Source organism: Xenopus tropicalis, chromosome 3 (genome assembly GCF_000004195.4).
Source record: "Xenopus tropicalis strain Nigerian chromosome 3, UCB_Xtro_10.0, whole genome shotgun sequence".
In the NCBI taxonomy this organism is placed as follows: domain Eukaryota; kingdom Metazoa; phylum Chordata; class Amphibia; order Anura; family Pipidae; genus Xenopus; species Xenopus tropicalis.
Genome location: NC_030679.2, coordinates 92,447,053 through 92,569,659, shown reverse-complemented (window position 1 = coordinate 92,569,659; position 122,607 = coordinate 92,447,053). Strand labels below are relative to the sequence as shown.

General features: G+C 39.7%; 4 protein-coding genes across 14 annotated transcripts; 2 read left to right on the top strand and 2 right to left on the bottom strand.

The window, feature by feature from the left end:
- Window positions 1–3,089: 3,089 nt before the first annotated feature.
- Window positions 3,090–10,482, top strand: insyn1 (inhibitory synaptic factor 1). 3 transcript variants are annotated; one of them, XM_012966237.3, is made up of 4 exons: window positions 3,090–3,444; window positions 3,911–4,097; window positions 6,286–6,746; window positions 9,239–10,482. In XM_012966237.3, the coding sequence occupies exons 3-4, from the start codon at window positions 6,591–6,593 to the stop codon at window positions 9,824–9,826; spliced, it is 744 nt and encodes a 247-aa protein (XP_012821691.1). In that variant the 5' UTR covers window positions 3,090–3,444; window positions 3,911–4,097; window positions 6,286–6,590; the 3' UTR covers window positions 9,827–10,482.
- A 28,933-nt stretch (window positions 10,483–39,415) lies between these two features.
- On the bottom strand, window positions 39,416–59,811 carry cd276 (CD276 molecule). Of its 4 annotated transcripts, none has more exons than XM_031899131.1 (8): window positions 51,037–51,475; window positions 49,148–49,215; window positions 45,643–45,990; window positions 44,471–44,767; window positions 44,173–44,313; window positions 44,009–44,047; window positions 42,948–42,983; window positions 39,416–40,185 (listed from the first exon to the last, which is right to left on the bottom strand). In XM_031899131.1, exons 2-8 carry the CDS (start codon window positions 49,185–49,187, stop codon window positions 40,178–40,180), a joined length of 909 nt encoding a protein of 302 aa, XP_031754991.1. In that variant the 5' UTR covers window positions 49,188–49,215; window positions 51,037–51,475; the 3' UTR covers window positions 39,416–40,177. The 4 variants fall into 4 exon arrangements, with proteins under 4 accessions (XP_031754991.1, XP_031754989.1, XP_031754990.1 ...); XM_031899129.1 differs by lacking the exons at window positions 39,416–40,185; window positions 51,037–51,475 and adding exons at window positions 40,387–40,488; window positions 59,722–59,811; XM_031899130.1 differs by lacking the exons at window positions 39,416–40,185; window positions 51,037–51,475 and adding exons at window positions 40,387–40,488; window positions 52,222–52,241.
- Window positions 59,737–100,398, top strand: nptn (neuroplastin). 6 transcript variants are annotated; one of them, XM_031897995.1, is made up of 9 exons: window positions 59,864–60,063; window positions 73,084–73,431; window positions 78,224–78,410; window positions 79,199–79,296; window positions 82,907–83,040; window positions 86,662–86,935; window positions 94,569–94,578; window positions 97,561–97,629; window positions 99,146–100,398. In XM_031897995.1, exons 1-8 carry the CDS (start codon window positions 59,964–59,966, stop codon window positions 97,619–97,621), a joined length of 1,212 nt encoding a protein of 403 aa, XP_031753855.1. In that variant the 5' UTR covers window positions 59,864–59,963; the 3' UTR covers window positions 97,622–97,629; window positions 99,146–100,398. The 6 variants fall into 6 exon arrangements, with proteins under 6 accessions (XP_012822139.1, XP_031753855.1, XP_012822138.1 ...); XM_012966684.3 differs by having other exon boundaries at window positions 98,932–100,398; XM_012966681.3 differs by having other exon boundaries at window positions 94,557–94,578.
- On the bottom strand, window positions 99,470–120,210 carry rec114 (REC114 meiotic recombination protein). The gene is made up of 6 exons (XM_031899132.1): window positions 119,968–120,210; window positions 113,815–113,904; window positions 107,321–107,404; window positions 102,703–102,810; window positions 101,862–101,933; window positions 99,470–100,581 (listed from the first exon to the last, which is right to left on the bottom strand). The coding sequence occupies exons 1-6, from the start codon at window positions 120,058–120,060 to the stop codon at window positions 100,396–100,398; spliced, it is 633 nt and encodes a 210-aa protein (XP_031754992.1). The 5' UTR covers window positions 120,061–120,210; the 3' UTR covers window positions 99,470–100,395.
- Window positions 120,211–122,607: the final 2,397 nt, after the last annotated feature.

Below are 122,607 nucleotides of genomic sequence, written 5' to 3'. Positions count from 1 at the left end.
AGGTAGTTGAGTATAAAAATATATACACTCTTACAAAGGGGTTAGGATAGTATACATAATGGATGCAAGATTATAGGCCAGCATACAAAATGATAATTAAAAGGGGGTAGGTAGGGTAACATACATAATGATTGGTAAAAGGGAGGAGTATGTTGAATGAAAAACAAATGTTTGGAAACATGATTGTAGTAATAATGATTGTAATTTACCTGTTATTTATATAGCGGCAACACCTTTACTCAGTGCTTCAATGATTATTTGTCATTTTCATCAGTCCCTGCCCCACAGATCTAACAATCTAAGGTTCCTCACACATTTACACATACCATTAGCAATTTGATGTTTTTAGAGCATGTGAAGAAACCACAGTACCTGGAGGAGACACAGACACAGAGAGAACATACAAAGCCTTTGCAGATGGTGCCCAAATCAGTATAGAACACACTGCAAGTCAGATGTGCGATCCGCAGAGCCACAAGCTGCCCCAATTAAGGCATGTATGTTATGTTGATTATTAGATGCTTTAACAAAGGGGCTACATGTATACTACATTTGTCTAATTGTTTGTGTATTTTTTAATTGAATATATTTGCATTAGGTGGATGTATACACATTTCAGTCCTGTAGTAATATTTGTGCTTGTAAGTGTGTTTTTATCTCTGGCTGGCAGGATGTACAGGAACCAGCAATATCTTATTGCAGCCCTACTGTGAAGTGTTTCTCACATCTATGGTAATAGGGCATAATGACCCTAAGTAACGCATTGGCTAAGCCTCTAGAGCTGTGGTACAGTAGTTATTAATGTTCTACCATCTGCACTATGTGGGTCCCAAAAATCAATGCTGAAAACTGTTTCATAGATCATTTAGGCCACACTTCCCCTTGCCATTTTGAGCCTCAGGGTTGGAAATGGATTTTTGTAAGGAGGATCTCAGCGGATATTTCTGTTTTTATATCATGGCTTATCCTTCTGGGTAGAGGGAATACATTATAAATTTGGTTGCAACATTGATGATATTGTTAATGTTTAATGAAAAATCATTCTCCTGGGAAGCTTAGACAAGTTGTTAATGAGGCTGTTTCCCCCAGAGCAATGAGAGCAAACTGCTAGCAATGAGTTACTCTGTGACCTTCCTGCTATGACAAAGGGACATTTATTATTATGTTACTGGTGCTAAAATTGTAAAAACCGACCCTTTTGGACACCAGCACATTTATAATAAGTCAGAGAGAAAGACTGCCTTTAGGGCTGAACAAAGAGGACATTTTCACTTGACCCTCAGCTTCACAGGGTTCAGGAAAAATTCTTGGTAAACAAACAAATCACATAATATCCCATCCCATATATCAAGGAAGTCATCTTTTAGCTGCTTCAGCTTTTGGTGTCCGTCAAAAATCGACTGCTCCTCAGTAATTAGGGAGGACCTCTAGAATCACACTGTCCCCTGATGGTAACCCTTCAGAATTTGATCTTTATCATGCAATGGGGATAGCTTTGATAAATGGCAGCAGGACTATCTGCTCGGGTTTGAACGTGCATCGCTTTCTAGTCTATAATTTATTATAAGATGACCTCAACTAATGCATGAGGATAGAATCCCCAGTGTGTTATTGTGAGTTTACAGAATAACACACCCTGGATCTATAGCTCTCCAGCTATTGAACTACAAGTGCAAAAGGGAGCTATAGACTAGCAACAACTTAAGGGACAAACATTCCAACTCTGTATTAGGGCTCTGGCACACGGGGAGATTAGTCGCCCGCAAAATGCCATCCCACCGGCGAAAATGTAAATCGAGGGTGGGACGGCATATGCGGCGGCGCGATTTCAGTGAAATCGTGGAAGTTGCCTTGAGAGAAAACTTCCGCAATTTCACTGAAATCGTGCCGCCGCGTATGCAGATGGCATTTTGGGGAGATTAGTCGCCCGCTAACAGGGAGATTTGTCACAGGCGACTAATCTCCCCGTGTGCTAGAGCCCTAAATAGAAGTTGAATTGCTCACATTATACTAACCTTTGATTATATTAAATCCAAAAATATATGGGGGGCTGAGGTTAAGGTACTTACATAGTTACATAGTTACATAGGGTTGAAAAAAAGACCATTGTCCATCAAGTTCAACCCATCCGAGTAAACCCAGCACACAACCTATACTAACCAATCTATACACTCACATACATAAACTATATATACAACCACTAATACTAACTGTAGATAGTAGATAGATTAGTATCACAATAGCCTTGGATAATCTGCTTGTCCAAAAACTCATCCAGGCCCCTCTTAAAGGCATTAACAGAATCTGCCATTACAACATCACTAGGAAGGGCATTCCCCAACCTCACTGCCCTCACCGTGAAAAACCACCTACGCTGCTTCAAATGGAAGCTCTGTTCCTCTAATCTAAAGGGGTGACCTCTGGTGCGTTGATTGTTTTTATGGGAAAAAAGAACATCCCCCAACTGCCTATAATCCCCTCTAATGTACTTGTAACCATTAGATTTAAATGGTTAAAAAACATAGCTGAGTTTGTTACATACGAACCTTAAATAGAACCCATGAAGATGGTACAGAGTCACAAAGTAGTTAATAGAGGGCAATTTGGGGCCCAAAAACAATACTCCTATTTTTAATATTAGGTAGGCTCTGGTTGAAGAGTGCTTAATAGTGGATCATCATATATTTATATAGCACAGGAAAGTTACACAGTACTTTATATTTATAACAAACAGGGGGTCTTACAATAATTTACAAAGGGTTACAGAGCAAAAATAGGATCAGAGTTAATGCCATTTTCTGTTGGTTTAAGTGGAGCTATGAATAAAGTAGTTTTGTGCTGCAGACTAGCAGTCAAGTGGTTAAACAGGAAATGTTTTGAACTGTTTTGTAGGCCACTAGCAAATGTAAGGGTTTTAGGAGAATTCCCTGCAGGCTTTAATGGGAAAAATCAATGTAGAGATGCTGTGCAAATCTCTGGGAGCCCTGGGTGTTTTGCAAGATGGGAGGGTTAATTGGTAATGTTGTGCAAGTCTCTAGCTCAGAGAATATTAACCAACATTCAGTATCACTCCCTCCCACTTCTCCACTAACCCTCCCTCCCCTCCCCTCCCTCTTAGGCTGAGCTGGGGCACATATTCAGCTCACTGTGGTTGGCAAGGGGCGACACTGGGTGACATAGCTGTGCATCCACCTCAAGAGACATTGAAGACAAAGGGGGCGACACCTCCCATAGAACAGCTTTGAACACATAGAAGGAGAAAGGGTGAGAGAAGAAGGAATGTCGCAGAGAGCGGAAGCATCCTGCACTGAATCAACTGTGTTACAGCATCAGCACCAGAGCAGAGGCGATGAGGCCTGAACTATGTGTGTGTTCCCATCCACCTGAGGGGAGAGAGAAGCAAATGCAGAACAGAGGGGGCACAGGCCCTCTGACGCCGGCACGGTGAGGGTAAGGAAATTGGAAAGCAGACTTAAGGAATATAGAGATTAAAGGAGAGGCAAATTGGAGGAAAAAAGAAGGAAACCACAGATAAAGTAGATAGATAAAAAAATCTTTGCAAATGGTGGGGGGGATAAATATGAGCTCATGTAAAATCAGTGTAAAGTGACAAATGAAAAGGGAATAGGGAATAGAGGATAGAAGAGAACAGAAGCGATGGGGGGAATTAGTGGCTGGGGGAGGGGTAGAAATACAGGCAGTAGAGGGAGAGAGGAAGCAGGGAAAGAGAACATGAAGACATGAGGATGGACTGGAAGGAACTGAGGAAAGAGAAATGAAAGGGAGAGTTGCATAGCATGAAAACATGGGAAAGGACAGCATTTGTAATAAAAAAGAGGTAACTCACAATTTCCAATCTTTTTTTTTTTGTTACCCACTATTTTTTTCCCCGCATGATGTCTGGACCCAGTAACGCAGAGGTAGCAGCTGTTCTATTGGAGGCCCTGTGAGGAATATCTGAAAAGCCATCTCTGCCTATCTCACCCCACAGGGGTGACATGATTTCATTTACCCTTGAGGGAAAAGGAAACCAGACAAGGAGAAATTGGTATGATCCACCAAATAAACATAAAGGGATCAACGACTAATATTTCCAGGTAAGACAAAGGGGAGGTTAACCACTGAAAACTTGAACTACATGAGTCAAGGCAAAGGAAAATGGGAGGGAGACAATTCATAGATTAGTGGATATGTATGGGAGGAGAGCAGTACCTCCAACCCAAAGTACCAAGAACTAGACATCCAATCAAGCAGTGGTATATTAATGATTTCTTACCTTATTACTCACTTTACAGAATACTAATTATCTTTGCCAAAACCTGACTTTACTCTTCTCAGTAATTTGCTCCATGAACAAACTGGAGAAAAAGTACTGCATAGAAGTGCACATACATTGTGCAAGTACTTCAGCCAGAAGTGCACATACATTAAACCAAGATAGGTGAACGTATAGGCAAATATAACTTTTTTTTTTTTGTTTAGAATTATGTTTTGTCTGTCAGGGAAAGCTGCAGAATTAAGAAAATGTGGCTCTCTAAATTCTCAAATTGGAAACATTAAGTGTGTTCCCTGTTCCCTGTACCTTGTACTCTTTTTACATTGAAGAAGTCTGTTTAACTCCTCTGGGTCATTTCGTATGAGCATTCTGCTTGAACAACAAACAATGTTATATATGAATTGTAAGCTCTGGGGAGCAGGGACTCTTTTCTGCAATGGCCTAAATTCTCAACATCTACAATGTATTTTATTCTGTCATTTGTTATTTATTGAAGGAACCCTTTTGTGTAATTATATCATGTTCCCCTTACTCTATAGCACTCTACATATATAAACACATATAGATGAGGGTTCACATACACAGCATTTCAGGTGCTGTGAGCCCCTGCCCCACAGAGCACTCAATCTATTTTTTCTGTGACAGGCAGATAACTGATTGCTTTCATTCACAAAAACATACTTGCACACTAAGCTTATCCTACAACTCTGCACAACACTTCCCTATCGTTTTCCTAGCTACTCAGTCTAATATTCTTTCTGATCATTTACTCCCTCATATTTCTAGATATATTTATATTTATACCAGCGGTGTTATATATTAGTTGTGCCATACCCACATTTCGCCATATAGTGATCAATCAAAAGAATGAAAATGAATGGCTTGATAACTGGAACAAACATACATAGTCTAAAAAGCCAAGTGGCCTTTTTATGTTTTATTTTTATATTATTTGTGTACTACCTGCTGTCTTAGTTTATCTACCCTTATTCTACACAAACTCAATTTAAATATGCTGCTAGTTTATCTAGTATTTGATTATAATTATAGCCTATAATTGTTCGGTATACTCTCTATAAGGTTTGTGTTCTGTTTACTGTACTTTGCATGTCCATTACTATAAGGCCTAAGACCTATACCTGAGCTATATATATAAACACATATTCAACATCTAATATTATTATTTAACTTTTTAAAATGAGGCACATCTTACTATAAATGACTGTATGAGTGGTCACTGCAAAATGTCTCATACAATATTGAGCCTGCATTTCTGATATACTGGTCCTGTGGTTTAACAGATGTTATGTGACACCAAGGTGACATTGCACCAGGTATGACCAAACTGTTTCCCTTCAGCTGTTGATGAATTACAACTCCCATAATGGGTACAGCAGGACACAGGAACTGTTCTTGCCTTGAAGCTATATGTTCCCATTCTGCAGGTCTCATACAATATTCTTGTGTTTCCATGACCCTTTCAGTATGAAATCTGTGGCCTCCCTCATACTGAGTTTACTGCCACCTTGACCGTATTGCCAGTTATTGGACACACCTGTTAATATGAATTTGTACTGTAGATAGGGTGCATTACTCTTTATAATGCATGAGTGGCAAAACTGTAAAATAACATTGTCCTGATCTTCTAGCTGCAAAATCGTAACTGCAAGATTATACAGTTTAGAGTAAAAAGTTACTTTCATTGTAAATTATAAGCATATAAGAAGTCACCAAGGATTGCCAGTACTATATAAAGGCGCAAGGCCAATAGCCGAATACTTTTGTATAGGTCATGTAACTCTGCAGTGACTTCTGATATCTTCATAATTTACAACAGGAGATATATTTTTTAGGAGTGGGATGTGACTCAGATGTCATCTCTAAGCACCAATTATAACTGATGACACACTAAGCACCATTTATAGGAATATCATTCACAGGATGGTTCTTGTGTATTATAAATGTTTTTCACAGGACTTAACACTAACTTTATTATTTTTTATGTATAGGTTATAATCAGTATATAATCCAAGATCTGCATTACCTGCTTTTCTGCCAAACAAAGACTTTCTTCACATACATATATATATATATATATATATATATATATATATATATATAAAACAACCCACCAAAGAGACAGAGACTGTGGGATTTCAAGTTTTAAGTCCCTCTTTAAAGAGGGCTGGGACAGGTCGGCTGCAGCAGTGAACAGGGAGGGGATACAGGGGCATAGGGGGGTCAGGCGTTAAGATGCAGATCTCCCCCCAGAGGAGAGTCGCTGCAGAGGAGGCTGGAGGCCTCTCTCTGAATCATGTGCTCTCGGGGGGTGGGGAGGACAACGGAGCAAGGGGTACGCAGTGGCAGAGCTGGAGAGAGGGAAAAAATCCGAGGGAGAGTCCGTGCTGTCATTGGTCAGCTAGAAGGAATCTTACGGGACCTCAAGGAAGTGGCCAAAGAGCTGAGAGAGGTAAGAAATTGGCGCAAACCCCAGTACCCCAATAACGTGCTGTTATTCCATTCATAGCCATATGCTTATTCTACTGCCCATTCATACAGTCTCTCAGATGTTGTTAAGAAGCTAAGCTTAGGGATCATCAGAAATATTAATAATTAACAAAAAGTGAGGTTATGTCTGCCACAGAAGCTGATGCCACAGGTCTAACTATAAAGCAATTCTGATGTGGAATGCACTATTTGTTGTGGTGCTATGTAAGGTGAATAGAAAATAATTACTAATAAGCCTCATATTTTGAATTTTGTATGTACAGTATGTATATATATATATTGTATATATCTATTGTATATATCATTGGTCCCAAAGCTTTGTAACTGAGAGCGGCCCCAGAGCATGTGCTGTGAATCAGCAGATAAGAAAATGGGGAGCTACTACGGGCAACAGTTAAAGGTCTATGGTAGCCTTAGACTGGTAACGAAGCCCAAAATATGTATTTCTAACTTAATTCTTCATTGAGCCTTCACTATCCTTAAGTTGCAAACTCTCCTTCAACACCATTTTTAAGAACTGTACTATTTTAATGTTGCATCTTATCTATCTTATTTAGAGGTCACCCGTCACCCTGAAATTGTTTCCTCCACCAGAGGTGCAGCCTAATCGAGCTTGCACTCTGGTTGGGGGAAACAATAGTTTTAAAAAAAACAGCCCCCTGCCAGGTCACCTGCACCAAGAAACCAAGAAGGAGCTCCCATTGTAGGTGGCCATGTTTGGGCAGTTGGGTACACGCATGTGCATAATGACTGAGTACCACAACTTGCTCATTATACACATGCACGCTACGTGAGCTTGTGAGGTGCATCCACTGTGCCTGCCTCCGACACATGCACATAATGAGCAAGCAGGAAGATGCGCTCGTTATGCACATGTGCACAATACAACATGGCCGCCAGTATTTGGAGCTCCCTCCCGGTGCACGTGTCCTAGTGTTACTGAGGATTTTTTTAAAACAATTTTCCCCAGTTATGCGGGCTAAATGAGCCCAGCAGTCCTACTGAGCCTTAAACATGAGCAGAGAAATAAATAACCCTACAAAAAATACATTGTGTATTAACATTGTATAGCAACAAATGTTTCAACAAGGAGCTTTAATAAAGAGTGAGATTCCTTCTTTTGTGCAGTACAAGGTATGGTGTAAGCACTTTCCATATATGAGACACAAACAGTTATCTATCATAATGTGAAAAACAAGCTTCATTGAGAAAAAGATTTAAATATTTTTTAAAAATATTATTTTTTATGCTGATTTCATCATTCATCATTTCTCTTACCATCAGTTTTCCTACATGGACTAAATTTGTTTCTTGTATTTGTACCATGGCCGCCACTGGCTCGGACACCCTAATTGCTCTAACACTAGTGCTAACTTACCCTTGTCACTAGCCTGCCTTCCCTTCTATTCTCTCTTTAGCAAGTGCAGCTATGAAATAAATACTGCCAGGGTGTCTCCCTGCCACCATATTCTTTATCTTATGCTTTCACCCACGTTCACCCTTTTAGATGTCATTCTAATCCAATAGCAATAAATACAGAATCAAACCTTCTCTTCTATCTAATCTCTTCTCAGTAACAGTGCTACCCTATACACTGTCATTTAAAATCCTGCCTTAAACTGTATTGTTAGACTCACCAATGGTTATCTTTTGATTTTGTAACCCCTGACCCACAGGAGATGACATACACATTATTATTCCATTAATGCAAATGCCATCATTATTATTCCACTTGAAATCACCTTTGTCTCAGCTAGGTTCCAAAGAAATCACATAATTAGCAATACCATTTTATTATGTCATGCTTATAACATCAGCATCTGCATTCCAGTGAATGTCCAAACTCATTATCCTCACTTTCTGATTGGATGTTCTCATTATCTTCATGTTACTGACCCCATTAAATTCTCCCTATTGACCAAATCACTATCATCTGGTCTTCCTATTCGTTTCCATCCCACTTACCCTATTATTATAATCCCATTAGTTGCTCATATGTAGTAACAGTGTCCTGCTTTCCAGTCTTTTATTTCTCATCCAATGTCACTAAGCTTATGTATGCATATACATTATAATGTATTCCTATAGCAGCATCATGTTTTATACCTTATGATACAGTAACAGGACAGAAAAAGAAAGCAAGGGTTACGTATAAATGTTTTATAAAATAAAAACAAGGGCCAATTTCTAGAGATTGCCAAGTCTACTATCATATTTACATATCAGTAAACATATTAGCAGAAATGTTACAAAGCTCACTGAGTTTAGATGTGATGTCACAGCTTTAAAGATGCCAGTTTTGTGGGAATAAAATATTTAAACATTATTTTTATTTATAGTATTTCCTACACTATTAGGATACATTCAGTTACAATAATATCTCATCTTGGCAAGGTTATATCGATTTTTATAAGGGAATGGTTGTGGATGCTTATAGATCTGTGTTTGTTGTAGGTTGTGGAGCAGATAGACAGACTCACCTCGGACTTTGAATTTGAGCTGGACACTGATGATTGGACTCCTGGAACTGTAAGCAGTACATCTAGCAGTGAAAAGGGTGGTCCTCTCTGTGACCTGGGACCTCTGGACTTTCTCAGCTCAGACAGCTGGGAATTCTGCTCCTTCCTAGAAGCTTCAACACCCTCGGACTCTGGGGATGGTTCAGATCGCCCCCCTGACTTTAGACTGCTCAATGGAGGAGCCACCCCTAATGGGCCAGATTCGTCTAGTGAGGAGATTCCTATTGCACCCCAGAAACCACCTCCAGCAAAGAACGCAGGCTCCAGGGACAGAGTGAGGTTCAGCGACAAGGTTTTGTACCATGCACTTTGTTGCGATGACAGTGAAGATCCCCCTTATGGTCAGGAGACTCCACGGGATCCCCCTAGGTCAATTGCTCCTTCTGCTGTGATGAAGAGCAAACCTGGGGGACTTACTGGAGTCAGGAAGGGGACTAGAAACTGCAGTACCCAGACTGTGTGTGACAAGAGCACTCAAACCGTTCTTCCTTATGTGCCAAAAAAAGGGAAGGATAAACATTAGCAGGAGTGAAGCTGGGACTGAAAGATGCATAAGGTGGAAAGAAAACAGGCTGAAAAAATTATGAAACAGATAGAGAAATTAAGGGAGACAAATATAAAGCGTAAGAGTCAAAGTGGGAAAAAAAATTAACCAGATGAACAGATAATTAAAAAAAAAGATTTTTGAATTAAGTATTTCTATCAAGTGATAGAAAGAAATTAAATGAGCTTTAGTTACGCACTACACATGACTACTTTACAGGCAATATATGGTGCACTTTTTAACCTTTCTATTGAACTGCCAAGGGGGTGGCAGAGTGGGACCAATATTACCCCACTGTGAACTAACACCCCAGCCCCCGCTGTGACCTCACAAACCCTGCTGAGACCTCACATCTTTTTGTCCCCATGCCAGCAAAATATTCACTGCACATCTATATTAGTAAAAGATAAAAATGTAAATATTGTTCATAAATATTTACCTATATATGGGATGGTCAAGTGTCTTTACATTTACTGTTGGAAAATGTATGGCCTTTGGTAAAAAGTCCTTGCAGATCCTGGGTTCCCCATTAAGGCTGGACCTCATATGAATATTATAGGGTGCCTTTAGAGTTATATATTCTAAATAAACAAGTGAATATTATGGGGAAATAATAAATAAGGCTGTTGCTTGTATGAGGTATTCTCTGAATGGAAACGGTAATTCGAGTGCTTTCACAATGGAGTGTTATATAAACAGTTGGTAATTATAGGGTACGATCAGAACAGGTTTGTATTGATGTAAAACTTTGATCTATGGCAAATAGGTAAATACCTATGGCACAAGGGGCATATTCTCCACAAGAGTCTTTTAGTCAATGGAGATGCAGCCTGTCATTTACTAGCAATGCTGGCAAAGCCCAGGTGCAGTGTGCCTTAGGCCTTATCGTTAGCAAGCCATCAGATGGCCCTGCATCTGTAAAAACACACTGCAAAGCCCATACACAATTCTTGTTCAGGATCTTAATCCGTTTAGCTGCAGTTTGCTGATGCAGAAATTCCACTGGATTAGGTTTCTGTGGAGAGACCCCATGGTAACATTACTTAAGGGCTGAACCTTTTCTGGAGTGTATGAGTTTGTTTGAAAACGAAAAACATAACATTGTTTTTAGGGCAAGGACCCACATAGACCGTAATTGGATTAATGCCAGGTCCACACACATGTCAAATCACCAACCAATTAGATACCAGTTGGACAATAACCTTTAGAAAATTGTTAATTAAAAATACACTACTGTAGCATTTTCTGCCTCTATGTTAAGAGCTACAGTAAGAGATTTAATGGAACCCAGTAATGAGCACCAAACATGAGTGATCTTAACATCAAGTAGATAATCACAGCCCACTGAAAGTCCAGTAATATCTGAAAGGAAAATTATTCTTTTGAATATACTGCAAGTAAAAATACTGCAGCAGCATACTGGTTTTTTGGAGTACTGGTCAGTACTCCAAAGTGAGCATGAGTGGGTCTGTATTGGCCTTTGCATGCTTAAAGGGGACCTGTCACCCAGATATAAAAAGCTGTATTATAAAAAAAAGTCCTTTTCAAATTTAACATAAGACAATTTTTTTTTTATTTAAACAACCATACCTGTTATATAGCTATTTCAAAATCTCAGCTGTCAATCATATTACCTCAGGCATAGAGGCAGGGCAGGCTGCTACTTTCACTTTCCATTCAGCACTTCCTAGATGTCACTGCCCACCTCTCATTCTCCCTCCCTCCTCATCATCTATAATTGTGTAGCCTGTGTTTGGGCATGGGCATCAGGTCCCCCAAACTGGCACATAATATTTTGGGATGATGCAAAGCTTGCTTTAATAATATTGTTTACAAAATGGCAGCTGCCTGCATGGTTTAATTGTAATGCTCTAATTGTGTCCTAAAGAATGAAGGAACATGATTTAAATAATTTATATAGTGTAAATGAACACAATAGAAACAAATTTGAAATTGTTTCTTAGGGTGACAGATCCCCTTTAAAATGTCTGACCCATGTTACATCTTAGTTTAGATATACTTAATCCTCAAAAAGTAGGTATGATAAATGTGGATTTGAGAAGAAGTATTGTGATGTAAACCAGAGTTGAAATCGCCCACGCAATAGGTTAAACATCCAACACTAAGGGGCTGATTTACTAAGACACGAATTCGAATCCGAATTGGAAAAATTCCGATTGGAAAACGAACATTTTGCGACTTTTTCGGCGCCTTTACGACTTTTCGGAAATTGTCGCAACTTTTTCGTTACCAATACGATTTGCGATAAAAAACGTGAGCTTTTCGTAGCCATTACGACTTGCGCGAAAAAACGCAAGTTTTTCGTAGCCATTACGATTCGCTCGTATCTTGTCGCGACATTTTCGTATTGAGCGCTCGTAAGCGGTGGGTGAAACTTTCAGACTTAGTATGATTTTGGAAGCCTCCCATAGGACTCAATGGCGCCCTGCAGCTCCAACCTGGCCCAAGGAAAGTCTCCCATAGGGCTCAATGGTACTCTGCAGCTCCAACCTGGCACAAGGAAAGTCTCCCATAGGGCTCAATGGCACTCTGCAGCTCCAACCTGGCCCAAGGAAAGTCTCCCATAGGGCTCAATGGCACTCTGCAGCTCCAACCCGGCCCAAGGAAAGTCTCCCATAGGGCTCAATGGCACTCTGCAGCTCCAACCCGACCCAAGGAAAGTCTCCCATAGGGCTCAATGGCACTCTGCAGCTCCAACCCGGCCCAAGGAAAGTCTCCCATAGGGCTCAATGGCACTCTGCAGCTCCAACCCGGCCCAAGGAAAGTCTCCCATAGGGCTCAATGGCACCCTGCAGCTCCAACCCGGCCCAAGGAAAGTCTCCCATAGGACTCAATGGCACCCTGCAGCTCCAACCTGGCCCAAGAAAAGTCACCATACTGAAGCTTGAATGAATCCGAATGTTTCGTACTCGGCGCGAAAGCTGCGAAAAAGGCGCGAGTTTTAACGCTACGAAAAAATCGCAACATTTTGCACAACTTTCGGAATGGCTACGAAAAAGGCGCGACTTTTCGCGCAAGTTTTAACACTACGAAAAAATCGCCAGATTTTGCGCAACATTCGGAATGGCAACGAAAAAGTTGCGATAATTTTCCGAAAAATCGCCAAATACCGATCATTACGAACAAAAACGCAATCGGACGCATTCGGCCCGTTCGTGAGTAAGTAAATGTGCCCCTAAGGCTTTGCCTCAGTCAGTTACATTTAGGACTCCAAGCACATTTTCTAGTGACAATATTGTAACAATCACCTATGAAAGCATTTTTACAAGATTCTCATAGGGGCTAAGAGAGGATACATTTGTGCATTTTCACATTGCATTTTTTAGCTTTTGTAGTGTAGAGAGAACAGTTGCTCTCTCTATTCTTGTGATTCTGCCCCCACCCACCCCAGTTTGAGCACATGAGAGGGGACAGAAGGGGGGGTTGGTGAGGCAGCAGACAAAGAAGCATGCCTGCATAGGTTGCCTCACTGAGCTTTTAAAGGACAATGAAAGGTTAATATAAATTAAAAGTAAGTCTAAAGGCATTCCTTTTAAGTACTTACTGCATATCTAAATTCCCAGATCCCTGCTTGCTTCTCTGAGATATGGTGCTGGCAGCCTACAGCAGTGTGAAGACTAGTGACATCACTGAAATCTCTCTGTCCTTCCTGTAGGTGCCAGCGGCAGCCTTCCTATTCTCTGAGCATGTGTGTAACTTGATCCTGTCTCCTGTTCTGAGCTACACATGCCCACCAGCCAATCAAAAGCGGATCTGCCAGAGGGGGGGGGGTGGAGGGAATGAAACACATGTGCAGTATGAAGCAAGGAGGGAAAGGAAGGGAGAATACCTTTTTAGAGATGGCTGCCTGTTCTAGAAAATGTGAAGTAAGTGTGACTGAGTAAATATTTGATTAGGTGAGCCAAAAGTGTGGCGTTTTTACTAAACAATAGGAGGACTATTGGGCAGTATGCTTTTTAAATTTTGACTTTCATTCTCCTTTAAAGGAGCAAGGGAAACCAAAATACAACTTTCTATCTCTAATACTCTCAATTAAATTCTGTATGTAATGGGGTCAATGGTAAGACCTGTAGTTATCTGAAATAAACTGTACTCCATAACTAACTTAGATATTATTAGCTCTTCTACCAGACTCAAACTGAGCCAACTAAAATATTGTAAACATAAGCAATGGCCTTTGCCACTCAGCAGCTGAGTAGTTGACTGGTAGGTATGGAGTTGTGGAGCAGTTGGGACGACAGTAGTGTATTTTCGTAGTACTATAATCCCATTTATGGCTATTCCTCTGACTTTGTACACATTTGCACTTTAGTATACATTTCAAGATCAGCTCTTAACTTTATTTGTCTACAATACTCTACGGTAAGAGCTCTTGTAGTCATAAGTTATGTCTATTTTCCCCATTAACACCTTACAAAAATATACACTAAGTCATAGATAAATGCTATGCAAATAACAGATACAGAAATGCAGTCCCTACCTAAAAGGGCAATGCCATTTGTCATTCAGCAGCTGACTAGCCCACTGATACAGAAGAATGTGTAGAACAGTAGTGATCACACAATATATTCTTTAGTAGTACAATCATAACACGGTGGGAAGCTTGGTTACAAATGTTGTTTTCTTGTAGATCATAATGAAAGGATGATATTGGCCAGTGATGGAAAAACACAATATTGTGCTTGTGCAGATTATCAGAATTTAGCAGAAGTCTAGCTATAAGAGCCTAGATCAAGAATTGCATTGACATAGTTACATAGTTACATAGGGTTGAAAAAAGACCAGAGTCCATCAAGTTCAACCCATCCAAGTAAACCCAGCACACACAACCTATACTTACCAATCTATACACTTACATACAATAAACTATATATACAACCACTAATACTAACTGTAGATATTAGTATCACAATAGCCTTGGATATTCTGCTTGTTCAAGAACTCATCCAGGCCCCTCTTAAAGGCATTAACAGAATCTGCCATTACCACATCTCTAGGAAGGGCATTCCACAGCCTCACTGCCCTCACCGTGAAAAACCACCTACGCTGCTTCACATGGAAGCTCCGTTCCTCTAATCTAAAGGGATGACCTCTGGTGCGTTGATTGTTTTTATGGGAAAAAAGAACATCCCTATCTGCCTATAATCCCCTCTAATGTACTTGTACAGAGTAATCATGTCCCCTCGCAAGCGCCTCTTTTCCAGAGAAAACAACCTCAACCTCAACAGTCTAACCTCATAGTTTAAATCTTCCATCCCCTTAACCAGTTTAGTTGCACGTCTCTGCACTCTCTCCAGCTCATTAATATCCTTCTTAAAGGAGAAGGAAAGGGTTTTACTCATTTTTTAGTATGTAATAGAGGGGCCCTGCCCCTACCTGAACGCTGAAATCATTTCTTCTAAAAATGCTCCTTTGTCCAATACGGTCCTCCCGAAGTACACACTATTTCTCCTTGTCTGCGCAGCCATGTTTTAAACATGGCGCTCCACTAGCCTCCCCGCTTGCCTCTCCCCCCCAGCACCTGTCAGCTGTCACCATTCCTCACCGCTCCTCTCCCCTCCCTGCGTCCTCTCATCCCTGCTCCTCTTCTCGCTTGCCTCTCCGCTCCAGCACCTGTCAGCTGACACCTGTCCGTCCTCACCGCTCCCCTCCCTGCACCTGCGTCCTCTTGTCCCGCTCACCGCTCCGCCCCAGCACCGCCAGCCGACACGGTTCCTCACCCCTGCTCACCTCTCCCCCTCCCAGCACCTGCGTCCTCTGGTCCCCGCTCGCATCTCCGCCCCAGCACCGCCAGCCGACATGGTTCCTCACCCCTGCTCACCTCTCCCCCTCCCTGTACCTGCGTCCTCTCGTCTCCGCTCCTTGCTTGCCTCTCCGCCTCTGCACCTGCCGGCTGCATCCTGTAATGGCCCCAGCTGCTGGTTCTAATGGCAAATAGCGTCTCATAACCAGACGCTAGGGGGAGCGCGCCTGCTTGTGCGCATGCGTCGCCTTTAAAAGTAAGTCTTCAAGTCTTGGAAAAGAGTGATGCATTATGGGAATCTTTCTACCCAGCTCAGAGGTTTTTTTTCCTGTTTTGCTTCTGATCATCTGAACTGGAGATATATGGGGAGACTTAAGGGCACTATTGAGACAACTGAAGGTATGCCTGCATTTTGAGATTAACTCTTTATTAGCCTTTCCTTCTCCTTTAAGGACTGGAGCCCAAAACTGCACTGCATACTCAAGGTGAGGCCTTACCAGGGACCTATAAAGGGGCAAAATTATGTTCTCATCCCTTGAGTCAATGCCCTTTTTTATACAAGACAGCACTTTATTTGCTTTAGTAGCCACAGAATGACACTGCCTGGAATTAGACAACTTGTTATCAACAAAAACCCCTAGATCCTTCTCCATTAAGGATACCCCCAACACACTACCATTCAGTAGATAGTTTGCGTTTATATTATTTCTACCAAAATGCATAACTTTGCACTTATCAACATTGAACCTCATTTTCCAGTTTGCTGCCCAGTTTCCCAATTTTGTCAAATCGCTCTGCAAAGCGGCAGCATCCTGCATGGAACTTATAGTTTTGCACAATTTTGTGTCATCAGCAAAAATAGAAACAGTACTGTCTATGCCCACCTCCAGGTCATTAATAAACAAGTTAAAAAGCAAAGGCCCAAGGACTGACCCCTGCGGTACTCCACTAACCACACTGGTCCAATTAGAAAATGTTCCATTTACCACCACTCTTTGTACTCTATCCTTCAGCCAGTTCTCTATCCAATTACAAATATTATGTTCTAGGCCAATATTCCTCAATTAGATCATTAACCTTATGTGAGGTACTGTATCAAACGCTTTAGCAAAGTCCAAGTAGATGACATTAACTGCCATTCCAGCATCGAGGTTCCTGCTCACCTCCTCATAAAAGGCGACTAAATTAGTCTGCCAAGATCTGTTACGCATAAAACCATGCTGGCACAAACTAATAGTATTGTGAACTGCAATGTATTCAAGTACCCTATCCCTTATTACCCCTTCCAAAAGTTTTCCTACTACTGATGTTAGACTAACAGGCCTATAGTTTTCAGGCTGAGAACGGGATCCCTTTTTAAATAACAGCACCACATTAGCAATCCGCCAGTCTCTCGGCACCATGCCAGACCTCAACGAATCCTGAAAAAAGTGAAGAGGTTTGGCAATCACAGCGCTCAGCTCATTTAATACCCTGAGATGAATCCCATCCTGCCCTGGACCTTTGTTTACCTTTACATGTTCAAGTCTCTTTTACATTTCCTCCCGAGTGACCCATGCGTCAGTAGCTAAATTACTAGAACTGGGCATATTAAAAGGGAAGCCTTCATTAGCTGGCTCCTCAGATGTATAGACAGATGAAAAATAAGAGTTCAAAATTTCTGCTTTTTCCCCGTTCTCATCAACCAACTTACCCCCCCCCCCCCGTGATAATAAGGGTCCCACCCCTTCTTGCTTCATTTTTTTACTATTCACATAATTAAAAAATAATTTTGGATTCTTTTTACTCCTAGCTGCAATATCCCTTTCCATCTCTATTTTAGCTTGCTTGATAGCTTTTTTGCATGCTTGACGAGGTGAAGTACCATGGATATAAAACTGGGTCAGAGTCTTACATGGAAGCTGGGAAATTATTTAAAACCTAGTAATTGCTCTCTATTGGTAACATTGGGATCTCTCTCAGACAGAGAAAATACAAATTTGTTTTAAGAAGTAGGAAGAATGAACTATAGGGACAAATTTGAAGGGCAAACTTAAACCCAAGGTAGCAAGGATACTTTACCATCCAAGGAACAAGGGCTACCTGTTTGACTTTCTTAGCTGGTTAGATACCAGGGCTCCATGTGTTAAAATGATGCCAGCTATCAGTGTTGGATATGGTTGGTTTGCATTGTGTAATCTCATTAGATGCCTATTAGGCAAAGGACAGCAAGGACGTGGGTTTTTTTCAGTACCATTAATAATACTTATTTTACATTGTCAGGAAGTGGATCAGAAATCTTAAAAGTCTCTTCAAGGAAAAAGGCTAATTTCTGTGTTCTTAGCAGGAATTTTAGCCATGTAGATAGAGGTTACACTGTGTAGTCTTGAGTGTAATGGCTAGCTTGGTTCAGAATATGTTTTTTATATAATTGCATGCAATAGGGCTCATTTAAGATCTCTGGAGTAAAATGGGTGCAGAAATCTTGACATTAATGTCATACACAATGTACTGGGATCATCTATAAATGTGCTCCATGCACCTACTTTGGTGCATGAGGGGTAAGGTGCAGATAGCACAAAGGAGACTTATACCTATTGTCTGCCTTGGCCAGTACAGTAACAATAGCATTTTCCTAGTTGTTGTACCTTTAGACTCACATGCAATTGAAGGGCGAGTAAGTGCATGTTCTACATACAGTCATTCAGTGCCGGGCCAAGTCATCGGTAGCCTGCTTGGCAGGTCACCTAACCCCCCACCCCCCATGCCTGCTGGGACAAGGCCCTAGGCCAGGTGTAGGAGACAGATGAGATATGTGCCTAGTGTGCCCCACTGTTGCACCCTAGGCACATGTCTCTTCTGCCTAACCCTAGTTCCAGCCTTGCAGTCATTTGCCTTGTAAGTAACACTCATTTGTGCACAATTTACTAACTGTAGCAAATCTGTGTGCCTCTGGTATCTGGTACAAAAATCTGATTATGGAGAAAGCAACAATACAGGTATAGGATCCGTTATCCAGAATGCTCGGGACCAAAGGTATTCCGGATAAGGGGTCTTTCTGTAATTTGGATCTCCATATCTTAAGTCTGCTAAAAAATCAATAAAACAGTAATTAACCCCAATAGGATTGTTTTTCATCCAATAAGGATTATTTATATCTTAGTTGGGATCAGTTACAAGGTTTTGTTTTATTACTACAGAGAAAAAGGAAATCAATTTTAAAATTCTGAATTATTTGATTAAAATGGAGTCTATGGGATACAGGCTTTCCGTAATTCGGAGCTTTCTGGATAACGGGTTTCCGGATAAGGGGTCCAATACCTGTATTAGAATTGAGAAAACTTTAGTATGTAACCCCTTACATACATTTTTTATGTGTGAGATACAAAATTTAACAGTCTATTGCAATTTATTTCTATATTGCAATAATGATTTTATATATCTTGACAAGTTGTATTTGGGACTGTTCACCACATCCAGAGGTATTTCAGACTCTAGACCAGGGATCCCCAACCTTTGTTACTTGTGAGCCACACTTAAATGTAAAAAGACTTGGAGAGCAACACAAGCATCATTAAAGTTCATGGAGGTTCCAAATAAGTCCTAAGATTGGCTATTAGGCAGCCTCTATGCACACTCAGCTTACAGAAGGCTTTATTTGGTAGTAAATCTTTTATTCAACCAAAACTTGCCCCCAAGTCAGGAATTCAAAATAACTACCTGGTTTGGGGGCACTGAGAGCAACATCCAAGGGGTTGGTGAGCAACTGGTTGGGTATCACTGCTCTAGACTGTGACTCAGTAAGTGGCATTTCTGCCTTGCAGCTCCGGGGTCCTCAGTTCAACTCCAGCCAGGGCACAATGTGCAAGAAGTCTGTACATTCTTCCTGTGCCTGTGTGGGTTTCCTTCAGGTACTCTGGTTTTCTCCCATACTCCAAAAACATACAGGCAGGTTAATTGGGTAGTCAGAAAGAAGATATACATGTGCTTTACCCTTGCCACCAGGGGTGCTCTTGCCATGAGGCAAGGTGAGAACCTTGTCTCAACTGGCATCCCACAAGTTACTAGTGCTGGAAAAAATAAAGTTATAGAATTGAAATGTGTCTCTTCTGGAGCAAAGGACGCAATAGCGCTCTCTGCACTAGTGATGCGGGCTCCCCTAGACCCCCTCCAGCACAGGAAAGGTAAGCGCTAAGGGGGGCAGCATCGCATAAGCTGTCTTAGGGCAGCTCAGTGGCTAGAATTTAGAATTTCCCATGCCTGCCACCATTGCACCTAAGGCTCATGCCTCTTCTGCCTACCGTTAGTTCTGGCCCTAAGAGAGGCCATGTAGCTGCTGGGGGACCTAGAAAAATGTCAAAATTGTCAGCCTCCAGTGTTCATCAATATTCTATCAAAATGACAAACACAGACATCTATATATTATGTTTGTTTTCCTGGTGAGACTATAGGACAAATTTAACTATGGTTTATAATATTTTTCAGGGGTTTTAGGAGGTTGGTAGAAGTAGATTGCTGTACAGTGGCACTGTGCTGTATTGCATCATTGTTTCAATGCTTCAAGGCAATTTGAAGGATAAGGCTAATGTACCTGTAAAGATCCAGTGCCACATTCATTAACAGAAAAGGAATTATCAAAGTAAATTTGTCTCCATCTGTGCCATTTCATGTGCACATTACCGTATCATACTACACATAGAACCTGCACAAAGCAAAAAATTAGTTTTTTGTAAATGTAACAGGGACACTGTGGAACTGTATAATATTTTAATTATCATCGGAAACTTCTTGAGAACTGAGCAGTGTAAGGCTGATTTCCTACGGTGCAGTTTAATTGCCCAAGATAGATCTCTGCTGTCATGGGCGACTAACTGCTCTGAAACACCTCCTATTGTTGCTGGTGGAAAGCCCTTCGCATAGCGCAGGCGGAAACTTTGCGCGACCGAAGCAATGCAATGGCCTTTCCACCAGCGATTCCAATTGTTGCCGGTGGAAAGGCATTTGAGAGTGATTAGTCCCCTGTGATAGCAGAGTTCTGAACCGCTCCATGGGATATCAGCCTAAAGTGAAAGTTATGAGACAGTCCAGTATTTGTGCTGGTAATGTAACCTAGACAGAGGTAAACACAGTTGCTCTGCAAGGGAACAAAAACACTACAAGGCAATGCAGTGTAAGCTGGGCATTGATTTAAAGGACAATGATAGGTTAATATAAATTAAAAGTAAGTCTAAAGGCATTCTTTTAAAGTACTTACTGCATATCTAAATTCCCAGATCCTTGCTTGCTTCTCTGAGATATGGTGCTGGCAGCCTACAGCAGTGTGAAGACTACAGTGACATCACTGAAATCTCTCTCCCCTTCCTGTAGGTGCCAGCGGCAGCCTTCCTATTCTCTGAGCATGTGTGTAACTTGATCCTGTCTCCTGTTCTGAGCTACACATGCCCACCAGCCAATCAGAAGCGGATCTGGCAGAGGGGAGGGGGGGAGGGAATGAAACACATGTGCAGTATGAAGCAAAGAGGGAAAGGAAGGGAGAATACCTTTTTAGAGATGGCTGCCTGTTCTAGAAAATGTGAAGTAAGTGTGACTGAGTAAATATTTGATTAGGTGAGCCAAAAGTGTGGCGTTTTTACTAAACAATAGGAGGACTATTGGGCAGTATGCTTTTTAAATTTTGACTTGCATTCTCCTTTAAGAGAGGTTTGGTATAGGAGGTCATACAACTGGGGGTTGTACAAGCTTGAGAATATGGGTGATGAATGTTTGTGCAGTGGGGACACTAAAGGGAAAATATGGGCCTCAAAGTCAGTGGGCTATAAGCTGGCTTTGTAGAGCTTGGAGGAAACCAACAAGTGTGCAATGGGGGCTGTTTATTATAATGTACATATTATTATATGTACATTATAATAAACAGCCCCCATTGCACACTTGTTGGTGTTATTAGCAAACAAAAGTTGGTTGAAGAGAACAGGGAAAAAGCAGAAATTTTGAACACTTATTTTTCATCTGTCTATACATCTGAGGAGCCAGCTAATGAAGGCTTCCCTTTTAATATGCCCAGTTCTAGTAATTTAGCTACTGACGCGTGGGTCACTTGGGAGGAAATTCAAAAGAGACTTGAACATGTAAAGGTAAACAAAGGTCCAGGACCGGATGGGATTCATCCCAGGGTATGAAATGAGCTGAGCGCTGTGATTGCCAAGCCTCTTCACCTCATTTTTCAGGATTCACTGAGGTCTGTCATGGTGCAAAGAGACTTGTGAATTGCCGTTATTTAAAAAGGGATCCCATTTTCAGCCTGAAAACTATAGGCCTGTTAGTCTGACATCAGTAGTAGGAAAGCTTTTGGAAGGGTAATAAGGGATAGGGTACTTGAATACATTGCAGTTCACAATACTATAAATTTGTTCCAGCATGGTTTTATGCAAAACAGATCTTAATGATCAAATCGAGGAATATTGGCCTAGAACATATTTGTAATTGGATAGAGAACTGGCTGAAGGATAGATTACAAAGAGTGTTGGTAAATGAAACATTTTCTAATTGGACCAGTGTTGTTAGTGGAGTACTGCAGGGGTCAGTTCTTGGTCCTTTTTAACTTGTTTATTTATGACCTGGAGGTGGGCACAGACGACACTAAATTGTGCAAAACTATAAGTTCCATGCAGGATGCTGCCACTTTACAGAGCGATTTGACAAAACTGGAAAACTGGGCAGCAAACTGGAAAATGAAGTTCAATGTGGACAAGTGCAAAGTTATGCACTTTGGTAGAAATAATATAAATGCAAGCATCTACTAAATGGTAGTTTGTTGGGGGTTTCCTTAATGGAGAAGGATCTGGGTTTTTTTGTAGATAATAAGTTGTCTAATTCCTGGCAAAGTCATTCGGTGGCTACTAAAGCAAATAAAGCAAAAGGGCATTGACTCAAGGGATGAGAACATAATTTTGCCCCTTTATAGGTCCCTGGTAAGGCCTCACCTTGAGTATGCAGTGCAGTTTGGGCTCCAGTCCTTAAGAAGGATATTAATGAGCTGGAGAGAGTGCAGAGACGTGCAACTAAACTGGTAAAGGGGATGGAAGATTTAAGCTATGAAGTTAGACTGTCAGGGTTGGGGTTGTTTCCTCTAGAAAAGAGGCGCTTGCGAGGGGACATGATTACTCTGTACAAGTACATTAGAGGGGATTATAGGCAGTTGGGGGATGTTCTTTTTTCCCATAAATACAACCAACGCACCAGAGGCCACCCCTTTGGATTAGAGGAACGGAACTATCATTTGAAGCAGCATAGATGCTTCTTCACAGTGAGGGCAGTGAGGTTGTGGAATGCCTTTCCTAGTGATGTGGTAATGGCAGATTCTGTTAATGCCTTTAAAAGGGGCCTGGATGATTTCTTGAACAAGCAGAATATCCAAGGCTATTGTGATACTAATATCTACAGTTAGTATTAATGTTTGTATTTATAGTTTATGTATGTGTTGGTATAGATTGGTAAGTATAGGTTGTGTGTGCTGGGTTTACTTGGAAGGGTTGAACTTTGTGGACTCTGGTCTTCTTTCAACTCTATGTAACTATGTAAATACAGCCACGGGCTCCAGTTATTATTTCATCACACTTACAAGGCAGACCAGCCATAAGCTCTCATAATGCCTTCGTAATGCAATGCTGTTCCTAGTACTCAGCTCTGTGTGGAGCTCCAAACTGTACTAAATTTATAACCAGCACAAAAAGGAGTTAAAATAAACCCAGGCATCTAGTGTGAAGAACAGGTAATGAGCAGAATACAGAATCCATCCCGCACTGCAGCACATCTTTATGTACCACTGCTATGTACTGTATAGTATTGTGCATATATGCAATTCCTATATAATGATACCCTCCTAGTCACTCTCTCAACACAAAAATGCAACATTTCTACCCTGTAAGGGACAACTGACTCAGCAAATTGGTTTTCCCTGTACATGTGTGCTACAGCATAAGGAGTCACAATATGACCAGCAGCTCTTAGCACTTATCACATACCTGCAAAATGATTTGGCTGATTGATGGTTTGGGTGCTATACAGTGGAGGAAATAATTATTTGACCCCTCACTGATTTTGTAAGTTTGTCCAATGACAAAGAAATGAAAAGTCTCAGAACAGTATCATTTCAATGGTAGGTTTATTTTAACAGTGGCAGATAGCACATCAAAAGGAAAATCGAAAAAATAACTTTAAATAAAAGATAGCAACTGATTTGCATTTCATTGAGTGAAATAAGTTTTTGAACCCTCTAACAAAAAAAGACTTAATACTTAGTGGAAAAACCCTTGTTTGCAAGCACAGAGGTCAAACGTTTCTTGTAATTGATGACCAAGTTTACGCACATTTTAGGAGGAATGTTGGTCCACTCCTCTTTGCAGATCATCTCTAAATCCCTAAGGTTTCGAGGGTGTCTCTGTGCAACTCTGAGCTTGAGCTCCCTCCATAGGTTTTCTATTGGATTAAGGTCCGGAGACTGACTAGGCCACTCCATGACCTTAATGTGCTTCTTCTTGAGCCACTCCTTTGTTGCCTTTGCTGTATGTTTTGGGTCATTGTCGTGCTGGAACACCCATCCACGACCCATTTTCAGTTTCCTGGCAGAGGGAAGGAGGTTGTCGTTCAGGATTTCACGATACATGGCTCCGTCCATTTTCCCGTTAATGCGAATAAGTTGTCCTGTGCCCTTAGCAGAAAAACACCCCCAAAGCAAAATGTTTCCACCCCCATGCTTGACGGTGGGGATGGTGTTTTGGGGGTCATAGGCAGCATTTTTCTTCCTCCAAACACAGCGAGTTGAGTTAATGCCAAAGAACTCTATTTTGGTCTCATCAGACCACAGCACCTTCTCCCAGTCACTCACAGAATCATTCAGGTGTTCATTGGCAAACTTCAGACGGGCCTGCACATGTGCCTTCTTGAGCAGGGGGACCTTGCGAGCCCTGCAGGATTTTAATCCATTGCGGTGTAATGTGTTTCCAATGGTTTTCTTGGTGACTGTGGTCCCTGCTAATTTGAGGTAATTACTAACTCCTCCCGTGTAGTTCTAGGATGCTTTTTCAACTTTCTCAGAATCATTGACACCCCACGAGGTGAGATCTTGCGTGGAGCCCCAGAGCGAGGTCGATTGATGGTCATTTTGTGCTCCTTCCATTTTCGAACAATCGCACCAACAGTTGTCACCTTCTCTCCCAGCTTCTTGCTAATGGTTTTGTAGCCCATTCCAGCCTTGTGCAGGTCTACAATTTTGTCTCTGACATCCTTGGACAGCTCTTTGGTCTTTCCCATGTTGGAGAGTTAGGAGTCTGCTTGATTGATTGATTCTGTGGACAGGTGTCTTTTATACAGGTGACTAGTTAAGACAGGTGTCCTTAATGAGGTTGACTAATTGAGTAGAAGTGTCTAACCACTCTGTGGGAGCCAGAACTCTTAATGGTTGGTAGGGGTTCAAAAACTTATTTCACTCAATGAAATCCAAATCAGTTGCTATCTTTTATTTAAAGTTATTTTTTCGATTTTCCTTTTGATGTGCTATCTGCCACTGTTAAAATAAACCTACCATTGAAATGATACTGTTCTGAGACTTTTCATTTCTTTGTCATTGGACAAATTTACAAAATCAGTGAGGGGTCAAATAATTATTTCCTCCACTGTATGTATTATCTTGCTTTCCAACTGAATAGTGAGATTGGTTGTATTTTACTTTTTCGGTAATATGCCTATTTTGCTTAATGTAAGGCAGTGGTCCCCAACCATCGGGTCATGGGCTGTGCCAAACCGGTCCCCCTTTGGTCCCATCTGAAGTCTATAATAGCTTCAAAGAAATGAAAATGGCCTTGAAAATGGCTAGTTTGTGCTTAATTATGTGCCTAAAATGCACCCCTGTCCCCCCGGTCCTTGAAAAAAATATCTTGCAGGTCTATTCTGCAAGAAAGGTTGGGGACCACTGAATTGTAAAGCAAAGGATTATAATCAGCCCCATGGCATGTCACAGACAGGTGCCATACCTGTGTCTTTAAGAAAGGCAAAAAAAAACAGAGAGGAACAAAGACAGACAATAACATTGTATCGCCCACTCAAGATCACGCATGCACATCCATTAAGCTCCCATACAGAGCACTGGGGACAGGAAGTGCTGAGGTTTTCTGCGTGTCCCCAGTACTCCGCATGCCGCCCCTACATTTGTGCTGCCCTAGGCCCAGGCCTTTGTGGCCTTGCCATGAATCCGGGCCTGAGTACAATTCTACTGTAACAGCAATATTTAGTGAAATATATAAGAACAGATATGACTGTTGTGTGAAAAGCAAGACAACTACTTTAAACTGGTAGCTATAGTTCTAGTTAGGGCAATGACACATGGACCTACTAAAACACATAGAGACAATTATCAGTATTGTCTATTTAGTAGCCACGAAAAAATAGCTCTGTGTCTTTGCCCTAAATAGAACTATAGCTACCAGTTTGCTCATTTCTGGTAGCTTCTGTTAGGCTTTTGATCCTTGAAAATTGTTATTACTTCATTACTATTGTTATACCCCCAGCAGGCTTCTCCCATAGGTAACCTCATAGAAAGTGGGAGCTGTGCTATCCTACTGGAATGTGGATTCTAGAGAAACTGGAATAGAAACACAGTGACACATGATCGGCTCATTGGGAGAGATAGGAGGTTGTTTTATCTCCTTGATCTCTCTTCTGTATTTGATGTCCTAGATCATAAAATATGAATCAAGCATTTAAAGGAATTTGGATGACTGATGGGCAGACTTCTTAATTGGTTGAAATCCACCCTGGTTGGCAGATCACAGAAAAAGCCATCAGTAATATAATCAAATATCTAGTGTCACAAGCATGTGAAGTAACACAGAGTTCTATTTCATCTACCTTCTTAGCATCATTAATGATTCCATGCGGTAATGCAGTCAGACAATAGGTCTAGGCTATAATCCCTATGCAAATTACTCTAAAATGCCTTTATAATAAATAATAATTGATATTCTGAACTAATAAGGGCAGGCCGGACTGGCAAATGCAAAATGGGATTCTATAATGTCATAGAGTCATAGACAGTGGGGGGTAGGGCTGTTTGGGCCTCTGTGTACTTTACATGCTGGGGCCTTTTTTTAAATTTCAGTCTTGATCTGCTGGCAGGAAAGCACTAGAGGCAAGTAAACAACTTTTGGCGGTTAAAAGGAGTAAACAGCCCACTAAGGGTCCCAAACTGGGCATCACCCCCTGTTGCCTGATTAAAAGTTATGGAAAGATTTAGAAATCATTAATTGCTATTCTGGATACTTCTGGAACAATGACATAGTCACTACTACCTGCATGTATATATAACACTACTGTTGGCTAAGGCAGCTCTTACTAAGGGGATGTATTTCTCAATCTTTTAAGTGACAGGTCACCTCACTAGAATTCTAAGCATCCTACACAAAGTAATAGAGCTTTTATGTTTTCTCCTAGCAAATTGTCTGTTCATCCTTTCATAAATTTGTTCCTATGGGGCAGGTTTATCAGGTTTATTTTAAGTTTGAATTTAGAGCTCAGCACCCTCTTTCCCATTAATATTAAGATTAAGATTTGTTATTTATCAATAAGTGAAAGTTCACTACTTGAAAAATACTCCTCTAAGGGTGAAAATGGAATGGGGGAATAATACCGCTTTGTGCTCTAATAAATCTGCCCCTTGTGATGTACCATGAAAAGAGCTTTAACCTAGAAAGTCAGAAAACGTCTGCCCCAAAGTGAGGTTGTATAGAATTATTATTTTTTTTTTTTTTTTAAATCCCAGGTATGTTTCTATTGGCCTTGTGCTGTGTGATATTTGTCAGTACAATATCCAGCAACAGGTCTTTCTGATATGCCTCAAGTAGTTTTGCACCTCATACAGTGTTATAAGTTTGCCACTTCTACTTAAAGGAACAGTAACTAAAAAAATGAAAGTGTATAAAAGTAACTAAAACATAATGTGCTGCAGCCCTACACTGGTAAAAGTTGTGTGTTTACTTCAGAAAGTCTACTATAATTTATATAAATAAGCTGCTATGTAGCCATGGAGGCAGCCATTCAAAGGAGAAAAGGCACAGACACATAGCAGATAACAGATAAAACACTATTGTATTCTACAGAACTTATCTGTTATCTGCTATGTAACCTGTGCCTTTTCTCCTTTTTTCCAGCTTGAATGGCTGCCCCCGTGGCTACACAGCAGCTTATTATATTTGTATTACTTTAAAGCTCTTTCATTTTTGGGTGTTACTGTTCCTTTAAGGTTAGCGTGTAGACAGAAGAATCCAGACCTCTTAGGTCCTTGCACTAGAGGAAGTACCCAAGAGGTCTGAAACAAGTAGTGCTAGGCATCTTAAATAAAATGGATTGTTCTGTGTCTATTAGTCAGTACAGTACAGAGGCTTTGTGCACACAAATTGCACCCTTTTAACAAAAAAAAAATGTTCTACCAATTGCATCACAGTGTCTTCTTTATGTAGAAAATTAGTAGTTGGGGAGTCTAGATCAAGATAATATCATGAGATTTACTTACAAAGTAATGTTTGCACAAAACATGACTCTTGCACAAATGGCCATGTTAATCTCACATACTTCTGCACTTTCCCAGTGTGACATTGTAATCTTCCAGTGACTCATAGTGTAAATTATATGCATTTGAAAAGTCTCCTGATGTCAGAATGTGCTGTTTATAACTTACAGAAAAATTCACACTGCTCTGCATATCTGACATTAATGAAAGCCAAGATTCCTGCTTCCAAAATGCTGAATTTCCTCCCACCTGCCATTATTTTGCATTTTGTTCCACTCCATTTTTTTTGGCCTTTTGCACACAAATCTTTGACCAGGAACAGTAACCCATAGCAACCAATCAGCAGGTAGCATTTACTAGTCACCTGTTGAAAAGTAAAATTTTATTGGTTGCTATGGGTTAGCAAACTTAGAGCATTTTATCACATATGGGGGGTATGTACTATTATTTGTTGTGTGTGGTGGCCTTAGAACATCCATACATGCTTACCAGCTCATTACTATAGGGAACATTGCTGCTATTTTTAATGCTTTACTAAATGCCCAGCTGTCTGCCTGGCTATTCAGCCGCACACCACCGCCGCTGCTGCTTTGTGCTTTTATGTGGTAATGAAACTCCTCAGTGACTTACAATACCTTGAAAATTTACAGTAGGGGGTGCCTTATCCATCACTTATAGTTAGAAGTAGTGTAGTGTTAAAGAGATAGTTCACCTTTGTTAACTTTAATATGTTATAAAATTTAGCACCTTTTAAATTGGTCTTCATTATCTATTTGTTATTTTTTTAATTATTTGCCTTCTACCTCTTTTCAGCTTTCAAATGAGGGTCATTAACTCTGGCAGCCAATAAATCTGTTGCTCTGTGAGGGGACAATTTTATGGTTAGTGTTACTTTTTATTACATATTTGCCTATTCAGCCCTGCCCCCCGCTGTACTTAGTCCAATCTCTCACTCATATCACTGGCTTGTTGCTAGGGTTTTATTGCTGAAATACCAAACTGCAATTGCAAATTATCTCAGAATATCACTGTCTGCATCAAACTAAAATTAATCTAAAGTCAAACAAACCCTTCATGGTCTCCTGCAATGTCCTACTATTTCCCGGTGTCAGGTAAAAGTTATTAGACTTTATTATACAAATGCTTAACACACACAGATTACATAAATTTGCTGGGAATATCCCTAGACCTTAACCTGTCCTTGTCTGGCAAACCAGCCAAACAGCAGTAGCCATCAAGGTACCTATATTTAAAGCTGTGGTGTTTAAAGGGAGGAATGGGCAATTCTGCTTTTTAACAAAGCAGTGAAAAAAGTTCCATCTAGAATATACAGCAGTTTTGTTTTCCCAGTACTGAAAAGGGATATTTATGAGAATGGCCAGTGAACTAGGCTAATAAAGGGAGAGTAAGTTAAGAAAGACTTGCCAAACTGGGATTGAGACTGGAAAAGATAGTTATAATTTGTCAATCCATGCTTACAGGTAATGTATGCATCCTGTAACATTAGAAGAAAGGAGGTTCCATCTTACAGTGCAAAAGGGCTTTTTACAGTCAGAGCTTACCATAATGAACCCATCCAGTGGCTGGTCCTATTGTCATTTTAGAGTTAGGAATGCACATCCTTTGCACCCCATTTTATTATTATTAACATTCATTTATAAAGCTCCAACATATTCCGCAGCGCTGTACAATAATTGGGTTTCATACATTGGACATACAGAGTAACATCAAGCAATCAATAACTGATACAAGAGGTGAAGAGCCCTGCCCAAAAGATAAACTGCAGATGATCTGCGATAGGGATTAGGTGACATGAAACTTTAAACTTCTTGGATGGTCTTTTTCTACTTTATCTACAATGTAACCATGTAACTATGATAGCACCCAGTATAGCAAAGGCAAATTGACATGAGCACTAACTAAAAAGCCGATGGTTGTGCAATCTCGAAAGGTCAGGTAAAGAAAGCTGCAATAATGAAGACATACAACAAATCTGTATCTTGATGGAATCCAGGCTAATTTTGTAGTCTGGTAATGAGTGTTTGGAAGTGATGACTTTGAAAGATAATGCACTGCACTAAATAATGGTGATAGCAGGGATGATAACACTTAGGCAGGGAGTCTGTAAGGCTGTAATGCTAATGCTGTTATTTACAGAGATTCATGCATTATGTAAGGAACCATGTTACATTAAAGTAGTAGAAGGAGCTTCCTGTTTTAAAATGCTTTTTAAAGGTTAGCCGTTATGGTATTCAGGAACATACCTTAAGCAGATAGCACATGGGTCAAAAAAAAAAAAAGTATAAATAAGTGTAGTATTAGAATTTAGTTGATGCTTGAAACCTACTGGGCAATTCTGTCCAAACTTTTCAAGCGATTAGAAAAAGTATCTAGTATGCTATGCCTCAGATTCAATATAATTAAGGCTTGGACTAGGCCTGACAAAAGTTCCAGAGCTTGTTCCAGTGGGGATTTCATCAACCTCTCATTTTCCACCATGGGCCTATAATAAAATCATGTAACACTATCTACGTCTAATTGAATAAGTCCTAAAGGGCAAGTTCTCTGCTTGGACCTCAGAAAGCCTTGTCTGACACGTGGATCCATCCTTCTTCATCTGGACTGCCCTGTTCTAAGATTTAATTGGTATAGACTATATACTACAGACAGAGAGGCTGAGGATAGAAATTTTACAGTATCATTTATATTAGATTTTTACCCCAATTCCCGTTAACTGATAAAAGAGTGATTTGCTTAGTGATCACATACATACATACACACACACACACACATAATGCAAGACTTTGTTGCTAAATGAGCTCGATAAAAAAACAGCAGTATAAAGACACAGCAGGGACACAAGGCATGACAACAAAGTAATCACAGGATAGAATAAAAACAGCAATCTTCACAGACAGCCACCCACAAGGCAAACTATAGTATTTTAGAAGGTTAAACACATATAAATATCCCCCGGCACTAGATGCATCATCGGACACATCAAGTCATCAAAGAAGGAAGTTACTCCCACTCTCCCCAGGGCTCAAACTCTCCTAAAATTTTATATTTTCAAGGTAGAAAAGCTACTGGAATTCAAGCACACAAATATATTATATAGCACAGATAGAATTTGGAATTGTTTGGATTTTTGATTTGCCATTTTAGGCCAGAGAATGTGTGCTTGCTCTGAAAGGGCTACACTACACTAGACATTTGAAGTCTTAAAGCTTCATTTGGTTTTGTAGCCCTAAGGCAAAGGGGGCACACAGTGTATATTTTTCACCAGTAGCAAATTGCCTGAATCAGCCACTGTCACATTATTAGTGGGCATTTATGGGAAGAAAAGCATCATCACAACTGTTGTCACACATTTCCGATTAATGTAAGTGGCATACTAATGGATAGTAGGTACACAATTGTTTTGGTTTTTTTTGCTGGTGTATATTCGCCACCAGAAAAGAAAACTGTGCCTTTTGCATCATTTGTATGCACACACAGAGGTGATTTTGGTGGGAAAATGCCTATTTTACAGTTAATTCAGCAAAATTGGCTGTGAGTTCTATGCCTGTCAGTACACACACTTACAAAAGACAGAAGGCAGATGATCAGGGTTTTTCTGATGATTGATGTATAAGTCAGTGGAGAAAATGACCCATGCCATTAGCCTATCGGTTTTGACCAAAGTGTCTAGGTTTCAGCCTTTACAATTGGTATAGATTTTGACAGATACTACAGCCAAACTTTTTTTTTTTTGTTTTGTTACATTGCAGTCTATGCATAATAGCTTAATGAGGAGATACAGAAGAACTGGACCCTGTATGATATGTGCTTAAAAAACAGACCTACAACATTCCCTGGGTGTATAATTCTAATTGTTTGTTTTTTGGCCAAAATCTATCATTTAGGCTGTATAACTGGTTGAAGGTACAATTTCTGGAACCATCATGCTACGCAGGCTGAAATAGCACCCATTACAAAAATTACCTCCAAGGATGGTCAGCCCCAGGCTGTGAATTGATAAGGGCATTTAGATATGCTACTGACACATTCAAGGTATATCAAGGTACCTTGAATGTGTCAGTAGCACATTTAAATGTCCTTATTAATTCACAAAAAAGGACTATAGGAATACATCATGCAATAAATAGGATAGTCTAATCTCACATTTTGTGGCAGCAGCACTGCAGTAGGTGACAAGAAACAACTCAAGAAAACAGTTAGTGACCACCTGGCCTATAAGGTCTAGACCTTACTTCAAATTAGCAGTGAATCTTGCAAAAAAAGATCTAGACTAGCCTCATTCATTTGTACATACCTTGCATAAAATATACAAAAAATGAAATTTCCCAGACCATGCAGTGAAACTTTTAAAACTTAACTTTGACTTTCTTTGGCAGCCTCATTATATTTCTATACTAGGGGTAAAGTTAACCAAATCTTACGACTCCCTATATAAATTTAACTACCCGGCAATGTTCAAATCTCTAGTGTCTCTCTTGGAGAGGTGGAACTCTCATAATATCTCCTGGATAGGTCGTATAAACTCCATTAAAATGACACTACTGCCAAAGTTGCTTTATTTATTTCGCACCCTCCCTATCTCTATACAGAACGCAGACTTGTTAAGATTTGAAGCTCAAATTATAAAGTTTATATGGAATAAGAAACCCCCAAGAGTTAATAAGAGGACACTCTATCGCCCTCGAATTAAAGGTGGTTTGGGCCTACCAAATTTATTATATTATTACAAAGCAGCGCAATTAGCCCAAATCCCCTTAATGCATGCCCCATTGGGTTTCCCTAGAGTCCCATTTTTCCTATCCCTTCTCCCCAACGGGTTTGATATGGAGTCCAAAAGCAATCAGGCCCCCTACATGTAGCCCTTGCCTTCGGGTGACCCTGAAAACCTGGGACTCGACAGTTAAAACTTTATCTCTCAGTTCACCCCGTACTCCGGCCGCTCCAATCTTGGGCAACCCTAAGTTTATCCCAGGTCTCAATTACAATCGATATACAGTGGCTTGCAAAAGTATTCTGACCCCTTGAAGTTTTCCACAATTTGTCACATTACAGCCACAAACATGAATCAATATTATTGGAATTCCACGTGAAAGACCAATACAAAGTGGTGTACACGTGAGAAGTGGAACGAAAATCATACATGATTCCAAACATTTTTTTACAAATAAATAACTGCAAAGTGGGGTGTGCGTAATTATTCAGCCCCCTTTGGTCTGAGTGCAGTCAGTTGCCCATAGACATTGCCTGATGAGTGCTAATGACTAAATAGAGTGCACCTGTGTGCAGGGCCGCCATCAGGGGGGCACAGGGGGGCCAGTCATCCCGGGCCCGGACGTTTCTATCTTTAAAGGGGGCCCGGCCATGCTAGAGTTTTCTTAGCTCGGGCCCCCTTTAATCGAGTCCGGGCCCTGTCACTACTGGCGTCCGCCGCTATGTCCCGCTGCTCTCCGCTCCATCTGCGCTTATATAAGGTTGCGCCCCGTGCGTAGTGACGTCACACGCACGGGGCACAACCTTTATAAAAGCGCAGATGCTGCAGACAGCAGCGGGACATAGCGGTGGACGTCAAGGAAGCAGGAGGAAGTAGCAGGGGAACCGGAGGAAGCAGCAGGGGGACCGGTGAGGAACTGAAGGATGCTTGGGGGAGCTGAAGGATCTTTGGGGGGGCCTGGAGGAAGCAGGAGGACACTGGGGGGGGGAACTGGAGGATGATGGGGGAGCTGAAGGATCTTTGGGGGGGGGCTGGAGGAAGCAGGAGGACACTGGGGGGAGCTGAAGGAAGCAGGAGGACACTGGGGGGGAACTGGAGGATGATGGGGGAGCTGAAGGATCTTTGGGGGGGGCTGGAGGAAGCAGGAGGACACTGGGGGGGGGGAACTGGAGGATGATGGGGGAGCTGAAGGATCTTTGGGGGGGGGCTGGAGGAAGCAGGAGGACACTGGGGGGAGCTGAAGGAAGCAGGAGGACACTGGGGGGAACTGGAGGATGATGGGGGAGCTGAAGGATCTTTGGGGGGGGCTGGAGGAAGCAGGAGGACATTGGAGGGGGGAACTGGAGGATGCTTGGGGGGGCCCTGGAGAAAGCAGCAGTATGCTTGGGGGGGCCTGGAGGAGCAGAAGGACACGGGGGGGAACTGGAGGATGCTTGGGGGGCCTGGAGAAAGCAGGACGACACTGGGGGGTGGAACTGGAGGATGCTTCTGGGGGGCCTGGAAAAAGCAGCCGTATGCTTGGGGGGCCCTGGAGGATGCTGGGGGGGAGCCGAAGGACACGGGAGGAAGCAGTAAGCAGCGGGGAGCGGGCCATAGTATGAGTAATTTGGGGGAGGACCAACAATGTTTCAGGGGGCCCGGCTACCAATGTTTTAGGGGGGCCCTGGCTACCAGTGTTTTAGGGGGCCCTGGCTACCAATGTCTGTGTGTACTTTGTATTGATGGGAGGGGTCACTAGGGGAGGGGCCATTGGGGGTGTGGGAGGGCCTAGAAAATTTAGTTGTGAGGGGCCCTGTGATTTCTGATGGCGGCCCTGCCTGTGTGTAATCTAATGTCAGTACAAATACAGCTGCTCTGTGATGGCCTCAGAGGTTGTCTAAGAGAATATTGGGAGCAACAACACCATGAAGTCCAAAGAACACACCAGACAGGTCAGGGATAAAGTTATGAGAAATTTAAAGCAGGCTTAGGCTACAAAAAGATTTCCAAAGCCTTGAACATCCCACGGAGCACTGTTCAAGCGATCATTCACAAATGGAAGGAGTATGGCACAACTGTAAACCTACCAAGACAAGGCCGTCCACCTAAACTCACAGGCCGAACAAGGAGAGCGCTGATCAGAAATGCAGCCAAGAGGCCCATGGTGACTCTGGACGAGCTGCAGAGATCTACAGCTCAGGTGGGGGAATCTGTCCATAGGACAACTATTAGTCGTGCACTGCACAAAGTTGGCCTTTATGGAAGAGTGGCAAGAAGAAAGCCATTGTTAACAGAAAACCATAAGAAGTCCCGTTTGCAGTTTGCCACAAGCCATGTGGGGGACACAGCAAACATGTGGAAGAAGGTGCTCTGGTCAGATGAGACCAAAATGGAACTTTTTGGCCAAAATGCAAAACGCTATGTGTGGCGGAAAACTAACACTGCACATCACTCTGAACACACCATCCCCACTGTCAAATATGGTGGTGGCAGCATCATGCTCTGGGGGTGCTTCTCTTCAGCAGGGACAGGGAAGCTGGTCAGAGTTGATGGGAAGATGGATGGAGCCAAATACAGGGCAATCTTGGAAGAAAACCTCTTGGAGTCTGCAAAAGACTTGAGACTGGGGCGGAGGTTCACCTTCCAGCAGGACAACGACCCTAAACATAAAGCCAGGGCAACAATGGAATGGTTTAAAACAAAACATATCCATGTGTTAGAATGGCCCAGTCAAAGTCCAGATCTAAATCCAATCGAGAATCTGTGGCAAGATCTGAAAACTGCTGTTCACAAACGCTGTCCATCTAATCTGACTGAGCTGGAGCTGTTTTGCAAAGAAGAATGGGCAAGGATTTCAGGCTCTAGATGCGCAAAGCTGGTAGAGACATACCCTAAAAGCCTGGCAGCTGTTATTGCAGCAAAAGGTGGTTCTACAAAGTATTGACTCAGGGGGCTGAATAATTACGCACACCCCACTTTGCAGTTATTTATTTGTAAAAAAATGTTTGGAATCATGTATGATTTTCGTTCCACTTCTCACGTGTACACCACTTTGTATTGGTCTTTCATGTGGAATTCCAATAAAATTGATTCATGTTTGTGGCTGTAATGTGACAAAATGTGGAAAAATTCAAGGGAGCCGAATACTTTTGCAAGCCACTGTACATGGTGGACAGCTAACAAAAAATGGACAATTGGGCATTTGTAAACCAGAACCGGCCCCTTTATATTACAAACTTTTTTAGACCCCTATAAGGTCCCCCTATCTGAATGGTTTCGCACGAGACAGGTTTTGCACTTTGTACAATCTCAATGGAGTTTATTTAACCAACATGACAAGTCAGAGACCTTTTTTGAGAAGTGGTGTCTAAAAAACCCTAAACATAGGAAATCGGTCTCCCTGTTATACAGTGGCTTTTTCCCAGACGACAAAGCTACAAGTCTTTCATACGTAACGGCATGGCAAACTGACTTACAAACCAGCCTGTAACTAGAAGACCGGGAATCTATATGGTTAACGGTTAAAAGTTTCTCACGCAATGTTTCTCTTCTGGAGGCTAATTATAAAGTGCTCTTTAGGTGGTACCTAGTCCCAGGTCGTATAGCTAAATTTTTGCCCACAGCCGACCCAAGATGTTTCCGGGGATGTGATCAGACAGGCTCGATGTTCCATATATGGTGGTCTTGCCCTAAAGCCCAGAGATTCTGGATAAGAGTTTTTACCATGGTTCATTCAATTTTTGGGACCTCGGTCCCTAAACATCTAACTATTGCCCTATTATGTCACAAACCTGATGCTCTCACAATAAAACATTTTCAACTTTTAACAGTTATCATGACGGTAGCTAAACCTATCATCGCAAAAGCATGGAAAACGAAACAAATCCCGTTTGAAGCTCTCAAAAACAAAGTTGATGGAATCATGGCCATGGAAAAAATGTCTAGTATTTTATCGGACTCGCATAAGCAATTTATTAAAATCTGGGAGCCATGGCTCGTGTATAGATATGGAGAAGCCTATCCTACTTCTCTCCTATCTCTGTAACCTTAACATAAAATAACACTATCATAGATATCGCCCACAGATATATAACGGTTTTTCTGTCTGGTCGGATCCCCAAGTAAAAATCGTAAAAATCATAGCTACTTACCCTGTCTATTGTATATAGTTCTAGTTATTCAGTTTTTAAATATAATAAAGTGAGGGATCCAGGGTGCCCCATGGAGAACCCCCTGGCCCCCGACGGAAATATTTCAGACTACTTACTAAACTATGTTTACAACCTGTATCCCATCATAAAGCTTTGGTACTTTATGACATTGTAACTATGCTTGTATATACGGTGATATTTGGAAAGTAGCCTGTATGTCTTTTGCTTTTTCAAATAAAAAACAAATTGAAATAAAAAAAAAAATATACAAAAAATGAGCATTGCAAAGTACTCCATTATATATATATATATATATATATATATATATATATATATATATATATATATATGCAATACATTTATATAAATGTACTGGAACAAGAACAGCACTCCTAGGAGTAACACTAAAAATTTTCAAGTAAAAAAATCTATTCTACCCTGCCCCAATAATTGTCCTATCCTGCAAACCATCGATAGCCGCATAGTGGATGCTTCCCCTGCATCGCCGTATCGCCTTTTTTCAAATGACCAGAAGCCAAGTTTTAACAGGTATTTTCTAATAAAGCATTCAAAATAAAAAATGGTTTGCAGCATAGGGCAATTATTGGGGCAGGGTAGAATAGATTTTTTACTTAAAAATTTTTAGTGTTACTTTTCCTTTTAAGAATTGTGAGCAAAATGTAAATGAAACTTTCGGTCTCACACAGAAACCTTCATCAGGAATGAAAAACAATCTATATATAGGAATTTGAAAGCATCTCAGTATGGATTATTTATCCATGTACTCCAGGAGAAAGCATAATGGAATATCTGTTGCACTGATTAAACATCTCAAGCTTATTATGTCATTTAAATGACTGTTCTGTGACCAGCCCTTTTACATTTTAAGCCACTATTTTGAGACACTGTGTGCACCCCCCTCAGAGATAAGCTGACAAACTAATGCAACTCTAACTGTAACTGGAATTAAAAGACAGAGCTGTCTATTGGTTATTGTGCAATCTCAGTGTCTCAAATTAGGCAGGAAGCAGACTTTATAAAAATAGGATATATTTTATAGAGACCTGCAATGTGCAGGGGTATAGTTTCTCTTGAAGACCTGGTGTTTTGACATAAAAAAAAAAACAGGAAGATGGACAGACAGACAGCCAACAAGGTATTCAAATTTACAGTCAGGTATGGGGAGGTCAGAGACACTGCTACGTTCAAAATAACAACATCAGCACGATCTAACTACCTGGTCATGCTGCAAAATAAACATTTATTTTGACCTTTTGCTTTTCCAGCTAAAAAATAAGTTTAAAAAAAAAACAACCAACCTTTTTGTGTATGCATGTGTGTACACTTCAGACACAGACAATAGACATACTGAGCAGGACCATGACTGCCAAGTAATATATTATTTGCAGGAGCTGGACACCATGACATACCTATCAGGTACAACTCAATGATCAAACACTAACTGATATCCATAGGTGGCAAGTAAGTGCTCCCAGTATAGCCTCTGAATCACTGCATGCACAGAACTTTTCTGATCATGTTTTAGCACATGTGCATAATTGCTGAGCAGTTTCAGCCATTAGCCTAAAGCTGGCTGTGCACGTTACAATTTTGATCTTTCCTGCGACCATTGGTCATTAGTACCCTCCATTAACATTCAGGGCTGAATCATCAGTTATGGAGATAGAACCAACAGGAATTCTACCCCTATCTGAGGAGTCAGCCCTAAACGCAGCTTTTGCTCATGTTGCCTTCAACGGTGCCCAATCAAAATCTGATTGAGACGACAGATATCCAAGTCTTTTGCGGATATCTGTTTGTTTGGTCAATCCACCATGCATGCACCAAATATCGTACGAAACGTTGCTTTGTACAATAATATGGGTGCATATATGTCCAGCTTAAGGACCTGCAGAGCACAGATCAGCACAGGTAAAGCTTCATTTAGGGTTTCCATTCCAGCTTCTGTTCTATACGGAGTACTAGTGACCTTTTAACGCCACTGGGTTCCAACAGCAGCCCAAGTCAAAACACACAGAGAAATCCAGACACACAAAATATTTTGAACTGGTCTATAGATACTGGACAAAATCACAATGATCAAATATTAAAGAGGTATTATATCCCCTTGGTCAACATGGTGCAATCACAGGGCTTACACTGAATTAACCACACAAGGACCAATCATAGAGTAGCTTCAGTTTTGTTTGTCCTGTTTAGCTTACAATTTTTGGGATTTAAGCAATAGGCAAAAAATAAATCCAGCACTGGCCCTATCCACTGCACTCACATTACACAAGGGGGTACTCCATTTAAGCATTAAACTGCTATTTAAACATTGTCCAGTCTTGAGCAGGTCAGCCTAGAAGTGCATATACCATATGAAAACACATAACAATGAACATTGCAATTATATCTGCTAGTATATTCAAGTATTCATGCGATATTTTAACATAATGAAAAAACAGCAAAACATTATCTGCAGCGCTTTTAATTACTTGCATTTGTCAGAAGGTAGCAGCGACCTATGTAACAATGCTATATGTAAAGGGCGAGGTGGCAGCTCGCTGTTGGCTTTACCAGTGTAAATAGAGTCTGCAGCAAAATAAATAAAACATTAAAAAAATTCTACCAATGTTAATTGTATTTTACACCATTGGTCTTGACAGGGCAGATAATGGATTGCAAAGGCACACGTATATTTTTGTATTTTCCCATTTTATCCGACCAGCAGATTTTTAGAAGGAAATAATAAAATCTTTATAGTCTCACTCTTTCATATGGATAGGTAGCACAGACATTCCCTGACTCCCTTGTCTTCCAAACAGGTCAGTGCATCCTACAAAGATCTGCTTCAAGCATTCCTCATCTTTCAGACATTTGGCAACATCAAAGAGGCTCATTTTCATCCGATGATCCACAGTCAGAATGGAAGTGGGATGCTGAGCACCTTTAAGTTATTATAGAGAAATATGCACCATTCTGCATCCTAAGCAATCAAACATTAATAGATTTTCTAACAATAAATCGTAAAGGTCTTCAGAAAATAAAGAGGGCTGCCACCTTCCACACGGTTCTTGGCATTATTTTTGATAGGAGGTGGTTGCCTGTACCATTTAGCCCTTTCCAATAAAGTGCTTTGAATTATGCTGCTCCAGAATCTGTTTCAGGTCCCTTAAAAAAAAAAAAAAAAAAAAAAGAGGGAATTTATACACTATTCCGTGAATCACCCTCCTTTAAAAAAAAAACACCATAAAATTCTTATAAAAAGCCTAAAAAAAATCCTGTAATAAATTGATTGATAAGGTATAAAAGCAGGCAACATCCTGCAAGCCTTTTATGTAGAAAATGAGTTCAGTGAAAAATCTATGCCGATTCCAGTGTGTTGTAGTTTTGAGCCCTTCGTCATTTTTGAGTAATGTGCATATGATGAATGCAACTTCACTCTGCTTCATTCTAAATATGGTGCATCATCATCTGAAAGACAGGGAAGAAAGTTAGATGTGTCCAATATGAATTCCCTTTCATTTGGCTCAGGCTAATCAAGAGTTCTGGATAATATTTCCTACACACCAGCCAAAACAGCAAAAGGCAACTGCACATTTTCTCATACAGGTATTGGACCCTTTATCTGGAAACTCATTTTCCAGAAAGTTCCGAATTATGGAAAGACCATCTCCCATAGACTCCATTTTAATCAAATAATTCACATTTTTAAAAACTATTTCCTTTTTCTCTGTAATAAAACAGTACCTTGTACTTGATCACAACAGAGATATAATTAATCCTTATTAGAGCAAAAACAGAACTACTCTTAGACTACAGCTTAGAATATTGCCTTGGATATACAGTCCCAATAGAAAAATGATGTGTTGCGTTGCATCAAGTTGAACTAGCTGCTTAATTATAGCCAAATCCATCTGCTTTTAGTATAATGTATAGCAGTTAGTCTAAGAAAAGCAGCACCTAGTCTTCAACTTTTATGTTAACGATCTCTGTATGAACAAACCCATCCCCTCACTAAGCTACTGCATGTGTCAGGCTTGGAGACAAGGAGCAGAAATTATACAGAGGGCTTATCTGTGGAGTTGAAATTGGTTTTATACAAAGAATGGTTCAGCAGAAACAGGAAGTTAGAAATAGAAAGCAGTTTCTTGTTTAGCACAAGAAATAAAAATAAATAAAACAAAAGGCAAAAGTTCAGCAAAAGCCCCATTCATTGTTGTTTGTGTTGAGGATTGGGGGGGGGGGGGGGGGGAGGGAATGACTTTTTATTGAACGCTGATAGAAAAATGTAGTTAATCTATAACATATTAAAAGTTGATACAAAGTCTGTATACACCCTTATACAATACACCCCTTAACCTGGATGGCTATCACTATTTATGTTTATACTTTGTTTTTTCCTGCTTGATTTTCAATGGGAGTGGAATCAAGTAAATGAAGTGATAAAAAGCAAAAAAATGTGCTTATACATAATTAACAAAAATGATGCTTGTATGGAAAACTATATTTATTGAAAGCCTATCTACAGGGTGGGCCATTTATATGGATACACCTTAACATAATGGGAATCCATTCCCATTATGTTAAGGTGTATCCATATAAATGGCCCACCCTGTATATCTATTTTGTTCACTTCACACGCCATCTAGTGTTACATTTTTGTAGTACTAACTGACCGAAACATTGCACTGTACTTATGACTGAATAAATAATTTTGATTTATTTACTCAAGACCCATGAGAGCAGAACTTTTTTTTTTCTTTTGCTTCTTTTTCTTTTTTGCACCCAGGCAGCTGTTTTTTTAACATTGTTTCATGTGCACCTCTGAGGTGTGTGTATATATGCAAGTATATATTGTTTTCCCTCCTTTAATAGCTTACTGAGGCTCTTTAATAGGCTCTTTAGTGAATCTAAGGAGAAATGGTAGAGTAGTCAGGCTTTTTAAACTTTTGAGAGAGTGCAGATCTTGTTAAAAAAAAAAAAAAAAAAAAAAAAAAAAAAGAAAAGGTAGGTCTAGTGGGGCAGAATGCACATATCTGTGAAGTGGAAATATTAGTAATTATATAAAGGAGGCTAATTCTGGGCTGATCCAATTCAATCAATTTGCTTTATGAACAAAGGTTCTAGGGGCAGAATGCTTTACTGCTAGAATTAGATAAAAGGGGGCCATACATGTTACGGGTGGGCGATATCAGGTGAATTCAGGCTAATTCGGTCATTTGGCCCTGGGGCCAAACAATCGAATTAGAACTCCGGTAACAGGCACAGTTGGTTCGGAGACCGCGTCAACAGCCGATGCGGTCCCTGATCTGACTTAATTTTTTAACCTGCTCGATCAATATCTGGCTGATTTCGGGCCAGATGTCGGTCGGTCAGGTCCATCATTTGTGCCCCTACATGGGCCGATAAGCTAGCAAATCAGTCAAAGGGAATAGGTTATTGCCATGATTATAACTGCCAGTAGTTTCTGTTTAAGCTCTGTGTAATAATTCAATATAATGACTTAAGATCTTGCCTAGAGTGTAAGGCATGACAGGATATTACTAGAAGCAATGCAAAAACAGATGGCACCAGTTATAGGAACAACAAGCCTTTTTTAAAAAAAATAAAATAAAAAACAGGCTGTAATATAAAAAGAACATTGGTCAGTTCTAAACAAAAAATAAACAAATAAAATATTTGAGGTTAGGTTGACTCTCTAGACTACAATCCTTATGCTACTGCTCAGTATATTTTGACCAGATTATTTTACCCTCAAAAGTGTTTGTTTTATAAGCATCTAGTATTAAACGTGGCTGCATTAAAGCTCACATCTGCATCCTGTAACATGATCTATGAACATTTGCAAGGAAGATAATTGTTTATATAATACACAGTGCCACAGGAAAGAGACAAAGATTGGACAGGAAATGCTAAGGAAGCAGACTTACCCTCTCCGGCCGAAGAGACTTTCAAAGGCTGCATAGCTGTAACACAAGTGGACAAGGATCATAAAGAGTATACATAAGAAAGATATTAAACTGTGATTGAGGAAAGGGAGAACTATGGTTTAAGTGGTCATCAGATCAAGTAGGATTACAAACTTAAGAAATGGAGACAATAAGGGCTTATGCATACATATTAATTGCTGCTAATTAGATCAGAAATTGCTTTAATTAGCCTGGGCACATTATGGCAAATAAATAAATAAATGATACAGTGAAGAAAGGGAAAAAAACGTTTTGGGAAAAAGACACAATGGGGCTGATTCACTAAAGGTCAAAAAAACGAGTGCTATTTATAACAATGGGGCTGATTCACTAAAGGTAAAAAAAAAGTGCTATTTATAGTATGCATTAAAAATATTATCACTTCTTATTTTTTGCAAGTTAACGATCCATTCACTAAAAGGACACTTGTCTGAATTAAGAAGTGATGTTCTTGGCGTTATTTATCTGGCAATGAGTGATTTTAAGCGATATTTTAACGCATGCGCGATAATATCCGCTGTGTGCGATATTTTTCGCCGCACTTGATATTAGCGCACGCTATAACGCACGTAGCAGTTACTTTCTGAAAACTACTTTTCTGAAAATTACCATTTCCCTGAAAACACAAGCATGCATCACTCTAGGAAGATCGCATACTTGAAAAAATCCAACTGCAAACTCCATCTTGTCACCACAGACAATCACCAGCTGCAATTTTGTTCAGTAATGCCTACTCCTGGGAGGCGTTAAGTTCCACAGTAATTATCGCCACATTTTACGCGTTTAACGCTTCATACGTGTTTGTGAATCATGCATTAGTATTATTGCTATGCGATAAAAATAACGCATTGCGATAATGCACTTTTTAACGCATGCGATATGAGTGTTAACGCGTGCGAAATTACGTTGATGAATTATTATTTATCACATGCTTTTTAACGCAAAAAAGTATGCGATAAGCGTTAACGACCTTTAGTGAATTGGCCCCAATGTCTTTTTGGTAAATATAGTATAGCTTTTACCTGTTTTGAGTTCTCCATTTTCCTCATGTTCTTCATTCCCTGTATAAAATGACAAACTTTTACAAAAACAGGACAATATCTGCTACAGATCACCCAATGATTTTCTCTTTTTACACTCCTATTCCCACTAAGAAATACAGAAATGATAGAAAAGAGCATGGTACCTGCATCTTCTTGTTCTTCCTCGCACGTTTGTTTCAGGTGTTTTCTGCATACGCAAGCTAGAGCAACAAGCAAACATAGTAGACAAATAGACAGCCCCACTGTCACCCAAAGGACTACTGGGGGGAAGGAAAGGTGCTGACCTATAAAAAAAAAAAAAAAAAGACATTAAAATATAATACATGGTTACAAACACAGGTCATTGCAACACAATGCATTACAGTAGCAGGGGTTCACATGACAGGGACAAGGTGTGCTGAACCAGCATGCCCTTTGATAAATGGTCTGCCACACACTTACCAGTGACAGTAAGGGATGCATGAGTCTCCTCTTGCAAGACAGGATTAAACACAAGGCAGGTGTAAGTGTCGCTTGTCTCCAGAATGACACTTAGAGAACTCTGGACATGGAATAGACCTTTCTCATTAGCCACCTGTGAAGTTGTGACATTCTCTGTCATGTTTTTTCCTTCCCCGTTTTGCCAGAGTATATCGGCCTCTGGGTATCCATCATAGGTATGACAAGTCACTGTCACTTGATCACCAGGTTTCAGTGCTTCACTAGGTTCCAAGTGCAAAGTAGGCTTGGTGAAAGAAGCTGCAATTTGGGGGGAGGAAGAGAGAAAACACACTACTTGAGACATTACAATGGTTGTTGAAAATTAACTTTCCAAAATTCTGCTACCGATAATGGAATCTGATTGAAAAGTTCTGAAAATCAGTGTAGTTTACATGATATGTCTGTACAGAATCAGTTATATGGTGCACAATTTAAATCACCGGAGGGTGCAAACACAAGGTGCCTAGGTTCAATAAATTGGCCTGACTAATGTCACTACATGATCTAATATCTACAGTGTGTAATTAGCCTTATTAAAGGGCATGTAAAGGCTGCAGCATCTCTTTAATTACATGGGATTCCTTCTCCTCCTTCAACCCACTTTAGCTCTTGGCCAACTGAGCATGCCCAGTTCTTCTCAACTCAGGTTATCAAACATGCCCTCCAGTCTAGCAGCCAATGAAGAGATGGCACTGCTGGTTTCCACAGAAACTTTGTTCTAGCTGTGCACTCTGGTGGAGAAATGTGTTTTTTTTTGTCCTACCAATCTCCTGTCCAGAGCGTTTAACGGTTAGAGGGCATAATCCAAACAGGACTTTTTTATATTAGTAAATATTAGTAAATTCTGCCTGCGTAATCCTACATCCTTCATTGCATGAACTTTAAAGCGCACATGTGCTGTCTGCAGATGTAAATGTCACTGATGATGAGAGGGAAAATGACTGCCTGGTGAAAGCTGCTATGTGTTTTAGGAAAATGTGATGGTGCTGGCGAAAGGAGAGGATATATGCAATACAAATGGTGTGGTTTGGGGGGGAGATGATGTTCCCAGCTTATATACATGGTAGGAAAATGTTGGCTTTACGTGTCCTTTAAGTTAGAGAGACAATACATATTACAATTCTTATACTCACCCCCAACCTGTAGACTCACAGAAGCATAGCTTGAGTTCTGGACATTAACGAAGCAGATATAAATGCCTTCATCAATCAGTTGGACTCGTTGGAGAAGCAGAGACATGTTGCCCTTGGACAGCTCTTCATGGAAGAGTCCAATGCGGTCCTTATATTGCGGGGGTTGGTTTTCTTGTAGATCCTCTCCCAGGACAAAGCCATAATCCTGCTGCTGGTTTGGTAACTTCCAAAACACACTAAGATTCTTGGGGGAAAAGCCCTCTGATGGAGTGAACCAGCAGGGTAAAATTACATCTTTATCCAGCAGCCCTGTGACAGGTAACTCAGGAACGCGCAGGTCAATGGCCTCTGAAGCAAATAAAAGTGATGGTTATAAGAATTTTCTTATAGCTGACACTTATGACACTGGCATATAACACTCCTTTAGATCAGCTTATGAGAGTACACGGTTGGCTGGGATAGTTTAGGCTGTTTTGTATGAAATTCTCTATGTTCAATGTATAAACCCATTTATTGTATAAATTGTATTGTATAAACACTACGGAATATGCTGGCACTTTATAAATAATAATAGTAATTATTATACTTCCATAGAACTTCTACACAGTATAAGTCGAAAGTGACATCACAACATGTCTCAATGTGTATATCACTAAAACGACAGGTACTTCATGGTGCTGGGGATGAGTGGGCTGCTTCTACCAAAGAGTATAGGGGTTAAAACATGAAGTGGTCATGCTGCTGCAAACACAAATTTCTTGTGCAGGTATAGGAACTATTATCTAGAATGCTTGAAACCTGCAGTTTTCCAGACAGATCTCTGTCATTTGTATCTCCATGCCTTAAGTCTGCTAAAATTCATTCAAACACTAAATAAACCCAATAGGCTTGTTTTGCCACCATTGTTTTGCATAGATTAATGCAGCTTAGTTACCATCAAGTACTGTACTGTTTTATTATTACAGGAAAAAGGAAATCTTTTAAAAAAGAGAAGTAAATTGATTTTGGCATTTACTGCTAATAGATTTGCCACATTAGTGCCACCTAGAACACTATATTTATTCAGCAGAAAGCTTTACTATACCCGGGTAAAGAGCCCTAAAAGCTCCCTCCGATAGCAGCTGCCATTTAAGCTTGGTCTAGGTAGCTTCCTGCTGCAGCTATAGCCATTGGAAGCTCAGATCACACACTAAGGGAGGGGGAGTGAGTTCTTATGCATTCTTATGGAAGGGGGAGAGGGTGAGAGGAGAGAACTGAGCAGACTTGTGCCCCAAACCTGAAGGAGCCCTAAAAGAGAGAAAGTCTGATACGGAAGAACATGTTTACAAAAAAAGGAGACAAAAAATCCTGTGTTTCTTTTAAAAGTTAACTCATTGCAGCATTTCTGGGAGTGCTAATGGCTTTATTTACATAGACCTTTCTAATAAAGCTTACTTCTCCTCTCCTTTCCTGTTGCCCCTCCCCCCCCCCCATTAGGAATGTGTGATCTAAGCCAATCAGCAGAAAGCTTCCTCATAGTCTTACAAACTGCACATGTACACCGGTCTTGGTGTAGGACCGTGGCATTATGGAAATTTTCTTTACAGAGCTCAGAGTTTTTTTTTTCCCTATGGCTTCTGATTATCTGAACGGGAGAAATATGGGGAGACTTAAGTTTGAGAGGACTGAAGGTATGCCTGCATCTTGAGAGTAACTCTTTATTAGCCTTTCCTTCTCCTTTAAAATGGAGTTTATGGGAAATAGCCTTTCCATAATTCAGAGCTTTCTGGATAACATGTCTCTGGATAACAGACTCCGTACCTGTACTATGAAGTACTTGGCAGACTGCCCTTTGTTACAATGTCTATTCATCCCACAGACTAGTATTTAAAAAGCCATGTCTATGTACACTTCTTATACACCTATAACAAAAAAAGTTTATTTGCTCTATAGGAAGTGCAATTTAAAACAATTGATTCAGAAATGCTGGGTTAATTATACATTTTTTGGGAGAGTGCATGGTCCTGTTCTGAATATTATGAATCACTGCAACACCAAGCCAGGTGTCTAGTGAATGCATGGACCATCTATAACTTATGTTAGTCAGTGGGGGAAAGCATACAAGACATGAGCTTTTCTGGATTATGGGAGATATTTGCTATATTTGTATGGCAATGCTAAAAGGCTTTACTGCAATGTGGGGCTAGGCTATTTAATCCTAATTAAAAGAATTATGTGTGTTAGAAGACACACAAAATATAGCTTGCTTGTGTTGCATTTTCAGTTCCTTCTTGCACTTCAGGCAGTCTTACTGGACATTATGTGTTCTTTACAGGTGCTTCCTGCCATGGTGTGAGTGCTTTGCTCTATGGGATCAAGGCAGATCAATGAGCAGTAAAACTTAATCTTTATTATTCTGTTTGATCACCCAGAGTTCATCTCTTTCAAGCAGCTGTATAGCAACTCTATATTTTCAAGCCTGTATTCATTTACTTACTATTCTAAAGGTGAACAGTAGGTGTAGTATAGAAAAAGAAATAATATATGCATCAGTATCCCCAATAAAATGTCTGTAAAATGTCAGCTAATAAATGACAACTTTAAGATACCCGCATTACACCTGTTTGGTGAGCTTAACCAGGTATTTGCTGCAATTATTCTAATAACACAAGATCAGCAAACTCTAGTAGTTCTGTAACTAAAATACAGCAGAACTAAAATGCAAGATTCTCAGGGGAGGGCCAAACCACGTGATCTGCTGTAAAACAGTCCCCCCCACCCCCACCTTCCTACCTTAAACTTCACTGCCAACTAGGTTGTAGGTGTAAGTGGGCAGAGGGGGAATGCTGTCCTCGGGTGTGCTGAGCCCCTCAAAGATTTTTTTTTGAGGATGAGGGCACATCGCTTTCTAGCTACAACACTAAACCCTATCAGGGGATTTATTGTTATGGGTAACATTTGCCAATGATGCTATATAATCATTGCTAAAAACAATATTAAAAAACAAAAAAAAAAAAAACAAACAACATTATTAGCCATGGAAGATTCAAATTAACCATTAAGAATCAAACCTTCATTTACTAATTTCAGCTATTAGTCTTTATTATTCTAAGTGCAATAAAAGCAGTAATAGCTAACTAATCAGCTGCTTTGGGTTCCAGCACCAGCAATTATTATTAGGGCTCTGGCACACGGGGAGATTAGTCGCCCAAGACAAAGCTCCCTTGTCACGGGCGACTAATCTCCCCGAACTACCAAGCCACCGGTGAAAATGTAAGTCACCGGTGGGATGGCACACGCTGCGAAGGCAATTTCTGCAAATCAACGAAATTGCATCTAAATTGTAACACATTCCGCAGCGATTTACAGAGATTATAATCAGACCTTGAGCCCCTCAGCTTACAGCCTAGGGTCTATTACACATACACACAATCATGATTTTTATTAGAAGCTAATTAACCTGCTTTTATATTTTGTGGGTGGGTGTAAATGTTAATATATGGTTTCTGATAAAAGTGAGACTTACCTGTCAAAGAAAGGAGGAGCAGCAAGCACAATGGAGCCATGTCCTGGTATCAGGTATATGATTTAGAACTGGGAAAACAAGTAAAAGGTAACATACACTTAGTAGTAACTCAACAGAAAATTTTATGCAAACAAGTAGTAAAGGTGCCATAAATGTTCCAGAGAAAAATACTGAATATTAATTTATAGTAGGCTAAATGTGAATAAAAATGCTTAATAGCATTCAAGCAATACAGTGGTCTCCATGTCTTAGTGTCCCAAAGACATTCGGCAATGGCATTCTCAAGTGAGCCCTAATTAGATGGAGAGCTCACCATAACAGGAAGCTTGTTTTTTTCTAGTTATTACCTAGTATACTGCTTCCTACTGTTTTAGTATACACTTGGTTAAACCATTCACTCAAAGGCCTTGTGCAACCTTGAGCAAAAACGTACTATCACATTCCAGCCTGCTAGGTCCCATGTACAGTGTCCCTTTTGATCACTGGCTTGTACATGTTACATGTAAAGTAGTGTTGTTCTGTAAGCAAATGTTTTACTTTACTTATCGTTGTTCTTGCATGTAAGTGAGGAATCCCTTTTCCCACTACACAGCAGCCTACTTCCATTTTTGTTTTCAGGATCAGCCACTGATCCACAAAACAATACAAGATTAAATGCCTTATCTCTGAGCATAATAAAAAAAAAAAAGAATTAAGCTTGAGAATGCACCTCTATATAAACAACCCCCTTCCCTCATTTACAGAAAAGAGGTGAAAGAGACTAGGAGTCTAAACAGACCTTAAAAGGTCTGTTCAGCAATATCAGATGGGGCAAATGATTGGATCACCGAAATGCAGGCTGTCAGGGCCAATTAGGTTCTCACCTGCGTAATCAATACCTTCCCATTTTTCAGCCAAATATTGTTTTGGCAGGCCCATCCGAGGGCCCAATCATGGGCTGATAAACTGCCGACTAGGTTTAAAGGTAAATCAGCAGCTTAAACCTGTCTGTGTATGGCCACTAATTGTTGCAATGTAAAGAAATACATGATACTGTGACAAATAAGGAGATAACGACTACACAATAGATTTGGAAGTGTGTGCGTTTTTTCCAAAAACCTTCTAAATGTCTACATTAACACTTCTCATATTCCATACTCAAGTTATTTGGCATTCAGGCGATAAAGATATCAGATTAATGAATCAACATACTGGTATTTGATGCTGAAAATGTCACCTTTCCTCAAAATGTGGGATTTTACTGCCATGTTATTTGTGCACGCCTATGCATTTTCTGGGTGTAAATACAGATGCAATGGCATAATTGGAATACACATATGGCTGGTTTCTTTTTTTACACACTGGCTAGAAAAAGGCTCAGAGGAACGCATCAAAAGGCAGAAGACAACACCACAACTATTAAACAGCAGCCAGATAACATCTCAGGGTTTGTATCTTGGCTGTACTGAAGAATAGCACGGTGTACATACAGAGCATTACTAATCTGAAGCAGCCTGTGCAGTGTGGGTGTAACAGTACCGGGTAGGACACTATATAAAGTGCAGTGTATGTGGCACACACAGGACTACACCCTGCCCACATCTGCTACCACAAAGCCACTTTTTCTTCTCACTCATGGAGCCATAAATCCAATGATTATGTACACAATAACAGCACAGAAAGTAAATCTAACCGAATGAGACTCTATACCTAATAGCTGTTTGGGGCCTGTGAGATTCTTTTGATTTTAGAGAAGTTTGCACTATTGTTCCAACGCTCCCAGATCATGTGCCCCTAGCGCCACTCACACCCTCACCGCATCCCACAAAGAAACAGTACACACATAGCCATTCGGAAGAACCTCTATTCAGCTAATAAACACATCTGGCGACGTATCTATGAGAGCATACCTGGAAAGCCTCTGGGTTCACAGCGGTAACCGGCTATTAGAACAGCAACAGAACCATCTAACAGTTTCACTTCTGTGCCCTGCGGCAGGGGCTCCCTCCCGCTCCTCACCGTCAAGGTTTTTAATGCTTGCTAGAAAATGTCCGGCACAAAGAGCAGAATTGGTCCACTCGCCACCAGACAGATCCCGAACCACAGGAAACACTCACTTCCTCCCACTCACAGGGGACTCCATGACTGCTCTTCCCCCTCCTGTAGATATCACAGCCACTGAACGCTGGAGAGGCGCGCTATTCCCATTGGCTGCTGTGAGCTCACAAAAGCAGTCAGGGTAAGGATTAGAGTTGCCGACGCTCCGGTTAATGGTTGGGGGCTATACAGATAGTGGGAATAAACCCTTTATGGAAACAGCGGAGACTGGGTGGGCCGGTGGGGATATAGATAAAAGCAAGTTAATGACTATAATTACACTCAGGCCTAGTCACTAGTCAGTAACAAAAACATGTAGCTAAATGAAATGCAAAAAATGGGGCTATGTTTGGGTTTAACCCGGCCCCTAACCCTTATGCCTAATAAAAATTCGTGATCCCCATTATCCCCTAACTCTTTATATCAACATACATACATAATTCTCATACATGATGCCAGGCAATAGTGCTTCTCAATTGCAATATGCAGTTACTGAGTCAATCCCTGTACCCTGGTCATTGTAGTAATTGCTTAAGTTATTGCTTAAAGTTATACAGTCATGATTTTTATGGTATACTTTTTATTTCTTAATTACACTATTTACTTAGCAAATAATTCACTCTACCATTCAATATGTTATTCTTGAACCAACAAATGTATCTTTTAGTTGTAATATTGGTGTGTAGGCAGCCATTTCAGTGCATTGTGCCTGAGTCTGAGCTTTCAGAAGGAGCCAGCGCTACACATTAGAACTGCTTTCAAATAAGCTATGGTTTCTCCTACACCCAAGTAAATGGAGGAGTCCCAAGCCGGACTTGGATTTCTCACTATTGAGTGCTATTCTGATATTTACTGGAAGCTGCTATCTTGCTACCTTCCTATTGATTGCAATGCAGGATTCTGCTGGAGAAGCCCTAATAAGGTATGGGTTTTGAAGAAAACATGTTTTCCCATGACAATATTCCTTTAATAACATGAAGTTTTTCAGATATACAGACCAGGGCCGCCATCAGGGGGGTACAGCCGTCCCGGGCCCAGACGATTTTAACTTCGCGCTCCTCCGGCGAGGCCCTTCCTTTATGACACCTCGGCGCTTCTGAGTGCCGAAAGAAGCCAGGCTCTTTTATAAGGTTGCGCCCCGTGCGTACTGACGTGAATGTACGCACGGGGCGCAACCAATAGGATCACCCGCTGACCACCAATGACAGGGCCCGGAATTGATTTAAGGGGGCCCGAGCTAGTAAGAAAACTTTAGCACGGCCGGGCCCCCTTAAATCAATTCCGGGCCCTGTCATTGGTGGTCAGCGGGTGATCCTATTGGTTGCACCCCGTGCGTACATTCACGTCAGTACGCACGGGGCGCAACCTTATAAAAGAGCCTGGCTTCTTTCAGCACTCAGAAGCGCCGAGGTGTCATAAAGGAAGGGCCTCGCCGGAGGAGCGCGAAGCCGCCGCCAAGGAGGAGCCGCCGCACAAGGCTCTGGCTACCAATGTACTGGGGGAAGGGGGGCACAGCTGGCTACCAATGTACTGGGGGAAGGGGGGCACAGCTGGCTACCAATGTACTGGGGGAAGGGGGGCACAGCTGGCTACCAATGTACTGGGGGAAGGGGGGCACAGCTGGCTACCAATGTACTGGGGGAAGGGGGGCACAGCTGGCTACCAATGTACTGGGGGAAGGGGGGTACAGCTGGCTACCAATGTACTGGGGGGGCACAGCTGGCTACCAATGTACTGGGGGGGGCCCTGCTGGCTACCATGTATTAGGGGGGCCCTGCTAGCTACCAATGTACTGGGGGGGGCACTGCTGGCTACCATGTATTAGGGGGGCCCTGCTGGCTACCAATGTCTCATATCTGTGAGTCCTTTGTACTGGTGGGAGGGGGGCCCAGAAATTTTTTTTGTGAGGGGCCCCGTGATTTCTGATGGCGGCCCTGATACAGACAAAACTTTTTGAAAGTGAAATCCAGGGACTCCTATAAAAATCCAGATCATGAAACACCTGCGGTCCTCAAACTACAGCCCCCCGCTGCCAGGGTCAGACTGGGCCACCTGGACTCCGCTGCATCCTCACCCCTGGCAGCGGAGAGAGGGCTCAGCGGGGAGCGGGACGGGGGAGCTGTGAGGGAGGACAGATGGCAGACTGGGGGGAACTGAAACAGTAGGAGCACTGGAGACAGGAGGGTGGACTGATGAACGGAGCGTGGGGGTGAGGGGTTGGGGGTAATGCGACCAGTTTGGGCCACAGTTTGACGATGCCGGGGGGGTTGGGTGAAATGCGACTAGATTGGGCCACAGTTTGACGACGCCGGGGGGTTGGGTGGAATGCGACCAGATTGGGCCACAGTTTGACGATGATGGGGGGAGGGGGGGGGGGTGATAGCGGTCCGGCACCCCAACAGTCTGAGGGGCCCTTGATACAGCCCCTTGGTTCAGAAGTTTGAGGACCCCTGATGTAGACCATGCCTACATTTTACCACTTTCGTTGACCAGTCCCACTCCAGGTCACAGCCACAGAGTTCCATTTAATAAAATGAGAAAAAAAATAGTAGGTCCTTCCAACGGACACGAGGGCACCCACTCCGTTTAGAAGAAGGGAGGTTCCATTTAAATATTCTGAAAGGATTTTTTACTGTGAGAGCTGTGAAGTTGTGGAATTCCCTCCCCGAATCAGTCGTGCTGGCTGATACATTATATAACTTTAAGAAGGGGCTGGATGGATTCTTAGCAAGTGAGGGAATACAGGGTTATGGGAGATAACTCTTAGTACATGTTGATCCAGGTACTGGTCCGATTGCCATCTTGGAGTCAGGAAGGAATTTTTTCCCCTCTGCAGCAAATTAGAGAGGCTTCAGATGGGGTTTTTTGCCTTCCTCTGGATCAACTAGTAGTTAGGCAGGTTAGATATAGGCGTTATGGTTGAACGAGATGGACGTATGTCTTTTTTCAACCCAACTTACTATGTTACTATGTTACTTAGCAACTTATGTCACAATGCTGCTACTACCACAGTGCTGGTGCTGGTAAAAGCAGCTCTCTTAGCGCAAGGGTTTCTCTCAGCCCTGCATTTTTCAGGCAGGCTGAGAGAAGCAGATCCGCTTGCCTACACTCCTCCATGTAGGCAAGCGGATCTGTTTCCAAACCTTTATATCAGTTTAGTTGTTTTGAGATAGTTCCCCAGAAATTACATTTTTTTTCCAGTGCTTGTCATTTTTTTCTCACCCTAGGGCAACTAATTAGGAGGGGTCACCAACTCTTTATACTATTCTAATGTGATACAATAGTTTATGCATTTCTTATATTTTGCCCTGCTAATCAGAATACCTGTGTTACATTAAAGGCAGCTGCTATAATTGATACAATAGTTGCAATTATTCCATAGATGCTGCTTAGAAATATATCAACTCATGTAGCAGATTGTAACAGTTCAGAGACTGCACCTGGATTACTGACCTGCCAGGGTGAAACACTATTATTAGAACAATCTTTGCCATATATATATAGTTAACAAAAATGTGCAGCTGAAGAGATATTCACCTCAGATTCATCCCTCTGCTGATCCTTCATATCTGCACAGACCCTGTGCTGGGGGTCAGTGACCCCTATAAAAACTACAGTTGCTTTTTTTACTTCTTTATAAGTCATGCATAGTACTGGCAGCAGCCTTAATTCCTACTGGCTGTGTCTCCTGTTAGTCTGACATTGCTTCCTATGCCTGTGACAGAAACTGGATTTTCTAACACACTGAGGGCAGTTAGTGGTTTTTTAAATCTTTGGTTATTTGTCCAATAAGCATCTTTTTAAGAGACCATGTTGTAAGCCAAAACATAAAATGTCTGTCTAATTTATTAGTTGTTCCCAAACATCCCCAACACACAGCAATGACATCAGGAAACATTAGTGGCTCAGGAAAGCTCTAATTGGCTGTCCAGGCATAATGGGCAGATCAGGGTGTGGTCATTCACATACAGGTCATTTTATTTTTCATTGGAGCCCCATTTGTTGGCATGGCCCTCCACCCTGTGGCCCAGGTGAAAAAGGGGTTAACAACTGAAGCCCCCTGGGGAATGGGACCTGTTAACTTAGTAGTAAAAGGCCCCATAATTCCTGACAGCCCTGGCACTGCTGGCAAGACAAAATTCAGATGTCACTGGAAAAAACTAAAAAATGGAGAATAGGAAAAAACAGAATATACTGGAGCGTTCCAATAAATATATAGACCCTTGTGTCACACACTCACACCATCTCAGCATTAAAGGATTCTGAAACACATTATTCCAAGATTATTCCATTATGCCACCTTTTATTGCCTGTTAAGGTAAAAGAGACCAGCAAGATTTTAAATTACAAATCCATTTCTTATGTATATGGAATACAAGTATGATCAACTATTAGTTGGTGACAAAACAGCATGGATGTCCACTACACTTTACCCTTCTCACAATCACTTATGCACACGTTTGATGAATGTGTGGCACTTTTAAACCACTTTTACGGGCTTTTATTAGGTTTGGAATAATGTGTTTGAGAATCCTTTCATGCTGACACTGTGTTAGTGTATGACACAAGGATGTACTGTATATATATTTATTTGAATGCTACACTATATTATGTTTTTTCCCTTTTCTACATTTTGAGTTTTTTCCAGTGACCTATCTGAATTTTGGAACTTTAAGAGGTTGGAGAGAGTCCAAGTGTCTGTGGAATGGGAATAACACTAAACTTGAGACTCTGTGTTCTAATTATACTGCTGGCATGACAAACAAGAATACCTGAGTCGGTGTCCAGAAGAAAGAGAGTACTAGGACACTTAAAAAAACTCCCAACAGCAGCCATCTTGGGGAGCAGTCCAGGGAAGCAACAAAAGGGGGACTAGCAGAGATCAACAGAAAGGAGAGACCTGAAAACCCAAACAAGTTACTGCTCAGAAACAAAGCCCAGGAGGATCCCAGCACCCTTGGGGAGAGCGTAAGTTCATAGTCAATGCATTTTAGATGGTTTCAAAACTCTTTTAAGCACCAAAGGTTGCTTACACACAGGACGTTGCAAATCTTTTCCGCAGGTGACAAAATTCTAGACAATACCTGCTACTTCACATTAGCTGGAATCACTACATATAAATTACATGTAGTGATTCCAGATAATTGTTTAAAAATGCCTCCTTTCTGCATTTTTGAGGGATTAAGTAATTCCAACTATATTGGAATTTTGTCAGGTGCTTTACTGCCCACAGGAAACGTGATTTTCTACCAGGCAATGAAGCACCCAGTGTAACAGGGCCCTTAATACAGCCATTTGGAGGGATCTAGGATGTAGGCTAATCACCCTTTAGCAATTATTAGAGCAACTGGTCTTATTTAGTACCTGCTAATTTAAAACAACTGTTTTACACAGAACATTTGTGCTAGGCTTGGTAATAATGTAGGCCTAATGTAACGATAAAGTAATGTAATGACTTATTTATGTCCAACTAGAGTTTTTCTCTTATTTATAATCATTGATTCCTCTTTTATTCAAAAATTCTGATAAATCCACTACACTTTATTTCCACCCCAGTAACATGCAGGCACCTGCAGGACCCCTGGGGAGAGAACCCCAGTGGGCCCTTCACCCCCCAGTCCGACCCTGTGCCCACCCGTGTACTCTTCTCCCTGCCCACAGGTAACAGAGAAGCTGGGGTGGGGAATTTATTACTTCAGAGGAATCAGACCTCGTGGTCTGGGCCACCCTGCGACTACGGGATCTGTTTCCTCTATAGTTACACGACTGCTAGTAGACCCTAGCTGGCTCTGAGATATGCTGCTGTTTAATCAGTTGTATCTCAGTAGTTACACTTCTAAAAGGACTGTGGCCTCCTACTTTAAGGGCTCCGGCACACGGGGAGATTAGTCGCCCGCGGCAAAACTCCCTGTTCGTGGGCGACTAATCTCCCCGAGTTGCCTACCCCTGCCATCCCACGGGCGAACATGTAAGTCGCCGGCGGGATGGCAGACGTGGCGGACTCGCGAGTCTTTTTCGGCGATATGCGCGAAATCGCGCCGCCGCGTCTGCCATCCCACCAGCGACTTACATGTTCACCGGTGGGATGGCAGGGGTAGGCAACTCGGGGAGATTAGTCGCCCGCGAACAGGGAGTTTTGCCCGACTAATCTCCCCGTGTGCCAGAGCCCTAAAGGGGTTGTTCACCTTTGTACAACATTCACAAATGTTGGGGGGGGGGGGTCAGTCGTTGGTCTTACAAAAACAAAGACAAAGAAATAAATTACAACAAATAAAAAAAAACTACAGGTGGCAAAAGTGTTACCACACAGGGACTGGGCCACCAGGAAAAAAATCAGACCAGGCCCAGACCTGATCCCCACAGGGCGCCGACCGTCTCCCTCCCCCAACACTCTGAAGGAAAGTTACACTTCTTTGGGGGAGGGGGGCCCTGCAGGGGCAATGTAAAGGATGCAACAGTGGCCCATTGTGGGGTGCAGGGGCCCCTGAGGCAGTAGCCCTGGTGGGCCCTGCATCCCCCAGTCCAACCCTAAACATATACTTATATATACTTAATTATAACAATGAGAAATTGAACAAAAAGAAACAAATATATTCAGCGTAGCATTGCATGGATACATTTTAGATTATATCACACAAATCGTATCACTGGGCTATAGTCAGGCCGGCTAGGCCTGGCAATCCATGGATTCTGGCAAATGCCAGAGGGCCTGCTGTAAATTGCCATAGACAGTCACTATTTAGTGGGCTGATGGGGTTGTTTGGGCCTCTGTGTACTTAGAATACCATGGCCTACTTTGATTCCTAGTCCAAACCTGGCCATAGTGAATCATACATTGTCCAGTACTGCAGTGGTTAAATATATTGGATAAGCAAATGATTCATTCAGGGTCAGACTGGGCTGCTGGGAAAAATCCTGGTGGGCCCCGGTGGCCCAGACACGACTCTTGCCGGCGCTCCCCCTGCCCGACCGTTCCTCCCCAGATGCGTTAAACTTACGAACACTCAGGGGAGGACGTTGGGGGGAGGGGTTAGGGGACGCGGCTGATGGGGCCCTGCACACCCCAGTCCGACCCTGGATCCATTCCTGCTTCTTGACACGACATAGCCAGTTCTTCAGGGTCGTAACTACAGAGGAAGCAGACCCAGCGATTGCAGGGCAGCCCAGTATTGTCCTAATTAATGAGCAACTTCAATATATGTTAGTAGAATAGGCCAACTTATCAAGGTTTTGGTGCACTAAACTGAATTTGCTAAGGGGCCCAGTAACATCTTTACGCCACTGCAGTTCTACAGCCAAGACTCTTATTCCCACAATGGTTTGATTTTTCCAGGCCAGTTAAGCAAATGCCTTTGGCTATGTTGTTTGCAGGTGGAACCAAGAGTATACTGCTTTTAATAACAATCAGATTTACAAATAACAAAACCACGTTTAAAGGAATAGTAACACCAAAAAATGAAAGTGTATAAAAATAATTACGATATTATGTACTGTTGCCCTCTGCAGGTACAGCTGGTGTGTTTGCCTCAGAAAGACTACTATAGTTTATATAAACAAAGCTGCTGTGTAGCCATGGGGGCAGCCATTCAAAGGAGAAAAGGCACAGGCACATAGCAGATAACAGATAAAGCCCCATTATATTCTACAGAGCTTATCTGTTATCTCAGGGGTCTCAAACTCGCGGCCCTCGGTACAATATTTTGTGGCCCGCACCAACGCCTTCTCAAAAGCAATCAATGGATTGCGATTTTTATTGCGATTCAAGGGATAATGCAAGGCACGGCAGGCGGGAGCTGCTGATTGCGGAAATGACGTTATGCCATCATAAGGAGCTAATTGTGCACACAGAACATCTTCCCATAATAACTGTTATGATGGCATAACGTCATTTCCGCAATCAGCAGCTCCCGCCCGCCGTGCCTTGCATTATCCCTTGAAAGACAATTTTTTGTGAAATCCCTTATGCGGCCCAGCCTCATCCTGACTTTGCCTCCTGCGGCCCCCAGGTAAATTGAGTTTGAGCCCCCTGTGTTATCTGCTATGTAACCTGTGCCTTTTCTCCTTTTTTCCAGGTTGAATGGCTGCCCCCATGGCTACACAGCAGCTTATTTATATAAACTATAGTACTGTTAGTCTAGCAAAAACACAACTTTACCTGTGCAGGGTAACAGTACATTATATTATAAATACTTTAATACACTTTAATTTTTGGTGTTACTGTTCCTTTAATGAAGATTCTTTAATTACCCAAAAACACTGATGAGGTTCACCTTTAATATATAACCCTAGACCAATTATAATATAGTTTCCACTATCGAAACACTAACATTTGTTTCAAATTTGAAAACCTTAACATGTATTGTAAATATTCTTATAAGGAAAGGCACTTCTTTGCTCAGCCCTTCATAGAACACCTTTAAATGTAGCCTTATTACTTCTTTTATGTGCCTAATGGGTATAATAAATGCTCGCATACACTCATTTCATTGCCTACTCACCCCCCAACCACAAACACACTCTGAATGCGCCCGACTACCGAGCATGGTTAAGGCGCGGACTCCCGCTTCCGGCGGACACACGCAACGGCTCCCCCCGGTTTTGCTGATCCTGCTGCAGGTGAATCTCGCGAGTTTGAGTGCTGATTGAGGGAGGAGACGAGGGGGAGCGGCGGACACCGGACTCCAGGCCAGAGAGACTAGTTACTGAGCCTCGTTGGCTGGGTCTCACACTCCGTGCGCATATGGCCCGCTCAAACCACCCTCCCCTGTCCGCCATCCTTCCCTTGGGGCTGCTCTTGGGTTACTGCGGCCTCTTCCCGGGACCGGCTTGTGCTCAGAACGGTAATGTGGGCGTGTGGGGTCGGTGTTGCTTGGGGACACAGAGGGCATTGCTGCACTGTACGGGAACTTGCGGCTTAACTCAGAGTAGGGAGGGAGGGTGCGCACGTCTCAAATTAAATGAAACCTTCTAGTCCATGATTTTTTTTTCTAAACTGCACCTCTCTATTGCTCTGCCAAGGGGATGTCGGGAAGGTACAATTATGGAGTGCTGAAGGTTGCCTATCCTCTAGCTAAGGCGATATAAGCAAGGGGAGCAGTGACACTTCAATAGGGCGGCTGTTTGGCTGGCACAGTGTTGCAATCCAGCTAATGGGCAGGGAATATTACCCGCAGGTTTGGGGGTGGGGGTACAGACGGGGATAATGCTGGCAGATGTCAGTGTAGAGAGAGGAGGAATGTACTGGCCCCGTCCATCCATATTGTGTGTGTGAGACCCTGCTTGCTGAATCCTACGTTTATGTACGGGTTTCTTTTTCGTGTTTGATGGCTGTGCGTGTGCATCATTTCACATGTACTTTACAGCCCGACTACGACCTATTGTGGGAAATGTCAGAATGATTGCTATTCGGTGTTATCACTACGCAGTGGGGCGGCTGTGCTCGTAGTGTGCACTTATACGCATCTAAAGAACTATCCCCTTTTACTGCACTAATCCCAGCCTTGCTAGCTTTCTTATCTCTCTTCCCTTTTAGTAACATCCACATTAAGGGTCATTTTTAGCAACTGGGCCAGGTGGCAACCCTGTGTGCTTCCTACTTACACAGACTGAGCTATCTGTAACCATCTGCCTCCTGCTACTATTCTGGAAACATGCTCTATTTAATGGCTTTCATTGTTTGTTTGAGGCGAGCTCTGTTTGCTTTTGGTGTATTTAAATGTAACTGTGCAGTTTGATTAAAAAATGTGTGTGTTGTTTCTAATAATCCAAAATGCTTGTGCTCTGGGATTTTCTTAAGGGCCTTTTCTATTATTTGTGGTTTAAGACCACTAAGATACATCTTAACGTTAAACTCACACACAGATATATACATTTTGTAAAATTGAAGATAAAAATGTGGCACCAACACTTAAACAAAAAATGAGTGCATGATACATTTTGTAATCAGTTTTGTAATCAACATGGCTTTATTCTTAGGCTGAAGGTGCTGTTCCATTACAGAGAAAAACAAATTGCTCAAAATTAAGAATCATTTGGTCTAAAACAGTGGTTCTCAACCTTCCTAATGTGTTGACACTAATACAGTTCCTCATGTTGGGGTGACCCCCAACCATAAAATTATTCATAAGACCATCGGAAATATGTCTTTTCCTACGGTCTTAGGCGACCCCTGTGAAAGGGTCATTTGACCCCCAAAGGGGTCCAGACCCATAGGTTGAGAACTGCTGGTCCAACAGAATTCACATTCCTGTGTTTCAGAGCTTTTTTTGGATAATGGGGTTCTGAATAATTCCATACCTATATATATTTTATATGTATATACAATCAACTGCACAACCAGGATGTAGTATATGTATTTTTATTTAATTTTTCCTGTTATTTATGTGTTTGTGTATAAAGTAAGGTGTAGTAGCTGTATTTATGTGGCATATATTAAATAGATTTTCTGCAGAGGTCAGGCACATCTTGTATTATCAGACAGTTTATATGCAGAGAAGAGTTGTGCAGAGCATTTCAAATGTCAAGAACATTGGTTTCATTGGTAGGGTACCATCGTTGGTATAAATGATTTTGCTATTTTGCAATAGAAAGTTGATGTTCTCTATAATCATACAAAAAAAGTATGACTATTATTAACTGTCTTCAATTCCAGTCTGTGTGTGTGTGTGTGTGTGTGTGTGTGTGTGTGTGTATATGTATAATTCAAATTGATTTTGCTATCATTAACAAAACTATATTTTTTCACTCACTGTTGCTCTCTCTTCATGTCAATATTTTTCTAAATGTAAAATGAGTACTGAACTGCATTGCAGTTTAAGGATATGTACAGTGTAATGTAAGGGGTCAATAATTAATTTATAAATGGATGTCCTGGCTGTTTTATATAGTCATATTACAGAAAAATTCATACAACATGTTTCCACTTTTGTTGCAAAATAAAGGATAACATTGACATTTTGCATTCGTATTTTAGCACACCAGCATGTTATATTTGGCTTTGTGTGTTTGTTTAATGTAGGTCCCAAGCAACATGACTGAAATATTAATGTGTTTGAAAACTTGATGCTAACCAGTAATTATTTATGAAACCCATACTCCTTCTAGATATAGGATAAATGTGAAACCAAGACTCCCAGCTGAGAGCAAGTGTAAGTAGAGGGGCCATTAATTAGCATTTGTAATGGAAAAATAAATGTACGCAATTGGATATTACCAGAAACTGTTCTGTTAACCATTTATAGCTGTAAATATTGCCTTTATACACAAAACCTGGGGGACAGGGGGGTTCACACTCAATGGCAAACTAAAATATATAAGTACAACCAGGGGTGCTGCTGCCATGAGGCAAAAAGCTGATCCTGGAAAGTCTGATTTTTAAATAGGAATTTTGGCTCTGCTATTGCAGAGAGCTCTATTGCACTCTGCATTAGTGATGGGGGGCTCTTGGCAAAAAAACCTAAGTGTGCAGGGGCAAGGCAGAGGTGGCACTAGGGCCCAGAACACCCCTGAGTGCAAGTGATCTGACCAAATTAGCTACAAGCATACAAAAGAGAGGCAATTGATGTATGTATATTCCCTGGTGCCCTGTCTTGCTAGTAATTTTGTATCTATGCAAGTGCATGTATTTACAAAAACAGGGTTTTTTAGTTACAAAGTTATGATTATAAAATTGACAAGCCACCATATAACTTCAAGATAAACCCTTTATGGTAGTCCTAACTATTTGATGATAGTCTGATGATTTTGACTTGTCAGATGATAGTTGCATGAAAATGTGGGAGTCTGCTTTCCATGACAGTCAGTAAGGGTGATTTCTGTTCCTTTGGCTCATAATTTTTGAGTAACTTAAATGCCTTGCTTAAAGCACCTTAAGTTAATGTAACAAGTGTTTGTTTTTGGTTTTTTTTTACACTGAAAACACCATCTGTCAAAATGCTTCTCTCTGCCTCCCACTGTTCCATACAGTAATGTTCAGGCACTGTGTTTGCCTTAGGTTTCTATGGATTATGACCCATCCCTAAAATTAGAAAAAAAAAAAAAATCAGGAATGCTCTTGAAATTGTACATGGGGCTAGCCATATTCTTTGTTTCCCAGGTCCCAGGATGCCACAGTCATGTGACTTGTGCTCTGATAAACTTCAGTCACACTTTACTGCCGAGCTGCAAGTTGTGATATCAACCCCCAGGTACTCTGCTTCAGACCTACACCTTAGGGAGGTAGTCCACACCAGTAGAAATTTCAGCATGCATACCAGGCACTGCAAAAGAAAAGTACATTTTATTTCAATCAGGGCACACCCCAGCCTTACATATTTTATGCACACAACACTTAAAGGAACAGTAACACCAAAAAATGAAAGTGTGTAAAAGTAATTACAATATAATGTACTGTTGCCCCACATTGCTACAACTGGTGTGTTTGCCTCAGAAAGACTACTATAGTTTTTAAAAGTAAGCTGCTGTGTAGCCATGGGGGCAGCCATTCAAAGGAGAAAAGGCACAGGTTACTTAGCAGATAACAAATAAACCCCCATTATATGGGGCTTATCTACTAATTATCTGCTATGTAACCTGTGCCTTTTCTCCTTTTTTCCAGCTTGAATGGCTGCCCCCATGGCTACACAGCAGCTTATTCATATAGTAGCTTTTCTGTATCAAAAACACAATTTTTTTGCAGAGCAACAGCACATTATATTTTAATTACTTTAAAACACTTAATTTTTTTTGATGTTACTGTTCCTTTAATCATAGGGCAATTGAAAATGACAAACTCAGGGGAATATAAACCCATACCTCACCAATTTGTAGAGCTCACCCATAAACCAGTGAGGTAAAAGGAAGAGGAATAATAATAATAAAGCCAATAATACTGTCTAAAAATATATTTTAAAATATTGCAATCATTCATAGTAGCAAGATACACCACAATCACATTTTAGACCTATTGGCTGTCTAATTTTCAGTTAAAAATCAATTTTACTTCGGTCTTTCTAACACTACAGTCACATGTGGCACACCATCTGCTTCTCTCGCCTGCGTTTTGTAGGCAGGCAAAAAGAAGCAGATTTGTTCTCATTGGCAGCTTACTTTGCAGCTACACAGAGCAGAAGTAGACATGAAAAACAAAAAAGCGTGCATTTTAGGGTCAATCTCAACTTTGTTTAGCTACACTCAGGCCAACACTGGTCTTGTCGGTGCAGCTGCATGGGGCTGCTGATGAGAGTGGACAGTACACCATGCATTGCTGTGGCCTTAGCATTGTAAAAAGACTACCTTCTCTACACCACGCCATAATTCTCTCTAGATTAGTGGGTGCGTTTAGCAACCCGAGTTAAGAAGAACTGAGCATGCTCAGTAAGCCAAGAGCCAAAGTCAGTTCCCAAGATGAAATCCTAATTGATTAAGGGGATGCTGCAGCCTTATTAACATTTGAACAAAAGAAGTGGCAGGTATTTAAAGAATTAAGAGGCTGTTCACTGATTACATTTTTTTGTTGGGGTTTTACATGGCTTTTACTTTGTACACAATGTATAGGTAGGGAAAAACCTTTATATCTACTGTGACAAGGCAGTACATGAATTGCAACACTTAGAATGTATCTATTAACATATACTAAGTATGATAAACAATATGTAGGTCAGACTTCTGGGTTGTTAAAAGAATTAATCCATGAACACATTCTAGGTAAAAAAAACAAAAACAAAAAAAAAAACTTTTTATTAAATTTTTGTGATTTATCCTCATTATGCCATTTCTCTTGCCTCATTAGTTATTTGATGAATTCTACTTATTGGAGGGGTGAGGTTTTATATTCCTATTGTTTGTTGTTTATAGTTAGACTGGGGTCTGTCCTACATTTGTTTTAAATCAAAATTACTTTTTTTTTTTTTTTTACACCAGTCGTAGGGTCTGTGAGTACATGTTGAAATTTCTGTTAACATGTTATTAAAGAACAAGGAAAGGGTACTAAAGAGTTAATGCTCATCTAGAGTGGTGCCCTCATGTCTCCTCATATTTAACCTGTTTTTCTGATCTGGAGCCGCAAAAAACTGCTTAATCCTTTAATGGAAATATCCATAATTCTATGCTCCTGGACCAAGACCGGTGCATGCGCAGTATAAAGTATTTGTGAGGGCGCTTCCATAGAACAAACGGAGTGCTCATCCACAAAGATCCTGCAAAGCCCTCCCACCACTGAGAGAGCACCGATAGCAACCAACAAAGTTGCTATGGTGACACGTGTAACATGGAAGAGCCACTGATCACCTATTTTCAATGCAAGCTTGGTGTGCTGGTAATGTATCAACTCGTTACAGAGCATGAGAATCTCAAACATGCGCACATCTATGCAAAGGCTGGCGTTAAGCCATTTAGGTGCACAGCGCCTGTTGAATGATCCAAAATGGCGGCCGCAACAGTGGGAACAGATGAAAGTTCAAAGGCGCACTGTGGGAGAAGGGAGCATTATTTTTAAAAAATCAAGTTGGCGATCTGCTACAGGCAAGGGAGCTCTACAATATATTTAGGGCAGTAGTGGGAACCTTTCCTTGTTCGTTAAGCATAGTATAGTGAGAGATATTCAGTTTTGAAGTTGGGGCCCTAATCAATTTAATTATCAGGGCCCATTCACCAACAGGCACATAGCAGTAGTGGGCTAATAACACAGGCCTTCTTAGGAGAGCTTAGTGTGAGGTTTTGATAGCAGCCCAGTGTAAAATGATTCATGCTAACAAAAAAAAGTGTTAGAGGGATTTAGAAAATGTTATATTTTTAAAATTCTCTCTTTAAACATGAATTACCACATTGCAGTTGCAGAAATAACCCACTGCAAAGAGTCTCTTGCACAATTTATAAAGGTGCGTATTTTATTTTTTGACATGAAAATGGTGAAAAAAAGCTGTGGCATGTGCTGGTGCTTTTTATTCACCTTTTTATTTTTCAGTCTTAACACTTCCATTTAGTGTGGGTAAAATTATTACGCAGCTTTATAAATACACAGGATTTTACACCGTGTACCGTAGCATTAAGTTGACAAGTGTGTGGTGTACTTTTTTTATTTTTTTACATTTAAATACAACTTTGTAAACTTGCACACAACCTTTTTTCATTTCTGAGGTTACTGACCCTTTATAACAATTAACTCAGCAATTTGCTACAAAAACTTGCACTTTCTATATTGTTGTACAGTTAGATTTAGTCAATTATTTTTTCTCCCACCAGATTTGAGATATCAGTGTTGGTGCAGTCCCCTATTGCCCTCAGTGACAGGACTGCAATCTTCCTGTTGCATCCCAACAAATAGCTTGTGAGGTAACCTAAGTCTCTGGTTTAGATCAGTTCTTTATCCATGCAATAGAACTGCAGAATTACACCAACATTCCAATGGGGAATTAATCCCATCCTTTTTATTGGAAGTTATACAGTGCAAAAAGTGTGTGAATGCACAAAATTTTGGAGGGCCTTCCACCTCCAAAATAGCTCTCTGGTGAAGATCAGTGTTGTCCAGCTTCTTGCACTAGCCTGCTACCTTTCCTGCACCTGGAAGCATGGTCTCCACCCAGTTGCAAACCCATCAGGAGACTGCTGCTCAAATTGGTCCTCTCTATTGAATTTTTAAGCCAGACTGATCAATATCTGGCTGAGTTTTGCTTTGGCATTTAATATCAGCCCATTTATTTCCAGCTTTAAAATGCTAGGTGATTGCTTTCTGGGCTGAGCCAATGACATGTCTAGTTAATAGTTTACTTAGCAACCAGATAGCATTTCAAGTATTAAACAGTGTAGTAGTATGTATGAAAAAATTAAAATAAATAATCAAGACCAGTTGTGAATAGATAATGGAAAACATAAATACAGGTTAATCCTGTATGTGTTGCATGCAGTATGTATAAAGTTCATGAAATAATGGTTTCACCTCATATTTTAATTGCAGTCTGTTCTGGCTGCTGTCATGGCAACTTGTTCTCATAATCTTAAAAAAGGACTAATGAAGTAAGTTTATCATTTAGATCTTTATATTGCTAGTGTGCAGAGCTGCTGGCTTGCTTTAAAATAACAAGGGGAAGAAATGGTTATGCTCCTTAAGGGCAAAGACAAACTGGAAAAATACATTTTTGTGTTATTATTGGAGATCTTCTCTCCTGCAGGCCCATTAAAATCGATGTGTGTTGAACACTTTTACACACAGTGATTTTAATACATCCGGAAGCAAAGGTATTTTGGGGGTGCTTTGACTTGAGAAGGAATTTTCAGGGGGCAACAAAACACAATCTCTCTCTTTGCCCTAAAGTGCAGTGTCTTATAAATGTAAAATGATTTAGATGGGTTGAAATGTTTCTACTGCATGGCTTAGTTTTTAATTTTATGAATTATTTTTACTTTGTTTGCAAGCTATGTAATTTGCCTTCAGTGTAAAATCATTCAGTAAATTACCTCTCTGACTACTGTCAGAATGGCTGCTTTCCAAAAGTCAATAAATATATTGCCTAGTTCATTGGTTATATAAAGGGGTCAGCTAATATGTAGGTAAGGAATCCAGATTTATAGCAACAAATTCCTTTATTGTAATTGTTGCATCAGCAATAGCATCTTTGGAGGCTTGAGTGCTGGGCCAGTCTCAACAGCTAACTGGGATATCGTCATCCGATGGTGTGATGAGGTTGCAATACATACAGATGGTTGCATTTTTTCAGTACGAGCGGGCACTCTATAGTGTTTTATACAGTATTTTCTTTATTTAAAAGTAGTTTGCAAACCAGGCTGTAGGTGATGCATAGGAACTGTAGGAAAAGCAAGTATGTGGGGTATTCTGAAATCACTCTTCGGACCAACTATATGGGATGTGCTTCTTTTTAGTATTGAATGCTAGTACTGTCTCCTGTTTGCAAGGTATGATTTCTAGATTCAGAGCATATCTTGCCCTAGTGTAAGACTGTCTGTTTTAATAAGTGTTGCAGATGAGATAAATCTTCAGTACTGCGGGCGACAAATCTCCCAAAAATGCCATCCCACTGGCAAGAATGTAAATCGCTGGTGGGGTGACATACGCCTCACTTTGATTTCAGGCAACTTTAGAAAACTGAAGAGACGCGTATACCATCCCACTGGTGACTTGCATTCTTGCCGGTGGGATGGCATTTCGGAAAGATTAGTCGCCCACGGTAGCAAAGATTTATTGCGGGCGACTAATGTTCCCGTCTGCCACCTTCTTAAAGGTGGCCAAACACTGTACACCTACGGGTGGGCGATATCAGGCTAATTTGATCATTTGGCCCTGGGGCCAAAGACGTGACTAGCAGCAGTCATGTCTACAAAGATAGAAAATGCTGATCTTTTACTGATAACTATCTCTACGTGTGTCTAGAAGAGGCAGTTCTCAGTATTGTCTATGGCAGGGTATTTTCTGGCATTTAGTAGCTGCTACTAAGTAGCCCTTGTGGCACATGGGGAGATTAGCCTCCCTCGATAAATCTTCACTATTGCGGTCGACTAATCTCCCTGACCTGCCCAGTGGGATGGCATACGCATCACTTTGGTTTTCTGAAGTCGCCAGAAGTTTCCTTGTGAGGCAACTTCAGAAAACTGAAGCGACGCATATGCCATCCCACCGGCGATTTACATTCTTGCCGGTGGGATGGTTTGTCAGGGAGATTAGTCGCCTGCAATAGTGAAGATATATAGCAGCGACTTATCTCCCCGTGTGCCACTACCCTTAGGGGACACGTCCCTTATTTAGTCTTGCTAAATAATAAGCCTAGAAAAAACTTTATAATGTATGGACTGTCAAACATGTGACCTTCACTAGCCAGCAATTTCTGTTTTCAAACCTTCATTACTGCAAGGTTGAAGAACCATATGGTTGCTCACAATGCTGCCAGGCCCTATTTCAACATGTTACAGTCTATTGATTCGTTCCATAGTGTTTTATTGCCTTTTCCCTAGAGCACTGGTCGCACATACATCATTTTTTTTCTCCTATATCTCTAAGGAATCCATTTGCAGTTATTCACTGCAAGTATAGTCTTATGTTTGGAGCTAATGGCGGCTCCAAACCTAATTATGGCAAAAGATTTTAAAAGGTATAAATTTTTAAATAGGTTGTGTAAATACCAGTGAATTACAAAAAAAGCAAATCGGTTATGTAAAATGTCTTTCTGAATGGCATCATACTTGAGTGATGTTACCAATTGTTTGTCCAAATTTATTTCTGTGTAATGAGTCACTTTTTAGCCACCTGTTGTCATGCCCAATGTTTTGGTTTTTTTTTTTACTTAAAAAAACAAAATAAAACCATGGACAGTGCGCTAGTAAGTCCACTTCAATATGCAAACAGTTTTTGGACAGAAAAGTAATCTGCCCTGAGTTTCCTATTCAAGTTAATGGGGGCCATTATGGGAATTTTCCAGCCTGTTGAAAAGCAACCTGTGATATTAGTTTGCAATATGCACATTGTTTGCATTTTCATTGCATATCAATATTAATAGGGCAAAGCATAGCTCAGTGGTGAAGTGAAATGAAATCAAATGTTGGATTTTCGGATTATGCAGCATAAGCATATATTATAGATTTTACCCTTTTTAGTCCCCTTCCCCCTCATTTCAAGGACAAGCAAGGTGCCCACCCACTGTTGATCTGGCCCAGATTCAAAATTTTACAAGTGAAATACAGCACTAATTTGATTATCCTGCTGCTGCCAGGAATCTACCATATTTTAAGGTTTTTGTAAGATTTTTTTTCTGACCTGATTTTTCAGCAGTCCACAATGCTAAAAAAAAAATATATAAATGCACTTGAAATTGATCTCATAGCTTTGCTAGCACAGTCTTACAAAAAACTAAAAAGATCATAGATTCCTGGCAGCAGATGGAGGATCACATTAATGCTTCATTTTACTTTCTAAATTCTGAATCTGGGCCAGTACCTTGGTCTCTGTGGAATGTCAGTGTGCTTTGCTTGATTAGAATTTTTTGCCTATAAATACCCGCAGCCGGTATTTTACACTAATATTGAGTGCAGCAATTACTTCTATTTTTATTTATGCAGAAAAGTATCATAGTTGAGGGGCTCGCAGACCTACTGTCTAGGTTTCCCTCTAAATATAAAAAGAGTCAAAGATCCTGTGCACCCCCAAGTATTGTAGAGCACATTATGCATAGAAAGATATTGGAATTATGAAATACTAATGGGATGGTCAGAGCAGTAACATGACTGATGCTGTTGGACAGCTCAAATATACATGTATTGCATTGAATCCTTGTTTTATTTGAAAGGGGGAAAGGATCATTGTTGAGTTTCATACAAAATTGCTTATGTCCTTTAATATATTGATGTGTGCAAAAACAGGATTTTTTTTTATTTGGTCTGTCTTAATTATGCAATAACACACATTGCACCTTCAATTTATAATTAAAGGAATAGTCCTTTTTATTTTTCCTTCCTACATGAATAAGCAAGGGCTTTGTTCTTTTCACATGGTGGCTCACAATGGCAGTTATTTCTCATTCATAATTATAGTTTGTTGCATATAATTTTCTTTAAGTACAGCCACCTTAGTAGAAATGTTTTGGTATTTTTAAGTGAAAACTTCATTAAAGAACAGCTATAATTTTGAAATAGCAATTTTTTAAAAAGAGATCACTATATTTAATTTTACTTTTTATGTAACATTAATATGTTTTTTGAATATGTGACATTGTATTATTCCAAAGAAGCTCTACAATTTTCAGATCTAAAAGCTCTCCTTCTGACATGAAAGAGCTACATATGCAGGCAGGTCTTTAACTCCCATACTTGTTCCCCTTGAATGTTCATTGCCCGGTACTCTTGCAACACAGTGGAGTATAGTCTGTTATTTTTATAGCCCTAACAATGTAATATGTAAAAGGGCAGTATTTACTGATATATATATTTTCCGGATTCTTTAATAGGCCACTTATTATGATATAAACTATCTGATGGTTAAATATTCATTCTGGGGGTATAGTTTTCCTTTAATACTAAATAAAGGTGGTACAGTGTGAACTGACAAGCTTTGAGGAAGTTTGAGGGTTTACAGTAGCTGGAGGGCCATGGTTTTGGCGCATCAGGTGCACTTAGTTCTTACCGTATGGGCTGTGTCGAAAGAGGGAGGACTTAAAAGGTTAAACTAAAATGTTTGGATGTATGGTTCCACATCCCATGGCCAGTCTCATTCGCCATCCTTTTCTCTGCTATGCATTTTTATCAGCAGTGAACTTTCAGACCTTTGTGTATTTATGCTGTGCTTTTTATGCTCTTAATATGTGTGGGGGGAGGAGGGGGAGTTTTTTTGCAATCACTTTTTAGTTAACTGATATTCCTGTTGCTGATTTATAATAGCAAAATCATTAAAATTTTACTCCACATATACACAACGGCAAATATAACAATTTGGCAAAGCTGATACTTAAAACGGTTGCTGTAGCAACCTGGCATTTTGACAAGATGATCATCTTTCATGCAGCCCACAGAAAGTTGCTAAAAATACCCAATGGGAGACATAATAAACAGGTATGGAGGAGAACATAATGAGGCAAAGGGCATCCATTTCTGCTGCAGTACCTTTCATGCTTCTCGGTTAATAGTAACAAGCTGCATTTAAGGTGGTGTTTTTTTATCCCTTTGTTAGCAAATCGCTTTGTGAGTTGAAAGGCGTAAATTAATTATGCTAGTGTTTGTACCTGCTGCATAGTTTGTCTGTCTGAATATGTTTTCGCACACCACAGCTGCCCTTTACCAAATTTTTGCGTACTGTTCATGTCTCGTAGTTTTGCAGTTTGTGTAATTGCTGGTTTTGTTTGCAAAGGGATTTGTGTTCTGTCTAATGAATGTCTTGTACGATCACTCTCACTATGCCACCCACTCATTAGCTGATTACTGCTCGGCAATCAAGGTGTCAGTCTGTATGTGCATAGAAGATGAAGTCACAGAATGTATTAGGCACTTGTAGGAGATGCTGCATTGCAGCATGAGGAAAGTAGGAGAAATGTGTCAGGGGAGGGACTAAGATGTAGGCATCAGGATGTAGGTATGTATTTCAGAATAAAAATGCTGGACTAGTATAGTCCAAACCTGACACTAATACTAAAAGTCCTGTAGTACAGCTAAAAATTAGAGGCTTCGATGGATCTGTATTCTCAGAGAAATGACGCATATTAACTTATATAAAGGGCTAGTACAACCTAATATTTGTGCAACTAAATTATATTATGTGGACTTTTCAGCTGGCCACTTTCATATAATATATATATATATATATATATATATATATATATATATATATATATATAATAGCTTACAGAGATATTATAGACTACTACATTCCCCAGAATATATTTTCACATTCCCAAGAAGCCAAAGAAAACATATAAAGCACACCTTACCAATACAAAAACAATGTTATGAGCCTGATGTGCTACCTCCCATATCCAGTTAGCAGCTGATGCAGCATTAGTGTCCTTTCTGTGTCCTTGTAAAGGGCTATTTATGGAGGTTGGCACATCTTTCAGATCTTCACATTGCAGAACTCCTAAAGATGAATTTGTGCCCATAAACTAGATTTTATTTAAACAAAATATTTATACATTAACAGTGAATCCATTTTATTTACATTTTAAACAATTCCTAGATTGCAGTATTTTAAAGAGTTACTGTGCTTGATATTTGTTAACCTTTCAATTTCTTGCTAAAATAAAGCTCTAGGTATAATTGTTCTTTTATTTTATTAAATCTTTTCTGCTATCTGCATTCTTATTTGATTTTCTTTTTCTTCCTGCACCCCTATTCTTTTCTTTTTTTTTCCCTTTGGCTTGTAACTGCTTCTTTGCTGCCCCTACTAAACATAGCTGGGTTTGTCAAGTCACCTATGTCAGAAACTAAACTAACGGGTGATGCCTTTGAGCTATACTGTGAAGTGGTCGGATATCCTACCCCTGAGATCCAGTGGTGGTATGCTGAAGTGAATCGGGCTGAATCTTTCAAACAGCTGTGGGATGGTGCCAGGAAACGTCGGGTCACCATTGGCGCAGCGTATGGAGCAAATGGGGTGAGTGTGCTGAGAATAACACGGCTGACTCTGGAGGATTCTGGAACATATGAGTGCCGGGCAAGCAACGATCCTCGGCGCAACGACCTGAGACAAAATCCAGCCATGACATGGATCCGAGCCCAGGCCACCGTAAGCGTCCTTCTGAGTGAGTCCTTCATTCTCCAGTATCGTAGTGGAATTGTAGTAACTAGATGAGCTCTGGTGAACCTGTGTGTGCCCCATCTCCCTCACAATCCAAAACCTGAGATCCTTGATAAACCATCCTGTTGTCTTGTTATTTTGACCCTTCGGTTATTCCACCATGCGTAGGCTCTAGAAGCTTCCTTCCACTGCTTTATTCTTTGTCCAGGAAATACAGAAGTAGAGGGTTTGGCCAATAACACACAAGCTCCCTCTGTTTGTGTGTACATTTTCTGTCTTCTACAGGTTCCATTCTACCCTGGTTTAATTCCTAATGTTTGTATTTTTGTCTTGACGTTTTGTTGATCTGACTCGCTTCTGGATCTAACCCATTTCTTTTCATCTTGAGATGCAGTTCTACCCTGAGATTCTGCAGTGCTGTAATCAAGCATCAACTTCCCATGTCTTGTGTTTGTAAGTGAGCAGAGTCTTTGCAGTAGTCAGGCTGCTGTGTTTGTCATTGTAAAAATGGTTCAGCTTCCCTTTGTTAAACTGAGCTTTGTTCTTTGTTAGTTTTCAGATTTTGTCTTGCTAATTTGTAGCAATCTTAAATATTCTGCCTAAACCATTGGATAACAACTATAGTAAAAGGGGTTTTCGGATAACATTTTGACTTTTTATGATCATAGTATACATTTTCGGGAGTGTTGTTTGCAGAATCTGTTAAACTTCTGTATTGTGGACTTTGTTTCAAGGGTAAATATACTTGTACTAAACCTAATTACCTGCATTATATTCATGAGACTTTTTCAAGTAATCAACTTCTTTGTGGGATGCATAGCTATGTAGGTGCTTTGATACTGTAACTTAAAAACAACATATTGTGTTTGAAGAAGGTGAGTGGCACAAGAAGTCACAATATATTTGTTGGCAAGCTGTTAAGTTGCTGGCTTTTTGACAGTTTTCCAATTTTTTTTTAATTTCCCTAACTTTTTGTCAGTAAATTCATCAAAATGTTATTTTGCCATCTCTGCATTACACTGCCCCAGGCATGTGCTGTAGAGCACCCACCATCAAAAGCAAATGGCAAGAAATGACTTGTTCATACTGGCAGCAGGATGCATGTACACCTTTCACTACTGATGTATGTTAGTAACATGTTTTCTGCTGCAGCCCAAACCCTACTGGCCTGTTTAATAATTTATTTTTGTAGATTAATATTATTCCCTGGTAAAGCAGATAACATTTGGAATCTGAAACAGAAATAGCTGGATATAGCCTGACTTTTTAAAATCATTCTGTATTTAATTGTGTCTTCTAAATAAGACCAAGTTTAGTTCAGGTTAGAATTATCAAGAGCTTGATGTACCCTTTATGGGTTAGAAAACAAAATAAGACAAACCATTGATTAACATGGCTCGGAAACTATTGGAAATGGATATCTGATCAGAGTCAATGTACAGATTGTTACATCCCTACCGAAGAAATGCCTGTGTGTGGGGGGTTGTTACTTGACAGCAGAAGTGTGAGGGTTTTTTACATGTATACCTCCCTCAAAGAGATGGTGGGTAGCAAATAACATTATATTTTAAGATGGTTTATTATAATGGTCTGCTCCCAGAAAATTTTGCTGGAAGTGCTAACTTCTCTTGACGTTCACTTGAAGAGATTGTCACCTGCAAGAACTTTGGAATGAAGCAAAAGGAACACCGTGTAGAAGCATACAGTGAATTGTAAAGGCCATTTGACTCCTACATTGGAAGAATACTGATTTTCTCTCTACTTCAGTAAACGTAAAATATTCTTTCGTAATTGAAAAGAAGGCATTCACAAAGTGAAAATTTCTCCTGCTCACAACAGTAACACATTGTGGTTAAAATGAAGTCAAGCTTTGCTTTGAAACTTCAGAGCAGAATAATAATTCTGACGAATAGCCCATTGCTTTATCTAAGCTATTGGGTTTGAATAGGTAGAAAGTTAAAGTGGATTTTCTTGAACACTGACATGCCCATTGTAGCTTCAAAACCTTCATCTAAATTCTGCTATATATTTGTGTTTTGTGAAATTTGGCCCTCACAGCCTTTACTTGGTCATGCTTTTATTACAGGCGGTGGGTAAAGGTTAACCGACCACCAAAGATATCAATAAATAGACACTGCTTAATAAAAGTTTCTGAATTTTTATTAACTGCACTTATTGAGTACTTTACATTATTCATCCCACATTACTTGCTGGCCATGGTGAGGAAAGGGACTTTAGACTCATTTAGGCACACTTATTTAATTTCATGTGCTAAAATGCCAAAACCCCTTTATTTACCTTCTGTATCCTTCCCTTATGTATCGGGCTTTAGTGTTGCTGTGTCTGTTGTGCATTTATATGTTCATTCCAGCTGTGTGTAGTTTTTCACTGTGTTCCTTGATACATCTGTTTAGTGTTCGCCAAAGCCTAATTATCTTTTACAATTCTCTTACCTTCTCCGATTTTCATCATATAAGAACAAAAAATGAATAGGATTAGTGACTTGTTCATAACATTCATTAAAATATCTTCTAAAAGGTTTTGGAACCATCAGGGTGGAATTATCGAAGCTTTATTTTTATATTTTTTTTTTGTTTTCTTTTTTTGTGTGTCTGTCTTTTTTGTGTCGGGCAGCTTGATTGTAAGACACATGCAGACTTGCTGCCATGACTCATTCCAAGACTGACAATATGCCTAGAATCGTCAACAAAAAGCATGTATTAGTGTGTACTGCGTAACTATATTATATTAAAGGCACAGTACCTTGTAGGTTAGTGCTCACAAAGTTTCAAGTGCTAAAGATTTTGATATGGTAAAAGACGATTCTCTGCATTTTGTTAGCTGTCCATATCAGCAGACCATTGTGCAATCCTGCTGAATGTCTGGATTGCGTGCAGTTTGGCCACACAGGCTTAATATAATAGCTAAAAATAATCATATCAATGGGAAATGGTGAAGTGCGTCTCTTGTAACATCCTCTTGGTGTGGTGACTTCCTATGTGTATCTGTAGAGGCCATTGCTCAGTGACTGTTTCAGATCAAATGATGATCACAAGAGTGTGTAATTTACATTTTAATTCTGTTTGTTTTGTTAGGGCAGTATTACAGCATTTAGATTGCTTGACTACTAAAGATGCACATCTCATTGATTTTCATGGCATCTCAACAGGTTTTAAATGGCTTAATTAACGCATTTTTTTGCGTTCATTTTTTGTTGAATTGCGACTTTCTGCAATTTTGTGGCTGACCACAATTTTTGATTAAAAGGCCACCACATTTAGCTATGATGTAGTCTAGAAAGCGCATCTAGCCCTATGTAGAACATTTTAATTGTAATGGGATACATTAAAAAAAATGTTGGTTTAATACATAGTTATTGAACATGTTTTACTCAGCTGTTGTTGCTTCCTAAGATGATATAATGTTAGTATTACATTGGCAAGATGCCTTCACTCATTTCCCTATTCTTTATACTTATATCTTGCTGATTTTCCTATTGCCTTATACATTTCTCCCAATGTTGTATCCTTTCTTATTCTTGCTTGCTTTTTGTTCATGCCTTTGCAGAATTACATTTCTTTTTCTTCTCAACTCCAGTTCTTTGTTGCCACCACTAGAGAAATTTGCAGATATTTTGTGTAATGAAGAAAACACTGCAATCTCTGATGACACTTAAATGGAGGCAGTACTAACAGCAGTGTTGTGGTATACAGATTACAGTGTTGTTTTTCCTGTGACCATTCTCTTACAGCAGCTCTGGATGATGCTGACCTGGTACACAGATACCAGTCCTGTCAGCAGGTTCAGTATGTTTCAGCCATTAAAACCAATAACCTACTATAACCTGACTCTTGTGTTGTGCATTTTCTGTAACCTGCTTTTCCTTTTAGTAATTTTTTTCGTCTCCATACATAGATTTTAATTTATATCTAATTTATGTTTGAATATTTATATTTTAATTTGTATTAATTTTTCCTAACATAAGTATTAATGTACACTGTCTACCTTTTTAGAGCAGTGTTTGCTAGCATGAAGTGCTAAACAGTGAGGCTTACAAATCCTGTGGCATTCAATGTTTGATCAAACTTTGCAAATATTGATACATGTAAAAGATCTTAGACCCATATCACATAGTGTGTTTTTCCTGCCTGTGTAAAAATGCGAATGAAGATCTACCTGATGCTGTGTGACACAAGCCTTTATAGCCTTTATTTATGCTAGCACAATAACCTAAAACAAAAATTATAATCAACTGACAGATTTTCAAAAACTTACCTTCAGGAGTGCACGTGTGTGTTGGTGAGGTTAAGTGAACAGATATTAAGGGACACTTCTACAGATTCCATATGGGCATATGAGGAAACTTCAGGCAGCTTTGTAAAACCGAGGCGAGGCATATGCTATCCCACAGGCAATTTGCGTTCTTGCCGGATAGAAGGCATTTTGAGGAGATTAGTCACCTACAGTAGAGAATTTTTATTCAGGGCAACTAATCTTCCCATGTGCCGGTGCCCTAAAGGTTAGTGGGAATTTTCATTTTTTGGAGACATTTTGTAAGTGATGGAGCTGTAATGGCCCTCTTAATTTTATGCTTCTTCTAATAAACTACTCAATCTTATCATTACGGAAAGAGATTTTAGGAAATTGGCACAATCGGGTGCATTCCATCAGTGAGTTAGGCTGAATGGTGGAGAACTCCCAGTTCAAAAAATCACCATTTGCAGGGTGCCGAGTATTGAAAGGGGGCGATGTTAACAACTGTATATATAGGTTCTTTTTTTTTTTTTCTTTTCCAGAGCCCAAGATCAGTGCCACTGAGGAAATAACCATAAAGAAAGATACCACACCAACACCTATTTTCTTGCAGTGTAACCTCACTGTAACTTCGAGCCAAGGTGAACTAGAAAGTGTCTACTGGACAAAAAATGGCTTGGAGGTTCAAGACACGCGCAAAAACTCTCCTGAATTTGTCATGGAGCTGAAGTAAGAGGGTTTTGGGTATATGGACATGCTATAAACAACTGAGGTCCCTCCCATTTGTTGAGAAATATGGTTTTGTAGCTACTGTGTCTAACAGCAGACAAAGGCCAAGGTCCATCAGGCAGATGACTGCCACTGTTCTATGCCAGAGAGTTTCCCCTTGTGCCGTTAGTCATAAAGTAAATTAGGTTGGAGAAGGTACTAAATAATTCTTTAGTCAATAGTTAACCTGAGACAAAGGTGGCAGTAGGGGAATGGGCAAAATAGTAAGGGTAAAAACGAAACACAGCTGCATTAGATATCTAAAATTAATAAAAAAATGTTTTGTTGCGAATAAAAATAAGTAGACATATTTTCAATACAAGCATTATTTATTTTATTAAAGGAAAAGTAACAACAAAATATGAAAGTATTTTAAAGTAAGTAAAATATTATGTACTGTTCCCTGCACTGGTAAGGCCTGTTTATAAACACAGGCCTGCCCCCTTGCCTACACAGCATCTTATTTGTATAAACTATAGGAGCATTTTACCAGTGCAGGGTAACAGTACATTATATTATAATTGCTTTTGAAATACTTTGTGTTACTGGTCATTTAAAGGGAAAGTTTACCTTCAAATGAAATTTTAGTATGCCAATATTAAAAAAAAAATAACACAAAAGACTAATTACATGTTGTCATAGAATACTACTATCTACATCATACAGGTGCCTTTAGATTGATTAGATTTCTCCTTAATCCTGGTCACATCACACCTTCTTGCTAACATAAAATCTCTGTTTTCTCAAAGGATCGCAAAGCCAAAGGCAGATGACTCTGGAGAATATATGTGTGTGTTCACCTTCAAAAACAATTCCCCACCAGCCAATGCTACTATTGAAGTGAAAGGTATACTAACATAAATCAGAGACTATATTATGTTGCTCAAAATAATAAATGCTTGGGGACAGCCATAATGTTGTCCCATATCCTGCCAAAAAGCTGCCAAGGTTAGGAGAGGTTGAGATGGCAGCTAGTGTTGGCCATGTATATCGAGCGTAAGTAAACAGAACTTTTTGTGTACAGAATGTTAGAGAGACTGACATCAGAAACAGAATATTTTTTTTACATTTATCATAACGTTGTCTTTGTCTTAAAATAATTTTCCCAGTGCCTTTACATCTTATATCACCTATCTGACCCTCCCGTGTTCCTCTGAGGCGGCTGCCATATTTGTGCAGCAGTAGTCCATAAGCGTTAGAAGCCATAACTGACAGGTTGAGAAGGTACAGTCAGGCTGGCAAAACAGTCAGGTCTAGGAACTCCAAGTAACAATTACTATCTGTGAAAAACAATCAACATGACCTATAGGTAACGTTTAATGTTAATTACATATTTTAAAGAGTATAAGCACATTTCTAAAAAGCTGGGCCACTGAGTAAAATATAATCATTAAACTTATATTTAATTGCCAGTAGTACAAAGACAACATATCTCATGTTAAAACTGAGAAATGTTATTGTTTTCTGAAAAATCTATACTTGTTTTGAATTTGATGCCAGTAACACATTTTCAAATTGTGAAAGGGGCTTGTTTACTGCTGTGTTGCATCACCTCTTCTTTTAACAACATTTGTAAATGCTTGGAAACTAAGGAAGGCCAATTGCTGTAGTTTTGAAAGTAAAATGCTGCTTACATTTCAGGGTCTCCTTTTTCACATTTTTCATTTTATAAGTCAGCAAACATTTTTAATGGGTGAGAGGTCTGGAGTGCGCAGGCCAGTTTAGCACAGACTTAACTATTATGGCGCCATACTGTTACAATACATGCAAAATACAGTCTGGCATTTTCTTGCTGAATTAAGTAGGGCCTTCCCTAAAAAAAACATCTGGTTGGCAGCGTATGTTGCTCCAAAACCTGTAGTTATCAGTCAGCATTAATTATGCCATGTGCACTAATTCATACCATAATGCAGGGGTCCCCAACCTTTTTTACCTGTGAGCCACATTCAAATGTAAAAAGACTTGGGGAGCAACACAAGCATAAAACTTGTTCCTGGGGTGCCAAATAAGGGTTGTGATTGGGTATTTGGTAGCCCCTATTTGTACTGGAAGACTACAGGATAGTCTGTTTGGCAGTACAGCTGTTTTTTATGCAACCAAAACTTGCCTCCAAGCCAGGAATTCAAAAATAAGCCCCTACTTTGAGGCCACTGGGAGCAACATCCAAGGGGTTGGAGAGCAACATGTTGCTCACGAGCCACTGGTTGGGGATCACTGCCATAATGGATGCTGGCTTTTGAACAGGGTGCTCATAAAGTGCGGCATCCATGATTTCCCCAAAAAATGTTCAAATTTTGATTCATCAGACCACAGGGCAGTTTTCTACTTCAATTTGGTTTTCTGAAGTATTCTTGAGCCCATGCAGCAATTTTGAGAACAATGTCTGTTTTTAATGCAGTTCTGCCTGAGGGCATGAAGATCACAGCCATCCTGTATTGGTGTTGGCCTTGTTCCTTGGGAACAGACATTTTTCTGGGTTCTTTTGAACCTTGTTGCATTCTGTTTTTATATTTTACAGTGTACACTTAATGGATCTTTCTATTATTAGGATCACAATACCTTAAGTTTGCTAAAGAACATTTAAACATGAAATTAAGCCAATAGGATTGTTTTGCCACTAATATGGATTCATGCAGCTTAGTTGCCATATAGTACAAGATACAGGTATGGGACCTGGGGGGATGTTTTTGTAATTTGGATCTCCATACCTTAAGTCTGCTAAAAAATAATTTAAAACCCAGCAGGTTTGTTTTGCCACCAATAAGGATTAATTATATCTTAGTTGGGATCAAGTATCGGGTATTGCTTAAATATTATGAAGAAAAAGGGAATATTTTTTTTAAAAATGTGAATTATTAATTTAAATTACAGGTTTCTGGATTAGGGATCCCATACCTGTAATACCTGTACCATACTTTTGGTATTAAAAGATTATTAGTTCATCAGGTTTAAAGGCATTATGTATTTTGATGTTCTTATTTCCTATGTGGGGATTCCATGGTCTTTGCTAATAGTAGAGAACATGTAACACTGGTGCCAGATAAGGTGATGGAAATAACTCTGAGGATTACAAATAAATTTAGCCAAGAAGAAATGCCAAAGGTTAAGTTCTGTTTAGCTCTCAGCGCCATCTGTTAGTTGAGGCAAGACAGGAAAGCATAAAGAATGGATGTCTGCTTGTGTGTTACGAAAGGCAGGATGCCTTCATGAAATGTGTATAAATGTATGTATATCTTTATGAACTATTTTGTTAAAAGAAAACTATTAAAAATATATATTTGATATTTCTTACATTTTAAAACCACCCTTCACAAATGCTAAAGATGAACATTACACCAAACAGTCTTATCAGTCTGGCTTTGTGAGAGAACTTCTGGGAAAGTCAGGGAGTAATTCTTAGGTTTAAAGGAGTGGTCCATCTTTCAGGAACTGTTCCTTTTGTATTCTTCTCAAATATATATCTCCTCAAACCGATTGCAAATTAATATTAAAGTGATACAAATGTATCTGGTTTGGTCTGCACATGGAGCCAACTCATGAAAAACAAATCTAGATTCAGTTGCAAAAAAAACTTAAATCTCAAACTTGCTTAAATAAAAGCTTAAAAATTGCATTTTTATAATGACATTTTTTTAAATTAATGTCAAAACTTTGAGTTATGTCATAATTCTAATTTGGGATTTTTAGCACAAAAAAAGTTGAACATTGACAGACCTGCCCCTTCATTTTCATGGTTGGTGATTTAGCTAGTGGGTGAGATGACAGTCAGGCTTTTTGAAACCATTTATTAGCAAAGTGGAGCAAAAAAAATAATAAAAACTTATTGAAAAAGTGCTTATATGCCTTTTATGAAAAAAAAAAAAATCCTTAAAGGTTAACCACCCATTTAATCTTAATTATTATATTTTGCAAACATATCTTCAGCAGTGAGCTGTGTGGAGCAAGTTTGGCACACAGATATTTATTAAAATGTCTTGCCACTTTTTGTTGCTGCCAGATCAGACTATAAAACAAGCACAAATAGTGAATGATATTAGCTCCAAGAATGAATTTATCATTATTTGGGGTTAAAAACTCCTAAAACACGTACAATCGGATCAGTCATTCGGATCAGATTACAGCAGAAAGGAATTGGGGCTGCCTGTGGCAGCAGGGAAACCTGGATTGATTATTTCAACAACAGTAAGAAAAATTATATTGGAAACTTGTTTATTTTTAGGGATTGGACAATGACAGGGTATTGTATCACATTGGCAAAGCACCCAAAATGTCTTCCTTCTTTGTTTTAATATAACCTTGAGCACATTTGATGTTCAGTATTTGCAAACAAGCAGAGCAAAGACCTACACTAGCACAAACTCAATCTTTGACCGATCATAGGGTTTATGTCATGGAAGCTAAATAGAGAATGAGAAATGCAAATGACTGAATTTTATGTATGTATTTATTTATTTTAGCTGTTCCAGAAATTAGTGGTCATAAAAAAAGTGAAAACAAAAATGAAGGACAAGAGGCTATACTCTACTGCAAATGTGTTGGATACCCACCTCCAGATTGGACGTGGTATAAGATAACTGATGGAGGTCTAACGGTAAGTATGCAGTAACTGAAATTCTGGATATATATTTTTTCTTCTGGGGTACCCAAAAAATTATTGCAAATTCTTTTATATTAGTCATCCTAATTTAGAGAATAATCCAAAGGGAAAAAAGAATTATTAGGGAACTTTTAGCCAATGGCAAATAGCACCTCTTAAAATCTACTAAGATATTGACTTAACTGGTTTCACTTTCTATAGAAGCTTTGGCACGGCATTGTCAATACCCTTCTGGAACTGTAGTAAAGACTTTCTGTTCCTTTTTATACACAATTTTTTTTTTTTGTTTTTTTTTTCTTTAAAAAAGTCCTAAAGAAGAGAAAAGCTTTGCCATATGTTTATGTGCTTAGGTAGCACTTTTCTTTAAATGATTTTTACAGTGCAAAATTAAAATGTTTTATACTTTTCCCAAAATAGACCTCTTATAAGAGACCATACATGCAGTGGAATAACTTATATCTTTCTAGGCTCCCTCTTCTTGTTTGTTATTACAAAAGCGTATCGTTAGTAAAATAAAGTCAGGTAGCTGATCTCTGAACTTGGGTCAACATCCATAAGTGTTTTGTTTTTTTTTTTATTGGGCAAAACAACAAATAGGTCACTGTCTGGCAAAGATCCTTTTATGTTTTTTTGTCTACTAATTATCTTTTGTGTGCACATTTTTTTCATGGGGCAAAGGTCACTCCTCCACGGTCCCCACTCCCGGCCCTCTCGCACTACACTTCCAGCCCACGCCATGCCACTATGTGGGGTCTGCTGTATAGTTACGCTACTGAAACTAAGTATATTCTCTTTGCATAACAATATGTTGTGTGCACTGGCACACGCAAAATTTGTGTGTGTGCATACGCACATACTAATTAGGTCAGTGTTGTATGCAGTCAGGTTTATCTCATAATATTCAGCTAGAAAGGTCCTGGCCAAAAGAAAATGAAGAAGGCATTGCTTTTGCAGAGGGCCCCTTTGGGAACTAAACCCACTTGTACCTTTTTCTCCCCCCAAATATTCCCAGTTTGTCATTGTCTTAAGACTTTAGTTTAGCATTGTCCATAATTAAATCAATTTTGTATTTGAATTTAAAAAAGAAGGCACAGTTAAGATTAAGTAAGCTTTATCAGAAAGGTCTATGTAAATATACCAATAAACACTCACAGTAATGCTGCTCTGAGTTTCAATAGAAACATGGCATTCCTTTACTTCAATTCTGTACACATCGACTTCTATATCAGACTTCTTTCTCTCACCTCCCGGGCATGGGCATGAACCTATGCAACTTGCTTCTCTCTCGCTCTCCCCCTCCTTATTCCCTCCTCCATGTAATCTGAGCCCAAAGTTACCAGTGAACAGGGAAAGATAACTGGCAGCAGGAGAAGGAAGTCACACAAAGCTAAACTATTGGGAGAAAACAGTGTCCGTAGCTTTCCTTCCCTTTTAACCAGATATTGTGTTGCTTGATTGATTTTTTTTTAAGGTCCTACTGATGGTAATCAGCTGTTTCTCCTACTGTAAAACTTCTTTGTGTCAGTTCCTGCCACCTTTGTAGTTGAAATTGCTATCTGCCCTGGCACAGGGGACACTAGTATGGACTTGGTTTCTCTAAGTAACTGCACTGCTTTGTAAATTAGCCCAGTATTTGAAACTAAGATCAACAGCAAACAGGGAAATTTGGGAGCATTTTATTGTTTCATGGGCGGGGGTAAAGTGATCACATTGGCCTCCATTCACTTTAATTAACAATTGTAACCAACCAATGCAGTTTAATTAAAGTGATTATCACTCAAAAGTGCTTAAAGGACATGTAAACCCCACACACAAAAATGTAATCGGTAAATAGCCTCTTTGAAATCTTTCAATACCTGCCACACTGGCTGTCCAGAGATTAATATTAAGGCTGCAACATGTCTCCTCCTCTAACCCACTCAGCCCCCTCCCTTGGGAATTTGCTTTGGCTGTTGGCTTGTGGGCATGCTCAGTTGTTCTAAGCTCAGATTACTAAACATGCCCCCAGTCTAGCAGCCAGTGAAGAGATGGCATTGCTGGTTCCCATAGAAACTCAGCTCTAGCTGTCTGCTTCAATTTTTTTCTCCCAGCCAACTCTGAGCTCAGCTCAAACAAAGCAGAACTTTTATCAGAGGCAGTTGTGCCTGTGTGAGCCTGTATTCTTGATGAAATGTATGCTGAATAAGGGTCTGTATGTGTGTATGCTGTTTGCAGATTTAAATGCATCCAATTATGTATCAGAGGAAAAATGGCCACCGGGTGAAAGCTGCTATTTGCTTTAGGAAAATGTGATGGTGCTAGCAAACGGAGGGGATATATGCAGTACAAATGATGCCATTTGGGTGGGTTAGACGTGCCCAACTGATATACATTGTAGGCAAATGTAGGCTTTACATGTCCTTTAAATGTGATGTAAACCCTGCTGCACCGCACTGCTCAGCTTTTCTCATTTGTTACTGGATTACAAATTCCAGAATAATGTTACATATTATGAAAGTGGTGGAATGCTGGGATCTGTAGTCCAGCAACAGCAGGGTTGTATTCTCAAAGCAATATTGCACAATTAAACTTCCTAAACTTTTCCTCAAATCTTCACTGCTTTAAAATGTGAAAAATCCTCCAATGAGAATCCCAGCTGATCTGTGTAAATCTAGCTCCCTGTTCTTTGTTCCTGCAATCTGCATTCTCACTTGTCAATTCTTTTTAATTTATAATAAAGTTATTAGTAGAATTTCCATTGGTGAATTTTCAAGCATCTATAATTTTTTTTTTGGTAACTTTTATAGCAAAACTAGGGGGTGCAGTGGAACAGCATCATGGCTGGGTTTACAACCCCTTTAAACATGCTTACTGCAACAAAATGCTGTGTGCAACTATCTTAAAGGAAAATAAAAAGGAATACCCCCAGAATAAATAACTTATACTTAACCAGATGGTTTGTCACATTAAGTGGCCTATTAAAGAATCTCGCCAAACTGGAATATATATCAGTAAATATTGCCCATTTAGATTGTTTACCTTGAGCCACAATTTAGTGATGGGCTGTGTGCTCCCTCGGAGTCACCTGGCTAGAAATAATGCAGCTCTAACTGTAACAGGAAGTAGTGAAGGAGCAAAAGACTTTGTCTATTCATTGGCTGATGTGGCCTTGCATGTATGTATGTGGGCCCTTGGTTTGTGTGTGTGCACTGTGAATCATATAATCCAGAGAGTGGTCCTTAGTACTAAAAATGGTAGTTTTCTATTTAGGATTTCCCAATGGCACAATCTACTAAAAAAAAAAATATATATATATATATATATATATATATATATATATATATAATTATTTTTTTTTAATTTTTTTTTATGAAAATAGTTTATTTAGATGAATAAGGGATTTACACCTGAGCTGCTTTATGCAATATTTTTTTTTTATAGAGACCTACATTGTTTGGGGATATCAAGAATCAGATCTATGTATGTATCCTTTCTTACAGTAATAATAAAACATTAGTATAGTCCATTTTCTGGTTGAATAGAATCCAGACATTTTCTTTTTGTTCATAGGCTTTTTGGCAGATGTATAGATTAGATATTGTTGATGGTGCTTATTTTTCTCCTATTATTTTACAGGAGGTCAACAATGCAAGTGGACGCATCTTTATTACCAACAAAGATAACAATACAGAGCTGAGAATCATTAACCTGGATATCAATAATGACCCTGGCACTTACCTTTGTAATGCCTCCAACACTGTTGGCTCAGACAACACCACCACCATCTTGCGTGTACGCAGTAATTTAGCACCTCTGTGGCCCTTCTTGGGTATTGTTGCAGAGATTGTTATCCTGGCTGTCGTTATTGTGGTGTATGAAAAGCGCAAGAGGCCGGACGAGGTGCCAGACGGTAAGAGTTGGGAAAAGGGATGTTTGTAATTGTAAATTATTAGCTTCTAAAACTGAAAAAATAAATTGGGATAAAGAGAGTGGTCCCCTGTTTAATTGAAAACATTTTTCTCATGTTATTTTTCTCCTGGCACAAAAATCTGGATATATTGTGCAAAATCCAGAGCATCACAAACCATTGTGAAGCCACTAGATTTTGAAGTAAGCTTGTGCATGGAGACCAACCTAAAAGGTTGCTGTTTGCCTTAAGATTTATTGCTTATGCAGGGGTAAAATTCATCAAATTAAAGATGTCTTGTAGGCAAAAATGTGTATTTTATTTAGTTTTTATGTATTTACATTCAGAATAGACATTTTGCGCTTCAGGAAAATGTAAACAAAAGCTGGCTAGATATTCATAAAGCATAATGTTAAGGCAGATAAATCCCTTGCAGATGTCTTTATTACACCAAAGAAAATGAAAAATACAGATCCTCACAAAAAAAACTGGGGAAGAAGTGATTCATAACTTTCAACAAAAATATGACTAAGCAGGAAAACAGCAACAGCGAGCCAAAAATCCATAGCTACTTTTGTTCTGAATTGTTGATCTTCAGATGGGTTTTATTCACACGCATGTTAAAATGCCTTTCTCTGCCCTTACTTTTTCACACACGCAAACACTCTGCAAGTTGTTCCCATAGTGTATCTGTGTCCAAACTGTACAGTGTTGTGTGTTTTGTTTTGGTTTTTTTAAAGAATTCCAAAAAAATGATGGAAAGCAACTACATTTCTGATAAAACCAAAGTTGAATTAGCCAAAATTGGGATAACCGAGGACCATATTTTGTACACGGTAAAACTGTGGAGTTGCTTTCAGTCCTGTGTGACTATTACCTATTTTAGGCAAATTGTTTTGTATAATAAGTTCTGAGTAATATATTGGTGAAATAGAGCTACCTATATGTGAGCGCTTAAAGGAACAGTAACATCAAAAAATTAGTGTTTTAAAGTAATTAAAATATAATTTGCTGTTGCTCTGCAAAAAAACTGGTGTTTTTGTTACAGAAAAGCTACTATATAAATAAGCTGCTGTGTAGCCATGGGGGCAGCCATTCAAGCTGGAAAAAAGGAGAAAAGGCACAGGTTACATAGCAGATAACTAGTAGATAAGCCCCATATAATGGGGGTTTATCTGTTATCTGCTAAGTAACCTGTGCCTTTTCTCCTTTGAATGGCTGCCCCCATGGCTACACAGCAGCTTATTTATATAAACTATAGTAGTCTTTCTGAGGCAAACACACCAGTTGTGGCAACGCAGGGCAACAGTACATTATATTGGTGTTACTTATATACACTTTCATTTTTTGGTGTTACTGTTCCTTTAATACAGTCCTTCCTGTGTTGTGACATGGGACATTGGTAGTTACAGGTGTTACATATTCCAATTGAATGACATATATTATGTACACAAATGCATTTCCCTTTTATTTTCAGGGTACATTTGTTTACAGATGGCACACTGATTCCAGGCAGGTTTCCATGCAACAGCTTTCAGATGCATAGGGTGCATCTGTAATTGCTTGTCCAATGAATAGGGAATAATTTCCAGTTTGCTACCCACCCACAGAGCTTCAAATCTGGGCAATAAAAAAAAAAAAAAAAATCAAGCACCCAGAGTTGCCATTGCCCTGAAGCTGGCTTGTGGCTGTAATACACCTATAGAAAGTACCATTTGTGCTGGTCTGCCCCATGTTGCACCATCACTGGCATAGCATCCTCCTGTCAGTGGTCACATTGGGTGGATTTCGGCACAAAAATGCCAAACGCTGTAATTTCATGCATATCCAACAGGCAGAGTTATACATACATGCACACACATGCAACGTTTTGTTATTTACCCCCCCCCCCCCCCCCCCCCCAGATAAGAGAGAGCCTGTTAAATAGCCTGTAATTTCCATTTGAGCAAGTTCTCATTTTTAATTTTAGTGTTTGTGATCCAGGGCAACATATGTACTCGGTCACCTCCTTTGATTTTGTATTTTTAAACTGTACTGTAATTTGATTTATTAATTTATAGAATCAACATTTTATGTTCTGTCAAGTAAGAGCTAGCTTTTAAAGTAGCCTTTTTAAGATCATTTCTATTTTACCGTAAGAAATAATTTGTTTGTTGGGCTTAACACATCCCTCTCAAGTTTCTTCCCTTCCTATGTATGTAAGGTAAGTGCTAGTCCTGAATGCTCTGCTTCTCGATAATATTGTGTCCGAAAGTAACGTCACCCAGATGTTCATGTTTTCATGCTTTTGTTTCTAACTACTAGGCCTGTGTACAATCCCATTCAGTCTGATATATGAATGCCGCCTTGCTGTTGGCATGGAACACACTGCTGAAATGTTTGCCTGTGTTTTCATTATGGTTTATTATTAAAGCTTTTAACCATTTTGGATTCTTAGTGAAAAAAATTATTGAAATTTGAATTGTAATGGAATACAGGTATTCATATGTTCTTCTGTGAATGCTACTCATTTTGAAGGATTAGCAAAGCACTTTGAAATATGAGGGTTCTCATCAAATTCCTCCCTCCATCATTTAAGCCTTTTAAGCTTTACTAATGGCAGAAGAGTTAGTCTCTTAGGTATAATTGCTCAAAATCCTTCAGTTCAGCAGTGCATTTCAAACCAACCAGCATGACTAAGGTTTGTTCCTGCTGGCTATGACTTGCTGCTTCTCTAGTTACCCCTATGCATCTTTAATAGGCTTTAGTTGACCTGCAACCCATTTCTTTCAATCTAAGATGCTTTGTTTCGAAAAGCATTGCTGTTAGCCCAAGACCTTGACCGTAAGGTGCAGTGAGCACTACTGATTCAAGTGGCTCAACGTGGCTTTACAGCAGCCAGTTCTACAGAGTGCACGGCTCACTAAAAGCATGCTAACGGCAGATGTTTTTACTGCTATCAATGTAGTTTCTGTTGCTATAGTGGTACTAGTTACATGAATTCCAAGACAAAAATTCGCCTTGGATGACTTTCTAGAGAGCCCTTTTCTCAAAGGTTGTTTGTTAAAACTTGATATGATGGTAGTTACCTCCATAATGTGCGTTGAGCATGAAGCTGTTAAGGTCTGGCTTAAATTTCATCCCATCTACTGTTTGAACAAAAAGGGCTTGACTTTATATGACCAGTAACATTTCTATGCATTATAGCACATGGGATTGCAAGGTAATTTATTGCAACTTATATTGTTTTACTTAAGATGGCAACAGTGTGGTGAATTTGTTATTTATTTTATTTTTTTTGTTTTATAACATATATAATAACTTATTTTGCGTCTCTTTATTTTTTTTCTAAGTTTGTATCCGCTAACCATATGGAAGATGTATGCGTGTGTGTGTTGGAAATCCTCAAAATAAAAAAAAATAACATGTAGTTAGTTTTTCAAAGTATGCAATACACCGCTCACTGGCAATAGAAAGATTCCTCAGTAGTAGGTTGTGTCTATCCTGCTCTATTCAGAGTTAGAACTGCCTCCGTATTCTGCTCTTCCTTGCACCATTTTCTCCTCTTCTCCTCACATTTTGCTTGTCTTCTTTCTTAGCAGCTCAGATTGGATCACTTTGCCTGCTTCTTTCCTCCCAAGGGTTTTATTTATTTATTTTTTTGTCTATTTTAAATTTTGTTTTTAGGGAGGGGGGGGATCCAGGGCAGCATCTTCTCTAATGATATTTGTCGGTTACTGTGACTTCTTTTTTTTTTTCCCCCTTCAATTGCATCAATCCCTAAATATTATGGTGGTAAGTGCGAGTTCTGCATGCTTTTCCAGTTTGTCTAATCTCGCTTCCGTTGTTGGGGTTGCTCAAGCCCGTGATGTTAACACTCGGAAATTTCCCTCATCAACTCTTCACAACTAATTTTTTAGTTTGCTATTTTTTTCTGCCACTTATAAATTAAATTTGTTTCTTTATCAATGTTCCTCTAACGCTTTCACCCTGCTTCCTCTATCTTATCTTTCCTTTTCACGTAACGCAGGATCTTGGCCTTTATATTCTATTGTAGCTGACAATAATAGGCCTAGAGTTGACACGTAGGCATTGGGCTTGATTAGATAAAGAAAGAATAGTCCAAATTAATATTGCTGAAGGTTAATAATTTTAGCCACTCAATAAACATTTAGATTTTTTTGATGCATATTTGCAACTGCCTGTTTTCCTAAAACCTTGAATTGTTAATAATAATTAAAGTTCATTGCTGCATGCTATTTAACATTTGTTCTGAAAGGGTACTTGTGAAACTTTTTTAATTTATAGCTATCTTACAAACCTCCAATACTTTTAGGGCTCTGGCACACAGGGAGATTAGTTGCCTGCGTCAAATCTCCCATGTCTCGGGCGACTAATCTCCCCGATATGACATCCTACCAGTGAAAATGCAAATCGCCAGTGGGGTGGCATATGCGGCACCGCGTTCGCGGAAGTTGCCTCTCGAGGCAACTTCAGCAAATCGCCGGCGCCGCGTGTGCCATCCCACCGGCGATTTGCATTCTCACCGGTGGGATGTCATGTCAGGGAGATTTGTCGCGGGCGACTAAAAGATCTTAGGAAGGAGGAATAAGTAAGCTGTGTTATCTGAATGGAGCAAAGGCTGCACTGGCATTGTCCCTATTTTCATTTGTTTTGCCTCAAATCTCTTCCTAGTAATGTATAATATATGGGCATAATAAAGTATACATATTTGCTTCTGCTGCATACAATTTTCCTTTTTTGTGATAATGCAGATTAATTGCACATTAACATGAAGTATTACTCAATACAATTATTTATTTCAAAAGCAATGTAGGGTATAGTGTCAGCCAAACATGGATGTGTCAATCGCAGTGAAAATCAAATTATGTGAAGTGCAGAAAGAAGAATTCATCCCATATTTTGAGTAGTCAAAATGCAGCTAAATAAAATCTACTTTCTAAAGGAAATTTACAATAAAACCAAAAAATCCCTGTGTCCAGGATTGCACCATGTTAGAGGGAAACCATAGCTCCTAGTAAAGTCTTCCCTTCAGTCTTTTTCTGTGGGCCAGTGATCTGGACAGCCAGATGGTATTTTAACGTGCAGGTTGGAAATAAGAATAATAGGAAAAATAATTAAAAGAAAAAAGCTATTAAAATGAATTTCCAAGATCAGATAAAAAGCTGATCATGTAGTGGGCTGATTATTTCTCATATAGCAAATTGGAGGGCCAGATTAAATTAAAATGACAATGTCATACAGAGAAGTCTATGGAGCATTTGAGGGCAACCTCCCCCCCATGGATCTCTAGTTGGATAGCCCTGCCCTAGATCTTAAGCCTCAGTCTGTTACCCTACTTGTGCCTACATGTACCATATTTGATTCTATGATGACTGTTTTAATTTACATGAATAAAATTTTAAAATATAACTAAATGAACTGCAGAGGTCCAACCGGTAAAGTCATAAACAGTCTTTTCTGGTTACGTTCTTGTTTTCTGCACCTTAGATATTCTTGTTTTTCCCGATGAGAATTATAATGCAGATGGATCAGAACCTAACGCAGCTTCAGTACCAGGCACACCTACTCTTCATTTCCATGGGAAGGATTAGTACTTTCAGTCTGTACATAGATTGTAGCCTGGGATATCTAGTCAATACCTTTTTAAATTGATGTTGAAGAGGGTTAGTAATTGTACCTTTTCCATGTATTTTTTGAACCACATTTTTAATTGAGCCCCCCCCATTAACAACTCAAAAAGGGGATAAACATACTTCCTGTTTACTTGTAGATCGCAGAGCGCTCATGGAACTCATGTCATATATCATGTGTATGATATATAGATAAACATATATAGATAGATATACATATTATAGATATACTTATGGCTTATCATTTTAGAGGAATGATTGTTTTAAGAAATTTGCTTTGATATCTACTCCTGTACATTATTGATACAGTTTAGAATTATAAAGGGCAGGGGACGTAACTACAGAGGAAGCTGACCTAGTGGCTGCAGGGGTCCCAGGAGTGCAGAGGGCCCAGTGATTCCCTAATTAATCCACAGTTTTAATATATCTTGGCAGAATATTTCAACTTACCAATAGTTTGGGGTGGTAAATTGAATTTGCTTTGGAACCCAGTAAAATCCAGTTACACCATTGATAAAAGGGAAGTAATTGATTTTATATGAGTAGTTGTGTAAAGGTTAGGCAACTAAAAATGCTGTAATCCATATGCTGGCATTACAGTACCAATGGCAAGCTATCCTGTCATGTGTGTTAAGTTCAGACCCTGTGCAAACTTTTAACACCTTCCAGCAGTGATGTTTTTCTTCCAGTGAATGGTTTGGATTTTGCCTGTTTGTGTGTATGTGTGTACAGGGAACTGCTTGTTGTCATTTTAGGCCCTGTGTTTACCTGTAATTTTCCTATGCATTAATACGGCACGCAGAAGCCACCTACCTGCATCCTCAGTCTGATTTTTCTGTCTCATTTCAAAATGCATTTTCCCAGCTGTGGAGAACAGTTGATATTTTGTGAATCTTTTTTTCAATGTTTTTTGTTTTATTACGAGACTGTATTTTTGTTTGCTACCTGTTGGCTTTGCCAATGCATTGTCAGCAGGTAGAGAGGAAGTAATAGAGATCCTGTGATCATATTACTCCATGTTTGTGCTCATGCAGGTGCTAATGATCGTTTCAGAGAGTGTTACTTCTTTCCATCTTTTTGCTTCATGTGCACTAGTCTTCTTGTGGAATCCTGCTGTAAGTTTCTTCAAGACTTCAGTGAATACTAGAACACAATTAGCATTAAAAAACAAACAAAAAACAGCAGCCAGCAGGGGATGCACATGTTAGGTACAACTAGACATAATGATTGTATTCATAATCTTAATGTTTTCAGTCAGATGCAAAGGCATTATTTGCAGTCAGCTGATTTAACTGATAACATAAGTTCAACCTGAATGCCAGAAATCAGCACTATCTGCTTTTTGCGTCTAATTGGCCCAGTGTTGATATACCAAATGTTTGCGTCCACTTGGATAGCACTGGTCCTAATGACATGTTCTTTGAGTAGCTGAAGTCTGACGGGGAAGAGCTTGTGGGATGTTTCATGCCAGTAGTTCCTTTTGCGTCTGCTTACCCCCCTCTGAAGGTGGTATTTTTTTAGGCAAATATAGCTTTTTTTCCTAGAGAAGTTTAGTTGTCTGCGCAGTAACTGTAGATTGAGTACAGGAGTAGAAATATATATGAAGGGCATATTCCACAATTGCTATAACCCCACTGCAAGAAAACAACCAGCAGGATTTTACAACTGAAATGTTGGGTTTGTCTTGTCATTAATTTTTTTGAGAGTGAACTACTGGAACTAAGGGGACATGATGGTTTAAATAAACCAAAGGATTCTGTCCACTACAGTTGCAGTCCTTCATGGCCAATACAACTTAAAACATCATTTTGAGTGACATAAGCAGCCATTTAATAAGGTGCTCTCCACTTCTTGTGGCTGTGATGCCTCCATGATTTACTGAGTGCATTCCAATTGCACCAGTATAAGCCTTTTTGTAATAATGGCAGTACTGACTCTCTTCCAAATTTTTTTTCTCCTCATTTGTGTCTTCTTGGATTGGTTGGCTGCAGATGACGAACCAGCTGGACCAATGTAAGTAAACCATTTATCTTATGTTTTGAGTTTTACATTGTAACATAGTAACTTAGGTTAAAAATACCTTTCCCAATATTAAGATGGAACTTCCTTTTTTCTAATTGAATGGATGACCTTGTGTCTTCTGGGAGGTCCTACTGGTGAATTAAGCATTAGAGAGTTTATTGTATGTGTTGCCCTTATAAATTTATATATAGTTATCATATTTCATATAAGTGCATTTTCTTCAGTGTAAACAGCCCCAACTTGGCCAGTCTTTCTTCATAACTGAGACTTTCCATACCCTTTACCAGCTTAGTTGCCCTTCTCTGGACCCTCTCTAACTCAATAATGTCCCATTTGAGCACTGGAGACCAAAACTGAACAGCATATTCTAGATGTTCTGTAAAGTAGAAAAATTACCCCCTCCTCCCCCGAAAACATTGCCTCCTTTAATACAAATGAAAATCTTGTTTGCCCTTGCAGCTGCTGCCTGACATTGCTTGGCTACAGCCAAGGTAATTATCTACAAGGACTCCAAGGTCCTTCTCCGTTATGGAGTAGCATAGTGCTGTCCCGTTTAGTGTATAAGTGGCTTCAATAGATTTAGATAACTACTGAACTGCTCCTCATTCTCAAACATAATTTTGAATGTGATCCTTTACCAAAGCCTTCATTTAACTTGCCCACCGCAAATGTCAATCTTACTGGCCTATCATTGCCAGGCTGAGATCGTAATGCCCTTTTAATTATAGGAATTATATTCCCTTTCCTCCAATCCATGATACCATACCAGATGAAAGGGAGTCTGAAAAAATCTAAAATAGGGGACTGGCTTAGACTGATCTAAGATCCCTAAATATCCTAGGATGTTTTTCATCTGGCCCTGGTGCCTTGTTCACATTTATTTTGAGTACATCATATGTACTATATCCTACATCAGCCACTGACTAGACTGAGCTCAGCAACCTGTGCCCTTATCTGGTGGGACTGGAAACTCTAACTCCTCAATTGTATGCACTGAAGAATAAAACTGATTAAGCACATTTGCTTTTAACATGTTAATCGATTTCTGTACAGTTAAGGTGCCCATACACTATAAGATCCGCTCGCTTGGCGATGTCGCCAAGCGAGTGGATCTTCACCCGATATCCCCACCTACGGGTGGGCGATATCGGGTAGCAAGTAACTTTAAAAAAAAAATAACACATTACATTTGTGGTTATGGGGCAGTCGGTTTGGGGACCACATCAACGAGCCGATGCGGTCTCCGATCCGACTGGATTCAGGTCAGATATTGGTTGGCCAGGCCGCTCTGCTCTGCCCATACACGGGCCGATTAGCTGCCGAATCAGTCCAAGGGACCAATATCGGCAGCTATAGTTGGCCCGTGTATGGGGACCTTTAGTTCAGTTTAGTCGGTAACCTGACCAAAAGGAGACCTTTGTGTGTTTTGTATCTTTTATAGATTATGAAATCATGCATCATTACGCTCATCTTATTTTATCATCAGTGTCTTTATCATATGTCATTTTGTTTCCTATTGATGCCCATATTCCCCATAGGCCAATGCTAAGCTGTACATGTAATTCATTTTTCCATCACCTTCAGCAGCAACTTCCCTACTCACACATGCATCACACATCAACTGTATTCTCCTTTGGTTTTGGCTAGTGCCTTGTGCTAGTGAGGTCACTGCATGCGTGTACAGTTCTCAGGTATGGGAATGGGTGTGTTTGGAGGGGTCCCGTACAGTTCTCCTGTGGGTTCTCCATATCTGTGTAGCACAATAAGTTGTGCTTTGGTCTCTTTCTTACATTTTTAACTCTGTTGCTTTGCCTGCTGCCATGGTTTTTTTGGCTTGTCAATCTGGATGTGAGTAGATTATTCTATTTTTACCGTGGAAAAGGAGCAACATGCATCTCCTGATCACAAAGCAACATAACTGACCAGCTCAGCCAACTTGCAGTGGTGAACAGATTGTGGTTGCAAGACTTCAAAGGTGTTTTCACCCTGTGTTCTGCTTATCTCCCCTAGGATTCTATTATGTAGGCAGAAACATCAGCACTCTAAATCAGCACAATATATATTTATATAGTCATGGCCAAAAATATTGTAGTAATAGTGCACCAGTCCTGCCAAAAATAGTTGAAACCAACAATGCTGTGTGTGTTCACATTTTGTATTTCTCATTTTGGGACTGGTACAGCACTAAACATTCTGCAAAGGGTGCCTGCAATATAATAATAAAATCATTTGTCTTTCCATTCCACTAGCTAAGTACTGCTAGGCTGGCTTAGTGGAAAGTTTGCTATATGAAAATATGGTGCAGTGCCACATGACGTAGTTATTTTTGAATTCCTGACTTGGTGGCAAGTTTTTGTTGAATAAAAACAAGAGTTACTACCAAATAAAGCCTCCTATAAGCTGATAGTGTGCATAGAGGCCCCTAATAGCCAATCTTAGCCCTTATTTGGCACCTCCATGAACCTTTATGATGCTTGTGTTGCTCTCCTCCGTGTGGCTCACGAGTAAGAAAGGTTGGGGATCCCTGGTCTAAGGCCACTGTTATACTGAAGGAGAATACACTGATCTGCAGGCCTGAAACAAAAGCTAGACCCTTCTTACGTATCTCTGTGCTATCAATGTAGTGCAGAACACCTATTTCCATGTTTAATAGGTCTGTCAATAAATGTAAATGTAATCTGTAAAATGTACCATCAATGAATTATCAATATATGTTATGTAATGGGTAGTAATGAGTATTTAGCTCTACGTCTCTTAAACCACTACCCCCCTACCTTGATGTCATTTTCATGTTTTAGGGCAGGTAGTAGGTCAGGTCATAGATTGGCGGTATATATGTGGTTGCATGTCTCTCTACCTTTGATATCTTACTTCATTATATCTCATAAGAAACATTTTCAAAGACATATTTCTCCTGGTCTCCTTTGGTTTTATTTGACAATTTTTAAATACTAACTATCTTTCCTTTTTAAGGAAAAGCAACTCTACAAACAACCACAAAGACAAGAACCTGAGGCAAAGGAATACAAATTAGAAAACCCTGTAAGTAAGCTTTAGTCTTTAACATTCTTACTGCAACATCCTTGTGGCTTCAGTCACAACCTAATCACGCATAATGTTGGCTAGCAGAGGTTATGCAGGCTTAGTTTCTGGCATTTGGTTTCAACACTGTAATCTTCTGGTTGATATTCTGTGATCTCATAGCCCAAAAAAAAATCTTTATTTCAAAGCAAGAATTGCCATTTGGAATATAGTGCTATCTTGGAATAATCCAGCTCTGCTGTATGGCCCCATATCCCACAAGGTTTTAAGACTGACAAGAGTCTGTATGGCTTTAAATTTAAAATTGGCTGTACACTGGCAGTAACTGGTTTGTGGACCAAACAGCCATATGTGGTACAAGCGGACATACACGGTACTACTGTTTTTTATTTGTTCAGACAAACAGCCCAAAAGATCATGACAGCAGGGAGCAAAGAAGATTCATGGCAACTCTTGCAGGCTTTGATCTAAAGAGGAGGTTGCTCTTAGTTCATATATCAAAACCTGAAGGAATTGCCGGTGCCCACAGAGGGGCAATTTGACAAATAAATATATGGCACCTGTGTGCTATAGAATACAGCTTCAAATAGCACTCCCAAAATAGCATTCTCAAACTAGCACTGACCAAGTTGATAAAAAAAAAAAAAAATACATAATTGAGTGGTGGTTGTTTGCCTTTTAAGCTGATGGTACATGTAATGTTTTCTCCACTGGTGTATTTCATTTGATGGAGAAACATTCTAAACCATGTGCGCCACATCCTGTTGAGTTAATTGGTAAGTGCCTTATACTGTTAGTACAAGCTAGTCTCGCTTCTTGGTCTGAATATACTCCAATGCGCACTTTCAGGCCAAGAGCTAACTCCACTCCCGTATTTTTTCTCCTTTGCATCTCTTCAACTCCTCTCTGCATCCATCTTTTCTTCAGTCCTTTGATATCGGCAGTGTCATATGGGTTGTGCTACTGCAGATGTACAAGGATAATGAGAGAAGTGAAGAGATTATTTGTCTTTCTACTGATTTGCTTCACTTTCTCTTGCTTAGCATATGTCACTATTGCCATACAATAGTGAGTGCTAAGCAAGATATTCTGGTGTATATCGGCAGATGTCACTTTTGCCATACAATTGTGAGTGTACTTCTGCTGAATATACACCAGTTTGGATTTATCTTGTACTGTAATATATCGGCAGTGATAGCTTCTGTGTACAAGTATGTATGTAGTGTATGTTTTTATTAGTTTTGTTGTCCAAGGATGTTCCTTCAGTAAGCTACATGTCTTGTCTGTTTGTTGGCTTTTTAGAGGTGCACCATCAGATTTGAATTAGTCTTTACCTACCTGCGTTCTTTGATCCCATGAAACAAGAGAGGGATTTAAAGACTACTCAAAACAGTCTGTGGAGGTTTCTATATTAATGTGCCTGGGTTCGCTAACAGAAGAACTTTGCTCTACAATTTAATCTGCTTGTTCCTCTATGGGTCTGCTCCTTTAATGCTGCTTCCCTCCTAATATTCAGAGCTTTATGGATTTGGCCACACTTCAACTGAACATCCATCTGAAGAGCTGATTCTGAAGTCAAACTTTAGATTTCTTCAGTATCCCTTTTTGTATATGTTGTATCGCAACTGAAGTTACCAAACCATTTCTTAAGCATGCCTTATACCGCCTCTGAGATGACAGAATGGATGAAGCGTTGAAGATCTGCAGTTTAAGAGTGCGTACAGCTATGTGCTGAATCTAAATATTCCACTACAACTTGATAGACCTTAATGAGCCTTCCAAACATGTGGTTGAGGACAACTGAGATGTTCTGCATGCAGCATTAGTTATGTTTGTATGATTTTGTCTGCATTTTTAATGTTTTTAATGTAGTTGTGCTGAATTTCCAAAACCCTTAATGTATACTGATGCTTTATCCCAATCACCCATTTCAGTGCACAAATTCCTCAAGTGCATGCACAGATTGTGCTTATAGCAGCTTTTACTACTGATAGACAAAAGTTTATATAGGGTAGCTCATAATGCTCCATGTATGTGGCACCAAATAGAACCACATGCTTTTTAGTACTTCACATTTAGGTTGTTATGAATGATATTCCTTGCCCCAGTATCACACTTCCCTTTTCCAAATTTCCAGCACTTTCGCACAGCAAGGGATTAACAATCGCACCCTTTCTGAGAACCTAGGCTTATGCCCCCAAACTGCAGGTTGCAGTCACCCATTTTCCTACCCAGAAACGTTCAGCATCTTTGGTTAGTATATCTAGGCAGATAAACCATTCCTTTTATTGAGGTTTAGTCGAAAGCTTTTGCTTGTTTTGTTGGTGATCTTAATATAATTCCCGCAGCTAGTTAAGAAAAGTCAGCGACTATATTAGGCAGGGTGCTTTAGAACTGGTCTTATAGTTGAATCATGTATATTCTGAAATCCTTTTTGCACTGTTATGCCCAACATGTACATTCATGCAGAAAAACTTTTTATAATTTATATATATATATATTTTTCTTCTCAACAGGGTTTGTGTTTTAATTTGGATTGTTTTAAAGATTATTTTGCTTTTTTGGTCATAGCATGTTTATATTCTATGCAACTAGATTTATATATGTGTGTATATCAAAGCTGTAATATCTTTAAGGGGCAGAGGGAGCTCTTCTAGTTGCATGATCCTGTGGATTATTCTGTATTTGCAGTGTGATAATGTGTGCAGTAAATACACCTGTTAAACATAACATCAATAAAACCAATAATAAATAATTATTTGCATCTTATTCTTCTCTGACTGTATGAACTCTGTTTTGTGCCACTTTGTGCAGCTCTTTTTCTACTGACTCAACAAATACAGGAAAGTGCTCATCCAAAAGGCACAGTTTGATGAACATCCCTAACTCTTCTGAGCCTGCGACAGGATTCTCAGAAGTGTCCAGCCCCTTGCTCTGTTGATTCATAACACACTGGAAATAAAAAGAGCGATATTTAAGAATGATTTACATTGCCCAGTGGTAGCATCTTTTAGCTTGCAAGAAATACATTTAAACTAAACAGAAGTGGGATCAAAGCCAAGTTGGAATCATAAGTAACTGGAGCGCAAATCGGGATGAGTAAAATGGGTTCTTAGTATTTTCTCTGCATGAATAATTTGCTTTCACTTAAAATTTTTCAAAATTTGTTGTTTTTACCAGGATTTCCTAATTGTACTTACATTTTTTTTAAATGTAGGCAAAGTGTTTTGTTAGCCTATTATGAACATGATTTTTAGTTGGCCTTTTGCTATGTTCATAGAAATTTTGAGCCAAACAGTATGGGTTAATGCCTTTACAGCATCGAGCTGGAGCAGGGATCCCCAACCTTTTTTACCCTTGAGCCACACTCAAATGTAAAGTGAGTTGGGGAGTAACACAAGCATGAAAAATGTTAATGAGTATGCCAAATAAGGGCTGTGATTGGCTATGTGGTAGGCCCTATGTGGACTGGCAGCCTACAGGAGGCTGTGTTTGGCAGTACAACTGGTTTTTATGCAACCAAAACTTGCTTCCAATCCAGGAATTAAAAAAAAAAAAAAAAAAACACAACTGCTTTGAGGCCACTGGAAGCAACATCCAAGGGGTTGGGAAGTAACATGGTGCTCACGAACCACTGGTTGGGGATAATGGGCTGGAGCGTGGGGCCCCTGGGGTGGTACACTGCCATCAGCTTACAGCCCCCCCTGAATGCTTGTACCTTATACTTTTCTGCAACTGGGGGAGCGCCAGCTTTTCAGACTGGGTCGGTGTTGTCAGGGCTCACCAGGTTTTTTCCCAGTGCCATGCCAGCCCATTGTGACCCTTATTAACCTCTTCTTGTTTCCATACACTATTGTTTTATGTCCCTATTAAGATTTTATTTTAACTTCCCTTTATGAATATAATTTTTAGGAGGTTTTTTTTTCCCCCCACTGGCCAGTACAGTTTTTTTTTTAATAATAGGAGCACTTGGGCCTGGGGGAAAATTTAGGGATGTTATTTAAGCATGTTTAGTTTAATATTTACGCACCTCCTGGTAAAATACCCTTCACATGTCCTTTATATTGTTTTTAACATTGCCCATTGATATTTATTAAAACAAGAACACAGGCTTTTCCAGTCATTTCATAACAGTTCTGTGCTGATTGAATTACTGGAAATAAGTATTTACTTCATAATTTGATAAAACATGCCCAAAGAATTTTATTGAGACATACAGTACTTGCCACTACCTGTGTGATCTGCTTGATTGGCACACTCCCATCTGTAGGTCTGTAATGTGATGACTCCATCAGAAAACAATTCTGTAAGAAAAGGAAATAATGTATTTTTATCTATATTATCTTAGAATAAAGCTATGTTGGCCAGTGAGGATGCAGCTTAAGGGGACACTATACCCCCTTGTTTCACAAGAGTGCAGGGCTTGACATTTTTGTCTATAGTTTTAATCATGAAAATTCTATGGTTTTTGTAATTTCTTGAATTAAAAGGGACAAATGGAATAATTAAAGCAACTCTGGTTATTGTGTGGTAGATAATTAGATAATCGGTTTATGATTCCCTTCCTTCCCCCTTTATTGTGACTGTTTTGGCTTACAAATAAGAAGGATCTCCTTGGACATGGTGTTTTGGCAGATTTAATTTCCGAACCTGCTTAGTTAATGAACCAACTAATGATATATTAGTTATATGATATATTATGATATATTATATGATATATTATGATATATTATATTATTTATTACAATAAATAAAAATATATACAAAAAGATTATTGCAAGACTGGCACACCCTATAAAAACAATCACAACTTTATTGTGAACACATTGCACAGAATTTATACAACGTTTCATTCACAATAGAGGAATAGGACCAAAACGTCAGATAAATTCTGTGCAATATGAATATATATATATATATCCTGGTTCCAAAATAAAAAATAAGGGTAAATTGTACTGCAGCTGATGCTGAATTACAATTGCATGTATGTATGATGCTGGGAGTTTAATGATCAAGTCAGGGGCTGCATGTTTTTAGTGGTGGTTGCTTTATATTGTTTTAATTGTTGCTTACCTGGAGATCTATGAACACCTGTAACTTCTGTAAGCAGCTATGACAGTTTTCCATGCGTTTCTCCTCTGATTCCCCAGTGAACTGGACCTTGAAAATACGGGACTTTTGCTATAAGGGTAAGGAAGAAATGTTTACAGTATGCACTCTTAAAAAAACAGCTTGTTATTTAGCAGCTTAAAATCAAAACTGCTATGGAATTCTTCTGCAAAACACTCGTGCAAGCTGTGTTTGAGTGAGAATCCTCTGACAACCGATTGCAATAGCCCTTTCTGTAAAAAATAAAGGCAATTTGGTAAATTGCCCCGTTTGCATGATATTTTTATTTTTTCAGTGATATTCTCCTGCATCACGGACCCACATGAATAAAAATAGACGTACTGTGGCAAGTTAAGCTACACCAAGCTTCCAGCATAGAACCCATCACTAAGGACAATTGCTGACAAGGCTTTAAGGAGAAAGAAAGGTAAAAACTAAGTAAGCTTTATCAGAAAGGTCTATGTAAATACAGCCATAAGCACTCACAGAAACGCTGCACTTTCTGAAAAAAAGATTAATTGTGTCTGTAATTCCTATGCCAGAGACACGCAGCTCTCTGTTCTCTGCTCTTTCCTGCTCCCCCCTCCCTCAAGAATGCTAAGAACTCACTCCCCCCCTTAGGAATGTGGATCTGAGCCAATCAGCAGGAAGCTGACTCATAGTCTTACTAACTGAGCATGTACACTTGGAGTGTTGGAGTTGGCGTCTGTCCTTACTTTCAGGCACGGCCCATGGTTTGATATTTTGTCAGTGTAAATGTTGGCAGCGGGAAATGTCCTTGCAAAGAAGACTTTGAATCACCTCGCGACTAAGACATTAGTTGTGTCTAATGTGTTCTAATGGCATGACTGCGGAAAACACCATTACTTGAAATATCCACCATTTAGAATGTCTACAGCAGACTTGAATGTATCCATATATATATATCAGGCTCCTATATGTCCATATAGTGCAGAACTACTGTGTATGTATGTATGTATGTGTGTGTGTATATATATATATATATATATATATATATATATATATATATAGCAGACTTAAATATACCTATATATAGGATGATCATTTACAGCAGAAATATATACATCATATATAGAATCATTTATAGCAGACTCCTATATACACATATATAGCAGGATCCTATATTACAGAATTATACTGTATATAGCAGACCCAGAAGCAAATTATCCTTTGAACTGAGACAGATCTACTTGGTGAGAATGTAACCCAGCTCTGTATCTTCTAGGCCATCAATTAATTTAATTTATCTCTATTTGTGATGTACCAGAGTTTAGGAGGGCCTTGAAGCAGATACTCTCTTTTCTTATTGGGTACACATTTATTTCCACTTACACCCATCAATCAGAAAAGAAGTTCATTTCCTCTTTAGAAAACCACAGAGAATATCTGTGGCACAGATTATCCAGCTTCTATGTAAGTGCAGCTATTGTGCAGTCCACTAGATGGACCTCTACACACATGCATTTGGCACAGTTTACTTAATTGATTAATTATAAATGACGAAGACACACCAGAGCTTCCTACCATTGGCCTTGTTTTTCTATTACCAAACGTCACTGGAATAACAAAAGGCCTGTATGTGTTTCTGGCGCATTGTAAAATATCATTTGTTAATCATATCATTTCTATCACTAGCAAAAAGGCTTAGCTATCAGTGTCTGTGACACAATCCCAGTGGCCCCAGGCCTCTCAGTAGTGTGGAATGTCACACAAATGCTAAAAAGGAACCCCGATTGTCTTGAACCTGCTCCCTGTCAGTATCGCTTACAACCATTTGGCTGCCATATTATGCAAAGGTTATAAGAGGGCTTTGAAAAAATGTTAATGGAATCCTTAATCCTTGATATCAGTAATGGAACTTGTCATTGTTATATCACTGTTCTGGGACAGAAAGTTTGCTTCGTAAATCAGAGATTAACCTCCCAAGTGAACTTTGTCACACTGTCGTGTGTGTGTGTGTGTGTGTGTGTATATATATATATATATATATATATGTGTGTATATATATATATATATATATGTGTGTATATATATATATATATATATAATATAGCCACATAACGATCCGCACTCCAAACTCTCCATATATATATATATATAAATTTTGGCATTTTTTCAATAAAACCACTTTTTCTTTTGTATCAAGTCCCTGTGTGTGCGGCACTCTTTCTACTATATTTCTACTATATTTTTGTTTTAGTATTTAAAGTTATATATATATATATATTTACAGTGTGTGACATGAATCCACTGGGCAGGATAGCCCTTTCCCTCTTTTATGTTGCAACAAATAAACCTCAAATAATGTGACAATTCTACCAATAGCACAAAATAAAAATGTATTTCCCAGTGTTGAGAAAAATACCATTAATTGACCTGTATCATATGTGACATGCTGAATGCCTGTACACGCAATTTTGGGGGAATTAGCAATGGTAGGCAGGCAGGCACGCAGAGGATCTGGAGCATAGAGACAGGGACACCACGTCTTCAGGCAAAACTCAGGTTTATTTAGGGCCAATTCTTCCCAACAGAAACATAAGACATAAGTTCATAAACAGTTCAGGGTTGTGATATGTCCCTCCTTCAGGGCTCTCGCCTTCCAGGGTTACTTCCACACTCTGGAACACTCAGGTGCCACATTAAGCCTTGCTGACTCCTCTCAGCACTCAACCATCTGGTCATAACTCCCTCTGCTCCCTGCAGTGGCAGGTGGCACCCCCAGCTCCTCTGGGAGTTCCTAACACAGGCAGCCCTCCTGCCCTGTGCCCTGCTCTGAGAGTGACCTTCACTCAGTCAAGGTTCAATTCCAACTCTGTAAATCATACAGCCCTTTTATTGGCTGCTCACCTGCAGCCTAATCAGGCAGCTCCCTACAGCTGGCCAAAACAAAACCTTAAAGGGAGTTTGGAATGGAGGACCTAACCCAGGGATCCCCAACCTTTCTTACTCGTGAGCCACAGTCAAATGTAAAAAGACTTGGAGAGCAACACAAGCATTATAAAAGTTCATGGAGGTGCCAAATAAGGGCTGTGATTGGCTATTAGGCAGCCTCTATGCACAATATCAGCTTACAGGGGCTTTATTTGGTAGGAAATCTTGTTTTATTCAACCAAAACTTGCCCCCAAGTCAGGAATTCAACAATAACTACCTGGTTTGGGGGCACTGGGAGCAACATCCAAGGGGTTGGGGGGCAACATGTTGCCCCTGAGCCACTGGTTGGGGATCACTGACCTAACCCATTAACCCTCCCTTTACTCCAGGGACCTATTCATTTGGCTTTTCCTAAGCCATTAAACACTGGTGGAAATACACCAAACAATGACCTTTTCCATTGCATCTCTCACACATACCACAACTAATTGGCCAGTCTACTAATTGAAATCTCACAATAATCAAACGTGATATCAACATGTTAACAGCCTGTGTGTTATGGGCACCACCCTCCTGGCTAGGTATGTCCAGTACGCAAAATGCAGTTTGGGAATGCAAATTACTGCTTTCCTCCACAATGCAGAATTTGTTCCCACAATTCCATTGTCGTATCCACGTGCCAAGTTACATCCACATCAATTGTGCTAGATGTGTAAAAACAAATGCTATTGCATGGGTGCAATTTCATTAACCTAGAGCAGCTGCAGATGCATTTTCAGAGTGGTTATTGCGTCACTTCAAGCTCACATCAATAACAGCATTAGCATCCAATTTATTGTGTGCAAGTCTGCAGCGCTTATTGACACAACCCACGGTGGGAAGCCTGGAATTCCTGCCAAGTCCAGGCTGGCGGTAATTATTACCAGGGTTCAGTGATTGCACTGCACATTATTAATCAGAAGAGGCAGGTACAGATGCATTGGGGGTTAACACCAGTATGCAAACGTACAAGGATTGTTCTTTATGTGCAAATACCTTTAATTAATAACATTTGGCTTTGCATCCATCTTAGTGCACTTGCAGTTTTAAATAAGCCTTTAATATTTTCTGGAATTTGGTAAAGGTTGGGTAAAGGGATCAAAGGTCTGGAAATAATAAGGGTCATCTTGTCTGCAAAAAGATTAAGCTTACTATGCTCCCCTGTCCGTAAAATGACAATATTAGATTTAGAGCTAATTATAAAGTGCTAACAAACCTATGGCTAAATATAACAGTATGGGGGGCAGGAAACACAACTGTCTTATGCTTTAGTAGTTAAGGATAGGATCACAATATTTTAATTCCTTTTCTTATATGTGTTCTATTGTATACTTGACCATGGGTGCATTTCTCACATATGTTTGGTAGTACTACTAATCTTGATATGGTGGCACTAAGATTTACATGTTTTAAACACACATTGGTAGAGGTATGCAGTAAATTAGTTACTGTTGGCACCTTGTACCACATTATTACTGTAGCATTGTAAGCCACTCATATCACTCACTGATTTAACATTTTCATTGGCCAGACTATATTAAAATGATGATGATAGTTGACACACTAAGAAAAAGAATTATTAGTTTCTGTAAGGTCAATAATAATTATGTGTTACTGTTTTATATGGTATAGTTAAGTAAAACATACCTTTGAATTTGACCCAAACAGAAGCCAGTCAGATTTTCTTAACACCTTTAGCCATGTTTGTGCTGAAATTAGGGAAAAACCTTCCTGGAAAAAATACACTGTCTGCATTAGAAGCATAGGTACATAGTTAAGTTGGGTTATAAAAAGACCAAAGTCCATCAAGTTCAACCCTTCCAAGCAAACCCCAGAGCACACACAAACCTATACTGACCTATCCAGGGCCGCCATCAGAAATCACGGGGCCCCTCCCAGCAGTACAAAGGACTCACAGACATGAGACATTGGTAGCCAGCAGTGCCCCCCTAGTACATTGGTAGCCAGCTGTGCCCCCCCAGTACATTGGTAGCCAGCAGGCCCCCCCTAATGCATTGGTAGCCAGCAGTGCCCCCCTAGTACATTGGTAGCCAGCAGGGCCCCCCGTAGTACATTGGTAGCCAGCAGGCCCCCCCCAGTACATTGGTAGCCAGCAGGGCCCCCCCTAGTACATTGGTAGCCAGCAGCCCCCCCCCTAGTACATTGGGAGCCAGCAGTGCCCCCATAATGCATTGGTAGCCAGCTGTACCCCCCCAGTACATTGGTAGCCAGCACAGCACGGCTCCTCCGGCATCATCTTCTTCAGCGGCGGCGGACTGCCCCGGCGAGGTCCTTCTTGGACGACACCTCTGCACTTCTGAGTGCCGAAAGAAGACAGGCCCTTTTATAAGGTTGCGCCCCGTGCGTACTGACGTACATGTACGCACGGGGCGCAACCAACCAATAGGATCACCCGCTGACCACCAATGACAGGGCCCAGAACTGATTAAAGGGGGCCCGAGCTAATAAGAAAACTTTAGCATGGCTGGGCCCCCTTTTAAAGTTAAAATCGTCCGGGCCCAGGACGATTGTACCCCCTGTACCCCCCTGATGGCGGCCCTGGACCTATCTTTACGCTCACATACATAAACCATATATACCAACATTAATACTTACTGTAGATATTAGTATCTCAATAGCCTTGGATACTATGCTTGTTCAAGAACTCATCCAGGCCCCTCTTAAAGATTAACAGAATCTGCCATTACCACATCTCTAGGAAGGGCATTCCCCAACCTCACTGCCCTCACCGTGAAAAACCACTTACTGTACACTGCTTCAAATGGAAGCTCCGTTCCTCTAATCTAAAGGGGTGACCTCTGGTGCGTTGATTGTTTTTATGGGAAAAAAGAACACCCCCCATCTGCCTATAATCCCCTCTAATGTACTTGTACAGAGTAATCATGTCCCCTCGCAAGCGCCTCTTTTCCAGAGAAAACAACCTCAACCCTGACAGTCTCACCTCATAGTTTAAATCTTCCAGAAACAGCTTAATCTAAGCAAATGGGGATTTGTTTTCTTCTTATGGATCCACTTGTTGAGAGCTTAGGAACTGGGATAATCTTACATTTAGTACCAGTGTAAATAAAAATGCCCTAAAGGCTCCTAATTTTCTCTTAATATGTTAGTGCTCTATAAATAAAGGATAATAATAAAGCTGGATCTACGTCTGCAATGAACACAAATACAAATAAAGGATGACACTGCAGAGTAGGTAGAAAACTCACTGCAATTATTATTATTATTTTTTTTGCAAATATTCATGTGTTTTTTTGTTTTGCAAAAGGCCACTATGAGCAAGGTGACCATACAATGAAATGAAGAGATTCTGGAGAATTCAAAATATGTTAATACATTCTTTAACATTTACATCATCCTTTTGGATGCTCAAAAATGCATTGGCACAGGCACAGGATCTTTACTGCACTGTATGTCCTGAATAATAAGAATAAGGTCCCTCTTAGGAGCACATTCAAGAAAACTACCTGGCATTTGTAGTCTTGTATTTTCGTAAGAAAATAGGGACTAAAATATACTGATGAATGACTAAAATATACTGGGAAAAGCTATATTATGGGTTATAATTGGATCAGTTCTAGAAATTTGAAATGTCTTGCATTCTCAGGTTACATATCCCCGATGGATCTATCAGGTCAAAGGTTCCTTTGTTTAGCTGTGCTTTGACTGGTAGTGGCAATGATCCCAGTCAAGAGAAATATGGACAACTAAGTGCTTTCTATGCAATGTCTTAACGTAGTAGCATAATATTATTTACTGTTTCTTAAGATGGAACTGGATATTGTTATTGGTCAACTTTACTTTCCATTTGCTTCTTCAGTGTGTTTGCAAGACTTCAGCGTGCAACCAAGAATTATGTACAAGTGGGATCTGCTCTAAATGTGATTAAACTATAAACATAAAGATAGGGTAGGGCGTATTTCACTGATGGGGAGGAGGGCTCGCTCAGAAAATCAATCCGTTTTACTAAATTTAAAACGTGACATGAAAAAACAAAAACTGTTTGTCCAAATGTATATATAAATTTGAGAAATTAACTGACGTAAAACATTGTGTCTTGTTACAAGACTAGTCATTTCTGAGCTGATCTTGCAAACGTAGGCAATGTCCAACGCAAGGAGACATTTTTGAAGCTATACTAATTCTGCCAACCAGGCTTGTTATCTTGAATAAGTTGTCAGTGACTTTTGCTTGCTGGAAAACATCTCTAATGAAGTGTTATTGACAGAGTCAAGGTTTAGGATGTGAGCTAGGATTGCATGGATTATGACAATCTCAGAACTTTCTGTCCCTCTACATGACATATTCTGCTTGAGGTGTGCACAGCCACTGACCCTCCACATTATATTCTATCATTATCATGCTCTGGTTGTGAGATTAATGGGTAGATTATTTTCACAGTGATCATGTCTAGGCCTGCTTTTCCTAAGCATCCTGTGTCATTTCCTCATCTGGAATTCCAATGAGAAACTAAGTTTGGCTATTGCTGTCAATAAAATGTTAGTAATTATCACCTTCACTTTTAGAAGGCACAACTCAATGAGTGAAATACCGGTAATTTTTTTCTTTTGCTATATTCATAAGCTGGTAATGATCTAGCAAAAAATCTAGAGCCAATTCCGAAACAGTATTATTATTTGCAATTTTTGTTGGAATTAAGCCAGTGCTCAAAGGAATCCCACAAAAGGAGGCAACATAAGAGCAGAAGTGTTATTAACTCAATGCAAGGTACTCTCTATACAGTCTTACACGCTTAAAGAAAGGATAACCAATCAGAAAGTAAGAGCAATTAACCTTTTTTTCAAAAAGGAAAAATAAAAATAATTGATGTTCATAATAGGTTACCATAAATTCTCAATTTAAAGAAGGAAAGGCATTTTGGCATGTTACTGCCAATAGATTCGCCACATTAGCACCACCAAGAACACTAGATTTATTCTGCAGAAAGCAGAGATTCCTGTTGGGATAGTGTGCTTCTTAACAGCTTGATGTCAGTATTAGTCTATAGTTATTACATGCCAAGTGATCTTAATGCAGTTTGTTTATTTACAATATATATGAGTTATGTTTGCATAGGTAATATAGTAAACTGTGTGCCAAAATGGGTATATCAATTATGACTATAATGTTGGAATTCAGTAATATGAAACAAATGTACAAAATGCAAAATAGAAAATAATAAACATATATATATATATATATATATATATATATAACAGCTATATATTTCTGCAACCCTGACAACTATATCAGTGATGCTCGCGGAGAGGACAAGCAATAATAAGAGTATATCGTTAGCAGTAAAGTAAAGCCACCACAACCACTCAGCACTAAGCTTTTGGCAGTCTGCTGCAGGTAGAATACTAAAAGCAAATATATGATTGTTATGGGTTGCTACATTATGGCAATTTTGGGTACATAAGCCCTAAATAACCACAATCTCCAAAACTGAGAATTTTGGAACATAAAAGTTACTTTTTATTCTAAATTCCAGAAACCTCAAACAAGAAAATGTCTGCATCATACTAAAAGTTAAATTTAAGGTGAACTACCCCTTTAAAGACACTGCATTTTAAAGTTATTGCCAACCAAAAAAGGAACAAGGTAATGTACCTGCAAGGCTTTACTTCCTGCTACGTTACTTACATTAATGTATATATCATATTGGTTATAGTGTAATTAGAAATCACTTGTTTGTGATAGTCTTAAAGGCTACTAATTAACAAAGGGTTATATACCCAATTATCATGATCATGTGTATGCCTACATTGTAAATAGAGACCAGAAATGCAATTATTTAGTGTTAGGAGCTGCTCACATCAGTTCATGTAGGGACAACAGAAAGTGACAGGGGACATTGCACAAAGTTTTACTCAAGTTTTAATATTTCCCATTTTTTTGTTTGAATCTGTTGCTGCTAAATGGTACTTGTAATGGTACTTGTTTATCTATCAACAAAGTAGCTTTTTCATTATATATTGTAATAGCAACTAGATGTCACTAGGTGATGCTGTTTAATTACCTTTGCAAACCAAATAATTCCTTTGTTTGCTTGGAGAAAAAGGTTAATAGTTTGACACAAAACTTCAGAGCTAAAGAGAAACTATTTAATGTAAACCATAGGATGCAGGGTGTGACCACATAATACATACAAACAATAAATTGATGCTTTGCACTCACCAATATCAATATATTAAAGGACATTTTGTGCCTACTAAGAAAATGCACTCCTTTTAAAACAGAACAGAGATTGTTTGTACATGTATTGAAATATATAAGTGGGCAACTAAATCAAGGTCACTCCTGGTTTGGATTGTCGTACACTCACTTTCAACTAGGGATGTGCCAAATCAAAAATTTTCAGATGCAGAATAAACAAATGCTCTGCAAGAGGATTAAAAGGGGCAGTATCGTCCCTTGTTCAGCTGAGGGCAATGATTAGGGCTGGTGCTGTACATACATTTTGCCTATTGTTTTAATCATAACAAATCTGTGGTTTTTGTCATTTCTTGAGCTAAGCAGAACAAACAGGGGAACTGAAGCTACTACATGTTTGGTCCTTGTGAGGTACACAATTAGATTTCCAGTGCACAGATAATCCCCCTGCATAAGGAAACAGTCACAAAGGAGAGGGTTTTATGCTGCTTATCTAATTATCTACCTCACAAGGACTAAATGTAGAATAGCTTCAGTTTCCCTGTTTGTCCTACTAAGCTCAAGAAATAACAATAACCATAGATGTTTTCATAATAAAGCAATAGGCAAAATTATATTTAGCAGAAACCACAATAAGCTATGAAAAATGGCCTCATCGGTGAAGAAAATGTTCTTAGTTACACGTCTCAGGGTTTGGATTCCAAGGGTTTGTCCAAATCTGTTCTTGGAAAAAAGTGTTTGGATGTGGCTTAGTTCCAAACCAAATCCTGGACTTGGTGCACCCCCACTTTCATCTGATTCATTAAGAAATGCAGCATTTAATTATACATTTTTTAAGGGTCTATGGTATACCTTAACACCACAGCCACACCTGACAGAAGTTCGTGACCTCGCAGAAACCTTTAATCAAACTAGTCTGAATCTTATCCATTAACAAATAAAACTAGTTGTAGACACAACAACCAGCAGTTGTTTCACTCAGAAAACCTTTGCACGCATTAGTTAACATGCACTGCAAGGAGATGCCTAGCCAATTTTAACGCCATAAGGTTGGTTGGCTGGCTTCCTCCAACAAAGACTCCCAGCTCCAATCATCTTCATTGTAATAGTTAGCACAAAGTAATACTTTAAGCGTATCACCCTGTGAGCTAAACTACTATCCTCTGTATCCTATTCTCCCCCTCACAAGCAGTGGGGATTTCATTTAAGATTTGGCTTAATTCTAAGATTTTGACTCAGTACTGGATATTTCACAAAAGATTTTGTCATATACCAACCAAAACTGAACCCTATATTTATATATAAAATCAAAATAATATCAACAAACTGGTATAATACGTAAACAAATGAAATTGCCACTGCTTGTTATCCAGGGCTTGAAAATCATATGACATTAAAGGCTTGGTATTTGGTTCACCTAGCCACAAAGCTTAAAGAATTGCTTGCATTTGGTATAAATCTAGAAAATAGGACGTCAAGCACTCCGGACTCGAAGGGATCTGTTAAAACTCGAACTTTATTCCAACATGTTTAAAAGCAAAAAATGCAGCTGCGGGTTCGGGGCTTCAGCACCCGGACCACTACGGAATTCTGGTGAGCTTTTTGATTTCTCTGCTTCTGGACCACCTGAGACAAATATTTGAACCTTAAGCGACTGACTCGGGGTTTGCACACCCGAGTCATACTTAATAATTTGGTATTTATTTTACCTCCTTATACTTTAACATAATTAGGTGGTCAGATTATTTACTTAGCAGTCAATTTTCATTGTCTATTTGGCTAGCTATTAATTCAGTTATTACACCACTTATATTTATTCTTAATTTTATTTAATTTATTTCCTTTGAGAAATCCATTACAGTCACGCTCGTTGAGCGTCTTTATTTTCTGCATTTGGTATAACCTTAACCTTAGCTACCTGAAGTTTAATGAAATAGTTAAATGAAATAATAACGTATGTTTCTTACCAGCATCATATGCTCCTGAGAAATGAAAAAATGACCTGTGTTTAGGATCGTCAATATAAGTTTACCAGATTTTGTACTGGTGTTAAAGATCTAAAATAAAATAAAACAATATATAAATAGCACCAAACAATCTATTTGAACCATACATTTTATTTTGTCTTTTATTTAGAAGTGAATGAAATGCTTCAAATAGTGTAAACATATAGAGGGTAAAGCATACGTCCCAATATCTGAATTATCAAATGCAGGACAAATTATGACTTATAGCTGTCCCATAGCACACCTCATATGCCCAAGACCCTGCCTATTTCTCAAGATACCCCATCCCTTTTTTGAGTCCATGATTTAATACTATTCAGTGAAAACGAGGACCGGCTATAACAGAGATCTACAGTATATCACAACAAAGTAGTAGACAAGAATGGAATTATAAATCTCAGTTGAGGGCCACTTCAGCACCTGGCTAAACAATTCTTCCCTGGCCCTTAGTACATGCCCACTATAATTCTTAGGCCAGTGGAGCAAAGATGCTTTAAATTGATGAGGTCCCTGGAGTTTTGTTTGTTAAATAGCAAACACAGTGCCTGTGGAGGTCAAATTTCTTGTTACTACAGTGCAGGGCATTTTGATTTCCATGGATTGCCCTGTGGGATCACCTTGTTGATCAAAAATGCCCATATTTCTGTTCCATAACTATCTTAAACAGATACAAGTTAAATGCTTAATAGTTTATATGGGTACTGGACCAGGGTATGTTTTTGACCCATCTTTTCTACTTAAGTTGTGTCATATAGAGATATGTTTTCTTATTAAAGTTCTTTTTGCAGTTAAAGTTGCTGATGTTAATCCTAGTTATACATCAAAATGCTAGTATTAGGTTGGTTTAAGACCCTTTGAATTCAGGTTGATTACATGGAAGTACTCACATTCTCCTACTACTTGTGAACAATGATTCTATAAATCTGCCTGTCTTTACACGAACTAGTACCCATACTAATGCTCTTCAGTCCTTAGCTCTCTATTATCAAAGCTGCTGTTTTAGTTAAATTTGCTCTTCAAGTTGTGATTATAGACACTAAATATTTAAAAGAAAAAAGAAGCTGATTGACAAAGCCACTAAAACAGGCAGGCATGGGCAGTATAATCCCACTATTATTATTGCCAGAGAATTTAACTAGAATACCAAAAATCTACCAGGATTATCAAATCATTGGGGATTAGTTTTGCACAAATGTATTTTAGTTTTAGCTACATTAAAAAAGCTGAGCAATTCAGAAATTTGTGCAGCAGATAATCTCAGGGCAACCAGCAGATGAGTACAAGGGGATCAGAAGTAGGGGCTTTAAAATTAACCCCACAAAATCAGTCGCTCCCAATTTATCTTTGCCCAAAGGTGAACAACAAGGACTTGCTAGAATATGAATATACTTGGTCCAATAAATCTATCCAATACCTTGGAGTACTAAAGACTAAAGTCCTTAACAACTGGATACAGATAAACACAAAAAGATCTCAGCAGATCTGTCTAGATGGGCTGACAATCCGATTCTGTGGCTCACGAACAATATAATGAACAATATAATATACTGTATAAATGAATATCCTGCCCAGACTACTTTACATTTTTCTAGCCTTACCATAGCAGATCCCTTCTAAATATTTTCTCAAACTAACTTTAGGCTGTTTGTTTGGAATGACAAACATCCTAATATTACGTTTTCTATGCTGAGAATGGACAAGGCAGAGGGAGACCTAGCCCTTTCTGATTTTGATAACTATTACCACACCACTATACTAAAGAGAATGGTAGATTAGTCTTATCACATCCATATCAAGAACTGGATAGCACTAAAACAACAAGCATGCTATTTATACATCATTCTTACAGTTCACCAACTCTTTCAGCAAGTGTAACCAGTGCTAAAAATAGGGTCAAACACCACAAGGAAATAAAAGAAAGAATAATCCTAAACAGAAGAAGGTTGCTTTGCTGAAACAACAGAAATAGCTGCTTTAAATAATTATATAATTTAAAAGGACCGTCAGACTCCTGAAAATGCAACAGAAACCTACATCCTAGGGTGCTGACATTTAAAACATTCTCCAGTCCCTTCTAAAGAAAATCTAAAGGCTCTAGGGAGGTTTAAGAAATACCTGGAGTAGGGAATCCTTCACATGGGCTGGACCAACAGCCTGAGCAGAGTTGGGAACCAAGGACACCACAGCCAGGCTGGAGCTATGCAAAACAACTTGACCTCCACTAACTTCCTTAGGACACTTGGAATCAGAGGGAGCTAGATATTACATAGACTCACTGGCTGTGGTTAGACCAAGGCATCCACTGCCAGGGACTGCAGCACCATTACCTGAATATGCATTTTGGAAAGGTAATCCCTCCTGCTTTAATCAGTAACCACTGGAGAAAACTCATGTGCCAAGGAGCCCATGCTACCAGACTTTGTCCCTAAAGCCCTTTAAAACAAAATAGCTGGAACAAAAAAATTATCTTATCTGCATCACCAAGGCGACCAGATCTTGCTGTCTTTGCTCTAAAAGAGCAAGAAATTTGTCACCCATAATATTTCTTGAGTCAGTTCTAGCGAGCGACACTTGGGGACCATTCATGAAAGCACAAATTATGCGTGGTTAAAAGCATGATTGGAAAAAATTCGGAGTAACCACGATAATTTCTCATGTCCGAAAATGTCACGAAAATTATTTTCCTAGTCATACGAAAATATTGTGGTTGCGATCCAAAAGTCACAAAATTTTCAGATCCGAACGATCGTAAACAACTGGTAAACCTTTCTTGGTTTAAAACTTCAATGCATGATTTTGGAAGCCTTCCATTGGACTCAATGGAACTCTACAGATCCAACCTGGCCAAAAGATAGGCACGATACCAAAGCTTGAATGAATTACGAAATGGTCGTAGTCTTCGCGAAAAATACAACTTTTTTGCAGAAGTTAACAAAAACCACGAAAAAGTTGTGCAATTTTAATGATATTATCACGGTCAATACGAAAAGTTCTATAAATTAGAAAAAATATGATTTTTTCTGAAAAAAATGTGGTTTAATGAATCGACCCCTCAGTTTTGCACCACCTGATATCTGTGACTTCCCTCGAGGGTAAAATGAGATTATCCTAGTAATGGAACCATCTTCTTTCTATCACAGGAGGCCTACAATCATCACTGGAATCCTGGAAAAAAATCTTGAGGCAATGCTTAGTTGAATAGAAGGACCCTGAATTGGAAATGGTGTCCCATCACCTTGACTCTCAAATAACTTTGATGGTAACTTACAATGGTAATGTAATGATATTTGTTTCATTGTCCAACAGGCACATAAAGTTTCCTGCACAAATCTCTGCCCTCACAGGCTCCAAGGACTCCATTCTGAACTGTTGAATATGAAGGAACTAATTCACTGGTTTTAAATTCAGAATTGTACGCCATGTTTTATACTGCTACTGAGTCAGAAAAAAGTGGGAATATACCTTTTCCTATTTCCATATATGGAGCTGTTAAAATAAGTCTCTGAGACCAGTTTCCGAAGCCTGTCTCTTTACCAAAGATCCTAGAAGTTACAACAAAGTTAGTCTTGATAGAGGAAGAAAATGTTTCTGATGTTTAGCACTCACAGATCCTCCAAGCATTTTTTCTACTTCAGTTGTCTGGGGACCACTATTTTCAGAAGGGCTTATGATAGGATTTGAAACTGAACTGACATAAGGATCTAGATTGGCCTCTAGACCATTTAAAATATTTAGCAGATTCCTTTCTGCTTCAAAAAGATCTATCCTCTGAACCTGAGAAAACTCAAAACTTGTAGTAAGATCTTTTTTGTAAGTACTGCTTTGTTTGCTGTTTACACTTCTTTTACATTAAAAATTGATTCATGCCACCAGACGACTTAGAAATTATTTCCACCCAGTTTCTTACCAAAAAGCAACTACAACTGAATTAGAAGGTGTTGGCTACCCATGATCTCAACCATAAGGCCCTTCTAGACAGAATTTGCTAAAGATATAAAGGCCAGGAGTGTGATGTAAAAAGAGGCATTTACCAAAAAAGATGACACCACCCTTTAGTTCAGACAGACCTTCCAAAAGATTACATTTTAGTTAACAGTTGACTCCAGATACACCAGCCACAGAAATTATCACAGAAATGCTAGTATCTACAGAAATACTAGTAACTGCCAGCTTTACACAACACCAGCCACATCAAAACTATTGTCAGGGACAATTTCTTTCAATACAAACACACCACAAACAATTACTGGGGCCCCCTTGTTGTCACATGTAATCCACACCTAAAGCCCTTTGACAAAATGATGGGCTGCAAAATATATTCCCAGAACCTCCCCTACTGTAATGAATACATCCTCCAAACCTTAAACAACGGTGTATGAAGCTCCACAAATGACCCAGCAAAAGGGGCACGTTAGCTTCCCTGCATGCAAGATGTAAAACCTGCATCCACGTTTACACTACAAGCCAGGTAACTATACCACATAGCCAACAGGAACACATAGCAAATTAAGCATTCTCCTGTAAGTTATACAATGCAGTCTACTTTATCCTGTGTGTAAAAAGCCTAACTACAGGGCTATGCATGGGTAAAACTGGACAAACGCTACGCCAGTGGATGTCCTCCCACAGATCTAATATCAATTGCAAGAAAACCAATCTCCCAGAAGCAGCACATTTCTGCAGGATCAGAGGGCACTTTTGACAGGACAAAGAAAGGAGTCTGAGGCTTCCTGCTGAATTCTGTGAGGGTACCCTCTTTCCACAATGAAACAGACCCTTTAAAGCAATATTTTTCATGCCCTGCAAATCTTGAAAGATGAGCACCTACTCCTTGGGGGTGAGCAGGGTGAATCTCAAAAAAACTGTGCATTGGTCACCCTTCCATGCCTTTCATCTTCCAAACTCTCTACCTGGCCTGACTTTCTTTTGGTCTGTAGCAAATTTCAATGCTTCCCTGATTGTTCTGATTAGGGAATTTACCATTTCCCTAGGAAAACCAATAACTATTCTTCTCCTGTCTCCATGAGCTGGAGAGAGTGCAGAGACGTGCAACTAAACTGGTAAAGGGGATGGAAGATTTAAACTATGAGGTTAGACTGTCAGGGTTGGGGTTGTTTTCTCTGGAAAAAAGGCGCTTGTGAGGGGACATGATTACTCTGTACAAGTATGGCAGGGGCAGTGTGGTTGTGATAGCAGATTCTGTTAATGCTTTTTAGAATGCCTTGAATGATTTCTTGAACAAGCAGAATATCCAAGGCTATTGTGATGCCAAAATATACAATTAGTATTTATGTTGGTATATATGGTTTATGTATGTGAGTGTTTGGGCCTATGTGTGTGCACTGGGGTTTGTTTGGAAGGGTTGAACTTGATGGACTTTTCTCAACCTAACTTAACTATGTATGCTACAAATACACATTGGATTAGGGTTAAACTACTTCTGTTACTGCAGTTGGTGTAAAACTGAAATTCCCCGCATTCTCGGTGAGGTAAGTTGGTGGGTGGTGCAGTTGTTGTTCAGAAATATTGCCTGACAGAGATTACTAGTCAATGAGTAATTAAATGTTCAGAGTATTTTACTGTATTTTTATTATATAAAGTGCATGTTCTTTTATACATGTGTTTATACATGTGATGCTTTGCTTCCTCTCTAATGTCTCCTATTTCTGACTGCCCGCAAAACTGCCTCACATATTTTGTCAGGGCATTTAGACATTTTGCTGTGGCAGTTTTCATGTATACTCTGCAGGGCCGGAGCTAGGGGTTGGCAGAAGAGGCACCTGCCTATGGTGCAACAGTGAGGGGTGCTAGACAGGTATCTCTGTTGCCAACCCCTGCATGGAGTCTGAGCCATGCCGCGCTCCCCCCTCTACCAGGTCCCTGCTTGTGTGTGCGGGGGGTAGAGGGAGAAGCAGTGGGGGCGAGGTGGCCGGCCGGGTTGCCTAGGGCCCAGCTGACTTGGCCCGCCTCTGGTACTCTGTAACAGAACATTTCTGTGGTTAAGGAAATGACCACAAGAATATGAACAGACAGACCCTCCCAGACAGCCCATATACCATGCCTCATCTCTTTCTATGGAAAAGTCAGTATTCACATATGAACATATTGTCTCACTTTCCAAGATGTAGTTTCTTCACTCTGTCCTGCTCCCTTAAGTCTCCCATATTGCTTTAATTCCCATTCTCCTCCATTTAGAACTGTTTCCATCTTTCAAAACTGCACAATTTGTACCTCAGCCATGAAAAATTCTAGTGTGCATTGCCTGTGAGTATGCAGCAATGTCACAGTCATGTGACCAACATACAGGTGGGAGGTTGTGATGTCACAGGAGAGAGTGTTTTTCCAATAACCTGCTCACAGAACCATGTGACAAGGAGCTGCTGCCCTGCATCCATAGAATGTAACAGCATAGAGTAAAATACCAGAGAATGTGCAGCACTCTTCAAACAAGAGTTGCTGCAATGTATTCCTTATTGTCTCTATCACATTGCTTTTGTTTATAATAATGCTGGCTTCAAGTATCATTTTTACCAGCTATTGAGGCAAAATAGGCTGCAAAGGCACTGTAAGGGAACTGTATTTGGGTGACATAAGGGCTGCCGGGGGCACTGCAAGGTTTCAAGTTTTAGTGTCATATACAAATAACAATGAAGCATCATTACCATAATTAATTTTTTGACCCGTGTTCCTCCCAACTTTACATAGACAAAAAAAAAATACAAATATTAAATATAATAAAGGTGTGCAATAAAGTATTTACAATAAAAAAATGCAATGAAATATTTGGAATTGTGCAGTGAGGATTTAAAGTGGCTTTGCTTAAAGTGACACTGCGAAGAGTCCAGTAGTTATGGGGAGTGTGTGTTGGTGTGGGCAGAATGTCAGCAGTTCAGAAGCCTGATGGCTTGTGGGTAAAAACTGTCTCTGTATCTGCTGGTGCGGGACTGGATGCTCCTGCAAGTGGATTAGCAATCTCTTTGTAGAGGAATGCTGAGTAGCTGGAGAAGGGCAGTATGATTTGTATAGAAATCCTGGGAAGTGAGATCTGTTTAGGGCTTTCTGAAGCCTGTAGTGTGATATGTACAGGTGTAGGATCTATTATCTGGAATGCTTTGGACCTGGGTTTTCCCAGATGTGGGATCTTTCTGTAATTCTGCTCCTAGGGCCAATTGATTGAATAATACCAACAGGTATAGGAGCCGCTGGAGTGAGGACCACATCAACAAGCTAATGAAGCCCCCAATCTGCCAGATATTGGTTGGAGAGGCCCGGCAGGGGTCCCGATGCATGGGCAGATAAGCAGCACCTTTAGAGAGGCATTACAAATATGCTCTTAAAGGAGACATATATAAAAATTAAGAATGTACCAGTGAATTATACTCCTCTAGATTTAGAAGGATTGTGCCTAAAAAAGTTCTGTTTCAGACTGATTTATTTAGAATTTCTACCAAAACCCCACTAGTCCCGCCCATCAGCTAGACTGACCTGATAGGGTACTGAAGCCTGTCTTTGCTTGAGTGCAAGGCTGTGATTGGCTATCCCTCTCCTACTGTGCTTCTGGCAGGGACATTTGCCCTCATTTGAAACATGGACAGAGAACGAATAGGATCTATAGGGAGCTCCAATAAAGAGGCCATTGTTACAGAGAGGATTAATGTTTAGCCCAAAGTGAAACCAGCACCATATATTATTCATAATTGCCTACAGGATTAGGGGTTTTCCAGTTATCTAATATGTCAATAAGATACCAACTAGGTCTGGAAGAAGAAAGCAAGCAGCTATTATCAGCCCATGTATGGCCAACTTTAGGGATATTTTCCTATTCTAGAATATAAAAAGAGCTGGTATCTAAAGAAGAAAAAGATACCAACTCATGTTGTCCTTTCAACATGAGTGCATTTACCCAAAAGACCATGGCGACTGCAGAGGCAGGTTTTGCACCAGCATTATGTAAGTGACTTCCATATTTTATTACCTGTAAGTATATTCTACAATATACCTATATAAAAAAATATTTTTGGCATTGTTTGGCCTGGCATTTCCCCCAAGCCATTATGTTGCACTTAGGAAGTCAAACTTTTAAATGGATTTTTCTATGAGTTCCCCCACTGTATGTTACACTATTACATAGAATATTGGAGATTAGAAACTGGCAATTTAGCAAGACACGAAGGCATTCATTTAGAATGATTATAGGAAAGGAGTTCCATCCTAAGATTTGAAAAGGGCATTTACAGTGAGAGCTGTGAAGTTGTGGAATTCTCTCCCTGAATCCTTCATACTGGCAGATAAATTAGTAAGTTTCAAGAGGGGGTTGGATGGCTTTTTAGCAAGTAAGAAAGGTTACTGAAATTAGCCTGTAGCATAAAATTGATCCTGGGCTTTGTCCAGTTACCATCTTGGAGTCAAAGAGGAACACATTTTTTCCCCTCTGAGGCAAATTGAAGAGGCTTCAGAAGGTCACTCTCAGAGCGGTCCACAGGGCAGGAGGGCTGCCTGTGTTAGGAACTCCCAAAGTAGCTAGGAGTGCCTCCTGCCACTGCGAGGAGCAGAGGGAGTCCTGACCAGGCAAATGAGTGCTGAGAGGAGTCAGCAAGGCTTAATGTGAAGCCTGAGTGTTCCAGAGTGTGGAGGTAACCCTGGAAGGTGAGAGCCCTGAAGAAGGGACAAATCATAACCCTGAACTGTTTATGAACTGTCTTATGTTGATGTTGGGTAGCAACATCTCTGCTAGCAAGATTTAAATAATATCTG

Excerpts from the sequence above, each read along its gene's own strand:
- insyn1 (XM_012966237.3), top strand. The coding sequence starts at position 6,591 with ATGTGCTCTCGGGGGGTGGGGAGGACAACGGAGCAAGGGGTACGCAGT. Across the intron at positions 6,747-9,238 it reads TGGCCAAAGAGCTGAGAGAG|GTTGTGGAGCAGATAGACAG; the intron begins GTAAGAAATTGG and ends TGTTTGTTGTAG.
- cd276 (XM_031899129.1), bottom strand. The coding sequence starts at position 49,187 with ATGGCTCCATTGTGCTTGCTGCTCCTCCTTTCTTTGACAG. Across the intron at positions 44,768-45,642 it reads TGTGAGTCTACAGGTTGGGG|CTTCTTTCACCAAGCCTACT; the intron begins GTGAGTATAAGA and ends CCCAAATTGCAG. Across the intron at positions 44,048-44,172 it reads GGAAGAACAAGAAGATGCAG|GGAATGAAGAACATGAGGAA; the intron begins GTACCATGCTCT and ends CATTTTATACAG.
- rec114 (XM_031899132.1), bottom strand. The coding sequence starts at position 120,060 with ATGGAAACAGTTCTAAATGGAGGAGAATGGGAATTAAAGCAATATGGG. Across the intron at positions 113,905-119,967 it reads AAGAAACTACATCTTGGAAA|ATCTTTAACACCAGTACAAA; the intron begins GTGAGACAATAT and ends ATTTTATTTTAG. Across the intron at positions 107,405-113,814 it reads CTCAGGAGCATATGATGCTG|GAAGGTTTTTCCCTAATTTC; the intron begins GTAAGAAACATA and ends TATTTTTTCCAG.
- nptn (XM_012966681.3), top strand. The coding sequence starts at position 59,964 with ATGGCCCGCTCAAACCACCCTCCCCTGTCCGCCATCCTTCCCTTGGGG. Across the intron at positions 73,432-78,223 it reads CACCGTAAGCGTCCTTCTGA|AGCCCAAGATCAGTGCCACT; the intron begins GTGAGTCCTTCA and ends TTTCTTTTCCAG. Across the intron at positions 79,297-82,906 it reads TGCTACTATTGAAGTGAAAG|CTGTTCCAGAAATTAGTGGT; the intron begins GTATACTAACAT and ends TATTTATTTTAG.